This window comes from Ciconia boyciana, chromosome 2, assembly GCF_034638445.1.
Source record: "Ciconia boyciana chromosome 2, ASM3463844v1, whole genome shotgun sequence".
NCBI classification, from domain to species: Eukaryota; Metazoa; Chordata; class Aves; order Ciconiiformes; family Ciconiidae; genus Ciconia; species Ciconia boyciana.
Window position 1 is genome coordinate 168,034,464 of NC_132935.1, and position 130,878 is coordinate 168,165,341.

A 130,878-nucleotide genomic window follows, 5' to 3' on the forward strand; every position below is an offset into this window, starting at 1 on the left:
CGGCCGTTGCCATAGGAACCGCCCGTGCCCTCCCCGGGGGGCGGAGCGTCGCCATGGGAACAGCCGTCTTCCCCCTATCAGCGAGCGAGGCGTCGCCATGGCAACAGCCATTGCCACGCCTCGGGGCGGGGCGTCGCCCGGCGAACAGCCCCGCCTTCGGGAGGCGGGCGAAGCGTCGCCATGGGAACCGCCGGTGATACGCCGCCGGGGGGCGGGGCGTCTCCATGGGAACGGTGCCACGGGGGGCGTGGCGGCGGCACCGGAAGAGGCGGGGCGAGGCTCGCCGGGAGGACTCGGTTTCCCGTGAGGCCCCGCGCGCGGTTCCGGCGGGCGGGCGGTTCCGGCGGGCGCAGGCCGGGATGGAGGCCGTGCCCCGCATGCCCATGATCTGGCTCGACCTCAAGGAGGCCGGGGAGTTCGCCTTCAACGCCGCCGTCAAGAAGGTGGGGCCGGGGAAGGGGCGGCTGGGGCCTGCGAGGGGCCCGGGGGGCGGGCGGGGCCTGTGAGGGAGGGGAGTGCTTGGGGGGTGGGGAAGGGGAGGAGGGCGTCTGTGAGGGAGGAGAGTGCTTGGGGGTGGGGAGGGGGCTCCGCGAGGGGTCTTTGGGGTCTGTGAGGGAGAGGAGAGCCTGGGGGGTGTCTGTGAGGGGTCTTTGGGGTCTGGGAGGGAGGGGGAGGGGGTGCTCGGGGGTGTCTGTGAGGGGTCTTTGGGGTCTGTGAGGGAGGGGGAGGGGTGCTTGGGGGGGCTGTGAGGGGTCTTTGGGGTCTGTGAGGGAGGGGGAGGGGTGCTCGGGGGGGCTGTGAGGGGTCTGTGAGGGAGGGGTGCTTTGAGAGGGGTCTGTGAGGGAGGGGTGCTTGGGGGGAAGAGGGGCTCTGTGGAGGGTGTTTGGGATCTGTGAGGGAGGGGAGTGCGTGGGGTGTGGGGCAGGGGAGGTGGGGGACTCGGTGGGGGTGTTTGGGGTGTGGGGAGACTTTGGGGTGCGCAGGGAAGGGGAGCGCAGAGTGTTGGTGATTTTGGGGGGGTGTCCTGGTGGGGCAGGGAGTTATAGCTGGGGATATCTGGGGGGGCTGTGGGTCAGGGTGTTGGGGGGGTGTCTGGAGATGGGGCAGGGCTGCGGGGGGCAGCGTCAGGCAGGGCCCTGGGGGGCTCCTGGGTGCGACGGGGCAGGGAGGGGGGTGAGGCACGCCGGCTGGGCCTGCGGTGGCTCGTCACCCTGTGGTGGCTCTGCCCTGTGTGACACGGCGGGAGCAAGGCCGCGAGCGCATCTGCGCCCCCGTCAGCCCCCCCTCGCCTTGGCCCCGCTCGTTTGCCGCTTCCGCGGGGCTGCGGGCCCTTCCTCAGTGGCCGGGGTCAGGGGGTCCCCGCTAACGCGGTGCTGCGGGGGGCAGAGTCTGGGGAGAGGGGAGTCCCTGGAGTGCTCCCCATCCCAGGCAGAGCCCTCCCCAGCCGCCTCGGGGGCGAGCGGTGAGTTGGCAAGTCCGTCCCCGCCGCATGTGACCGTGCTGACTCCCAGCTCCCGACGCCGCAGCCGCCCTTCCCCGAGCCCCGCTGCCGGATCCGGCCTCCGCTGGCAGCGGTCGTTATTAACGCCGTGGCGGGTGTCGTTAGGAGATCCGGGTCGGCGATGGTCGATCCTCCGCTCTCGTGTAAAAAGGGGAACCGAGGAGGGGGGAGCTAGTTCTCCCGCTGCCAACAGCCCAGGCTGATCGTCAGGCCCTTAAAAGCCCCGACCCCTCCACGGTGCCGTCGGAGGAAGGTTGAGAGTGCGGTGGGTGCGAGGTGACGGGCTCCTTCCTTCCCGGCGGCCACCCAGGGCCGCGGGGGACACAACCTGCTCTTGCCGCCCCAGCAGGGACCGAACCGATGGCTTAAGGGAGGTGCAGTACTTAATTAAGCAGCTGTAAACAAGCTCCACCTATGACTGGTGTTTTCTAGTGCCACCCACGGATGAAAAGCATGATTTACTGATGTGGAAGGAGGATGGGGGGGTGTTTCTCCTGCGTTAGTTCCACCACCTCCTTCCCGCCCTGCTGGTTTTTGGGGTGCCGAGGGGGGCTGGCATCCCGTCAGAGCCCGGCAGCGGCGTTAGCGTGATGGGGACGTCCCTGTGCCAGGAGGAAGGTGTCGTGGGATCGCTGAGCTGAGTCATGCCGTGCCAGCTAGGACAAGGTGCGGCGACCGTCGGCGTGGCTCCGGCCCTGCCGTGCCTTCCTGCCAGTGCCGGGGGAACCGGCCGTGCCGTGGGCCTCGGGGCGGCACCCCACGGGGAGCTGCGGCAGAGGGGACGGTGGCCTCCAGGTCCGAGCTGGGTCCCAGGGATGGTTGCTTATCAAAAATGGGTTGTTTAGGGAATTTTTGTGTACGGCAGCAGGTAGAAATCTGTTTTGTGAACCAGGCTTCCCCGCGGATGTTTGATGGAAACACGCTCTGTTTTGCTGGCTCGCAAGAAGCGACAGGGAATAGAAACCTGGCACCCTGCTCAAAACAGAGAGGAAGGAGAGGAAACTTCCCTCATTTCTCCAGCGCTGAGCTGCGTTAACCTTGAGCTTAAGTGATAGAGGGTGCGGGCAGCCCTTCACGTGTCCCCAGCTTCCCTCGACCTGGGGTGGATCAAACCCCCGGTGCCTGCCTGAGCCAGGGCAGAGTGGGGCTGCGGGTCCCCGATTCTCCCCTGCGGCTGCCAGGAAGGTTGGATTAATTCCTGCCCGGACCCTTGGAGGATCCCGAGCTGCCTGCGGTCGGGAAGCGCTACGCTTGCCGACAGCATCGTGATCCGAGGGATCTCGAGACCCTCGCTAGAGGCAGGTTTGGGGAGCGTGGTCCCCGCAGCTCCCTCCACGGCCGTGGGGAGACGTAGCCCGTCGCCGAGCGCCTTCCTCGGGGATGCCAGAGCATTTTTGGCCAAGCCCTGGCTCCAGTTCCGCTCCACGGCGACTGAGGAGCCTCTGGCAGGGGCCACGGTGCCGTGCTGTTCCGCGTAGGCACGTGCTGCCCCGTTTGGTTTCCCTTTCGGCCTCACCGTGGTGAGCTGCCTTCCTGGCCAGCTGCCGGTGCGACATTCACCCTCTGACGGTCGGCAAGGGGCTTTGCTTTCATCCAAGCACAGAGGGGGATCGGGCGTGAATCCGGAGTGACTTCAGTTCGGTCCGTCCCCTTCGCTGGTGACTCCTCAGAACCTCCCGGCCACTCGATTCCAACTTTTCTGCCTCGGCTCCGAGGTCCCTGTTGGTTCCTGGCGTGTGCCGGATCGGTGGCTCTCCCCAGGGCTTTGCCTCTTGACGTTGTCTCTGCAGGACCCTGTGCCCTGGCTTTGCTTTAAGCTGAGGTTCAACAGGAGCTGGGCAAGATTTGGGAGGTTTTGGAGGGCAAATAAGCTCCGAACCAGGAGATGCAAGGCCCCGAGCCAGCGTGTGCCCCTTCACGCTGCCAGACCTGCCGCAGGGGCTTCTCCTGGCCTTCCCTGGAGAGCTGCCGGTTGTAGCTCCGGGGCTGGGAAGGTGGCTCTGGGTGTCGGACAGGGCCAGTCTCTCACCCCCTCTCTTCCCTCTCCAGTTTGTCCTGAAGAACTATGGCGAGAACCCGGAGAACTACAACGAGGAGCTGCGGAAGCTGGAGCTGCTCCGGCAGGTAAGCCGCGCTCCGTCCCGAATCGCTCACAGCCCCGGCGAGACCTGCCGGAGCCGAACCGGGGGAGCTGGTTCATCGCCCGCTCCGTCCTCGAGGACACGTCTACCAGCTCCCACCACCCCCCTGGACCAGCAGCTGTGCTGGAGCGCTGCCTCGGCTGCTCCTCTTCCTCACCAGTGACCCACGGACGAGGCTTTCGGTAGCCGGGCTGCGTCCTGGGCTCCCCAGATGATTCAGGCTTCCCAAGGAGTGTGCAGGGTTGGGCGTTAGGGCTCTGCTGTATCCGCTTCCCTGAATTTGGGGGGTTTTGTGTTGAACACAAGTTCCCTGTTGGGTGGAAGAAATCGCTTTGTCCGGTCGGGCTGGTGCTTGCGGTCTTTGCAGGGAATAAATCAGCCCTTTGCTCTCAGCTACGGAACCCAAATAGTTGTGTTAGTCACTGGGGTCATCAATCTGGGGGCTGCTGAGCAGGTTAGAGACACAGCCTCGGCCCCGGGCAGCTGGGAGCTGTGATACAGGCGGTAAAACCGGCTGCAGACAGTTGGAGACTCACCCCGAGCCGGGACCGGCGCCAGTTTGTGCCGCGCCGTAGGTTTTGTGGTAAGCCTGATGCGCAGGGCGGAGCTGGGGTAACTCGTGGTGCTGGCACCCCGGGGTCTCCAGCGTCTCCAAAGCACAGCGGTGGTCTTCCAGCAGGCACGGAGGTGGGTGGGCTGCTTAAACACCCCCAGCCCGGGATCTGGGGAGCTCTGGCCTCTGCCCGCGGGCTTAACCCTGAAGCGGGAGGTTGGAAAACCTTTCCGGGGTCTCCTGCTCTTCTTCCCTTCCTTCTCCCAACACGGCTTTGCTGTAGCAGTGGGTCCTGTGCCCTGTCCAGGACACCCCCTTGTCAGTCGCTCCCAAACCCCTCCTGTTTATTTCACCCTTAGGAGCCTGTGCCGGGGAGAGCAGAGACTCTTCTCCCCAAACCGCTTGCTCTGGATCCATAAAGCGGCTCCCTCCAGTCTCATTTTTAGGCAAACCAACCTGTTTTTCTAGCTGGTGTTTTCCGTAAGGCCTTGCTCCTTCCTGCAGGGCCGCTTCACCCCGGGGGAGCCGGCCGATGCCCGGCTCTGGCTGTCCCCTCCTGCCTGCAGATCTCGCCACAAATCAGGCAGGCTCCTGTTCCTGCCTGCTGCGTTACCCCTGAGCGCGGTCCTGTCCCCGGGGCAGCCTCTTCCTCCTCCTCTCTCCCGTCCAGAGCGCCGTCAACGTCCCCAGGGACTTCGAGGGCTGCAGCACGCTGCGGAAGTACTTCGGCCAACTCCACTACCTGCAGAGCCGCATCCCCATGGGCGCCGAGCAGGAGGCGGCGGTCCCCATCGCATGGTGAGGAGGAGCCTCTTCCCCTTACCCTCTCTCCGGCACGGGGCTCGGGCATCGCGGATGGGAGGATCGGCTCCCAGCGGGTGCTTTCCCTGCGCACGTCCTTCACCGGCATCCGATACGCTCCTCCCCGAAGCCCGTCGGCTGTACCTGGGTGGCACAGGGGTGTCCTGGGGACCCCTCGGGAAATGGCATCCCGGCCCGGGGATCTGGCAGGACGTCTAAGCTTGAGCCATCAGGCAACGCGAGGCGGTAGTTGGCTCTGAGGAGACGTGAGGCAGAGCCAGGACAGCGTCACCGTGCAAGGTGACAGTGCTGAGGTCCCCCGGGGTGGCAGAGTTGCTTGGCTGTGTGTGAACGGGCTGTCTGTGTGCTTACAAAGCCAAAACGAGCCCACCGTGTGGAGACGCGCCGTCCCACCAGCTCCCACCGCCTCCGGCGCCTTGATTTGATGCACAGGGTGACGCCAGGCAGGAGGGCCCCTTCTCCGAACCTCTGAGGGAGCGCGTCTCGTGACAAATCCTTTTCCCGGCACGTGGTCCGTGCCCAGGAACACCAGAACCTCCATCTGCACCTGGTAACCAGGCTTTTCTCCTCGCAGGACTGAGATCTTCTCAGGCAAGACGGTGACGCACGAGGACATCAAATACGAGCAGGCGTGCATCCTCTACAACCTGGGTAAGGGCCTGGGAGACCGGCTGCCCTCGTGATCCGCTCTGCGTGCGAGGGATGTCCCTCCTCTCTGCCCGGCCTTTGCTCTGAGCTCCGTGTCAGCTTTCCTCGGAGCGGCCAGGCAGCAGCACGGCCCGCCTGGTCCCACGAGCAGCCGTGGCTCAGCCTGGTTGTGCCTCTTCCCCTCCTCTGTGCTGCCTGCGGGGCTGGGTGCTCAGTGTCGGGGTTGCACGAGAGGTTGACTTCGGCTTTTGTCAGAAGTCTCCTTTCCTCCTGGTCTGAGCGCGCCCTGGTCGTGCTCTGCCCTGCGTCGCGGTCAGAGGTTGCGCCCGGGAGGCTGACTTCGGGTCGCAGCATTGCAAATGCCCTTTCTGGCACGGTCAGGCTTTGTCCAGCTCATCCAGCGTCCCACCTCAAAAGCAGCAAACGGGTGTAAAAGCATCAAATCTAACACTCGTCCCCCCTCCCTTGCTCTCCAGCTGTGGACAATCCCCCAGAGTGGGATTTTTTTTTTTGGTAGCCCCAAAGGGAAGCTGACGCTCAGCCCCTGGCCACTTAATGCAGCTGAAAACGCTCCCGTCCCTGGCATTGCAGCTGCTCGGGAGCTGACTACGCTCTCCCGGCCGACCACGCGCAGGTTTAGCTTAAACGCCACGCGCTGCAGGGCCACACGCTGCGCAGCAGGAGCGGATGTGGTGCCCAGGCCCCTTTCGAGAGGTGGCTGCTCCCTGAAGTTGGTAAAAACACGTCTGTTAAACCAGGAGGGTGTTAGATACTCGCTTTCTAATATTTAGGGTTCGTTTCCAGCCTGGGACTTCCCTGTGCTGAACGACTTGCGTGTGCAGTCTTTTCACGGGGCACTGCAGCACGCGGGTGCCCTCTGAGATGGGTGTCCTGAGCGCTGCGCTTCCCTGCTGGCACAGAGAGCCAGCTGGGTGCTGCTGGGTGTCTGCGGCCGATTTGCCGCAGATTTTGGGCTTCTCTGGGTACGAGACACCCAATCTCCGGGAGCGGTGAGTGGGGACTGGCAGGGTGCGCTCGCCCCGTTGAGCCACCGTCCTCTTTCCACAGGTGCGCTGCACTCCATGCTGGGCGCCATGGACAAGAGAGTGTCCGAGGAGGTAAGAGTCGCGTGGGTCCTCCCTCAACGCCTTTTCTCTCCCGTGTGGTTTACAGCCACGAGCCGGTAGCACCGAGGACTTCTCCTCTGTAACCTGGGTGGTGACAAGCATGTCAACGCCAGGCGCCAGCTCTGGATGTCTGCTGTGACCCGGTGTCGCTGTGGAGCGTTACGAGGGGCCACCCCCCTCGTGGTTGTGTCCCTCCCTGCCCCGTCATTGCCCGTCCTGCTCCAGCAAGGTTCTGCCTGCTTGCTGGCCGGGCTGACCTTCCTCCCACCCTCAGCACCTAGGGCCAGCTCTGACACAGCCAGGGGAAAGCACCGAGCCATGTAGAGCCCTGTGAGTCCCAGGGACTTGCTCCAGGCTTGTGGCGGCTGCTTTTTGGGCTCTTGGAGGAGACACGAGCAGCGCGGGGAACATCTAACCCTTGCCGAGCTGGGGTTTATCACCCCAACCCTGCCGTGTGAAAGGAGGTTGCCGCTTCTCCAGCCTGGCCAAGTCTCCACGAATTCCTCACGTGCCTACGGACATCGGCTGGCTTGGCACGCGTGCGAGAGGGCTGTGCACGCCTGATGCGTGTTCTCCCGTCCTCTCAGGGCATGAAGGTTTCCTGCACCCATTTCCAGTGCGCTGCCGGGGCGTTTACGTACCTGCGGGATCACTTCCCCCACTCCTACAGCGTAGACATGAGCCACCAGATCCTCAACCTCAACATCAACCTCATGCTGGTAGGAACTGGGTTCTACCTCTGCTGAGGCACTGGTCGCACTGGGATGGCTCTTTGCACACCTCGAGGGCAGCTGCTGCTCGACGCGGAGAGGGGTGTTCGTAGGGCTGGGTGCTCCTCGCGGAGTGCAAACGCTTGGAGCCGGGCGAGACGGGACCCCAGTGCCCCACGGGGTGTTGCTGTCTGCGGGGTCCGGGCTGCTGTAGGCAAGAGGGGCTCCCTCCCACGGGAGGGAAGGAGATTTTGGGGGGAAGAGGGAAGGCGCTGTGCCGCTCTGCTTGCCCCAACAGCCCGGGGACATCTCTTGGGGCTGGTGTTTACGGTGCTCCGCTGGCCCCTCAAGAAAGGGGCTGTAGCTGGTGGGTCCGGCCGGGGCCAGGGCCTGGCGCTGGCTTGGATGCAGGGGTTGTCCCACGGCGTAGGAGAAACCGAGTATTCCCCTCTTGTCTTCGGCAGGGCCAGGCGCAGGAGTGTCTCCTGGAGAAGTCCATGTTGGACAACAGGAAGAGTTTCCTCGTGGCCCGGATCAGCGCCCAGGTGAGCTCCTGGCCCATCTCTGCTGTGCTGAACTCGGGCTGCTTCTGCCTCGGCGCTTGCTGTTCCCAACGCAGCCCCGCTCCCGCTGCACGGGGCCATGCGGGAGCTCGGGGAGGGCGTCCCAGATCCAGCGCAGCGTCAGTGCAGTCAAACGGTGGTACGGGGTGCTGCAGTTGCCTCGGGCTGTGAGCACAACCACCAGCTCCTCAAAGGAGAGCATAAGTTCCTCAGGAGGGAAGGGATGCTGTCCAGAGAGACCTTGACCGGTGAGAGAGGTGGGCCCGTGTGAACCTCATGAGGTTCAACAAGGCCAAGCGCAGGGTCCTGCACGTGGGTGGGGGCAACCCCCAGTATTGATACAGGCTGGGGATGAAGGGATTGAGAGCAGCCCTGCGCAGAGGGACTGGGGGGTACTGGTGGACAAAAAGCTGGACATGACCCAGCGATGTGCGTTCGCAGCCCAGAAAGCCAACCGCATCCTGGGTGCATCGCCCACAGCGTGGCCAGCAGGTCCAGGGAGGGGATTCTGCCCCTCTGCTCCGCTCTGGTGAGACCCCCCCTGCAGTGCTGCGTCCAGCTCGGGGGTCCTCAGCACAGGAAGGACACGGAGCTGTTGGAGCGGGTCCAGAGGAGGCCACAAAAATGCTCAGAGGGGTGGAACACCTCTGCTGTGAGGACAGGCTGAGAGAGCTGGGGCTGTTCAGCCTGGAGGAGGCTCTGGAGACACCTTATTGCGGCCTTCCAGTACTTAAAGGGGGCTACAGGAAAGATGGGGAGGGACTCTATCAGGGACCGTAGTGACAGGACAAGTGGTAACAGTTTTAACCCAAAAGAGGGGAGATTTAGATTAGATATGAGGAAGAAATTCTTTACTGTGAGGGTGGTGAGGCACGGGAACAGGTTGCCCAGAGAATTTCTGGCTGCCCCCTCCCTGGAAACATTCAAGGCCAGGTTGGACGGGGCTTTCAGCAGCCTGCTCTAGTGGAAGGTGTCCCTGCCCACGGCAGGGGGTTGGAACCAGATGATCTTTAAGGTCCCTTCCAACCCAAACCTTTCCATGATCCTAACCCTCCGTGTGGGGTTAGGTCTGTCATGGCGATGTCACTAGTCCCTAGCTCTGACCCGGAACGCATCCGCAGGGTCCCCTCCGGCCGTTCCGCTGTGCCGGCTGGGCGACCTGAGGCCGTAGGCACGAACGCTGGTGCCGGTGAATCCTCCTTTCTCTTGCTGCTCTCAGTTCCACCTGGGACCTGGCTTTCTGGGGGTTTTCCAAACACCCGTCCCTCTCTCCGTAGGTGGTGGATTACTACAAAGAGGCCTGCCGGGCGCTGGAAAACTCGGAGACGGCCTCGCTGCTGGGAAAGATCCAGAAGGACTGGAAGAAGCTGGTTCAAATGAAAATCTATTATTTTGCTGCTGTGGCCCATGTAAGTGGGGAGACCAAGCTGGGGGGCTGCTTGGCTGCGGTGGGGCCCCCCACCCTTTGCTCCCACCCCAGCTTGGGCTGCTCACGCCCGCCGTGGAGCTGTGCTCACCGCAATGCGACCGACGAATGGGCTTTGGCTGCTCTGTGGGGTTTTCTTGCCCGTTTCAAAGATTTCCCTTGAGTTAAGGAGCTCTGATGCGTGTTTTCTTGCAGCTGCACATGGGAAAACAGGCCGAGGAGCAGCAGAAGTTTGGGGAAAGGGTAAGCAGAGCTATGTCAGCCCATCTCGGCCAGTCTGGGCTCTGGGTTGTGGTCCTGCCCTGGGAGGGTTGAGTCCTGGAAGAGATTGTCATGCTAGCGACACTGGGTATCTGCAGCGCTGGGGACACGAGTGTGTCACCAACCACGTCCTGCCTCCTGCAAGCGTTTGCGGGTGTTCTTGGAAAGCCCCGTTGCGCTGAAGGAAGCTGCAGCTCTTGGGGGCTGGTGGTGGTGTTCCTGTGCAAAGCGAGGGCACCTGCTTCTGTGCCAACCCTGGTACCTCTAATTCCCCGTCTCTCTGCAGGTCATCTACTTCCAGAGCGCTCTGGATAAACTCAACGAAGCTATCAAGCTGGCAAAGGTGCGTTGCTGCTCCATCTGGTAGCAGTAATTGTTTTTTTTTTTTTTAAAGTTTCTGTGCTGAGCAGTGGCTCAATCCACTGGGATGCCAGACTGAGAAGATGAGAACCGGTGGTGTCAGTTTAAAAGCTTTCTTTGCCGTTGACTGGGTTGGCAAACCTGTGCTGGCTTCCCAAAGCATCACTTCGCTTCCCTCTGGGACATCCAGCCAAGCCCAAGGCTCTGGTATCTCCTGGCCACTTGGTCTACCAGGGCTTTAGGGGGGATCGGTTTGGTTTTAATCCTTCAGGAGCACATGGGCAGCGCCAGAAGGGCCGTGGGTCTGCAGCACGCAGCCCTGCCGCGTTGGGGGGCTCCCCACGGAGCCCCTGGTGTCGGTGCTGCGGGGCTCGGGAAACCGAGGACGGCCCCGTGGCAGGGTCTGCGTGTGAAACGGGGACATGGAGGATTCAGGGCTGCCTGCAGGCCTCTCCGTTCCTTTATGGGGCACAAGGAGAGATGGCTGGCGAGGCTGCTGCTGGCTCCCGGGCACGCTCGGGCTGTGGCCACAGCACTCAGGGCTGCGGTTGGCTGCTGTGGCAGTGATACCCGTTCCCTGCCTGTGCTAACGTGGTCTCATTTCTGCAGGGCCAGCCAGAAACCGTCCAGGAAGCCCTGAGATTCACCATGGATGTGATCGGTGGCAAGTGAGTCCGTGTGCGGGGCAACCCTGGACGTGACCGTCCTGCTTCTCTGTGGGTCAGAAATGCCTGGTGGCCAGAGCAGCCCAGGGAGTGTCCCCGGTGTCCCCCGACACGCCAAGCCAAGCACCCCGTGCTGCCTGAGGCTCTCGGGACGTGCGGCTGCCGTGGAAGTTGCTCTTTGCTCTCCCTGGATCGAGCCCAAGAGACCCAGGGCCTGACCCCCCTGGGAGCAAGCTCAGGGAGCCGGGGGTGCCGTCTGCTCCTCGCCAACGCGTCACCGCTTCTTGTTTCTAGGTACAATTCGGCCAAAAAGGACAATGACTTCATCTACCACGAAGCTGTGCCTGCGCTGGACACCCTGCAGTCCGTGAAAGGTGAGGACGGGCAGTGCCCTCTCCTGCCAGCTCCTGATGGGAGAGGGACACACACACACAGTGACACGCGGTGGGTCCGTGGGGCTCTGGCACTCCTGGGGGCAGCGGGGCTTCACGCCGTGATGCTTTGCTCTCCCGGGATCCTCCGGGAATTGAAGCTGTTGAGTGGGAGGACCCGTCTTGGGAATAATCAGTTCCCCCTGGAGGTTTCAGGCGTGCGTTGTGTCTTCCACCCCCAGGTGCCCCGTTGGTGAAGGCCCTCCCCGTCAACCCCACGGATCCAGCTGTCACCGGCCCCGATATATTTGCCAAGCTGGTGCCCATGGCTGCCCACGAGGCCTCTTCCCTGTACAGGTGCGTCCCGGGCTGCGGCGCGGGCAGGCACGGCTCTGCCGGAGCAGGACAGCCCAGCCGGCCGTCTGCCGCAGCGGTCACGGCACTGGGGGCACAGACCTCCAGCACCGAGCTCAACGAGGAGCCCGTGCCCCAGCTCAGCCTCTCTGCAGGCTGAAGGGAGCTGGAGGGGACCAAAACAGCTGCGGTGGCTTCCTTGGGGAGCCACCAACGTCCCTGAGTCGTCCTCCTGTCTGGCTCCTGTCCTTGCTGCCCCGAAGCGCCCCAGACAGCAGGCCCGGGGACGGATGAGGCTCCGGCCGATTCCCACCGGTCTTGGAGCACCTGTGACTTTCAGCGGAGGTTTTCCCACTGCTGTCGCAGCACTAAAGGATTTTTTTTTTATTTTTTTTTCTCTGTCATAGCGAGGAGAAAGCCAAACTGCTGAGAGACGTGATGGCAAAGATCGAAGCCAAGAACGAAGTGCTGGAGTACGTGTGAGCTGTACCTGAATGGGGCCCTGGCCAATTCCTCCCCGCTGGAGACCCAGGCAGCGGCACAGGGGCGCCCCGATCATCCCCTCGCTGCGTATCCCACCCCGGTGCCGACAGGAACGCAGACATCCCTGATCCCTGTCGCTCTCGCGCTGAGCACGGTCAAGTCCCAGTTTGCCCAGCCCTGGGGCAGACCCCGTCCCCCAGTGGGTTCCGGTCCCAGTGACCGGTCCCCAAATTCACCCCGCAGCTTTGCTCGGGCCATCGGGGGCGATGCTGCAGTACTGTGCCCCGAGCTGGCCGCGGTTTGGGATGGGGGGCACCTGCAGGGAGGTGGGGAACCCTTCCCCTTGGCTCACTGGGGGGGCTCTGCTGCCGCTCAGGGGCTCGTTCTCTCGCCTGCAGCCAGTTCATGGACTCCATGCAGCTGGACCCCGAGACCGTGGACAACCTGGACATGTACAGCCACATCCCCCCCATCCTGATGGAGAAATGCGCCGCGCTCAGCGTGCGCCCCGACACCGTCAAGAACCTCGTCCAGTCCATGCAGGGTAAGGACACGGGGACGTACGGGGGGGACTGGGGACGTCTGGGCTGGCCCTGGGGACAGGCACGCTGCTCCCTGGCTGGGCCTGGGCCTTGGCAACGGCCGCTCCGATCGCTAATTCTTTTCCGATACAAATTCCTTAACCCCAAAGCGTTTTTCCTGTTGGCCGGTCGTGGGGGATGCCGCTTCCTCGCAGGCCGGGCCAGCCGTCGCCCCACTGGTGGCTGCAGCCAAGGGGGTCGGTGCTGCCTGGAGCCCGTTGCGGGCGTCTCCCCAGCGTGAACAAGCCCTGAACCCAGCACCCAGGTGCTTGGGCTGCGATGTCCTTGCCTTCTCTGGTCGCCCACAGCCAGATTTATTCTTCAGGCTGCTGTGTCGATGCCAGGCTTGGAGCAGGCGGGGGCCAGGAGAGCTTGGAGCAGGCGGTGGTTCGGCCCTTTGCCATCCTCCGTGTCTCTCCCCTCCAGTGCTCTCCGGGGTCTTCACCGACGTGGAGGCTTCTCTGAAGGAGATCCGAGACCTCCTCGAGGAGGACGAGGCTCAGGAGCGGAAGCTGCAGGAGCTGCTTGGGAAGGTCCCGCCGTCCCAGGGGTCCCCTCCGCCGCCGTCCCCGGGGCTGGCCGAGGTCAGCAAGGAGTGCTCCAAGTACATGGAGGTGCACGAGAAGGCCAGCTTCACCAACACCGAGCTCCACAAAGCCATGAACCTGCACATCGGCAACCTCCGCCTGCTCAGCGGGCCGCTGGAGCAGGTCCGGGCCGCGCTGCCCTCGCCCGCCTTGACCGAAGGTGAGCGGTGCTGCACCCTGGGGGGACTGGCCGTGCTCGCGGCCGGCCCGGCCTCCCGGCCGCACCCCAGCTCTGCTTCCCCCTCCCGCCTCTCCGGGGCTCCCCTCGTCTCGCCCGGTGCCCGGGCCTGCGCCGCGTTGGCATCGGCCGGCTGCGTGGTCCGTTGTGAGCCAGGCTGGGGGCTTTTCCCCCTGAAAAACGTGCAAAATGGGATCCTGGTGCGGGGACAGAGGGGGCAGAGACCTGGTTACTGCCCCGGCAAATGCCTGGCTTTACCGCCGGTGTGCCGGGACAAGCCGCGGGCTGGCTGCTTACCCCCGCGGCTCCCTCCCCTTGGCTGCGGCACGTCCCGTGAGCGGGCTCGGGCCGGGGAGGCTGCGCCGGGGCTCGGTGGGGTCCTGCGCGGCCGCTCAGCCCTCCCCGTCCCCCAGACGACAAGCAGGTGCTGCAGAACCTGAAGCGAATCCTGGGCAAGGTGCAGGAGATGAGGGACCAGCGCGCGTCCCTGGAGCAGCAGCTGCGCGAGATGATCCAGAAGGACGATATCACCACCTCGCTGGTCACCACCGACCGCTCCGAGATGAAGGTGGGTGCCAGCCGCCGCGTTTGGGGAAGCCCCTTCGTGTCCCCCCCGTCCCGGTCAGCGCTGCAGCAAGAGCTCTGCTCCGTCCCAACCTGCCCCTGAGCCTCCCCGGCCGCCTGCGGCCCCTCAGATCCTCCCCTCTCTCGGCAGAAACTCTTTGAGGAGCAGCTGAAGAAGTACGACCAGATCAAGGTCTACCTGGAGCAGAACCTGGCTGCCCAGGAGAACGTCCTGAAGGCCCTGACGGACGCCAATGTGAAATACGCGGCTGTGCGCAAGGCCCTGGCCGAGGTGGAGCACAAGTGAGTGGTGTGCGGGGCTGGCCGGGGTCGGGGCAGGGGGAAGGGTATTGCCCGGTGGGCTCTGGGTGCATGGGAACAGCCCTCTCCCACCCCAGGGAGAGGCGTGGGGTCACTGCCGGCTTCTCTAGCCTGTCCCTTGTCATGCCCCCCTGCCGGCTGTTTGTCCTGCACCCGGCGTCCGTCCCAGGTGGGCGCTGGTTGGGTTCCCCCGGTCCCAGGAGCAGGGACACCCAGCTGTGGCCTGGCGTTACGTCCCTGCTCAGCCCCTCCGCCTGCTCTCCCCAGGTGGAACACCACCGTTCAGACCTTGGTGGCCTCCTACGAAGCCTACGAGGACCTGATGAAGAAATCGCAGGAGGGGAAGGACTTCTACACTGACCTGGAGGGGAAAGCCGCCAAACTGCTGGAGAAGGCCCGGGCTGCCTGCCAAGCCGCCGAGGCCAACAGGCAGCAGATCTTGGAGAAGTAGGTGGGGCCGTGGCGACGCACGCGTGGGCTGGAGGGGGCGTAAAGCCGGCGCTGGGGTCCCAGCCCCTGCTCGCAGCGCGGCGCGACGCCCTCCGGGAGGGGGGAAGCGCCTTTGGGTGCTGCTGGGTGATCTGGGCTGCGGCTGGAGGGTTTGGCTTCGGCGCGGCGGCTCCCTGTGCCCCGGGGGGAGGTGGGCAGCACCCGCCTGGGCTTGCTTGGGGCCGGCAGCCCCGGGTGACCCCGCTGCCGCCCGGCAGGGAGATGAAGAAGCAGCCGCCCCCTCGGCCCACGGCCCCCAAACCCGCCCTGCAGAAGAAGCTGCCGGAGCTGGAAGCCGGGGCGCCGGACGCCGGCAGCCTGCCGCCGCTGGGCTCCCTGGTGCTGTCGGAGCTGCCGGAGGAGCTGCGCAGCCTGCCGCCCGACGTGCTGGCCGGGCACCTGGCCCGCTTGCCGCCCCCCGCGCTGGCCACCCTCGCCCTCAACCCGGGCCTGGCCGCTGGGCTGCGGCCCCCCAGCCCCGAGCCCTTCCTGCCCGCGGCCAGGCTGGCCAGCGCCCCGCTGCAGCCCTTCGCCCCGGCCCGCTTCCCGGCCCCCCCGGCCCTCCCCGGGCACTACCGGCTGCCGGCGGCACCCACCTCGGCACCGGGCCCCTTTCCCCCCGGCGGGGGGGCTCCGGTGCAGCTCCTGCAGCCCTCCGCCCCGCAGCCGGCCGGGCCCCCCCCCTGCTCGGCCCCGGCCACTGCCCCCCAGCTCTTCCCGGCCGCCCCGCTGCTGCGAGGCCCGGTGCAGCCCGGCTACGCGGGGGCCCACGCGCTTCCCCCGCGTTCGTCCCCGCAGCACGGCCCCCTGCCCGGCTCTGCTCCCGCTCCCGCTGCCTCCTACGGCCTGGGCCAGCCCGGGGTGCCCGTGCTCGGACCCCCCGCCCTGGGGCCGGCCCCCGTGGGTGCCCAGCCACCGGCGGGCGGCCCCGAGCCGGCCCTGGGCGCCCGGCCGGCCACCACCACGGTGGACAGCGTCCAGGCCCCCATCTCCAGCTGCGCCGCTCCCCTGCGGCTCCCCGGCCAGGGGCCGGCCGTGCCCCCGGGCCCCTTCCTGGCCCCGCAGCGCCCGGGGGAGCCCCCTGCCCCCTTCCCCTATGCCCAGGGGGGGCTGCAGCCCTTCGGGCAGCCGGCTCGGCACCCGTTCCCTCCCGGGCAGCACCCCCAGGCCTTCGCCCCCGCGGCGCAGCTCCAGCCCGGCGTGGAGGCGCCCGCTCGGGCCCAGGGCCCCCAGCAGTTCCCCCCGGCCCCCTTTCTGCCCCCGGGGAGAGCCCAGGTCCCCCTGCCCTTCCAGCCGCCCGCCCGGCCCCCGCTGCCGCCCCAGGCCCCGTTTGCCCAGCAGCCCTTCGCCGGCCCCGGGGGGCAGCCCCCCCTGCCACCGCAGCTCTACCAGCTCCCGGGGCAGGAGAAGCTGCCCCCGCAGGGGCTCGCCCCGCACGCGGGGGCCCTGCCCTTCCCCAGGGCCCCCGGCCAGAGCGGCCCCCAGCCCCTGCACGCCGCGCTGGGGGGGCTGCAGCCGGTGCCCGCCGGCTCCCCTGCGCTGCCCTTCTGCCCCAGCCCCGCTCCCCCCGGCAGCCAGGTGCCCCCCGGCGCCGTGGCCCACCGCGGCCCCACGCCGCCTGCCCCCGCCGGCCAGGTCGCCCCCTCTCCCGGCCCCGGCCTGGGCCAGATGCAGGCCGCGGCGGTGGTCCAGGGCCCCCTCGTCCCCTCCCCGGCCCCCTCCCCGCAGCCGGCCCTGCCCATGCAGCCCCCGGTGCTGGTGCCCGGCTCCGGCAGCCTGCCGCAGAGACCCCCGCCCTCGCTGACGCCGGGCACGGCCCCGCTCCCCCAGGGCCCCGGCGAGGCCCCCTTCCAGCGGCAGAGCTCCTCCACCGACGACCTCCTGTCCTCCAGCCCCGAGAGCCAGCACGGCGGCTCCAAGGCGGCCGTCGGGCAGCCCCTGCTGCAGCCCACCAAGGCGGACGCCAAGGAAGGGCAGAAGCCCAAGGCGGTGCAGCTGATCGAGAACGATCCCTACGAGAAGCCGGAGCGAGTCCTGCGGCTGCTGGCGGAGCTCGACCGCTTCCGCGGGCTGGTGGAGCGGCTGGAGCGCCCGGGGCCCGGCGGCACCACCGAGCTGGACGCCGTCTGGAAGGAGCTGCAGGACGCCCAGGAGCGGGACGCCCGGCAGCTCTCCATCGCCATCGCCCGCTGCTACTCCATGAAGAACCGGCACCAGGACATCATGCCCTACGACAGGAACCGCGTCGTCCTCCGCTCGGGCAAGGACGACTACATCAACGCCAGCAGGGTGGAGGACCTCTCGCCGTACTGCCCCACCATCATCGCCACCCAGGCCCCGCTGCTGGGCACCGCCGCCGACTTCTGGCTGATGATCTACGAGCAGAAGGTCTCCGTCGTCGTCATGCTGGTGTCGGAGCAGGAGCTGGACAAGGTAGACCCTTCCCCGGGCGCGCGGCTCGCAGAGCTGCCTGGGGCAGGGCTCGCCGCGGCCCCGAGGGACGCGACCGTGGGATCCCTCGCCCCTCCTCGTGCGCCGCTGTCACCGTGCGGCAGCTCCAGGCCCTGACGGGGGCCAGGGAGGGACGGGGGTCCCACGGCAGCCCCACGGGGTGGCGGTCGCCCCGGGTGGGGCGTTACGGGGCTGCCGGGGGCACCGCTCCTGACGGGGCGGCCCCCTCCCTCCCCGCAGCAGAAGGTGCTGCGGTACTTCCCCCCGGAGCGGGGCCAGCCCGTGGTGCAGGGACCCATCACCCTCATCCTCACCAGCCTGAAGGTCACCCCCACCCACGTGGAGAGGATGATCACGCTGCAGTACCGCGACCAGAGCCTCAAGCGCACCGTCATCCACCTCCAGTTCACCTCCTGGCCGGAGCTGTATGGCACGGGGGGGAGACACGGCGCGGGGGGGGTGGCAGGGGGTCCTGCTGCGGCTGGGGAGGGGGGGGGGGGTCCGGCCGCAGCCCCACAGCCCCCCTGAGCTGCTCCGTCTCTGCCGGGAGGGGACCTCAGGGTCTGGCCCCGGCGTGGGGAGGGTGCTTGGGGCAGCGCTGACCCGTCCTGGGGGGGTTGAGCGGGACCCCCCACCCCAGTGAGTGCGTGTCCCCCCCAGGGGCCTGCCCGACAGCAAGGGGAGCCTCCTCCGCTTCATCCAGGAGGTGCACGGCCACTACCTGCACCAGCGCCCGCTCCACACCCCCGTCGTCGTGCACTGCAGGTGAGCAGGGCCGGGGGGGTCTGGCGGGGCCGGGGCTGTGGGGTGCCCCCCACCCCTCGGCTCTGTCACAGCCCTCTCCCCCCCCCGGTCTCTCGGCAGCTCCGGCGTGGGCCGCACCGGGGCCTTCTGCCTGCTCTACGCGGCCACGCAGGAGCTGGAGGCCGGCAACGGCATCCCCGACTTGGCCCAGCTGGTGAAGCGGATGCGGCAGCAGCGCAAGCACATGCTGCAGGAGAAGGTAGTGGGGCTGGGGGCTGCTGTCCCCCCCCCGCCCCGGGGCTGTGGGGCTGCTGCCGGGGGTCTCACCCTGCTGCCTTCCTCCTCCTCCTCCTCCTCCCCCCCTGCAGCTCCACCTCAAGTTCTGCTACGAGGCCGTCCTGCTGCACGCCGAGCAGGTGCTGCACCGCCACGGCGTGGGTGCCCCCGCCGTCCCCAAGGCCACCAACAGTGCCTCCCCCAAGGTGGGTGCGGCGTGGGGGGGGTGCCTGGGGGGGTGCTGGGGGGCTCCGCTGCCCCCGGGGCTCACGGGGCCTCTCTCCCGCAGCTCTACTTCCACCAGGACCCCCAGGACCTGGTCCTGGGGGGGGACATGCCCATCAGCTCCATCCAGGCCACCATCGCCAAGCTGAGCATCAAGCCGGCGGGGGCCGGCGGGGAGCCCGGGGGGAGCTGGGTGCCGGATCCTGCCCCCCCGCCAGATGCCGCGGACGCGGAGCCGCTGGCGGTGCTGCCCGACGGCGTGATGGACGGTGTCGGCGCCCCCGTCCCCGAGCCGCCCTCACCCGTCCCCGAGCCACCCGGCGACACCGAGAGCAGCAACCATGTGGTGGAGAGCCCCGAGGCCCCCGGGGGGCAGCCGGCAGCCCCCGCCGCCGCCCCCTCCTCCTCCTCGCTGGAGCTGCTGGCCTCCCTCACGCCCGAGGCCTTCACCCTGGACGCCTCCCTCAAGGGCAAGCAGCGGATGAACAAGCAGAACTTCCTGCAGGCGCAGACGGGCGAGGGCCTGCGGGGGCCCCGGCCCAGCGACGACCCCCTCAGCATGCTCGACCCCCTCTGGACGCTCAACAAGACGTGAGGGGGGCGGCGGGGTCCCCCCGGCTCCCCCCAGACCCAGCACTACAGCCCTGGGCCCCTGCCCGCTCCCCCGGCGGCTGCGTACCCCGAGGGGGGGAGCAGGGGCGGGGGTCTGCCTTCCCCTACGCCCCCCGGTCCCTCTGCTTTGTACAGGTGTAACATTGGTGGCCGCCAGGTTCTCTGACTCCAATTAGAACTGACTTTTTCAGCTCTTTGCTACTAAAATAAAGCGAGTTTGATCTGCAGCCGTGCTGGGCCCCCGGCTCCCTGCCCTGCCCTTGGCCCGGGGGTCCCGGGCGGTGGGTTCAGGAGGGGTCTGGCAGCGGCGCAGCCACGCTCGGGTTAGTTCCGTTTAATGGCGGTGTCCTCATACACGTTATAAAACACGATCTGGTACAAAAAGCGTCCCCTGTACAGTACAAAGCGTACAGCTGGGCTAAGGCCACCCGCGGCGCCGTGCGGAGGGGAGCCAGGCTGCGGGCAGGGGCCGGGGCTCCCCGGGGAGCGCCCGGGCCGTGGGGCCCCCCCCGGCCGTGCTCCGGGGCCGGCACGGCGCTGCCTCTACAATCACCAGGATTCGATTAACAGACGTCATCGGCGTTTACTTGAGGGAAGGGAGCGTTAGCGGAAGGGTTCGGCCCCGGCTCCGGGATGGGAACTCGAGGCTCGTCCCTCGCTGCACGGGGCTGGAGCGGGGCCTGTAGTGCAATCGGGGAGGGGAGCTGAGCCCCCAGCACGCGGGTGAGAAGCCCCGTGCCCGGGGGTGCTGCCAGCCCAGGGCCGGGCACTTGGGTCCCACTGCGGCCCCGAGCCCTCCCAGCTCGCCCGGCGTCAGTCGGGCCAGCTCCCCCTGCCCCAAGGGGGTTTCTCCCCAGTTGCTGCAGGGAGGATGGGGCAAGGGCTGCCTGCCCGCTCCCAACCTGAGAGAAGCCTCCTCTGGCCCCGCAGCGGGAAGAGGAGGAGGAGGAGGAGGAGGAGGAAGGTGCTATTGCTGCAAACCGGGCGAAGGAGAAAGCCGGGAAGGGCGGCTGCGCGCGGGAGCGGGTCCCGTGCCAGGACCGTGCGGCAGCGGGGGCCGAGCCCCGGGGCGGCTCTGCCATGGTGGCTTGGTGGAGCGAGGGTGGGCGCGCCGGCGTGGGCGCTGCCGGGCTGCTGCTCCCGCGCTCTCCTGCCATAATAAATAAATATATACAGCACATAAATAAATAGGGCAGGGACTGCTGCAGCACAGAGCCCACACGGGGCAGGGCCGGCCCCGAGCCGGGCGGGCTGGGGCCCTGCCCGCGCTCTAAGGCACGTGGAGGCCAAGCCAAGTGCCCAGGGAGGGCCAGCCCCGTCCTTCCCGGTGGTGCCAGGGGCTCCCCGAGGGCCGGCGGCCCCCGGCCGCTCCTCTCCGGCCTGGGGCTCGCACTCGCAGCCGCTCCCGGGCCAGGCCGGGTGCGCCGGGCTGTTCGCCGTGCCCCGGGAGCAGGCGCTGGGCTGGCAGGGCCGCTGCAGAGCCTCCTGCAAAGGCGGGCTGGGAGCGGGCAGAGCCCCGCTGCCTCCGGGGCTGCGAACAAGCTGGAACCTGCCGAGACAGGCGTCAAGACTGCCGCGCTCTGTGCTGCGCTCCCGCACCCGCTGCCGTCCTTCGGTCTCGCCGGGGAGCCGCCAGCACCACACGCTGTCCCCGTCTCCTGTCCCATCCCGAGCAGGGTGCCGGAGCGGAGCTCAGCGCCTCGGGCGCTCCGTCCCCGCAGCCCCCGCGTGTCCCTCCGCACCAGCCCCGGGACCACGCGCGCCTCTGGGGAGCCCCGGCGACCGTGCAGAAGATGCAGGAACCGTGGAGAAGAGGAGGGCTGGGGCCCTGCAGACCGTTGGGTGACAAGAGTCCAGTTTACGAGGAGGGAAGGCGACAGAGGCACGGACCGAGCGACGGAGCTGGTTGTCCCCGTCCCCTCAGCCGCGGGCAGCAGCGCGGCGCTGCCCACAGCCCACCCTTCCTCTGCCTACGCTGCCCTCAGCTCCGGCAGGGGCCCGGGCGCCCCGTCCCACCTGCCTCGCTCCACCCAGGCTCCAGCGCCTGCCCCTCCTCCTCCTCAGTCCAATTTCTCCAGCACCGAGGGCACGTAGACCAGGCTGAGCTCGCTCCCGAAGTTGCAGACGATGGCGGCGTTCTCCAGCACGAGGATCTGCCGCGCGGGCTGCGACTCGTTGCTCTTCCCCAGGTAGACGGTCTGGAGCAGGTCGCCGTAGCCGATGTCCCAGAAGGAGACGCAGCCCTGGCCTCCTGTCACCAGCAGGTTGTCGGAGATCACGCCCAGGCTGGCACCGCAGCCCATCTCCTGCGTGGAACGAGAGCACATCAGCGAGCCAAGCCCACGGCAGGCCTCCGAGCAGGAGCTCCTCCGCGAGGGAGGGCAGCAGCCTGCCCACGCCGCTTCTGCGGCCAGCCCTCGCCGTGGCTGGGAAGAGGCCGTTTAGGCGCAGCCCCTCTGCCAGCCTGGCCCCGTGGGCGCACACGTGCTGGAATGGGGCCGCAGAGCCTTGCAGCCGGGACAGCGCAGTCTGGCCAAGCAACAGATTCGGTCTTTTCTGAGCTCTTGCGCATTGTATTTACTAACAGGGAAGTTTTCCAAAGCACGTGGAGCTCAGAGATTCCCTTCAAGCTACAAGCCCAGCAGAGGTGGTCTGCGGGGTTTGGTGGGGTCCAGAAAAGCAGAGAAGCACCCTTAAGCTTTCCCTGGCTGCTCCCCAGCTACCAACCTGCTGGATAGAATAGAGCTTGATCCCCGAGCTGCGGTCCCAGATGCTGATCACATCGTCCAAGCCGCTGCTGATGACGCAGGACGTTGTGCAGGTGAGGGACGTGACGTCCCCTCGGTGGGCGTACATGTGGCTGACCTTGCTCCCCGTCAGCACATCCCAAAGGCAGATGGCACCGTCCTGGCCTCCGCTTGCTAGCACCATCGTCTGCAAGGACACGGGCAGAACCAGGTCAGGAACCTCAGCGGGCGGCAGACAGTGCCCGTTCCGTCGCACCCCGGGGCTTCGCAGTGCCACGGACACGGGAAGCCGCTGAGCACACAGGCCAATTCCGTAGGCAAGCGCTTGCAGCGCTCCGGGCGCACGCCCAGGCTGTAGGAGGCCGCAGGAATGCGGGACAGAAAGCCCAACTGCCAGCTCGGTGTCCTCCCTGCCTGTGCACCTGCATTCGAGCATGCTGGAGGTAACAAAACCCCAAGCCCACCAGGACTCCCAGCTGCAGAGAAACCTGAATTCATTTAAACGGAGCTGTAAGGCGCGCAGGTGTGGCTCTCCTCCTTTCCAAGGGGAGCTGGTAGGCGAAGCCTCCCTGGGAGCTCGCTGGCGAGCAGGGCACGCTCTGCCAGGCCCTGTAGTTAGCCTTGCTCGCCTCTCCAGCCCTGGCAGCGCAGGCTGTGCATCAGCTCAGCTAAGCCTCCGCCGCCTCTCTCGGGAGACAGCCGGTCCCCAGGCGGGCAGACATTCTCAGGGCAGGGAGCATTTCCTGGGCCAGTTTCAGCCCCTGCTCCCGGCTCTGCCGTCAGAGGGCTCCCTGGCTTCAGAGCTGCGGTTCAGAACGGCTGACCCGGCAGCAGGGGTAGAGCGGGAATGGGGTTTCCTGCTCCAAACAGGGCAGGGAGACAAACCACCTCCGGGGGAAGGGATTGCTGAGCTCGCAGTTAGCTGGATGGGAAAATAGTGGTTCAGCTTGTCAGGCACACGCTGAGCACGCCGTTACAGCGGCCAGCGAACCCTTTGCGCCCTCAGAGAAGCACACATCCACTTCTCCGTGTGCCAACCAGAAGAGGGTCCCAGCCGGGTCCCTCTGGCTGAACCAGTGGCTCAGCAGCCTTAGATAAAGGACGTTCTTCTCGGTGCAGAGCCAACTGCACCTTACCTGATCGATGTACACAGCCGTGATTGCTCCTGAGTGACCCTGCAGCGTGAACAAACAGCACGAGTCTTCTAGCCGAAACACCTGCAGGGCAGAAGAGGCAGATGTGAGTGTCCGCGGGGCAGCCGTGCTGCAGAACGGTACTACCTCAGCCTTATCGCTCTTGCTAATGAAGCAGCAGACCTCACTTTATCTTCCTTACTGTCGTCCCCCTCCCACGGCAGAGTCAGAGCCTGTCGGCGATTCAGGATAGTGAGGGCACTGGCTGCTGCTGCCGAGGAGAGGGGAAGAGGGTAATGCCTGTCGGGCAGTGACAGGGCAGGGAAGCGACGTGCATGGCTGAAGGGGCCAGCTGCTGCTGGAAGGGACAAGGAGAAGGCTTGGATTGATTAATTAATTAATTGGATATTAGGAACAATTTCTTCACCAAAAGGGTTGCCAAGCACTGGCACAGGCTGCCCAGGGAAGTGGTGGAGTCCCCGTCCCTGGAGGTATTTAAAAGCCGTGTGGACGTGGTGCTCGGGGACATGGTTTAGTGGTGGGCTTGGCAGCGCTGGGTTAACGGTTGGACTCAACGATCTCAAAGGTCTTTTCCAACCTAAACAATTCTATGACTATTCAGGGGGTACCCCAGAACCCACACCTTGCCATGCATGAAGTCACCCAGCCCTAAGGCAAGAGGATCTCACACTCTGTTTAGTAAGATACCTCTCACAGGGGTGTCCTAACTCCACCGAGGAGCCCCATCCAGGCAGACGAATATAACACGGGGAGCTTCAGAAATGCACTGGATTGGACTCCAACCACACCGCCCCGAACACCCATCTACCTTTGCGCATGTACACACGTCAGCTTTGCCCCCCGCCCACATACGAGACAAGCTCACGTCCCACAACGTCCACAGGACGGATAAGCACCCACACCCCACCGCTTACAGGGCAGCAGCAGCCCCGGACTGCAGCCGAGGAAGCCTTACTCGCAGAGTGTGGTCCTGGCTGCCAGTGACCAGCCGTCCAGCCGCAGCCTTCAGCGCCGTGATCGGCTTCTGGTGGGCGCAGGACACGGTGTGGGTGAGCTGACACATGATGACGTCGCTGCTGCTGAACACGGGGGAGGACGGGATGCTGCTTCTGCTCGGGGCTCCTGTGGCGAGACACACAGGTAAGTCCTCAGTGCAGCAGACGCAGCCTTGCGCTCCAAGACTAATATCACCCGGAAACGGTGTGATATCAGGGGTGCCTGGATGCTGAACTTTAAGGAATCTGAACCCGCTCCTTCAAAGAGCCGAACACTTGGCACTCTGGCTGACACCAACAGAAGCTACAGCTGCTCAGCGCTCATGAACAACTGGAGTGAGGGTCTCCAACAGGGTCCTCAGCAGCAGAACTGCCTTCTACAGATCAGCAGCCCCTACGCAGCAAGTCTTGTGCAAGACTGAGGTCCCTGAAGCCCAAGAGCACGGTGGTTACCCTGGTCAGAGAGGCAGGACAGACAGCTGGGCACAAGACTCTCTGTGCCCTACGGGGAAATATCGTTTCCACAGCCAGTCCTCTCCTGCAGAGCCTGCTCCACTTCCAGATCTACAGCTGGCGGATCCCAGGGCATGCCCCCAGGAATGCAACCATTCTCCCGGAGTAAGGCCAGGGCTTCTCTCCCCTCCAGGCCACTCCAGAACCAAAGGAGCCACTGCGCTGCAAACCAGTTACCACCACAGACTAGTAGTATTCTGGATATTCAGCTACTATGAAGACCGAGTATCTGTATGAAGAAGTGGCACAGTGTGTCGTGGTTGTGCTGAGGCCCCGAGCTGTATCGTGGTTGTGCGGGGCTACGTGGTGTGCAAACACGTGAGAACAGACCTTGCTGAAGGAGAAAACTAGTGAGAAGTGGGAGAGGAAAGAGTTACGGGGCAGAGCTGACCCTGGAACACGTCTCGGCCTCCAGACCTACGCACTGGAGTAACCAGCCCTCGAGACGCTTTCCCTGCATAGGGAACTCCCAAAGTATTCCTCACCTCTCCACAGCAGCTGGTTCAGCATTCTGCAGCACAGGGTGTTTTGAGCAGAGCATTATTACAAAAGCCGATGAAGTGGGTGTGAGGAAGAGTCGGCTGCAAGAAGGCAAGGGAAGAGGAAAAGGCTCGGCAGAGCTCAGAACAGTGCACACTCGGATGCTTGCTTACCTCGGAACTGCAGGTGATTCAAGGATGTGTGTGTCTCTAGCGAAAAGAAATCTAAAGAGCCATTCAACCGGGCAGCGACGATCCTGAGGGAGAAACACAGGCACATGAGGAGAGGTCGTTCCCCGCTCCCACGGGGTGAGAAGCCATGAGAGCAGTCACCTTCGGAGGCAGAGCACAAACCACGCAGGCTCCCCCTGTGAGGAGGCACTCCTGATTGCCAGGAAGAGGGCTGGGAAATTATATTAAGATCAGACCGCAGAATAAACGGGCAGATGGCAGTGCCTCTTGAATAACAGCACACAGAAACCAGTGACCCAAAGGCCCCATCTCCCAGCCCGGAATTATTCTGGATATTCAGCTACGAGAAAGACTGAGTATCTGTATGAAGAAGTGGCTGCTGGCACAGACCTGGACCCAGGGAAGCTCGCTCCACCATGCCCAGCTTGAGAGGTGGATGCGTGGGAAGGAAGAGACTTCCCAGCTGAGCCTCTGCCGTCTGGAGCTGTTCCACCTCCACAGCAGGAGGGCCAGGGCTGGGGTCCTGGCTTACACCACGTGTTCTCCTCCCCTCGCAGGAGATCACCGAGCACAAACGCAATTACCTGTTGTTCAGGAAGACGAGCGCTGTGATGCCAGATTGACCTTCATCATTACTGCTACGGAGGGTCCCCTCGATAGCGTCCCAAACCTGGAAGGAGAAAGGGTTACTGCTGTGATCCTGACCGTCGCAGATCCAGGAGTCGGTGATCCACGCAGCAGCTAACCTGTGCCGTGCCGCATATATCCCCTGCCCCCTGAGCTGTCTGATCTTAATGAAGGAGCCTGTAGGAAGTGTCCACTTGGCACTGCTGATTACAATCATCAATATCCTTCTCTCTATCTACTTTAAAGTGAAGCAGCAAGTTCTCAAGTGAACATCCTTTTGTTTGACGGCAGAAACAATGAATAGAATTCTTTTCTTCGAAGAAAATCTCCTAAGAGCTCTAAGGACCACAGTGCCGGCCGACCTCTCGAGGGACACGATCCACACGGTGTGCCGTGCTCTGACGGGAGGTCTGTCCAATGGGCCATGGGGCTCCCCGCAACGTAAGATCACACTATCCTCTTTTTCCTTCTTGCGTTACTGCCGATAAATGGTATTTTAACCAATACTTCACAATCTGCATGCCTTTCTCACTGGGGTCACAATGAACGCTAGCCCCAGTGCACCACACACGCCCCCTGCAGCAGCACGGGCTCCTGCTGCACACTCCCCGTTCCCAGCTCTGCAGCACCCCTCTTCGCTCCCGGTCAGCCCCACATCTGCCCTGTTCCGAGCATGAAGTGCTCCGGATTTTGAAGCAATATTGCGATGTGGACTGGAAACAAGATTCAGCAGCAAAATTCAGTCAGTGTCTCAAGGCAGCTGCTCAGGACAAGGTATCTGAGCTCAAAAGCATATTTAAAGGACACAGAAAACAATGGAGTGGCCTGCCTGTGTCTTTGTTGGGAAGAATGAGAGCCGCCCACATGGAGCACAGGTCAAAAATAATTAAAAATTCTATTTCAAAATGTGTTTGTTTAAAAAACCCCCTGCATTTACCTTGAAGGAAAAATTCTGACTTAATTTCCAAAAAGAAAATTAAAATTAAACTAATTCTGAAAGTTTCTCATTGGAGGAGATTTAAATTTCGGATTAAAATTTGCTTCAAAACCTGTATCATTCCTGTAGAAGTCCTATTAATTTTACCTTATTTCATGACTGACCGGTAACATGACTTAATGACATGGCAATCTTTAAGCTTCTTCAGTCTTAAAGAGCTGCTGGCAGCTGACCCAGTGCCTGGGCTGGCAGTGAGCCTCGCTCCTCACCTCCAGCTTCCCGTTACTCCGGCCAGCCACAATCAGGTTCCCTTGCAGGTCCAGGCTCCAGACAGAGCTCTCCAAGTCTCCTCCCCAGGAAGGAAGCGGTGACGATTTGTCAAACCCCGTAAAAGACTCGTCCCCCAGGCTCCTTCTGCGGCTGCTGCAGCCTCCCTCCTCAGTCCCGCAGCCCAGGGAGCGGGGACTGCCGCTCCCCGCGCAGAAGCCAGCCTGTCCGTGCGGGGCTGAGAGGCCAGCGAAGTTCATGCAGTTGGAGGTGCTGTGCTCTTCATACACTTTACCAACCAGGCTGCTGAAGTCATACCCAGTCTCCTTCTGGCGACTGCCGACAGCACGGAGCCGCGTCTCTGACTCGGCCACCTTCACCTGCTCGGAGAAGTTTGTATCAATGAGAGACGTGAGGTCTGGCTGGTCGCAGAAAAGCGGAGGCTGGGGAGGGCTGAGCATCCTTTTGAGCTGGTGACTGTTCTCAAAAGAGTCGTCCAGACCATTCTTGCCATCTGGACTATGATCCCAGCTTTCCTGGTAATCAAAGATGCCACTGCTGTCTCTTCGCAACCTAAAACACAGTAATAAAAGCTCAGTCCTTCCACCTCTACTGTCGGAGATTCTGATTTCTTACAGCGGGGTTTGCACCAGCTGCTGAGCAGTGACTGCGCAGGGAGCTGCCCGCAGTTGAATGACTTGGGACAGACACCACTTACCTCGGTTTGGGAATAACGGTGAGGCAGTCGCCAGTCTGAGCATCCCACACACGGATCTGGCCCACCAGGCAGCAGCTGACAAGCAGCATCCCATCACTAGCCAGACATTCGATGTCCTGGGAAGGAAGAACAAGCACAGCTGAGCGCGTAGCACCACCGAGGCCTCTGGATTCTGACAATCACCTTGTGTGTGACTGAGGAACTATATAGGTGATAAATTTTATGTCAAAACTATGTGGCTGGCTTAGCAACCTAGGGATACTCCGAGAACATGTGTACATCTTTGCCCAGAGTCCTACATTTGCACTAGACTGCTGCAAATCGAACAGACGCTGTCTGTCTTCCCTTTCCCTGACAAAGTATGGCCCAAAGAGATGGTAGGATCAGGAACAGAGGCGCAGCTTCACTGGAAGACGTGGCACAGTGTTTCAAACTCCATCTGACTGGGTGCCCGAGCGCTTTGTTTCATCTCAGAATGGGAAGAACCATCTTTCCCCTCAAGAAAAATGAGTGAACTGAGCAGCAGCACACTTCTGTGCAAACCCATGGATGCTTTTAGCACTGGAAACAACACTTAACAGCCCCAAACTATGCACTAACTTTTAGGAAGCAGGAAAAAAAGGATCCAGTAGGCATTAAATACCAGGAATCTAGAGCTACCCCAGCAAAGAAGGCTGGATCAGCCCAGCCAATAAAAGCCAACAGCTGGCTACACAGAGAAGGTAATAACAGCAATTGCAAGAAGCTCAGAACGAGTCCCAGGCAGAAATGGAAAAGTCCTACAGGAAACTTCAGGCTACAATATCCCACTACATATATATATATATAATTCGCCCCGGCTGTTAGCCTCCACAGCTGCATTACGCTAAGGCTGCATAGCTGGTCTGTCCTTCGTGAGGGCTGTCACTTAAATAAAACAAAGAAAACGGAAGATGTGTGGCACAAGTCAGTAAAATGCCTTTTTTGTAAGGACTGCACCCCTCTGACCTACCATGAGGTGACCCCTGAGAACCAAGGGGACGATCTCAGTCTCGGGTGGGGAGTAGCCATAATCGTCACAGGGGAGGTCCCCCCTCTTCCTCCTGCTGTGCGAGAGCCCGTTCTGCCCATAGTTCTTGGGGCAGAACACCCTGTACAGGCAGAAGAGCAGGAGGACCAGGATAATGCCTGAGGCCAGACCCAGAGCAGCCACCCTGGTGGGAGAGACAGACAGACACAAAGACAAAAAGAAGGTGAGATAAAAGATCCAATTACTAGTCCAGGGGTAAAGTTTGAAAAATACTGTGGAAGTATGACACGCCGCTGGTCTAGATTTTTCAGCTGAGAAAAATTTCCAACAAGCTGGAAAATTAAAGGGTTTTTTTAACGGGAAAATGTGAATTTCAACAAGATTTTCAGACTTTTCAAGAAGAAAAGCACATAGCAACTACGACTTTAAGAAAAACGCTAGATGAGGATCGGGATAATATAAAGTGCGTTCAACACAGCCAAAGGAGAATTGCAGATTCAGAGGCCAAGATGGGAGCTTGTCTTCTCAGTAGGAAAGGAAGGTCCCTGCTTGCGTGAGAGTCTGATCTAACTAAAGCATTACTGAATCACAACGTTTATTCCCAAACTCCCATCCCTATGACCCAGCGATAAACCCGATAACGCATCATATGCTGTGCTAGGAGTAACAGTTTTAGCATCACCAAGCCATCCAATTAAACTATGTCTAAGCTTAACCTTCAAAATGCAGGACTAATTGCACAACGGTTACTAGATTACAGTGAACACTTGCATACGTATCAAGTTTGTACGCCGTTTGTCCATAATCATCGCTATATATTGACAAGCAGCTCCCACCAACAGCAATGTGCGCTAACAACCTGGGCTGCACACAGCGTCTCCTGCCAGGGAACTCAGAAAAACAGTGCCAGGAGAGATTAATTTAATGCTGCGCTAGCTGAGCTAGACTGTCCTGAGCATTACAGGATTTTGCACTGAAGCTTTACAAATATTTTTTTTTTCCCTCCAGGAGAAGAGCCAAACAGCCAAAGAGCAACCCTTGTCTCCAAAGGAGTTAAGGCACGGTCAGAGGGCTGTATCAAGGACTCTTTTACTTGTAAAGGGTGACATCCTGGTGCCCTTGCAGCTTGGGTGAGGCTTGGTCAGGCTGAGCTTCAGCATCCAGCTTCCCGCTGCTTGAAGATAAGAAGGGGTGGTAGCGGTTAGCCTCCTGGGGATGCCGCACTTCTAAGGCCTCTTGTGGGTTCAGGTACAGCGTGACAGGGATCGCTGGCAGGATGCTGATGTATCTGAAGGAATGGAAAGATGAGAACAGCTCAGGAAAAACAAACACAAAAGACAGAAAAATCCTAATAGGTAACGCAGCTCATCTTCTCACGAGCAGCCAAGGTAGGTCTCAGTATGTACTTTCAGTCCAGTAGGTTCAGGTATTCTAAACTGAAGACCTCCTTTGAAATGTTTTTCTCTAAAGATATTTCCCAGGTTTTAACCCTTAACTCTGTGGAAGAGGTTAAGAGCCAATGGTGGAATGAACTACTGATGAGATCAAATGGATCACACAGATTTAAGTAAGGATATAATGATCTGGCCCGGCTTCCTGTACACTGCAGGCCAGAAGATCTCACCAAGAAGTTTCTTCAGCTCAGACGTCTCTATTCCTCACATGCACCATCCCCATCACTTACAGATGATCATATATTGTTTTACAAAATTCTAAACGTCACCTCCAGGGTAAAGGAAGACAACAAGCAAGAGCTTGTTGAGCTCAACAACCAAGAGCACAGAGAGAAACACAACCCTTGTCCTCAGACAAACAGTCCTGGAGAGTTTGGTACCTCCGCACCACACAGGAGGGCCTGTTTAATCGCCTCCTCCTGCAGACACATTTGGAGTAAGCCACGTGGAACCCAAATTATCGAACTCAGAAGGACGAAGGACAGAAGAAAGAAAAACACTTGGGGTCAATTCCACAATTCGAAGTGCCTGTGGCACTCAATGCCAGCCCACTTGCCTTTTGGCCAGAGTGATATTGTAGTAGCTGAAGAGGGATGGCCAGTGTCTGAAGGAAAGCTTCCTCCAAATCTCCTCATCCTCTGCTCCCCAGGTAACCTCTGCTTCAGCTCCAAGCTCCGTCTGTCCATTCCCTTTGCCCTCTGCTCCGTGGGCCCAAGTGTGCTGGTTTGTCTCCAGCCTGCTCAGGGACTCCAGCCCTGACTTCTGCTCACGCTGCTGCGTCTGGTTTTCTGACAGCTGTATGGGGTCCGATGGGAAGACTGAGAGATCAATCTTGGGGTCCCCAGCAGGTAGGACCCCTCCAGGAACAGGCATAGGAGGCAGACCTGCTTCACCCAAAGGACTTTGTTCGGTGACCTGTGACGTGAGGTAGGTGCGGAGACCAGCAGGATCTGTGTAAACCAGGATTCCAATCCAGATCACCGTCCCAGCCTACACGCGATGAGCAAGGAGATGAGCTCGTTTAGTACATGGCCTTCACACTCCGCCTCCAACACCTCGTCAGCTGTCCGAGCTGATCAGCAACATCCCAACCAAGGGTACGCCCTGCACTCAGTTATGGTCTTACTCCTGGCAGACACTTATCCTCTATGAGGACTGGGAGAGGTTGCACAGCACGCACAAAAACCGAACACTACTTTTCTGTGAGCCATCCGACTCTACCTGATGGTGGGAACCCCACTTCTCCCACACAAATGCACAGCAGGGAACAGACTCCTTGCTGGCGGCTGGGACCAGCATGTCTGCCACCCTCAAACAGGGCTGGCGAGGCTTAATTCAGGGTTCAGGAGCTCTGCCAAGACCTTCTGCAGCAGCCACGGTTCACAGACTGATGTATTAAATTAAATTAAACTGCCATCAATGTTAGTTGACAGTAACAGACTGGGCTGTGGTTTGTAGAGTCGAGGAACACAGACATTCCTCCGCTTCCATTATAGACACCCAGAACAGAGACGGGGGAACAAGCAGGGGCAGTAAATGGTGTAACCGCTGCAGTTACACCTGCAAAAGGAAAAGCCTTGGTCTTTCATGGAGCAAAATATCTCCATGTCTTTATTCCATGTTATCTGCAGGAACAAAATATTACTTCTGCTCTGTAAAAATCTTCTCTCTCCACTCATACAGTCCTTGAAAATCTGCTTATATAAAAGCAGATTTTTTTCTCAAAGCAAATACCAGAAAATTACCCACTACCCCCCAAACATCATGCAAACAGCAGAGCCCTGGAGCTAATGCATGCAGAGCAATGTTTTCAGGGAAGTATTTCTTGAACTGTATTTACCACGGGGCAGCATAAGTCTTGCAAGGGAACAAGGATGCATGAAAATGTTGGGCTTTCTTCCCCTGCTAGAAGCCTGTTTGGCTTGGGTTAGTGTCCAGCAGGAAGAGGCACCGGATAACAAACACCACGTGGCATACCATGATGAGTCTCTGGGCCAGCCGTGTCCTGGCGAAGAAGTAGATCACCCGCAGCCTCTTTGGCAGGCGCAGATTCCTGAAAGACGATGGCTGCAGGGTGATGGTGTGGGGGGTGGCAGGTCGCATAGCTGGCTGGCGTTCGTAGCGCTGAGAGCGGCTGACAGGCTTCGCTGGGGGCATGCAGGCTTCCGCTGGCAACCGTTTATTCAGATCAGCGAGCTGCCAAGACAAAAGCAAACGTGTGAGAGCCGTGGTGATGAGGTCCCTCAAGAGAAATGTGTGGACAGTCAGCTACCTTTGACACAAGCCTGTGTCTGAGTTCCCACCTTCACTCTTGAGTCAATCCGTCCCAGCTTCTCTCCAGCACACACTCTCTTCTTCACCCAGCCATGGTCATATGTTTGTGACCATGTCTCCTTCCAGCCCATTTACCCCAAATCTGCAGGTTTATATACCTGAGGGTGTCTTGTTCCCTCAAGCGTCCTGTCCCCACTCCCTGCGTACGTGTAACCAAGCAAGTACTGCCCCGGAACTTTTACGGCTCGGTCTTTTCTGTTTAGAGAGTGAAAATCACAGGGTGTGCTTCCTTTAATCCTTCCACAACAGCAGAGAAGGAAGACCCAAGGCAAGACCCCATGTTCTTGGCCCTTCCTTACCTCCATACGGCGAATGTCAATGGACAGCACGGTAGTGAAGAAAAACATCTGCAGAAAGAAGTCAGACACCAGGCCGACCACAGCAAAGAGGCAGAACTCCTGCAGACAGGACACACTGATTAGCTATAGCAGCTGCGGAGACAATGGTAAATATTTCAACTTCAGAAAAAGGGAAAGTCAGCAAACTCTTGCCCAGAGCGCAGGCCTGAGCCTATTTTACTGACAAATCCTATTATCGATATTTTGTAATAGCTGAGAGTTTAGCGCTAGAAAACTCAAGAGCATATTTATTCAGGTTCACGTTCTTTGTTCTTCTTAGCCATAAAACATCAAAGCACTAAAGGAAAAACTGGCAGAGGATGTTTTCCCAGTTCACAAAGCCATGGCAGGGCTGCAGCCAGAGCTCTCAGCCTCGTTGCCCATGCGTTCAAATCACACAGCAAGCAGCCTCCCATGGTGATAGTTTCCTGCACTTTACCAATAAACCTCAGCCCTGATTTAAAATTCCTCCAGGAACACAGGTTGCTCAGGAACTGGATCAATCAGCCCACTGTGGTCACTGTACCTCTGTGTACTTGTTTGTAGCCATTCTCCAGGGCCCCAGCTAAACCGTTTCTGCTTAAATCACACTTTTGGCTAATGTATATTTGATGGGCAAATTTCATTCCTATGCCCCTGGAAGAAAAGTCCCATACCACTCTCAGAGGTCTCTAAACACCAAGTAGATGGGAAACAACGTTTGCAAAAGCTGGTGTTTCCTAAACTTGCTGTAATGTTCCACCTTCCCCAGCAGGTGCCATTGCAGAAATAAGGATTAAGAGTTCTGCCCAGCAGCAGAAATGCAGGCAACTCCCAGATCACCCCTATAAAACAAATGCACACTCCTCCCCTAATCCCCATGAGTGCTAAGTGCCATCCCCTCTCCCCCACTACATTCAAAACTTCACAGCAACGTAGAATTAAAATATTTTTGAGAGGCATTTTGTTTCCCTCGGAGGTACAAATTTCTGTCAGGACCTGTCAGGACCCAAAAAGGATCTAGTAAACATGGAGATCAAGAAAGCTGAAGGTAAGCAGGAGTAAAAACCTTAGGCTAAACAACAGATTAAAGACTCCAGTCCTCACTTGCAGAACAGAGCTGGCAAACACCCACTGCCATTCACTGCCTGCCTGCTGGTGTGGTGGCACGCTCACTACCTGCAGATCAAGCCAGGACACATCCACTTAATGGGAAGGAGAGAGGCTGTAGAGATTAATTTCTTCTGTCCCCCTCCTTCCTATGTCTGCCCCAGCTTCTTGCATAAGGCTGGAGGGCAATATCAGCACAGTGAAATGAAAAGAGATAGCATGAAAGGCTATCCAAAACCCCTAAACAAACCTTGAAGCCTCCCCATCCTGTCCAAACTGTCCTCGAAACATACGCCATCAACTACTTGTTATCTAAAAATCAGTGTGATGTGAAACGAGATAACCCACCAGGTCAGCTGCCCTCCCCAAACCTCCCAGCGACAGCAGCACAAGGAAGCAGGTTCTCATTAGGTTTTTCTCTTTAGCCCCTTCCCCAACATCTGACAGGAGGGCTTGGGAGCAGAGGGATGAAAACACAACACAGGTTCCTCTCTCAAGGAGAAAACCAGAAGGAAAGCAACGTCCATCTGGATTTCACCCAGACCTTGGCAAACACAGGCTCCACAAACGGCAGGCTCTGCATAGAGAGATATTAATTCTGTTGATAGCTCCACTTAGGATTAGAGACATCTGAAGCTGCTAGCCCTGGAAATCTAAAATCTTCTTATACTTGGATACTGCGCATCCTGCGGCAAAACCCCAAGGGATTTCAGTGGGTGCAAGATTGGGTTCTCGGTGTGTGAACTTCAGTAAAAGGGAGTGGATCAGAGGTGGAAAGCACAGGACGAGCGCTCAGCACGCAGCCCTGCAGCATCTCAGGACCATCAACAGTGACACTGAGCCAGGAGAACATGGGTCTCTACCCATTTGCAGTGCAGGGCAAGAGGATTTCATTGCTGCTCACAATTACGAGGGATTTAAAGTGGATGCACAATTCTCATCTGAAGCCAAACTCTATTTTAGGACAAGGAGAGCCACGGAAAACATAAAAAATTCCCTTCTTCTAAATAAGCTGCACTGCTAAGGAGTAACTGAGAAAAACACCCAGATCCATCACAGCCCTTGGGGCAGATGAAAGCCTTCAGCAAAGAAATGCCTCCATCTTCTGCTATTCCCTATACCAGATAGCACCTGAACGACCCCAGCACTGCACTGCTCCCTCTGACAGCCCAGAGCAAAGGTCCCTGCCAGATTTACGCAGCCTGGCTCTCTTTCTGCCAGATTCCTTGGACTCTGCAACGTGAGTACAGCACATTATCTGTGCAGTGTCCTTCACTCTCAGGGACGAAGATAAGGGGCATACACCAGACTCCAGCAGAGCAGCCGTCAGTCTCTGACAGACAGCATCTCTGCAAGATTCTTCCTCTGGAGAAAGCAAGCATCCAAGGAAAGACAGGATCACGCGTGTCAAAACACTGTAATAAACAGGAGTACTTTACACTTATATGGCTCTGCCCCGTCCCTTTTATCACACTCCTTTATCTCCTGTAATCAGTGCACCCTGCAAGCTCCTCTATTGCAGAGTGCAACAAGAAAGTGAACTGTCCCAGCGGTATCCACATGACAGGGCTGCTGGCACTACGCTCGCTTCACAGATACTGTCAAGCTTCACTTCCTGAGGTCAAGCAGCGCAGCAATGAAACGGAGGCCAAAAGGTCCTAACCTACCATATGAATGAGCCCAATTTAGACCCAAAGGATGGATCATGCCAGCGTTTGAGCTGAGCAATCTCTGCAATCAGCTTCAAAGAAAAAAATTAGGCTACAATAGGTGGCTGGCTGTCGGCTGGGGAATTCTACTGTAGCTCCTCTCTTGCTGTCCTCTGGGATACAGAGAGAGGTTCAGGAACTGTGAAGTTCAGCCTGCAACGCTCCAGTCCAACCTCAACGTTTAATCTTAGATTATAATACATTTCAATCTGCAGCCTCTACTGGCGAGTCCTTGATGTTAAAGCAAGGACATACACAACCCATCCCTCTTCATGCAGGTCACGTGTGGCCAGCAAGCACCTAGCAAGAGCCCAGAGTAGCCTCCAACTATGTAGATACTGGGGTGCTCCTGCCTTTGCTTGCTGACTGCGCCCGCTAGAAATTTCCAGAGACAACAGGCTGACACCTCCCTGAAGTCTGACTGCAGAGGTGCTATGGAACTGGTGCTGAGGATTTGTCTAGGCAGTACTTCTGTTCATGTAGCGCACCAGGCACAAGCTCTGCTTGGTCAAGGATCAGAAATCAAATGGTGTCAACTTCCTGATGCAACTCAGCAAGCGGAGTCCTGAAAAGGGGACTGTGCAGCAGAGAAAGTAACACACTGCGAGGCAGAAGATGCTATTTTCAGTGCTACACAGACCCAACAGCATGTCCCCTGACAGATCATTCTACCTTGAGCTTTCAGTTTACCCACCTGTGAAAGAGAGGCAGTGATATCCGTGGTTGTAAAAACCTACAGATTCATCAATCTGGTGAGAGAGCCCCAAACGGCCTGTCCACCCTAATTCTCAGAGCAGACATTCTGCACTAGGGTGTTGTTTTTCTTCCATCCACTTATAAAGTGGATTAGCCAGCTCACAAAAAGGCACTTTTAGGTTGGAATAAAGGCATCCCCACAGCAAAGGCAATGGGCAGTGTTAAGTTCTGCGAGAGGAAGCTCATTTACACAAACACAAGGAGCATGGATGGACGGCTGGGAGGGAAACGAGCCCCTGCTCTGGGTCCTCCCAGGGCTGTCACAGCGAAGTGATCAGCCCCATGGTCTGGGGGTGACAGCCATCACGATGAGTCAATGAGAGAGGATCTCCAAACCCATGTGTCCTGTGGGAGCCTGTGTGTCTGTGGTGCCAGCAACTGGAACAAGCAGGGTCTAAGCACCAGCAACTGGAACGGGGGCCATGGGGCACAGGGATCCATGTGTCCGGGTCACCAGCAACTGGAACATGTCAGAGTACGCATGTCAGCGTGCGATCACTAGTGACTATCGAGCCAGGCAGCTGGTGAGCAGGGTGAGCGGCTCGGGAGCCGGGTATGTGTGTGTCCCTGAGCGAGAGAGCTGGAGGAGTTGGTTACCAGATGGACCAGGGACTCTGGGCCAACTGCCAGAGGGACTGTGGGGCTGGGGGGGCTGCTGAGAGACCCACTTGCACACGTGCGTGTGTGTAAGGCAACCGGGGAGAGCGAGGATCCAGGGCCAACTACAGGATGAACTGAACGTGTAAGCTCAGCTACTGGAAGGATCCCAGCTGGGGAGATTGGGGATCCAGGGGCAGCTGCTGGACAGAAGGCTAGCTCCTGAAGGGATCCGCATTGTATAGATGTACGTATTTCCCACTGACAGACTCTTAATCCAATCAGCCAGAGAGGGGAGCGGAATATTGCACACTGCATTCCTGCAGTGCCTACAAGCCTCTGTCCTGCAAACTCAAACTGATCAGCCATACTCACCTGGATGGCCGGGACAAGGGTGAAATACCCGATCAAGATGATCCCAAGCTCCGTTGCCATATTCTTCATAATTGACCAGCTCTCATTACTCAAGCCTGGAGAAAGAACATGCAAGGACAGGTAAGAAGAGACTGTTCACTACTGGACAAACGTAAGCACAGCAAAAAGGAACTGGATTTTCCTTCTTTAAAATTAGGCATCTATAGACAACAGCCAAAAAAGGAACCTTCAGGCTAAAATTCATCTGACCTACTTTGAATATCTAAGTCAAATAATTGGACTGTAGACTCCCAGTGTCTTTATTAGCGGGATTATCATTAACTACAAAGGGAGCTCAGGATGACTCTCTCAGCTCACAAAACTGTCCGATTTAAGCAGGTACAGAGTTTATCTATAACAGAGAAGATAATTTTGTCACAGGCTCAGCAGAACTTTCTGACCTGTGGACCGCACTGACGATATTCATGACACAAGAGAACGAGGTGCTAAATATGTATACCAGGAGATACAGCTCTCCCTTAGTAACACATTTTTAAACTTGCTTAGTCAATGCTTCAGACAACCATCTTAAAAAGCAGTGCCCACAATTACAGGCTTATATTAGCTCTTGGAATTATCAAAAACAGTCCAAAAAGACTATTACAATACAATTCCCAATTCACATTAACACTCACAGTCCTTGTTTCCTTCACAGACCAGAATTAAGATCATTCCCCATCTCCCAGTCCTTGGGTTACCCTAATTTTCTCTCTCTCAGCATTCTTCCAGAGTAGGCTGCGTACCTTGGGCAATGCGTAGCTTCACTTCCAGGTCAACAGGCGTAGAGACAACTGACTTGGTGAGAACCAACACGTTCTCTAGGCCAATGACTACAACCAAGTATGGAAATATTTCTCTAGAGGAAACAGAACCAGAACTGAGAATGAGATCCTTGGTGAAAAAGAAGGGAAGAACGCAAGTTAAGCAGCAAACACACATCCTAGTGTCCAGGCCAGGTAACACATCCAGTGCTCTCAGCCAAACCCCTTCTCGTACAATATTAGCCTATGATGAGGTCAGGGTTCTGTATTTCATCTGCTTTGGACAGATATTAACATTTTTGCAAAGGTGCATGGTTTTCTGGAAAATGGCTCTTGTAGACCACCACTAAATTAGTCTTAATGCTTCCCAGGGTTGGGACAGTGCCCCGCAAAGAGGCTTTACAGCATCCAGTACAAAGAGGTGCAAATCAAAAAGACGGACTTCGGACAACAGTGCAATAGACTCAGTAATAATTAGTCAGCAAGAGCGCACTGCAACAAGACTGTAGTGAGCATGTCCAGCCATCAACAGTGAAAATCCTGATAAATCACAGCTAAGCATTACACTAAAGCATTCTCGAGTGAAGAGCACAGGCAGTGCCTGGTTCAGATACCCAGTGGGCAAAAGCTTCCACACCCTGCAGCTGCTGTAAGCAATCCAGTCTCGGGCAGTGGAGGAGACGCATGAAGGGACTTCTCTGTTGGGAGGAGATAAATCAACGTGCGTGGAGCTCTGTTCTCCAGCACACCAGGTAGCTCAGAAGCCACAAGACCGAGAACAACCTGCAATGTACATATGCTTTGTACATAAATAAACTAAATCCTGCCAGGGATAGCTTCTACCCAAGAGTCAAGAAAGCACACTGAAATGGATTTGCCCTTCAGAATATACGCACACAGAAGAGTAAGACTACCCAAGGTCACCACCATGACTTTATTCAACTCTTCTTCTCACCTCTAAACTTTTTTCTCTCTTTTGAACTACCTGCAGTCCAGATCAGAGAGAAAAAGCTGTTCCATGACAGAATATGGTAGATAGTAAACCTCTTAATTGTCCTCCAGCTAAACTTAAGCAAAATACTCAAGCTTTCATTGTGGAGGGTAATGGATTTGTGCTGTGATGGTATGTACGGATCCAAAAGGAGAACGTGTGTGCGTGCAAGCACACACACCCCTTGGCAAATCACTAACAGCCAAAATAAGGAAAAAACAGAGTTTCAGAAGAACACCTCCTACTTTCTGTCATTGCCTGCCATAACCCCCAAGGAGCATCTTCCCAAATGCTGCTTTCGATTGCCTGTGGCCATCTGACATGGGCTTCAACAACACGTGCACACATATAGCTGTCAGCAGCCTGTACCTTACAAGCTCAGCTGGGGAAAAACACCTGTCTGGAACCACTGCTAACTCAGCTAATTCCTTCCAACTGATTCCTTCATTTCAAATGGCGAGCTGAAACAGCAAGAGCTCCACTGAAAGCAAGATGACACAAACCAAAAACCAAACTCCACGCACCCTTCTCCAGGTATCCTAACCAAATTTTAGGTCTAACAATTGTGCAACACACTGGTCTGTTCACCTCCTGTCCAAAACCTGTGCAGGAAGTGAACTTCCTTAGTGAAAAAAATACAAAATATATACAGGCCTCTCATGGGCAACTTCCTGTTAATGTCAAAGAATCCAAAATCTAGAAAGTACAACTTAGTTCTGCCTTTATTTAAAGCATTTTCAGTTCATAACCTGTGCCACTTCTCCGAGCAGTACTTTAGGATGGGAGACAGATGTGAGAAAAGCTCTTCGTAATCCTTAGGGATGGACATTGCTAAGTAAAGAGAATGCAACAAACGTGAGGGAGAGCTCTGCTGCCCGGCACAGCGCAGCATCGTCCTGCAGAGCATGTTATCTGCAAGGGTATGCTCTTGCAGAGTCCTTGCAGAGTCCTGTCCTTACGCACAGTCCTGCAAGATACGCATGGAGTCTAGCATCATTTCCCAATAAGGTGCAGTAAGCCTTCAGAAGGCAGTCCAAATATGGAAAAGAAACCCTGTAATTCTCTTAAACAGTAGCTTCTACTACAGAAGATAATTAACTAATAGTCCCAGGTTATGAGTTTCAATAGTCCTTGAAGAGTCAGCAGTTTTCACGTTAAATGACCAGCAGTTTAAAAGCAATGAGACGTTAGGTTTTCTTGAAGAGTAATGCGACTCTGTGCAGGACAAACACAAGCTGTTCACGCCCTGCAACTCCAAAACCTAAGTTCACTTGTCCTCACTCAGAGTGAGGCAGATGGCAAGAGATCCTCGTTGTATTTTCTGCCATATGGTGCCAAGCACTGAGAAAGCGCACACAGGAGGAAGTGGAAGAGCAAGGGGAGATGCCGTATCGTGTCCATCTACTGAAACATTTACACTTCACTTATCGTTTTGCTGCCAGAAGGTGCTGCATCATAGCATGATTCGGCACCCCAGAGAGTCAACAGAAACAGTACTGTTAACTCATAAAGAAAACAGATCTCCTCTGACTCCATATGTATTTGTGAACAGAGACAAGCTCTGGTTTATCCAAAATGTTTGGAAGATTTAAAAAGTTATCACATCAGCCTCTTATCTAAAATGCAAACATTCACATTTGAGCTAGTCAGTTTAGGCCTTTTTTTATAGGCAACAAGGAGAAGTAGTTCATCATTTCAGACTGTGATTCCTCTAGCTGAGATACCAACTTGTGGGTTGGTGGCTTGGGCTTGTGGACTCATCTAGAGACTCTCCCAGTCCACCAGCGCACAGGAATCCCACCTCCAGTAAACTCCAGGCATTCTCCTCAACTTCACTGTTTATTCTTTCTTAAATCCTGCGTAGATCATGACACCTATTTCCACCTAGTTTTCTCTTCTGTAAAATAAGACTAATGCCTACCTCACCTATAATCATTTTACTTCGTTATAAAAGTTGATTGATAACGATTAAGGTCCAGTTTATATATCATATTCGTAGTAAGCAAACACCGATCTCTAAGCAACAAACTTTATTTTAATACCTCACAAAAAACAACGAGGGAAAAGGGCTTATCATAAATACAGGTACCATTAAAAACAAACACACCCACATCTGGAAGGCTCTGCTGTAAACAAAACGGATAAAAAAGGCTGAAAGTCAGATCAAAGTTTAACCAGACTCTGCAGCCTAAGCTGGCCAAATCCTAGCACGTTGCCACTGGTATATGACGCACCAAGAACACTCTGTCCCCAGTCGTGAATCAGGTAACTAGACGGAAAATGCTCTGGCAGACACTGGGGAATCAGGAAAAGATCACTCAGCAAAAGTTTTTTCACTCAGTAAAAAAACCTTCAAGGTCATCAGACCCCATCAGCACAGAATCTAAGGGTCTGCCATCTGATTAGACATCATTTGTAAAGTATTGCAAGAATTAAGTTTCAACCCCAAAGGAAACTGTCCATGCAATCATTTTAAGGCAAAGAAATCTCGCTGGAAAACTGTTTTTAGAAATAAGGACTGAACTAACTTTTTGTATCCTGTAGGAGGAATAACTAGATTAGCTTAGCCCTTCTGTGTGACGATGGTAAGGCTGATGATACACAAAGGCCTTGGGCATTGCACTAACCAAAACTGTTCCCTTGGATTCCTCCCAAGTATCTGTATCCAAATATTGCCTTTTTTCTTGCATTAAAATGATAAACTCCCAGTGGATATCTGTTTTATTTGAACAGCCCACAGAATAATGTGGTCTTGATCCATAATTAAGGTTCCTAGGCACCAGGGCAGTAAAACCAGAAACAACAAATATTTCAGTTTCTGAAGTCAAGTATTCATAGCTCTTTTAGGCCTCTAGGAGAGGAATTCCTCCATCCAGGTCTGGCTCCTGGTAAACTATTACCAGCATTGGGGAGTCTCCCTCATGGGTCAGACTTTTCGTTGTTCCTGCGGTGTAGAGCTGCGAGGAGGAGACGGGAAGAAAAATGATGGGTATTTCCTTAACCACTTAGGAAAGGGATCTGAAAATCCAAAGAAAGATTCTGAACTGAACTTTAATTAATGAGAAATGAAGAGTGTGTAGAACTCAGGTAGGTGAGGTGCCAGTTAGAGCTTTCTCAGGGGTTTTCAGCTCGACACAAAGTCCCAAATGCCAACTCTAACATGCACAGGAACCCCAGTTAAAAGAAGAGCTGACAACTATCAGTGGGGGGTGCAAATTTACCCAGGTAGCCTCCCAGGCACAAATACCACAGGTCACTTCTGCCACCTTTAAAGATTTTTCTAAGCAAAATGTAATGAAGCTCCGTCAGCCAGAGAAAAGGTAACAAGCCCTTTTGGATGCTACAACAAGTCACTGCAGGAGGAAGGTATGCGAGAGCTTACTTAGCTGCCAGGAAATCAAGTTTATGAATAAGACATTGTCCCAACAACTCCTTCTGCTTTAGGCAGAAAGAGCCAACTGCTAAGCAATAAGGCATCTCCAGGAAGACTGGGACCCTGTCAGGTCCATTTGCTGGCCAGCAGAGAAACACATAGCCCTTCAGCCCAGGAGGGTTGATAACGATATAATTTTGATAATTATACATAATAATGATGATAATTTTGCACAGCAGCGTGTAAAGTAATATCACATAAGCTTATTTGAAAAATACTAGCTCTTAAAGATTAAGCATAACCAGCTGTTTTCAAATGATTTCACCTCCATCTACCCTTCTTTAGGAAGAGGTTTGGTGCTGGAAACATACCCTCCATTAAGAGTAGGTGTCAAACCAAACAGCGTGCACAGCCCAACGGACATGAGCAGAGAGCTGAGCACCGTCACGACCGCTGCCAGTGCCAGACCCCATTTCGATTTCACCATGTCAATCTTCCCTGAAAAACAGGATGCAAAGTCTCAGTTACCAAGCAAAAGAAAACGACATATTAATAAAAAATCAAGAAGGGATCCTCATCCTGACTTATTTCAGCAGGTAGCTGAATATCCTGCAACCCAGGAGTAATGGTAGGTCAGTCTCAATGTCTGAAATGCAGCTCCCAGCTCCCAGACCCTCCCAGTATGTAAGAGGTACTGTAACAAGGGTGGGACAGAGGATAATGCGTGGCTTGCAGCTCCAACTAGTTCCAGTAGAGCACTGTTGAGGCATGAAAAAAGGAACTTAAATATGGCTAGTAAGGTCTAAAACCACCAGCTCAGAACATGTATTTGGACTGTCTGACAATGAATTAGTCTCTCTAAACTGGAAAAAATGCCATTACTATGGCATTTAAAGCTGCCTAAGACAGAAAACACCTCAGAAGATATCACAAGGAGTAACACCACACTGGCTAAGAGGGACAAATTAGCAGAAATCAGATAAACAGGACTACTAATTTTCTACATGACAGTTCAGGGTAAAATGTCAACACCACCTTTCCTGCTGAAACAGGAGGGAACTGCAGTGCTATGGACAGGAGTCTCTTATCTGTAGCCAGGCAAAGGGCACCGCACCACTGATCCCTTACATATATTCAGCTGGCAGGTGCACAGGTGGCTTATTAGCTTGCTCTCCCCTCAAGGCTCTCCACCCCACAAACCTACGTGTGGAGAAGTAGATGTAAGCGAAGAGTATAATGTAGGTGGTGACGAGGGGTATCAGCTCAGCAATGCCAATCTCTTCCTTGAAGTGGACGTGAACGATGTTCTCCTCTCGCAGCGTGCAGTTAGGGCTGGGATGCAGCAGCTTGAGGCGAGAGCGGAGGCTGCTGAGGAACCTGAGATGAAAAGCAAGCAGGAGGACGTCACTTACACTGTACCCAGCAACCAGCACACAATTCCAAGGAGGAGCTCAGTGGGTATAGATCAAGTCGGAAGAAGCTCCACAGATTCACACAGAGTTACAAAGCATGGTTCTCTCTAGGCCTGGCTCCTAAGTCTGTTCCTCTGTGGCCCAAACTACATTTGTCATATCCGTACTGTGGCAATCTCACAGACCTTGCTTTCTATGAAGATTCAAAGATAGCTCTGAAGACTCAGCAAAATCATTTAAAGCAAGGGCTCATCATCCAAAATCTTGGCCCTGGGGAACAGAACATGCTGTAATCTCCAACATCCCCTGAATTTTACATAAGTACGGCTGATGAAAGGTGCTACGTGACAGTCCTTGAGGCTGAAGTGTTCTTGCATGGGCGGCAGCAGAGCAAGTTTCGACTACTGTGGGGCCAATTCTGTCCTAGGCATTCCTTGGGGAATTCTGTGCAGCACTGAGCAGAGCGTTTAGTCCTCAGGTCCACTCAATCCAAGCCAGCTTTGCCAACACTGCCGAAGGGGTTTCACAGTTGGTACCAGCTGAATTAGTGCTTACTGGAAAGCAAACCACTCTATGCACCAGAAACTGGGTCAAAACAGACCTACTGGGCCTTGGCTGCAACAATGACAGCTCCGTGTGCAGATGAAGCCATCATCAGAGAAACTCGCATTGGCAGCTTTGGGTATTATATGTACTTTTTTTAAAGAGAAACTGAGAATTGATAGTATTTTATTTCCTTAAAACACAGCAAGTTTTCTCCCAAAACCAGCACGCTGTTTTTCTATAGCACATTCAGAAGATCCTAAAATACTCTAAAACACAAGAAAATGGAGATTAAAGAAAAATGTAACAATAATCAGAGTAAACAGCACACTTGCCAAGAATTGAACAAGGGTTCCCTAACATAGAAATAGCACAGCTAAAGCTCCTTACCTGGAATCATATCGCTGGAGACCCAGTGTGACAGTGTATGATACCACTCGCTTCCTATTATAGAGGTTCACCCCGCTGTACTTCCCAGGGAGTCCAAACAACAGATCTGCAAAAACGCAGTATGAACGAAACATTAGGATAACAACAAAATAAACAAAAAAGATGGGATACAAGAGGTGTTCATTGTGAAGAATGTCGAATGAGAACTACTGTTCTTATAGGAAGCGCTTTCTCAGAGCTCCGGTGAGACCTTATCGATGGGGATACATACCTGGTGCAGGGGAGTAAAGAAGATGGAGCGTCTCTTCTCAGTGGTGTCCAGTGACAGGACAAGAGGCAACGGGCACAAATTAAAACATGGGAAATTCCCTTTAAACACAAGAAAAATCTTCCTTCCTGTGGAGACATTGTCTGTCCTCATCTTCTTCCTGACCGGGCAGTCTGTAGCAGACAAGGTCTGCCCTCTAATCCTAACCTATAAACTCTCACCTAGCTCATCACTCATTCCTCAGCAAAGCTCTACGCGTTCCCGCTGCTCGCTCACACAAAGGACAACTCCTCCCCTCCCGGCCTGTCCTTCCTGAAGAGCCTGGGTCTACCCACAGCAGCACTCCAGTACTGCGAGCTACCCCACGTCATCTCTGTGAGCTGGATGAGGTTGCACACACCTCCAACTGCACACACCTCTAATTCCTCCTGTTTGCTCCCCATGCTGTGTGTGTGTTAGCGTACAGGCACGTCACGTGGGCACCCAATTTGTTCTTCACAGAGGAGACAGACGTTATCTTTAAGGATGCAGCCAAAGAAATCCTTGGACGCTTGTTTTTGTGCATGTTGGTGCGTGATTTGAACCAGAGGTTTCAGGAAGACTTTGCATTGCAAAGGACCATTTAATGTCTCTTCTGTTAATCTTATGCGCTAAAATGCAGACTTAAAAAAATTCTGCATCATGATGAACACTACCACTGTTCTCAGGAATTCCCAGGATATTGCAGACCTCTACCTTGTTTGTGAATGAGCGCTCAAAGGGAGGCTCCATGTGCTCCAAACCACACAGTGTGGACACACTCTGGATGCTCAAAAAATAACCTTTAAAACAAACTCACTTGAGGGTTACAAAACCCCTGTGCAGACTGGTCATACTATAGGCCTCCTGACACCTACAAAGTTCCTTTGAAAGCAAAGGAACAGCATTTCCTCTGGCCTTTTGGAACCACTAAACAATACGATCCCAGACACAGTCAGACTTACTTTTTTAATTAAGAAAGAAAAATACTTTTATGATATCCAGTGTCAACCCAGGGTATATGCAAGCAACTCTCAGTGAACGCACAAGAGGGAGCAGGATGAATGTTCATTTATCTGTGACAATGAGACAGCCTTTGAGTATGACAGACAAGAGCGTGAGGGGAAAAAAGATAGGCTAGAGCATATGTAGAGTACGAAGAACAAAAAGACTCAGACAAGTTACCTGCTATTTTTACACCTACAGAAAGGAGTCTGACCGAGTGGAATAATTCACCTTCCACAAATACAGAACTGAATTCAAATACAGATATAAAATGAGAGATGACATATATTTGGTAGTTTCATTCCAGACTCTGTGAGTAACAAAATGCCACCCGATTTGGTAATATTGGCAATCGAGATGTTGGAGATACCAAGGACAAAACTGCGATGCAAGCTGTAGGCATTTCTCACAGCTTCTTTGGCACTTCAGCCTCTTACCTTTGAGAGTAGCTGATGTTTGTAATGTCTTTGGTTCATGCTGGTAGATGGTTTTGATGATATCTGGATCAGCATTGAATCGCTCTCGGTCATTCTGCCAGAAGTTCCCTGGAGACAGTAACAGACAGCCGTGTTCGGGGAGCAGATTCCGCAGCTTCTTGAGGCCAGGCAGAAGATCTGTTACCTGAAGGCAAACTTCCTCCAAGCTTTTGACACCAGAACTGAAACGCAAACAAAGGTTAGACACCGGCATGTATGTTGCAACTCTCACAAACAACAGGCAAAGCTGCCGAGATGAATACCCGAAGGACCTGCGTCACCACATTACTGCTCCTGTTCTTCATAACTGAGGATCAAGAGCCTCGGGCCATAGACCAGGATCTCACTGTAATGGGCGTACAGACTCCAGAACCCCATCATCATTTCTCTGCGTACTGTCTGGCCACAGAGCTTTCACTCTTCACCCATCCTAGGTGCCACAATTTTCAGTTCCACATTTAAGATGCCTCCAGTCTACAGAGAAACTGTCTCCCTGGAATTCTTCAAAGACCTTAAAGTCCTCCGCACACTTCTTTCCACATACGCAATGGGACATTTTACAGGTACCTTTATTAGCCTTCCTGAAGTGGGTTATTTAAGGTGTACAGAGTGCTCTAAAATGTACAAAGGATTCAATACCTGCAACTGTGCAAAATGTTTTCAGAATTCCTCTGCATTCTATGGAAAAGAAAATGCCTTACAGGCTCAGAAATTAACAGAGGTGTAACTGGTATGAAATGGAACTTGTGTTTGTTCCCAAGCTTCATTTTAACACAGTTACATAATCCTTATCAACTAGTAATTCAAGCAAGACTCAACTTGGGCTTACAAGAGGATATGACTGTGAAGGTTTAGTGGCAAAACCTGTCAGCTCGCTATTTGGCTAGACAAGGAAGAGCTGCTGGTCCAGAAGAGAACAATTCCCTTAACATGATATGGGCAACTGGTGGGATTTGCACAGGAAGGGTATATTTAAGAAAGGCTAAGTTAAGATACAAGAGACCAGTCTTCCCTGGCTCCAGTCTCACAGATCACAGAGAAAGTGGCCCCAGAAGACAAATCAGTTAGGGTCCTATTGTAAAATGCCTTCTCTAGAGGAGTTTAAATGAAAACATGGAAACCAACTCATGAGTTACGTCTTTGTGAACACTCCCTCCAGAATGTACATTCTGTCACTATATGGCAAGCTACCTAGAAGGGTCACAGCTACCAAAAGAAAATACTAGAAAATATGCTTGAAAATACTGTGTTTATAGGAACAGAAGCTTTCTGAAAGACTATCTAAAGGAACGATGCAGTGATGCCTCCGATAATAGCTCCCAGAAGAGTAAGACTTTTGTTTTGTATTTCAGCTTTAGCTAGCTCTGAAACATAACAGTGATGACAGTTTATATCGCAGCTAAGCCTATGTACGTTCTTATTTGTGAAGCAAACGCGCACAGCCAATGTCCCTACCAGTATGTTGTGGATGCAGAGAGTGATACCAAAACACATGACCTGGAGCAAACTACAAATTTCAGGTCACTTCTGACTTTTTACAAATGATGACTGCTCAAAGATTCAGCGATCTTACCACCAATGAAAATATAATCACTTTGTGTTTCTTATCCAGTTGTCAATAATCTTCAGCTCCTTCTGTACCACTTTAGTATAAAATAATGCTTTTTTCATATTAAGAAAATCAGCTGCACTTAACTTTGATACTGACAAAAGCAACTGACAGCAAGGAACTTCACAATGACTTCCGAGGTAATTTCAGAATTTATCTCAAAGTTAGATGTTTCCTGAAATACCTGAGGCTGTCACCAAAATGGGAGCCTTTACCCCAAGGTTCAGGTCTAGATGCCTAAACCAACTATCCAGCCTTTTCCTCCCGGTTGCTATGTAAGTTTAATTTTGCTTCCACGCTGCATCACTGTTCATCAAGGGCAACACCAAGGGGAGATAATAAGAAGACAACACACATCCTGGGAGCAAGTTGTTTCTAACTGGTAACTGGCAACTATATACAGATTACTATCTGAAGTTACACATATGATAAAGGAGGAGATGAACTGAAACACAGAAAGAATGTCAGTGCCAAGGCTTTGTGAGTTGGTAGGAAAGAGCAACATATTTAACAGCATAAATGGCATTTCTAAAAAATTATCACAGAGAGAGCAGACAGCTAGCTTGTAAGGAATGGTCTAAAAAAAAGGACAAATCACCAGGTAGAGTAGTAAAGTGGACGCTTTCAAAAATGAAGCAATGAAGGAAGTATGAACAAGCAGTAAATCTTCCCTATGCATGTGAGCTAGAGGACAAAGAATGAAGAAAGCTCCTGGCTGAAAAGCTAGCAGATGATCAAAGACTCTAATCCCACCATTTTTCACCACACTTGGCCTGTTCTCAGCATCATTATTCTCACCAGAAGTTAGCACAAAAATTGTGATGCAGTAAAGAACTAGGTTAACAGGAAGATGGTCATAGGGCTGCTGAAAGGGGAACCACCAGTATTGAGGAAAACAAAGAGGAATTTCTCACAGACAGTTCAGAGAACCAGGATTATTATATATTTTTATTAATAATCTTGGAATAAGATATAGGGACATCTGCCAATGACACAAAATAAAGAAACACCGTTAATACAGAAAAGGAACAGAGTATCTGAAACGGGTGATGCAATGGCTGGAATAAATTTAAACCCCATTCTGTTAACAGCACAAAGTGCAAGACCATGCACCTGGGGACTAAAAAAAGTTTCTGCTATAAGGTGGGAGCTCATCAGCTGGAAATGACAGAGGGGGACATGGGGAAGTTAATCAATCACTTAATAATGTGTAAAATTGATGTGACTGACCATGAAAAAGGGACCTGCAATCTCACTATATTCCAGGAAAGGCATTTCCATGGAAAATAACGCACAAATGAGACTTCTCTGAGAATACCGTGTACCATTCTAATCTCCCACATTCGGGAATGATACACTAACAACAGTGCCAAGAGGAGCAACCAGGATGACAAACTGAATACAGAGCCGTCTTACCAGAGTAAGCCAAGAGTTTCATATGTTTAGCTTAACAAACAAGGATTTGGGGTGGCGGGTATGAGTTCTCCCTGTAAATATCTGGAAGCAGAGGAAAGCTATTTTTGTACAAAGGCTGTATCAGGACAAAACCAAGCAGGTATAAACTGGTCCTAAATATAGCCGAAGTGGAAAGACAGGAGAAGGTTCCTGACCATCTGAAATTCTAGAAGAGCTTCACAATAGGCATGGTGGGGTCAAATGAACTTGCTTTAATAGGAAGTTTGCATGCTTACAAAGGGATTACATGACACTGCTATCTGCTGTAACACGTATAACCTTGGAGGACCCTTACAGACCCCTCCGCCTCAGACTCTGACTGGAAGGTTCCTGACAATCATCAGTGACTAGAGGACAGGCAAGTTCTCTAGCACAAAAGCTAAACTGCTCTATGCACAGGATGGATATGATGTCACTTGTTAGCAGTGATCTCCCATTTTCTTTTAATTTTGAGAATCTTACAAATTCAAAGCTAATAATCAGACTCACGAGGCAGTAATTTAGCAGATGGGTGTATACAACAGTGGGCCAGTCTGCCTTCTCCACAAACTTTAATAAGCAGTAATTACCTGTCTCTCAGGGCATGGTTTCTAATCTCCTCCACTAGCTGGAAGACACGGGACAGTGGTGAACGAAATACATCAACAGCAAGGAAGTTCTTCTGCCATGGGGAGACAGTAGCTTTCACAAAGATCTGCTGAATGTAGGCCACAGGAGCACCAACATACTGTGGGGAAAACCAGAGGGAGAATGAAAACACACGGTGAGTGGGAAGCTGCTTAGCAGAATTAGACCACAGCTTGGCAACCTTTCAGGAAGGGGTTTGCCAGACTATATTTCCTTTCCCGAATTAGAGGTGAAACATGACAGTACTAACCTAGCAAGAACAAAAAGAGTCTGTTTCTCAAAGAGGCAAAATGCCACTGACCATTTTGGCATCAGTCTGTTGCACTTCTTTGTGAGGCAGAGGCTCCCAGCTCTTGCTGAATTTGGTACCGGAACGAAAGGCAGGAGCAGGGACTCGCTGCCTGTCGCAGATGCGTCTCACAATGCTGCAGTTCCCCCAGCCTGTGCTGATTCTGCTGTGTGCCATTTAAATCTTCCCGGTCTCTGTGCCCAGGCTGCTGACCCTGCTCTGGGGACTGCAGCGTGACATGCCATGGCAGCCAGAACTTTTGTGCTCTATTAGCTGAACTAGGCAACAAAAGCAGAAGGGAAGATTTAATCAGCCACCAGCAGCCCGAGTTAATAGCATAGTGCAAAAAGCCCCCAGTGGCACCAGGGAGTGTAGAAGGCAGCAAATTATTTCAATCACAGTGAAAAGAGCACACATGGAGAGAGTAGAGAGCTGGAGCCATCAAAAGCATTAATCCAATACGTAACTTCTACTTAAGAGAGACCCTGGAATGAAAAAGAACAATGCAGGTTATGAAGGATGACTTTAGAATTGCTTCCTGATGTCCTGGACCAGGCTATCAGCCTTCTTGGAAAGCATCAGGGTTCCAGTTTGTTCATGCAAAAGAAAAGTTAATTCTTTACCCTTAACATAGGGTTATAAGTCTAGTTTACCTGCATGATACATACCAGCCAATTAAAAAAAAAAACAAAACACAATCAAACCCACCTTTAACTTATACCCAATTCACCAGGTTCTTCAAGCATCCCTGCACCCCCTAGACCACGCTGTAGTAGCTAGCTCCACAGCTGGAATCTCTGTCTGCCTAAATTCTAATTCGAATGAAAAACTCTTGATTGTGACCTTAAGAAAAAAGTCTATGTCTTGGAGATGAAGCCTAGACTACCTACACCATCAGAAAAAACTCTGCTAGATGCAGTATTTTAAAGCCAAAGGAGAGAAAATGGCAAGTGCTGAGGAGCTGGACAGTCTGTCTTCCACCTCCAGGCCAGACAGACATTTCCATTCTGACAGCTAGTTAGTGATCTTTGAAGGATAAGCTGGTTGATAGCCAGAATCCAGATCCCTTCAGAGAGAGGTTGACAACACCAAAACCACCATCGTAATTACAGGTAGCATCTCCACAGACAGTTACAGCAGGAAAGGCTGACTAATTCCGATTCTCACCCTTCAGAGGAGGCCGAGGGCAGGTATGTGAAGCGGTGTGTGTCAGCAGGAGGCTTGTCCTGCTGCTCTAGGGAAACTGCATGCCTTCATATGACATTAGGAAATTGGGGCCTGTTATGCCAGAACCCATCATTAAACTTGTTTAACACCTAATAATGCTTTTAAAAGTGTACTACTTGCCTTAGGTGAAGTTATCCTTGAAAAATGGGCTCTTAAACAGCATTTCAAAACTTTTAAGTCTTGCAAATGCCTAGCATCCGTTTTTCTGAGAGAGTAAGACTAACACAAGACAAATACAGCCTAAACTTAGCAGTTACACAACCCAACACCTCACCAGAAATATTTTCCGTTGATTACAGTAAAGTGCAGGTAACAGAGAGGGGATGTTTCACCATCTCATCTCCCCCACACACACCCCCCCAGCTACCTCCAGTGCAGGACTCACCCAGTCAGGACGCTCGCTGAGATCCCCTTGCTGCAGACCCGAGTCTGGAGAAGGTGGAGAGTAATCCTTCACGGGGGTGCTGTACTCCACAGGTCCTGTTCCAGGCAGCGGCAGCTTCAGCAGCGGGTAACTATGATTAAGACATAAGCAAGAAACACTGCACTTTGGTTTTAAGTAGGCTTTTAGGCATTCTCCAAGAAGAGCTCAAAAAATGAATGGGTGATGAAAAATAAGCCCGCTCCAGCTAAATGCAACCTCTGCAGGACAGGACACACAGCTGCAATACAAGAGGGCTTTAGCTCTCATACAAACTGTTTGATGTGTTTCCCCAGCACAAGAGATAATTGGTCTTTCTCCCTTGGAAAGGGATAACCAAAAATCCTGGGAGAAAAAGAAGCGAAGTTCTTGCAGGACCTCACCTGAATTACTCTCCACCACCTGAAAGTTAGCAGTGCTAAAAACATTAAGTACAGCCATGTCTCAACTATTCCGTAGCCCGCACAAAAATGAGACATTCATTGTATTCAGGTGGCTGCTTTCCTGACCCAAACCCTATACTAATCACCTAATTTTCCTTATTAAGATTTAAACTATTTCCAATATTTGTCATTAACTTCACTGGTCCTCAAAGGGCTTTTAATAGCAGCAATGAGACACCAAAACAGCCACGAAATATTTACCTTCTTGCTCCTTTGCTACTACAATCTTCAGATGACTGTAGCAGCTATCCCACAACAAAGACTTCAAGCTATTTGAAAGTTGAGAAACTGAGGTTTCAGGGCGTTTAGAATAGTGTTTTTAGCTCCAGAGGTTCTCAAAAGTGATGAAAATTGTATCAGAACTGAACTGGTGGAAAAAGCAAGACTGCTGTTACAGAGATGCCAACAAGTGGGAATTGTCAGCACCAAAATGAACCAGACCTGAGTTCCCTGAGCTTGCTGACAATATAACTTCTGTCTTTTTGTTGTCTGATGCGCAACAATCTATCAGGCCTTAAATTTCTGACATATTTCCCCTTTATAGCTGAACTTTTCTTGCAATATTGCCAGAATAAATATAAAGGCCTTGGGATTGTTTTCATGCAATAGTCTGCCCACTTCGTTAGGGATTAGCCTGAAACAGCAAAGGCCAAGGAGGGGACAAGCAGCAGCTAAAGACAAGGCTTCAGACTGCACAACAAAAGGCTGAAGAAGAACAATGAAATCAGAAGCAAAGCTTGTTGGATTTGCTATTTTCTTAGTCTGACAAAACCACAACATCTAATTATTATCATTTCATTGTGCAGCGGAAGGGAAGAGAAAAAGAAAGAATAAAATCATGTCGTAATACATCAGAGGTGCAAATGCTCAACAAAAGCCACAATCAGGAGACACAGCACAGCCTCTTTTCTCTCACAAGCAGCAATCAGTTTTAGTCCTTCCAAACGACACGTAGCACCTGCCTGTCACAAATGATCTGCTGAAAACACAAGCCTGGGGGAGATACATACAGCAATCATCCTGCGTCTGACTGAGGCTGCGACAGACATAAATTAAAATGATAAAATCGAGTATATGTGATAAACAAAGCAGAATGAGTTGAACAGGTGACCGAGGAAGAATGATTTTTTCACTAAAGGACTTTGATGTTGATGCCTGAGTAAGTCCAGAAATCTAAGGAAAACACTTTAGAGTCACACTACACGCTTCTCCAGAGGTGGATTTCCCTGTGCAATCACCCTTCAGTTTTAAGGAGTCAGAAGAATAATCTTTAATAGAACTTAACTCATTTAGAGGCACAAAAATCTAAACAGCCAGCGCGTTGCAGAAGTCACAAGGGGACACGCTGGTTTTGCCTCACAAGCACCAGTGGAGCAGCTCAGGCTTCAAAAGTGATCTTGAAGCTTCATCTCTAGGGCCAGGCTATCGTCAGATACACCAAAACAAGCAGCGCCCAGTGCTGCACCTGATGAGGAAGCCTCGATATCCAGAAGCTGTGGGAAATGCTGAGAGCAATGCAGCTAATGGTTGCATCTCCGCAGTCAGTGGTGAAGACCTGATCACTGCCAGAGGTCACAGCTATGGCCCCAAGCAAAGGGTGACGGAAACACTGAGCTCTTCGGGATGCTGAACATTTCACAAATACTTTTTCCTAGTTTAGCAAGATTCCGCTAGCCCTGCACACAATCCTACCCTGAAAACTCTTTCAATTCTTGCCATCTTTCAAAGCAAAAATGCCCCAAATCCTGGCAGAGGTGTAATGGATTTTTTTTCACTTCCGAAGACCCGCTGGGATAGAAGGATTTTGCCCTTTTACTAGTTGCTAGGTAGGCAAAACTCTTTTCTGTAGCCACAGATGAAAGTGATTTCAGTGGGTGTGTTGAGCTCAGCTTACAGAAGCAATAAATTGCCGCCTCCCAGGAAGATGCCCGCATCGTCCCAGTTGCCCACATCTAGCCTGGGGAACAAGTAGCCACCCTTCCTCATTCTGCACGTTCAGTATAGCACCCCTAAACCCAGCGTGAGCAGGGGGCTGGACCAGATGACCTCCAGAGGTGCCTGCCAGCCTCACCAGCCTGTGCTACCACAGCTAGTCCAGTAGAGACCACCAAAATGGTGATGTGGCAGGAGAACGTGGTGCAAAAGGAGATACTGGGTTAACTGGACCCATCCAGCCTGGAGGAGACTGAGGAGGGAATCTAAAATGTAGTATTCAGCTAATTAATTAGTGGTTGTAGTGAAGATGACCCCAGACTTGTCTCAGGAGACTACAGGGAAAGGACACAAGCTGCAGCAAGGGAAATTCCAAATAGACCTAAGGAGAAAACACTTCGCAATGAGAGCAGTCAAACCCTGGAAAAGGGACCAGAGTAGCTGTGGACTCTCCATCATTGGAGATATTCAAAAGTCAACCAGACAAGGCTCCAAGCCTAAATTTGGGGTTAGCCCTGCTTTGAGCTGTGACCCCCATTGTCACAGACCCCCTGTGTGGAAGGGATCTCTGGAGGTCTCCAGTGCAAACTCCTGCTCAAACCAGGGCCAACAGCAGCAGGTTGCTCAGAGCCATGTCCAGTCTGGGTTTGCGTATCTCCAAGGACTGAGGTCCCACAGCTTCTCCAGGCACCTATTCTAGCATTTCGTTGCCCTCATAATGAACACCTTTTCCCTTGGATCTATTCAGAATTTCCCATCTGTCCACTGCCTCTTGTCCTTCCACTAAATACTCTGAGAAGAATCTGCCTCTACCTTCTCTACACCCTCCCTACAAGTAGCTGTAGGCCAGCAGTAAGATCACTACTTCGGGCTGAAGACACTCAGTCTCCTCAGCCTCTCCTCCTCCATTATATGCTACAGCTCCTCACTCCGATAGCTCTGCTGGACGTGCTCCAGTACGTCAATGCCTTCCCCAGACTGGACGCAAGACTGTGGTTTCACAAAGGCCAAACAGAGGGAAGACTCCCTTCCTTGGGAGGGAGGATGCAGTTGGCCTTTCTGATGCCTGACTCCCATCCAACTCGTCCTCTGCTCCAAAGCTGCTTTCCAGCCTGTCCTGCTCCAGCGGCTTACTCCATCCCAGGCACAGGACTCTGCATTTGCCTTTTTGCCTTTGCTGAGCTTCCCGAGGCTCCTGCCAGTCCATCTTCCCAACCTGCCAAAGCGCCTCTGAATGGCAACCGTGCTCTCCACCATCCTGACTGCTCTCCCACATCTGGCATGATCTACAAACTTGGTGAGCGTGCGCTCTGCTCCTTCAGCCAGGTCACTGACAGCAATGTTAAACACACCTTGCCCCTGTTCGTGGATTAGGGGGTTAACATGAACTGCTGGCAGAGCTGTGGGAGCAGCAACTTGCAGTAGAGGGACAGGAGAACAACTGAGAAGATGAAGGACCTGAATTTCCACAGCTGTCTGCAAAACAACAACCTGGCTGAAATCACAGATGTTTTGCCAGTATTGAGCATGTCACATCAAGCAATTCTGGATTCTGTTATGCCCTTTCTGTGCTTGAGGCCACAAAGGAAGGCTTTAACATGCCAGCTTACATACCACAGAAACTTGGAAAAAAAAAAAAAGAGTATTTCTACATTAAAAAAAAAACTAGCCACTGGAGATGGTTCTCAGTTGCTCCACTGTGTTCCTCCTCAGCCACTAGTATATTTCCATCTGAATAAAACCACTTCATCGACAAGAAACATGCCTGTTGCTAGAGCAGAGTGGAGATGCATGTCAACTCCTCTACTATAGAACAATTTCCTCCTAGATATGTACTGGCTGTTCACAGCAGCCTTGGCTTTAGCTATGGAAGCTACCCAAGAAGTTGGGAAGGAGGAACATTCATCTAAACCATGGCAATTTGCACACAGCTTCCAGCTGGCACAGGGTTATGTGAGGCCTCAGAGAAAGATGCAAGACATGACAGCTAATAGGGAGATCACCGAGAATCCCGTATTTGGTTTTTCTGTTGTCAAAGAAAAAGTTCAATTTTCTGTAGAAGGGAAGAAGCAAACCACTCCCATCCTGAAGCACAAGCCACCTCCCAAAATACTGGACACAGCTCCTTAATGGCATTTTTGAATTACCAAGATTTTGGTTTTGTTGGGTTTTATTTTTCATGTTAGGATTTTCAAAATTGTCCAAAAAATTTGAAAGTACATGCAAATGCAATGGAGGAAAGAGTAAATGGCATTTCTTGGAAAACTCAAGGACAACAAAATGAGGGGAAAAACAAAAGGGAAATTTTTGACAGAAGGAAAAAAAGAAATCTAGAAATGTCTGTGCACTGCTGAGGACTATATCCTGCTGCAGCTGCCAGAGAACCAAGGCAACCGAGACTCCTGTCTTCCACCGTCCTCTTCAGGCCTGCGGTCAGGGTCAATCTGTTGATACCTAAAGCAACTTCAGCATTTCCCTGCAATTTGATTAAATCATGAATATGGAACAGGATTTATGCTATAAGAAAAGATCTATATGCTCCCTCCAATCCATATTTTTAATCTATCTCTACAGTAGGCAAGGAAGAGGAAAGCAGCATCGAAAACTGCAGTTATTCAGACTGTTTGCCTCTTGCTCATGTGATGCAAAACAGCGTTAGATTTTCTCCATCCAGTCTGAAGTTTTCTGCAGGTCACATTGATGGGCTCCTCCAGCTTCCTCTACGCTTCCAGGCTGCTCAGCCAACAAAAGCGATGTGGCCATAATTCTCTTCATTTCCCCATATGCTAATGAGTCCCAATTCTAATAGCCATCACTGTTAAAGACAGTGAGACATGACACATTCCAGTCATGGCTCTGCTCTCATAGGTTACCACTTTCATTGGGAGCAAAAGCTTTCGTCTTTGGTGATATTATCTGCTTATTTTGAAACAGGGGAGATTTAGATATGAGGAAGAAATTCTTTACTGTGAGGGTGGTGAGGCACTGGAAGAGGTTGCCCAGAGAAGTTGTGGATGCCCCCTCCCTGGAAGTGTTCAAAGCCAGGCTGGATGAGGCTTCGAGCAGCCTGGTCTAGTTGAAGATGTCCCTGCCCACGGCAGGGGGTTGGACTAGATGATCTTTAAGGTCCCTTCCAACCAAACCTTTCCATGATTCTATTCCATGCTTCTATGATTCTATAGTTTACTGAAACGAGAAGAGCTGTGGCAGCTGTGGTATTAGAAGACACTGATGTGCACCCATCAGGAACAGGACTTCCTAGCAGATTGTCTGGCACGCACAAAAAAAGCTGCATTTTTGATAATCCACATTTTCAGCAGCTATCTTCAGAGAAAAAGCCCCACAGGAAATCCGCTTTTTAAAGATTAAAACAGACCGTGTAGTCTGTACACAACTATGTTTAGCTCCTACGGTCCTTATCGCAACATGATCTAGATAGCGTAGATTGGTCATGGTATTGTTTTGCAGCAGAGCTCCGGAACAAGACTTACTTATTGGGACTCTCTTCAAAAGCTCCCTCATCTTGAGCCAACTACAACATAAATATATGTCCCCATAAGGGAAGCAGGGACATATATTTACTTGTTGCACAGTGATATTTGAGGATGCACATTTATGAAAGGTTTTGAGAATGGCTGATGGAAGAACGCACAAAGTACACATTCTAGATTATACTTACTGTAAGTTATTTCAGTAAGATGCTAAAACATTAGTGCTGGAATTTAATTAGCCTTATACAGGCATGCAATACCAGCTGATCTAGTCAGTGACACCCGAGACAGACTGACAGCAGAGACAAAAAAAAGGACAGGCTGAGAAAGAACCACCCAATGATACCAAGAAAGTCACGAGACCTACTACTTCAGACATCAATGTCAGAGCATCTTTCAAATAAAGAGATACTTAAAAAAAAAAAAAACAAAACAAAACAAAGAGCTGCTGCTGAGTTGTCAGAAGCATCCTGGCTTCCCACAGACCTTAAACACTGCAAGGGCTGCGAGATGTGACGGGCCTAGGTCCTTTTAATGGGCACTTCTTACCAAATGCGAGAACGGCTCCGAGTCCGTTACAGGGAAGTGATTTCTAGCACTCAGGTTTGATTCTCCTCACATTTCTCTTTGTTAGAGATTTTTTTGACCGTCAGGGAAAGAGGTGAACACCAGAATGGAAAGGATAGACAAAGGAGGGAAGAAAAGTAGGATCTAAACCAGGTGACAGCAAAACTCAAAAATAAGTTTTGGGTTTGAGAAGGGTTATTTATAGATGCTCATGTAACAGTGCACCCCGACACCCTTCTGCAAATCCAAAATAAAGGAAAAGTAGATAATCTCCAAGTTGGTATTGCTAAATTCAAGCAAGAGTGCATTTTAGTTACCAAGCATGAGGTAGGTTCAAGCAAAAAATGTTCATCCAACTACTTTACATATTTTCAAGACAGCTTAGAGGGCCAAGATGGAGAACTGCCAGGTCAGCCCGAGGCAGCTGGCAACTCAACAGAACTGCAAACCCTACAGTTGCATATTCCTCCTTCACAGAATCAAAGCAGAGATCTCCACCACCCCAGAATAGTCTTCTGCTGATGAATATGAAGGAAAGTAGAGAGCTGCCAGGTCTTAGGTAACAGGGAAAGTAGTGATGCATTGCCTTAAAATAGCTACCACCTTCATTTTGTAGACTGTAGAACAAGCTTTTAGCCTGTTTCCAGCCTAAACTTTCTATCACAAAGAGAGAACAACCTGAAAACCCACTGCTAATGAGAGATCTGGAATTTGATAAAGAGGGTCTTGCCAGTGGGTAAAGAAGGCCAGATATTTGGCAGCAACAGTTCCCTGTTTAGCCTTGGTAAGTGCATAAACACCACCTGTTTCTGAATAAATGACGCCTGCTTTGCACCGTTTCCCACTGACAGGACCCTCAAAAGTCTGCACTGCAAAAGTAAAGATTCCCCTTGCCCTGTGCTGCCAGTTTCCTTTTTTCTGCGAAGCAGAATGGAGGTCTCGTTACACAGAACTTGCTTCTAGTTTCATCATGCAGTCCCACAGGAGACTGTTCTCTGTGGGCTGGGTACACGAAGAGCCTGACAGCAACTCAGCTCCTCTGGTTATCACACAAGATAGTACAAACCTGTAAGATAGCAAAATGTTCTTTTAGAAAGAAATAGATGTATGCGCACACACACACAAAAGGGCTCTGGTTCCAGTTGGTTCTACAGTTCTTTAGTAGCAGAACCTAGTGCTTCAGTCAAATAATGAACACCTGCAAAGACTTACCCTGTTTAGTTCTAAACCTGCTTCACAGAGTCAACCATTTGATTTTAAATTCTTACTTTAACTAAAAACTATTCTTCAGAACTACAGAGGAATTTCAAATGTACCCCAATTACCAGATTTATAGGTATCATCTGTTCTTCTCTGAGCTGGGGAGGAGGAACTACTCTTGTGTCAGATAGGCTTAAGTGGTGCACTCATTCTACTGGGGGGGGGGAGGAAACACTCAGGTAAATTTGTCCCTGTAAAGAACAGGAAGTTCCTTAATGCAGATCCATTTCAGTGGGATGATGAAAATGAATGTGACCTACAAAGGGATATATAGTAAAACAAGAAGTTAACTAACAAGCCCTACATCTGTCAATAGCTAGTTCAGCAGAAAACCTTCCCTCTGAAGTGAAGACTAACCTGGATTTTCAGACTTTGACTAAGACTATAGAGCAAGAATGAGTCATAGGAATTTTTGCTTTTGCTTTGAATATTAATTTATTAACAAAACTAGATATGCTATGTCTTGTCTATAGGTGACATTAAAAACAGTGTCTACACAAAATACATCCAGGGTCAAAGACAGAATAAAAATAGTGTCTACACAAAATACTTCCAGGGTTAAAGACAGAATACATCCAAACAACCTGTAACACTCTGTGGTGACTGTGCTACCTGATCCTTGGCACCTGACCTTTTTAGAACAGGAGAAACACCCGCACGTTAACTGCCGTCACACTGACTGAGAACCAGAACTGATGCTGGATAAGTTGTGGGCCATGGGGTTTATTTCAGCTTTTAAAAAAGAAAAAGTTATCTAAACACAAAGATGGTCAAGTTTTACTGAGGTGTAGGGGAGGAAAATGAGAACAACCGAGTTAATTTCTTCTGCAGCAGAATTTTACAAGCTCGCCTTCATTCTGGGTGCACACAGGTGCAGAAGAAGAGAAGATTCTGTTTCACCTCTCTCCCTCTCAAGAACTTAGGATGTAGGATCCACCCTTGCTTGCTTTAACAATGATGTATTTATTAACCATGTTCAAGGCTGAAGAATACAGAATGCTTCCTTTTTGCTCTATTATGTTCTCCTTTTTCCACTCACTTCTTCAGGGACGAGGACTAACCTTCTCTGCAACACCGAGGATGTTATTAGCTCCTTCCCTGTTGATAAAAGTCAGCATGAAACCACTGGATCACTTGTGTATCTTCCTTCTTCATTAGGAAGACCTGTAGTTCCCACTACTTAGTTGGTCCACGCTTGTTGCGGACACTAATCTGCATCACTACGCAAACAGCGCTGAGGGTCTCTTATCAGTCATGCTGGACAGAAACATTGCCTAAATGAGCTTCTACCCTGAAGCCGGGCCCTAATTTTTTCCACCAGCTTCTTTCTCCAAATTTCCGCACATTTCTCACTTTTTGCAGTGAGGTAGCTGAGATGAATCAGTGAGATCTGTCCTAAGAAAATGGAACGCTTCTGAAGAGCACAAACAAATTACATTCCAGCAGTAAATTGGTGCCAAAGCCCATTATTCAGAGTCCTCACAACATGACTGCAGGAAAGAAAAGCAGATGTGACGCTTGATGGCCATCAGCAAGTTCCTCCCCCTAGCCAACAGAAAGCTTCCACAGGAGGTGGCCATCCGACAGCTCCCGTAAGCCGCTGTCTGCAGCGGCTCCTGCAGACAGCACCCAACCCATGCTGAACGCCTGACAGCTGCTGGTTTTGCGTTCTGGAAAGCTATTCAGAGGATGTAGTTTAAAACAAATATATGTACAGCTAGCTGTGCTGGGTCAGACCAAGGGTCCGTCTGCCCAGCAGGCTATTTCTTACAGGGGCCAATAGCAGACATCTAGGAAAGAGCGGAAGACCAGGGCGAGCATATAATGCATGAAACGCCCACCACATGACATAGTTCCAGGACTTAACTTCAGCCTCAAGTGAGTTAGTATATTAGCTAAAAATTCATTTTCCCAAATAATTGCTGCAATACTTTTGAGGTTTCCTGCCCCACCCCGCAGATAGCCAGCATTCATTCAGATGACTGTTGATCACTTCTGTTTTCCTGTTATTTCAGCCCGTTTTTACATATTCAGCCATCCTGATTAAAAAAGAAATCATAGTCCTTTTGTTGGCCTTGGCACCCTGCCCCCCAAAAAAACTATAACGTTACTATATCTGATGAAAAGACTTGTTTAGAAGGATTCTAGTACAGTACAGTCTGAAAAGCTACTGAATATCTTGCTCCAGGTTTACACAGTTGTAGTCCCTACCCATTTGTTAAGGGATTAGCATTCAACAGCTACAGTTGCACAAGCCACAGAGCTAACAACTGTGTGCAGCCACACACCACAAACATCAGATTATTCCACAGAGAGCAAACACGGAGGAGGCATCTCGGACTTCTAAGGATATTTATCAAGTGCTCACTGTAGAGAGCAGCCCCTGAATTTGAGCTCTGGCTAGAAAATACCCAAATTATAGTACAAGCCAAGGAACCTGAAATACAATATACTTGGTAATGTAGCTTCACTGTAAGTGGATATAATAAATTTCATTTCTTGTTTTAAATGAATGAACAATGCGTGGTCTGCAACTGCAAAGCTACCTAGCCCCAAGAAAATAGGAGTTACTCTCAAATGACTTGATAGCAAGGATGTGTGTTCCCTTTAGCACCACTTCCCTTTTCAGCTTGGAGAAAACCAGAAAACAGAAGGAAGGAAGCGTGGGGGCAAAGGGGATGCTCCTACCACCTTGATAAATCAACACGACCCTCACGCTGGAGAAACTGAAAGAGGAGCTTAAAAACAATTCTCCTGAATCGTTTTGCATTGCACAGCTCCTTTATAAACTTCACAGGCAGACTAAAAAGCACAGAGACAGAATGATGGACAGTTGAGGCTGGAAGGCAGCTCTGGAGACCGGCTAGGCTAAGCCTGCTCGGAGCAGGGTCAGCCACAGTAGGTGGCTCCGGGCTGTGTCTGGACAGTTTTTGAGTATCTTCAAGGACAGAGCCTCCACCACGTCTCTGGGATACCTGCTCCAGTGGTTAACAACCTTAAAGCAAAAAAGTATTGTCTTACATATAAGCAGAATCTCCTGTGCTTCAGCTTGCACCTGTTGCCTCATGTCCTGTCCCTGGGCACCCACCAAGCGGTGAGCCTGGCTCTTCTTTTTACACCCTCTTTTCATATATTTGTATATGTTGTTAAGATCCCCTGAGCCTTCTCTTCTCCAGGCTGAAGAGCCCCAGTTCTCTCAGCCTTTCCTCATAGGAGAGATGCTCCAGTCCCTTCATCATCTTCATGACCCTTTGCTGGGCTTCCTCGACTAATTCCATGTCCTTCTTTTAAGGGGAAACCCAGCACTGGACCCAGCACTCCGGGTGTGGCCTCACCAGTGCTGAGCAGAGGGGAAGGATCACCTCCCTCGACCTGCTGGCAATGCTCTCCCTAATGCAGCCCAGGATACCGTGGGCCACCTCCGCCATGAGGACACACAGGTGGCTCCTATTCCATTTGGTGTCCACAGGACCCCCAGGACCTGTTCTGCAAAGCTGCCTTCCAGAGAGCTGACCCCCAGTCTGTACAGGTGCCTGGGGTTATTCTTCCTTTTACGTTTCCTTGTGTTGAACTTGAGGTTCCTCTCTGCCCATGCCCATCTGGTGTATCAGATACTCTTTCATTTTTCATCTAGCCACTTCATCCAGTTTTCCAGTTCATGATATATGAAGTTTGTATCCACAAACTTGCTGAGGGTGCAGTCCGCTCCATCATCCAAGTCAACAATGAAGAAGTCAGACCTCTGGCTCAAACTAACAGGAAGGCCTGAAGACCTCAACCCAAAACTAAACTGCCAATAAATATCTTGGAGCACCCTGCGCACAGACACCCTGTCAGAGTTCAGTCTTACCACACTGAAATGCTCACATGTGGAAGGCCTGCATTCTGGAATAGCTCTGACCTAGTTCGTAATGCCACTTCTCAAGCCAGAATTAACACCTAGTTAACACCAGTTAATACAGAGCAGCTCAGAACAGGAACTGAAACATCCCCAAAAACTGCTTCTAAAGAGGAGCACTTTAGCCACACTTCAATTTTTTTGCCAAGGTACTCTTGCTCTCAAAGGGTGTCACAGTATTTTTAAAACCCTGTCTCTCCTAGGGGCATTATTTGCTTTTCTAATGAGTTACTGAAACTCATTAAAGAAAACAGAGACTATTCACTTTATGCCTGATGGTGTCTTGGACAAATTTCTGCAGCCTAAAGGTAACCAATAACTGCAGAATCCTCAAATACTGGCACTGAGTAACGCAGATGCTTCCCCAAATACGCAATTACAAGTAGCTGATCTGCCAAAGTCAAAGCTCCTGAAGCTTCAAACCAGGTTATGTGAGACACCTTAATTCACACATGTGACTAAAAGGACAGGACAGATACAAGCACTGACCCAGTGGGAACAAGGTCCCCAAGAAGAGTGAGGACAGCTGCTAGTAATCCTAGATCAGATTTCCTCCTGTCCGGGAAATCCTAAATTTAGTAAAGGGAGTAAGCATGCAGTTTTTATTTTTATCCCTCCCAAACCGCAACATTTGTATGGATAAACATTTTATCCTGAAGCAGTTGTCTTGCATTCCTGCATTCACCCCAGCAATAGCACCTGAAAGATAACTGAAAATAGGAACCTAAGACCACTGGAAGCACCGATGAAGCAATTGGCAAGCAAGAGTGCTGTGGCGTGGCGATTCAGGACTCATGGTGGAACTCTGCTTTGGCTAATGCAGGCCTGACCTGTCAAAGCAGCATCCAGCAAAGCTGAAGTCACAAATAGAGCCGTTACTTGCAACTGTATCAACAAAGATAAACAGAACATAAAATTGACTTGCTTGGACCTTGTAGAAGCTTCATATTTCTACAGAATGAGAGATATGCAAATTAAATTATTATCACTGACAGTTACTGGAATTTATATGAAGCAGTGAAAAAAATCAGAAAAGCAACGCCTCAATTGCTGCTAACAACCTTGAAGAGTTGCAGGCATGAGAAGTGATCTCACAGGTTTTCAATACATGAAAATAATCACTTCAATAATCTTTTAACAGTACATGTGGAAGAAGCCTGTCTTACCCTCAGTGATGCTCAAAGAAAAATGTACATCTGTATCTGCATCAACGCAGGTGGAGCTCTAAAGCCGAAAAGTACATCATCACGTAATGTTTATTTTGACCAAGAGACAAGAATTAAAACCTTGATGACAGAATCCGTCTGCGCATGTGGCTGTGCACAGATCTGAGCACAAAAGTTCTCAACTCTAGCAGTAATAACGCCTCACTGGAAATGATTAAGAGGCCCCTGTAATATTTCTGATCATGATAATATATTCAGCTGCGACTTGTATCCAAGTTAGAGTCCACAAGGACGGACAGTACAGAATTTACAAGAACAAACAACACATGCGTGCCAAGGCAAGGGCTGAAGAGAAGAGCGCAAGCTTCAGGGAGAACAGAATAGGCAAGCACGGAGAGAAAGATCAACTTTCCTTCTCCCCATTTGTAATTTATGGCTTTGGAGTCCACCATCAGCTGTTTGGGGATTACTTTTATTTTACTTATTGCTTTGCTTCATTTATTCAATTAGTTTTTACTATTTACTCATTAAACCACAAGAAGCTACTTCATCCCTGTCTTTTCTTTTGTCCCACAAAAAGAGATGACAAAAATCTATTACTTTTAAAAAACAACAACAAAAAAAGAGCTTCTGGGATAGCCCACAAGACGGGGAAACCTGAAGACGTTCATGGCATTGCTAGGAAAACCTCCCAAAGCAGCAACACCCCGTGACACCAAGTACTTCATGTGACTTACCAGCAGGCCAGAATACAGAGACCAGTAAAGAGGATGATGGGAATGGGGTAGGAAGCACACAACAGCCCGTGGTTGTAGAAGGCCCGCGATATCCTCTCGCGCAGTTTTTCAGTCAGGGTCATCCTCAGCTGTCATCACCTAGTTGCCATCCCGGAATATATCAGGGGGTCGGGCAATTCCAGCATGTGCAACGCTTCAGCAAAGGCACTGTATCCAGCTAGAAATTGGAAAGAAAGCAAGCTTGTGAGAAAAATAAATAAATAAAAGGAAAATAAACATTACCAACTTGTTTTAGAAAGGCTTCCAGCATTGTACCGCCTCAGGAGAGAAGGGAGAAAAAGACACCACACATCGAGCACTTGCTATGAGCCTACAGGTAATTTGATCAAATTATTGGGTTTTGCCTAGGGGAAGGAAGGGCAGAAAACATAAGCAGAGACTGAACACCAGCTGAACAGACGTCAGGCACCACTGCCGCGAGCTGCTGGGCAGAGAGAACACGCAGGAACAGAGCTAGGAACCAAACCGTCTGAAAGGAAGGAAGAAAAGGAGCTTAGCCGTAAAAGAATTAAGCAGTACTCCGAGGAGATGCCAAAATGCCAATTAGAAAGGAAGGATTGAGGCTAGCTGTCAGCAACGTGGTCTTAAGGAAAGTGCTCTTGGACACCGACTGAAGCACTTTCAGTGCTTTAACTATTAGCAACACACCAGTAACGAGAGAAGAGACCAGAACAGGCTTCACAGCTAAGACAATCTAAAGAAAGTTATTTTTGTGTGGGGAATGAGGGAGGGAAGCATAAGCAGCCACGGTTCGGAAGACCAACGTGTAGTGTACTCTGGTGTAACAGAAACTAATGCAGATACTTCTCATCAAAACATATTTTGACTTCACTGTAAGACTTGACTAGGCTGTTTACCAAGTGCAGACTGAGCTGCAGATGTCAGAACTGGTCCACTTAAACTTGCAATTTGATTTACAAAAGTATAATAAATTCAATATAAAAAGCCCCAAGAAAAGGTGAAGATAATACATTAAAATAAAGCACAAGCTGAATTTCTAGGAAAGATGGAGCAGAAGAAACGTACCCTCTAACTTTTGTTTTTTCATTCTCAGGCTAAATGCAAAGCATGCGGTTCACAATAGTGTTTTCAGAAGTGAAAGGCCTGAATGCAAGACAGATTTTTTTTTCCCCCCAACAGTTCAAAGCTATGGTTATCCAAGATTTTTACCTGAGAGGAAATAGACATTTTTCCTGGCTTCTCCAGAATAAGACTGGGACAGTAAGATACCCACAGCATAAAAAGTAAGTCGTTTTGTCCACAGGAAGACACCGTTAATGATTGCGCCAGAGAATTCAATACAAGACCTAAACCCAGGCTACCCCATTAAAACCAGCTGGTCATCTGGCATTTGGAACTCCTCACCTTCACCATCTTACATGTACAGAATACCAGAGGAGAAGGCCTGATAGATTCACACAGGTAAGAAATCCATTAAGGGTTTTTATACATACCTGGCTTAGGAATTCTGTAAGCCTCAAATATTTAGAGGCTGGGGGAGGTATCACAGGTGCTGTTTTGTTTTATATTCTTTCCTAAGCATCCCCTTTCAGCTATATGGAAGAGAGCATACGGGGGAAGACAAACCTTAAGTACAGCCATTATGCTTTTAATTTCAGATTTAATTCTATTTAATGCCCACAGGACTATTTTACAATTATCTACCTATTTTTTTCCCCCAGTAATGCAACTAAAATTAATCAAAATTTTGAACAACAGAAGCACGAGTATATTGGTCTAATGACCAAATGGAAAGCCTGGATAAATACTTTTGCTCATACGTTTTAGCAAGGCGCTACATCTTTCCATAAGAATCAATGCCGCTTTCTCAGTTGTAGGCAATTTCTTTTTGCCTGCAGTCCAACACCAGCACGAACATTCCAAGATTTTGGGATAGGGGGGGGATGAGAAGCGTGCTCTTGCTGCCTGGAGACCTTGCAATGCAAGGGGCAAGGCTGACAAGCTAGCCAAAACACTCTACATTGCTTTCATGCAGAATAGAAAGGTTTGGTCTTATAGTCACACAGAAAACCTAAAATATCATACCCCGCAAAGGACCAGATACATGGCATGTAAGAATACGCTTAGAAGTTGTAGCGATTACATCAGGAAAAGCTCAATTTTTAGCCTTTAGCTTGTTTTCGTCCAGTGGCAAATATGACCTGTTCAAATCAAGTCCAAGGCAAACATAAAAAAGACAATTAAAAAAAAATTTTAAGGTGCACTGAAATCACCAGAAATGCAGACTTTCTATGCTAGGTCTCAGGAGAGAGTAGAAAAATGAACAAATTTTAATTTAAAATTTCAATGCCAAAGCCATCTTCCAGAGCTGTTCACAGAGTGAAAAATAATGCAGAAAATCCCTGAGTACACAAGCCTACTACTCAGACCAGACCACTGAAAATAATAATAAAAAAATACCTTTTGAATATATGGCAGTAACTGAACTGAAAATCCACAGTCTGTGTTACCAGAATTGGAAAGGAAGTTGCAAACGAGTATATTGGAACTGAAACATTCAGGGCTTCATCCCACTGGTGATTTTTCTCAGCGTGAGTATTGCTAGACCTAGAAAGCATTATGTTGGGGCTCACAGACAGATCGTACCCCTAATCTAAGGGGAGAAGACAAAAAGCAAATATTAAATAATCCTTAAAAGCAAAGCCAACGCCAAGCACACTGCAAAACCTCTGGGTTTTCAGCACCCAGACCCCGTGGCTGTCCCATCGCAGCAGATTCAATCCCTTGTGACAGGATGCAAACTAATCCGATTGCCCAGCCTAAGCAAGCAGAGAGGGGAAAAAAATGAACGTGCTTCATATCAGCCCTATTTACATTAGTAATAAAGTTTACGAATGCTGCAAGCACAAGAACTGGAATGATGAGAAAAGCCTCAAGCACCAACCAGTCACAGAAGGAGGGGGCAACCCCCCCCCAAGTTTAGACTACTTAAAAATTCACGTGGATATACATAACGTATGCAACATAAAGCATAGGGCAAACGTGAAGAAAAATTCTCATCCCTCAGAGGCAGCCTCACCGCGGCAGCGTTGAGAACAAGGAACGCTTAGACAGACACTGAGCTGGCAAAGCTGGGCCACTTCTGCTTCTCTGCTTGCTGCCTCCCGTGGGCAGCTGGTCTTTGACCCGCGACAGACCTCAAGAACGAGTTTCCTCGCACACTGTGCAAACACCATCCTGGCTTCATTCCTAAGTTCAAATATGGGGCATTTGATTCTCCACCTTTACCTTAAAGTGCAAATAAACCGCCATTTCTGATGCACGCCAGTCTCTAGAGCAACAGCTCCTCCCTGTAACTAACCAGTGACCTGGGTGTCCACAAAAACTTGGGTGGAAATGACCGAGCAGATGTGATCTTCCTGTAGGGCTGGGTGTCAGGATTGGACCATCCCTTCCGATCCCTGTTCTGTGAGTAAATCGGGAACAACACATATATTCTACTTCTGTGGCATAAATATGCCATGACCAGCTCTTTGACCAGCCTCACCTTCTAACAGCAATTTTGGTTATTAGCATTGCACTGGGAACCACTTTTGCAAAGATGAAAACTTCGTACTTACGTGCTTCACCTGATGTAAAACATCAGCAGTGATTAAGAAGAAAACATTAAGCATTCCAAAGCTAGTATTTACTTATTAGTTTTTTGGGACTTGCATATTAAATTCTGAAATCTTTCTTAACTTTATGCTACAACAGTGCTCATAAAAGTTAAAAGCAGGAACTGTTCCTATTCAAAGTCATTTTTGCAAACAAAGATTAGCTAACTCAAAATAAACCCTCTGATTTTAGAACAAATGTTAAAGGAGAATCCATTCAGAGTATTTCTTTCCTTTTGCATGACTGCAAATCCAAGACAAAGTTTGATTGGAAATAAGCAGACATCAGGGTGTTTCCTTAACCTTGCAACACAGTATGTTGCATTCCTGGTTCACTTCAGGTGCAAGAGAGAGATACACAATGAAGTTCAGAGAGAGATCATAGGAAACAAAAGCAAACAGCAGGCTTGAAAGAGCAAGGTTTGCCTTTTAAAGTCTCTTAATTTCCAAACTAAGTTACACATTAAGCAATCGCTTAGGCTCTCTGGTCATTCCTTCCATTTACAGAAGCGTAAAACATTATAATTACCAGAATTACACAAATTCAGCGATACACGAGCGTGATTTCCATTAAGACACTTTCCCCACACACACACACGTCCTATTCCAGTGTTTCATGTGGCTGCAGCACTTCCCATGGTAAACTACTAGCCGGGGGCTGGCTGGGATGGGGGAGCGAGGATCGGGGACCTGTGGGGGAACGTAGGTCTGGGAAGGACACCCTGCACCCAGGTTACTCATCCACGCCTCGAGAAACAGGTTTTTCAGTGCAGCCTTGCAAACCTTTCACATGAGATGCAACACAACAGCCACAAATTTGTCACAAACTGGAAATTCAGTGCTGCAGACAGAAAATAGAATTTGGATTGTAACAAATTCACTACATCTGGATAGCTGCAGGAGAGTGAATTAATTTACCTTGTAAACAGAATCTTTTCCCCCATTCTTGTGTTACACAGAGGAGAAAAAGCAATTGCTGAAACAACCTGATTGCCACAGTCTAACCGGTAATTTGCTGCAGACCACAGCAGATTAGGTTGTATAAGGGACTGAGCACGCTTCACAGTCAGGGTGCTACAGACACACGCATACCACAGCTCAGCTGGTGGGAACGTCCTGAAGCAAATCCTGAAAATCTCGGTAGCCTCTGACTAGTGGATGTAGTAGCATGAGCCAGGTGAAGACAAGACACCAGAGCCAGCGTCCTCCACATCCCTCGCTCTCCTGTGGGCAGGAGCTGCTCTGCCAACTCCTCCAGGGACAGTTCTCGGACAGCCTGGCTCTTACGCCAGGCAGGTCAGAAAACCACAGTGCCTCTCAGCTGGAATGCTGTTTCCCTCTGAAGCCCCTTCACTCACACACAGACAGGAAGGGAAATATGACTAAAAATTGAACTTTTTTCTGACACCATGCTATACGCCACCTCTTTGTACTTTTTTTGGGTGTACTACATCCTCTGCCACACAGACTTACACATGAGGTTCTCAAGTAGCTAAAAACTCTTCTCATACATAATGCTGCCACTCCGAAGAAGGGCTTCTACCATCTCAACCAGAGAAAGCACAATCATTTATTTGCTATTCATTCACAATGAAAGACAGGCGGAGAGAACATTAAATGCCTGCAACACTTTTAGAGCCCCAAGGCCACCTTTTTTCAAGCTGATCCTTATCCCGATTAGAAAGCCCGTATGTTACATACCACTTAATTCGTAATATACTCCATGCTGACTATTGTCATAAGTCAAAGCAACTTTTCAACTGGAATTAAGCACCAGCATCAGTGCTTAACAGCACTGCATCATGCCACCTGCTTCCAGCCTCACCAGCCTTCTCTGCCGTCCCCTCAGCGTACACCAGCACAGCAGCTCTTCATCCAAACCCCTCCTAAAAACCAATTCTGGCTCACTGTAACTTCTAGCCAGCTGATGGTAGGTCAGCCTCTTCTATTTCCCACCTGTCCGAGAGCTGAACGGATGATTTACTTTCTACTTCCAAAGCGTTTCTGTAACAAGGAGCTTGTGGTGGCCAACTCCGCGCCAGGTAACGCAGCTGCACTGAAGCTGAACCCAGACAACTTCACAGATGTCACAGCACGGTGGAGGCTGGCAGGGACCCCCGGAGATCAGCCAGGCTGACCTGAGGCAGGTTGGTCAGGGCCGTGCCCAGTCAAGGTTTGAGTACCTCCACCGATGGAGACTCCACAGCCTACCTGCAACTGGTTCCAGTGTTTCACCACAGTAAAAGAGCAGATGCCAAGGTGTTCTCCAGAGGTTAGTCCCCCGGCATGTTGTATAAAGCTTCTACACAGAAAGACTTGCACTGCCACTTCACAGATGCAACAGCGTTCATTAAGCACACACCTAATCAGTCTTAATATGACACTTTTGGTAGCCCACTGTACAGTTCTACAAGCCCCACTAAGGTTTAAGAACTATAGCGCAGGATGTCTAAGTACAGACAGCAGCTTTCTCATCCCCACCTGTACCAGCACGAGGCTTGTGACACTCAGACACAGAACCAGAACAGCCTCTTGCACTTCCTTACTAAATGAGCATACAACCAAGAGAGTCCAGACTAAGCTAATATTAAACTGTGCCTCAAATGCAAGAAGAAAGAGGTGGCTATTCCGTAGTATTATGGATGTTGGAATGGTTATACTTTCTTGGAAAAATCCTACCTCTGCTGTAGTTTGCTGGCTGTACTGCAAATTCTTACAAAAAACAAGACTGACCAGCAGAGGAAGAAATGTAGAATTTCTTCTTGCAGGAAAAATAAATTCAAACAGATGCTGAATGATACTACTTTTCCCAAGACAAAAGCTTTTATTTCACTTAACAATAGCTACATGTTCCAAATTCTTTACATTTCTGCCTGAAAGCATTTTACAGCCTTCACAGAAGGCCTCTCTACCACTGAAGTGCAGGAAAATGCAGCGCTCTCGTACGTAGACAGCAGCAGCTCAGACAACACAAGCCCACTGAAAGCTTAGAGGCAAAATTATCCAATGTGTGAAAACTTTTCCGTTTATAATAAACAGTAACCTGTTTTATTAGAGTATATTCAATATCTCAGGTTTCCATAAAACACTGTTGAATCAGGCCTTAGCGTTAGGTAGCCATAAAAACATATTACTGAGCTAGTGAAGAGTGGGGGGGGAATATATATATATTAAAAAAAAAAAAAATCACTGCTCTGTAGTAATTTTTCTTGCACTTCAATTCATAAAATAATTTGCTCCATCTTGTTGCTTGTAGCAAAGTCCTATACCTAAACTTTCAACATGACTTTTAACCTAGCACTTTCCATTTAAAACACTGAGCTTGGTAAAGTAGGAACGGATCCAACACAGTCCTTCTGTCCCCCCCAAACCCCTACCACCAGCCACAGCATCCTCACTGGGACCTAACATTTCACATGCATGACCTGTCTCTCCGACGTACCTGTTCTTTACGAGGGGAACGGCACATCACATCAATGTAGCAGCCCCAGATCAGATGCAGAATTTCGGAAGCTTTCCTGCCAAGGCTGTGTATTTGGGGAAGGAAAGGGGGGGGGAATGAAGGGGAAAGAAGAAAGAGTTTATTAAAAATTAGGATTTATAAAGGTCACTCAGTTGCTCTCTGCTGCTGCCAACAGAGCAGATCAATTTGATTGCTGTTCTCTCAGCACCGGCAGGCAAGGCGGGCATACGGACCATTAGCAATAATTCACCCTCCCAACGCTGCAGTCATTTGCCATGTATCCATCAGTCCAACACAGGCTCCCCAGGGACAGCAGAATCAGTGGAGCAACCTCTGCCTTCAAAGTTATCACAAAACAAGTGGAGACAGCAGGACTGATGCTGCTAGAGACAAAATTAGCCAGCCTACTTCAAAATTGTACTGTCAAATGAGAAAAATTTCAATTTGGGCTCCAGTTCAGATCTTGAGCCACAGAACAGAGGGTGCATAGAGGACAATGCCTCTCTCATATCCATGTGCTGCCTCCTTCACATGGCAGCACTTCTACAGCCTATGGGGACATATGGCTACAGGTATTTCAGGCATTCCTGGGCTGTGCCCAGGACACACAAAGTAGAAAAGCAAGAGTGATTGCCCATACTGAACCTACTGCCTGATTTACAGTCTCCACTCAACCTGCAAATGTCTCTCTGACCTCTTTTCAGTCCTCACTACAGCTATGATTTCATTACAATGCCAGAAACTCAACACCACAAACACCCCTCGAAAACAAGTGAAATTAATGGGTTTCCCTGCAGATGCAGAAAACAGCCAGATGTTACATCACTCACACGCCAGCGAAGAAAAAAATGACTTTTCTTGCCCTTTGTTGGACTGTAGAAGTGTTTCATATCCTTGAGATGCTAGAAGCTACCACCGCTGTGATCCTCTCAGTAAAATGACTGGTGTCAGCTGCTGCAGGGGCTCTCACATCCCAGCATCAGCAAAAGGGAGAAGGGGAAAGAAGAGAGGAACAGACCTCGGGAACTCAATTCTCCCACTCTTCAGCAAGCATAGATTCTCCTCCAATGAGGGCCAGGGAAGAAGCATTCTTCTGAAGACTTCAGAGGTGGGAAAACAAGAAATGTGCTCAAGACACTAACCTCCCTTCACAGAAATGCTACACAATCAGCTCTAACACCAAGTTCCTATTCTCCACTTGCATTCCCATGAGAAGAATAATGGGCTTTGTGCTGTGAAAGGACACAGAGGTCATGGGCAAGAGAATACTTCCTATGGGAAAATCATGACCAGTGCACTAACTTCCTGGAGGCCGGTGTCCGGAACGGGTTAATCCTGACACTGCTCTTTCAGAAACAAGGTTCCTGAACAGCCTGTATGTTCTCAGTTGAGTATTATTCACAGAAGGGTATTTTTTGTATTCAAAAAGTATAAACTCTTCAATAAATTAAATTTCAGGCTGCATTCCCTCCAGTCCAGCTATATGGCCAAAACAGTATTTAAAGTCTGAACTGAGTTTTTGAACCAGATTTCAATACACAAAGTGTGCACCTAGTCCAGGATAACCAGGCACATGCATCCTCAGTGCAAGTCTCGCCTTCCTCTGGTCAGAACGTCGTCAGAAACAAGCCAGTTCTGACAGGAGCTGAACCTTTGAGTTCTCAATAGTACAACATTGCATTGCAAGGATCAAAAATCTCCAACATACCCTTCCCTTCTCATTTATCCTCCTCTAAAGACACCTCAAAGCTCTTTGTACCTGTCTAACGTTTGGCCTATGTGCTCTAAGCTTGCTTGGCAACTTGTTTCCCTCAGTCAGCTAAAAGAAAAAAAAAAAACCCAAACCACCAAAACCAAATTGTTATGGAACTTGCTTGCCAGGAACTTGAGAGGTTTAAAAGATCAAGGAGTTACACACGTCTTGATACAAAACTCTGTGCAAATTAACAGTCGCCACTCACTTCATTCTCACCTTTTTGCCCGCTTTCCTCCCCCTACAATATTCATTTAAGTTTTGAGAGTTTAAAAATCCAGAAGTTATCTGAAATAGATCCCATTTTACAAGTGGTATTTCACTCATTTTACAAATTTTTAATCATATCTTGAAATGCTTGAGTAGCAACAACGACACAGAAACACTGCCACAAAGATTCATAAAGCAAGCACCTAAATAATCTTAACATCCCAGATAATATGTTATCTGCTACTAAAGAAGGGACTGACATTCAAAGTAAGTTTCCAAACCTATTTTCAGGATATCTTTTGGACTTTTATGCCACAAGAGCAGAACCTCAGCTAAACTTCTGCTGAAGAATAGCAATTAATCGAATGTAGTTTCTATCAAAAGTCCTTTATTGCTTCCTAAAATACTTTCAACAGCATTAGACAACAACTTCATGGTGTGGATGAAATGACAGGATGTTCCACGTGAAGAACCATAAAACACAGAAGTTTGGGATATATAACAAAAATATAAAGTATCCAAATTTAGAAAAACCCCGCAATTTAGTTCTTTTTTACTATAGAAAATAGACATTTACTTAGATAAACAGAAGTCCACAGTTATAACACTATAATTAAAAACTACCAGGAGTTTTGCAAAGGATATGAACTCTCAAGTGCCATGCAATACACCAACATTTAAGCAATGGTAGTTAGAATGTCTTTCGAAAAAGAGTTTTTCAAATGCCTCGTAAACCTCCTCCACCAGCTATTAGCAAAGACCGTACTGAACTGTAAAGCAGTAATTCCTTCATTTTATCAAGGAATTTACTGAGTTCAGAACTTGCCATGCAACACATTTTTCACTGAGCTTCTCTATCAAGACGACCAACACCAATTTGTTATTATTCAGTCCACCAAAGGTTCTTCCAACATTATTTCTGCCATACGGTTAGTCCTGTAGCTAGCACCTTGTCAGCCAAGCTCAGCTCAGGTGGCGTGGCTCTAGTACCCTTCTGCCTGTCAATGTCACCACAGCAGGGCGTACAGAACCAGGCTGCAGTGTCATTCCTTAAAAGGTTCAACAGAAATAAAAAAGAACAAAGATTTGAGCTATCGTCTGGTTAGACAGCATTAGGCCTGATTTCATTCATGTGTGGCACCACCTCAACAGGATCAGACCAAAGCAGTACTTGAATTAACTCTGTATTTAAAACTCCCAACAAGCAAAGCACAGAGAAGCAGGTTTGTACAGTGGCTCTGCCTTTACAAGAAAATCTCACTTGACAACTGAAGTTGTATCTTTCCAGGAATAACAGAGTCCCAAATAAAACCCCACTGCTTTGCGTAACAGCAAAGGGGGGGGGGGGGGGGGGGGGGAAAGGACAGACACAGGGGGGCAGACTACGTAAAAAAGGGTGTGTTTAAAAAAACCTTAAGGGGAATTAGAAGAGCAAAATGTGTGGAGGTGACAGAGGCTACTTAAGAGATATTACATGGGATGCTCAGAGGAAATGCCTATCACGTATCAAAAAACTCAGTGAAGAGTTGAAGATGTGTCCAAATGAGGAAAATAAGGAGAGGTTCTTGCACACTATGTATGAGAGCATTATACAGCAGGTCAAAAAGGAGTCTGAGGAACTGCTGGGAAGAAGCATAGAACTAAGAATAAATGGTAATTCAGATACCATGAGCAGCAAGTCCGCCAGAGAGTCTGTAGGAGCAATGGATGATCAGGAACACAGACAGAACAAAAAAATCATAGAAGAAAAGCTAAATAAAAATGTGAATTTATTCCACAGAGGAGAAGTTACAAGGGGGAGGAAGCTTTCCTGCTGAAATCCTCCGAGGAGGAACATCAGGCTCTATCGCAGATTGGTGTGCCAACGAAGGGCTTACAGAACGAGATGTTACACCAGCCAGGGTCCCGGACCAGAGGGTATCATTGCAAGAGAGCCAAAGGAGCTCCAACACCAAACAGCTAAAGTCACATGTAAGCTTTCATCCCAGTATGGCTGCTGAAAGGTGGGTAGTTTTCTTCCAGCTTTTACTAGGGAATATCTGGGAAACTACAGATCACTAAGGCAGATATTCTAAAGGAATCGGTAGAAAATAGCAAACAGAATTGTTTGATGGAAGGAGAGTTACCACACAGTGAGGAAGAGTTAGCTTCAGACTGATGTCTCCAGAGGAATAAACAAGCACATAGAGCAGAGAGCAATTTAGAAAGTCTACTGAGACTGCTAAAAATGTGTTTGAGAAAACTTCTTGCCGGGGACTTCTGAAAAACTAAGCTGTCGTGCCATGAAGGGGGAGGGCCTTCACAGGGATAGAAGTTGATTATAAGAAAGGTTAAAAAAGGATCATAACAAACGTCTGATTGTTTTAACAGAGGGAGGTAATCAGACAGTCCCACAGGGAACTGTGCTGTTTGACACATTCACAATTTCCCTGGAAAAAGGGTGCAATGTTGACATAAATAACACCTTCAGTTGTCTGTTATTATGGTGGCAAAGATCAGGCCAACTGAAGAGTTGGCAGAAATAACTCCACACCAAGTGACTGGGAAACAAAATGAGAGATTAAGTCCAATGCCAATGAATGGTACATGATGTGTACGGGGAAAATAACGTTGCATACACAGGAATGCATTCTCGACTGGCTCTTGCTGCTCACAAACAAGATCCTGGGGTCCTAATCGTTAATTCTCTGAAAATGTGAACTCGATGCAGTCAAAAAAAGCAAACTGTATATTAGGAATTGTTAAGAATGTAATGGAGAACAAATAGAAATCATTATATTAATATGTAAATCTGTGCTATGCACACACTAAGTGCTGTACACAGTTCTGGTCATTCTCCCTTATCTCAAAAAGGACATGCAGTAGAACTAGAGAAGGTACAGAGAAGTTCAACAAGGATGATCAAAGATCCAAGCAGCTTCCATAAAACAAAAAATTATGGGAAGACTTCTCAATCTGGAAAAGATTTTATCAGCAAATGGGTACAAAAATGAGAGATGATCTGAGGAAACTGAACAGGGGAGGGCTGCCTATTTCAGTACAGGAATAGTTCAGCATCTAACGAAACTACGAAGCGGCAGCTCAAAATAAACACACAGTTAAGCTGTGGAAATCTTCACCCCAGGACATTCATTGTCTATGTCACGTGGGTTAAAAAAGCAAGCAGACAAATCTTTGGAAGAGCGAGCCGTGAAGCGCTATTCAGCGCAAAGCCAAGGCATTCCTCTGGCTCAAGAAGCCCCTCAGCCACAAGCCACTTCTCCCGAACACCGCACTGGCTGCCAGCATCCAACCTATTTGCCTTGTTCGTACACTTTTCCCCTGTACTAAACACTGTCCACACTCCGAAACCAGATACTAACCTAAACAGGCTGTCAGGCTGACCCAGCAGCTGCCCTTATGCAATGCACCTCACATGATCACTTTTGGAATAATCCGCTTCTTTTTGTTTATCTATATAGCTGCTTTACGACAAATGGCTAGGGAATCACTTTCTCCTAAAAATACCAAAAGACTGATGCAACACCCACACACAATTATGTATCAGTGCTTTTACCATTAAATCCACCTCTCACTACAACAAGAGTGTGCTGGCCTGCTGCAGTATGTTCCAACTCGGTGGCCAGGCACAAACACTGAGGAATTTGATCAACTTGTCACTCTGGCTACTCAGGAAGTTCCTGACTCCAGAAATTAACTCCAGGATGCAAACAGTAACCATCAAAGAGCATCTCTGAGATTTTCTAGGATACACCTTGTCTATATGAGTGCGCTGATCAGGCATCTTAAATCCGTATTTTAAAATTTCAGAAGTATGGAGAAAATCCGTTTCCATAAAAATAACATGGACTCCCAGTGCTAATTAAGTGTTCTTTACCTTCTTGTAGGTCTTAATCAAGCTCCATCACTGTACAACGTGCCTACATCTGTGCTTCCTCCTGAACACAACGTCACCCGCTTGGCTCTTTCTGTAACAACCACTGCAGCCTGCACATCGTCGCAGCTCTGTGTGCTGCTCTCAGAAGTCCTGCACAAACAGCTCACCCAGCACAGACCTGCAACACACTCGTCTTCCTACCACAGCTACTGTTTCTACTAATGTCATTTTCTAAACCTCTCTGCAAGATCAAATTTAACATCCTAGCCCACGCCTCTTGTTTGTGGTATGAAATACAGAGAATACTTTTGAATGTCATTCATGAAGTGGTAACTTTGTCAGATCCATCCTCAGTGTCATTTCTAAAAAGTTTGCAAGTACTACATATACTACGGACTAGCAATAAAGAGTCAAAACCTCCCAAAAGCAGCCCTCACACCCCACTAAAGCATGCAAATTGCAAAAAAAAAAAAATCAAGGTAAAGACTTCAGCATAATCGTGACAGCTTTCTGTGAAACACACGAGGCCAGACAGACGCTTCTGCACCAAAGGACATAATCTTTTTCTTCCCATGCCTCGTGCCTCATTCTGTCTGCAGTGCAAGACAGGAACTGCAAGGCAGGCTGCCCTTCGCCTACTCCGTTCATCCTGCCCCAGCACTCACCCAGTCACTGTCCGAGACCCACAGCCCAGGCAGCCCAGAACAAACCTCGTTAGTAATTACAGCTCACACGTGAGAGAAGACAGGGCTAGAAGGGACTTTGAGGGCTCCAATTCATGCACCTCACTCACAGTCACACCCAGATGATTCCCAATAGATGTTTATCCAACTCGCTCTTAAGCATTTAGTTGGAGACCCTACAGCCACCCCAAGCAACATATTCTAGTACTAAGCTTTAGGTATTTTTTTTTTAACATTTTACCTGTGTCCCTCCCCCCTATTTAAACCCGTACTTCTGTGCTGCTCTCAGTGGGCACGGAGAACAGGACAGCCTCAGCAGCAACGCTCGTAAGATTAAATTCCTCAAGTCTCCCCTCAGTCTTCTCAAGGCACACAGCTTTCCCTGATGGCACTTTCCAGAGACAGACTGCTCTGCTTCATAGTCTCTCCGCTTCGTTCATGTCACTTTTCCAGTGTCACACCAAAACCAGTACACAGGGTGTCCCAATGATGCTTTACCAGCACTGGGTGGAAAAGAAGGATTATGTCATAACCTGCAGTTTATTTTCTGGTTTATATACCCAAACAAAGCTTTTGCCTCCCCTCCTCCTTTCCCCACAGGAGATCACTGGTCACCAGTGCGGGTGAAAAGTTTCCTTTAATTCTGGATTATACCTAACCAATTATTCCAATGCCTGCAGCCAATTCTTTTGCTTGAACACAAAACCTTACGGTGTCCTTATTGACTTGTAGCCTATTTTTCAGGCAACATTTAAGTCATCGCATCCATTTCTCAATCTTTAATGCTGTCATATAGCACACTTGCGGTCCTTCCCACCTTCGTGTCATTTACAACTTTAACATGTCTGTGCATACCGCTCAAATCACGAATGGAAACCCACAGCCCCCCCAGTAACCCTCTCAACACAGCCTTCCATTTTAACAAGGTCTTCACCAGTATTCTCAGCACATTTATTTAACCAGGTTTGTATCTGTCATATAGCGGCACCTTCTTAGCTTTTAGGTTTTTTTTTTAAACCTTACCTACTTGAGATTCTTATTAGGACAAAAATCAAAACCTTACTGAATGCAAGATACACAGAAGCTTTTGCTTCTGCAGCCAGAAACAGACCGGACATCTTATCCTAGAAAGAAGTAAACTTGCTTGGCCAAGGAAGTACTGTGGCAAACCAGCGCTGACTGTTACATGCTCCTCCTAATCTTTCAGGTGCTTACAAATCATTTGACTACTTGCTGCAGGATTTTAAGATTACTACTACTCTCCATTCTCTTCTTCCCACCCCTTCACCTACACAAACTGCTTGCTCTTCTCTGGTCTTTCAAAACATCATCTATTTTCCATTTCCCAAAAGACGCCTACTAAAGCTTTTAAGGGTTGTTTTTTTTTTTTTCCAGCCTGTACTTTAGGTACACAGATGAAAATATCTCACTTAGATGACTGCCTACAAACCTGCTCTTTCTTTTTTCTAGTCCACCACTAGCAGTAGCTGCTCGCCAGCTGACTTTGGTCTTCAGTAAGAGTCAAAAGACACTGAACACTTCAGTTTCAGTGACACTGGACAGCAAGTTTTCCTCTCTGTTCTTTCCTCCATCATATTCTTACCTTTAGGACATTCACAGAATAATTTTTAGTATCCCTTGATGGCCTTTTTTAGTCAGGTTTGATTTCTGTCTTAATCCTTCTTATGTGGTCTTGCTACTCTTCAAATGAAGAGCAGAAACACCTCTGGGCTTGAATAACCTACCTACCGCAGGAGCGATGAAAGCAACGTTTGCAATTAGCACTTTAAGAATGTGATTTCTACCTACTACTGCTTTTTCAAGACAAAGTTCATGTAACTGAGAAGTACCCATAGCAGTCATTTATTACCACAACACACCCACTGGAGATTCACTCTTTTTTCTCAACAGTTCTCCAGCTGCAATTACTCATTTACCTCATCAAGTAAGCACCTGAAGTGAGCATGACTTTTCCTGTTTCTTTATCTACAGCTGGGGCTCCTTTCCCTGCAAAGGATACACTTCCTGGTTCCAACCTCTCCTTCAGGACAGAAATCAGAATTAGTGGTTAATGACCTCTATTTAAAAATATATATATATTTAACTTAGGCCCATTGATTCTGTCTGGTTTGCAGTTCTGTTTCTCAAATTGATGGCCTTGTCTGTATATCTGAATAGCACCTTCTGCTGCAACTATTGTTTAAGAGATTGTGCCATGATAAACACTTAACATCCATACTTCATTCAACAGTTTTACAGGGTCAGGAAAGTTAAATTGGACAATAACATGTCTAAAAAGTGCCCAAAACAGGCAAATACACTCCTCATAAGGAAATGTAGTCCATTTAGCAGCCCACTACACCATTGCTTATGTTTAGGTCGCTACTTCAGTCCTGGGTGCTATAGATACAGTGGGTTTCTGCAACCCTTCCCAGGGAAACCACATCTACGTAAATACTTCTAGTAGACTTCTGCATTTTCCACGTACTGCTCCACTTCCCCATACAAAGGTGCAGTCCTTCCACCACACAGAAAACGGTTCTGGCTCTGACCTTAACAGGGGAAGGGCAGAAAAAGTTTTTTTTAGGTATCTTCCTTCTCTGCAATCTGCATTGCCAGCACAGAGGTTTCAAGCACCTTTTGCACCATTTTCTTCGCTGTTCCCGCAATCCTCTGAATTCAGTTCAGCAGCTAGCTTTGCTGATCTCTGTGGATGCAGCAGTAGTACTATTTTTCTGGTTTACCAAGACCACAGCTTCTGTTGGGTCAGTTGCATCTTGGAAGAAAATTCCCCCCCAAACCCTCAGAAATAGCTTTTGAGTAAGCCACTCCATCACGTTAAAAACACACCCCTATAAAAAAGACCAGCTATCACTGGCAGAATTTTCCTGACTAACTGTAATTAGAGTCAGATCAAACTAAGTTTATGCAGTAAGCGCTATCGTTTTCCTGAAAAATATGTTGTGGAAACATATAAAATAGTCTTCCCATTTCCGAAGGAGGACTTGGTGTCTATAGTAGCGGTTGGGTATGTTCTGACAGTTATCAAGCGAAGGGTTTCTAAAACTGGGTTTGGCAGAAAAACAGAAGTCTACCTTTGGCTCCCTGGGGAAACACACTGCCTTTTCCACACAGACCCTTTCTACAACTCCCAAATGTTAGAGCTTCAGTGGTATTTTCCCTCTGAACTCTTGAATGCTGGAATTTTTGGCTGTATCTGTCATCTAATTAACAGGTATCCTCTCCCAGGCAGGATGCTAACACTGACAGAAATAAGGGAGACAACGAACACAGACAACGAACACAACTCTGACCACTTAGGCCATGAAATACAAAGCAAAAATTAAGAAGGAAACTTCAGCATGTATTTCCCTACATTGTTCCCTCAAAAAAAAAACAAAAACCAAACAACCAAACACACACAAAACCCCACCCAACTTTTAATCAGAACAGTTTTCATTATAAAAAAAAAAGTAAGTCTGCATTTTAATATCTTTCAGGCTTGAAAAGCACCTGAGAAGGCACAAGGGAATGCAAGCATCTGTAAGGTGAGTCACTTGCATGGGATTGATTTTCAACAGGTTCTAGGTTACAGAAGTAACATTTGGCAAGCCTGAATAAGCAAACTACCAGGACTCCCAACATCTGATAAGGGAGCTTTTTGTCACACCTCTAGCATCACGCAGAACTAAATATTTGTCTTTCTAATAATCACCAGTTAAAAACCCAGGATCAGCAAATCACTAAGCTCTTTCTTCCCAACAGCGGAACAATCTCAAAGATACTCTGTTAGACAAGAAGTCCAAAAGTCTGACTCGGACATTGTCTTCTGAAAACAAACCAACTATTATTCCCATGGCATCTTTACCACAATGCTCCATACAAGATTAATTCAGTTTTTAACCAAAGAAATGCAATCCTCCTCCCCTCCTCATTCACCACCACTCTCTCGCTACAGCTGAAACTCACTCGTTTACTGGCAGGAGCCTCAGAATTTTATTTTCTTCCCAAGGGAACCCAGTTACACAGAAAGGACACAGGCCATTCCGAAACGCCAGGACTGTGTCTTCAGCTGAGGACACAAATTAAAAGATCCTCTTGAAGACAACCACCTTTAAGTCCCTGGTCCTCCACCTTCTGTTTGATATTTTGGTTGTGCGAAGTAATAGCTTACAGACGTTGAAACAGAGAGCTGCATGACCACAGAACTGCCTCGTGTTCCTTAAGACCTTTCTTTCTCACCCTTTAACGCACCGTGTAAGTTTCGAAGGAATTATAACACAAGGTATTACAGCTAAGGAATGCATGGAAAGCTCAGTCTACATCCACCCGGTCTCATTCTATACTCAAGACCGAGTTCCTCAGGCCAAGCACCATTGGGTCCTCCTTGCTCGTACAGCACCCAGCACAGAGGAGCATGCTCCCCATCGCTGGGGCTCTGCGCTGCCACAGCACACTGTAAAGTGTCTGCTGTAAAATGGGAGAAAGCTGCCCGCAGCTCCCCGGAAAGACAGTCAAGGGAGGTCTGTCAGTTCCACGAGTGCGGCGCAGAAAGTCAGCCGCAGCGAGAATAGGGAAGAGGATTCCCAGGTCACAAGATCTGCTGAAATTGCTGTACTGCTGCTACTCGCCTTCCATTCATTACCTACTACGTTCCGCTACAGACAGGTAAAACTATTTTTGTTCGTGAAGCTGTACCTATTCCATTTTTTAAAACTCTTTGCTCATCAGAGGCGGGGGGGGGAGGGGGAAGACTTTTCTATGCATAATTATATGAACTCTGATGGCAGGCAGGCCTAGCAACCCACTGGATAAAAACAACATTGAATAATTCAACAGCTGTCTTCAGAGAGAGCTTGACAAATTCATTCATTTGAGATTTTGACACTTTAAAAACTATTTTAATGCTCCTGATACAAAACCTGAATCTTCTTTGCTGTTTTGTGATGTTATATGCGAATCACGTTTGGAAAAATAAACAGCATTGTACCACTTTAAGCTTTGTAACTGAAAATACTGAGCAGAATTGTTTTGGTGGAAGGACTCGGGGGCTAACAGCACAGCTCTCTACGTGTCATACATTCAGTGAAAATCCCAGGGTGTTTTCCTGTCTTCTGAATTCAAGTCAGTTAATCTCCTTTCTGCATTACACAACAGCTCGTGTAATCCTAAATTCATCACACTAGTACACTGTCATAACAGTTACAGGTTTCACAGAAGAGTGAGATCATGCCTTATCTTTGCCCCTCTCATGAAAGAAAACTTGTCTTTCAACAATCCTGAAAAATAAGCAGACATTTCATTCAGGAAATTGTGGCATTAAAGCAGCAGTCCTTTCCTCAGGATTCTCCCAGATACAAAACCACAACTACACCACTTCAGGGTTCAGTTTCCCTTTACGTACGCACTCCTTCTTCTTCTTTTCTATAAAGCATATTCTTCTGATTCCGCAGCAGAGAGGATTAACTCTTTCCTCCATCTCACCCTCTTTACTGCTTTACTCCCATCCCACCATCTTCGACCGGCCAGCCCCACCAAAACTTCCTACATCCCTCTTTCCGACACATTTCCTCATGCTTTCCCTCCCTTCCTCTCCACTCCTCGCTTTCCTCCAGCACAGCAATACCTCAGGCTGACGACTCCCGGTTTCCCAAGCAGTAAACCCTCTCTGTTTTCATCCCAATTCCTTCTGAATCCTCCTGCAGGCAGAGCAGTCGCTACTCCAGGCCTTCGGTGGATCCTCTGCACAAGCACCCAACCCCAATCTTCCCACCACCACCACTTGCTTCTTCATCCTCAGGTGCCGAGCGGGTAAGGTAGTCCCTTCTGCATATCTCAGGAAAGCACAGCGCCTTGCTCTTTGCAAACAAGAAAATTCATCTTTGTTCTTTTTCCTCGCTCTCGCTAATTATTAGAAAACACGGTCATACAATAAATTGCAAGCCGTGCATCCCCCCCGAGAAGATACTCACCACCCTCCGCAGCCAAACCCCCAAATCCAACAGGCACCTCAAGCACCACAGGTTGCGGCGGAAAGGACTCGCACCCACCAACCTCTTTTCTGCAACCCAACCCCCCCCCCCCCAAAAAAAACCCACCCATGAGGGGCGGGGAGCCCCCACACCCCCTCACACACGCCGGTTGAGAGACCTCCCCTCAGGCTTCCCGCCGGGGAGAGGCCTAAAGGCCGCGGTTCCCTCAGGAGCAACAAGGGGAGGGGAGGTTGCTGCGAGCGACCGTTAAACGACCGTTAAAAAAGGGGGGGAAGCGGCGCGCGCCCTCCCCTCACACACACGCACGCGCGCGGACGCGCGCGTGCGTGTGTGTGAGGGGAAGGCGCGCGCCCAGGCCCGGCGGGAACCGCGCTGAGGCGGCGGGGGTGGGGTAGGGGAATAATTTCGGTGTCCGCCGGGGACCGATCGCGTTCACCGGTGCCTCTCACCTCACCGTCGGGGAAGCGGTTCCTCCTCACCTCCGACCTTTGACCTCTTTGGCGGCCGTGAGTCCGTTTTGTTGTTGTGGTTTGGTTTTTTTAATTGATCTTGGTTAATCTTGGTTTGATTTGAAGCTCTTTCCTCACCCTAAACCTATTCTCTCAGTCCCGTCCTTCCCGGTCCGGTTTACCCACCCCTCCCGCCCTCCCCCCGTTGCCGCCGCCGCCGCCGCCGGGCCCCACGCGCGCGCGCAGCGCCGACCGCCGGCCACACCTCCCGCCGCCACCGGCGTGGTCACGCCCCTCCCCGACCACCCTAACCACGCCCCCTCACGCAGAACCACGCCTCCATTGGCATCGCCACGCCCTTTCCGCTATAACCACGCCCCTTGAGTGCCAGCCCGCGCCCCTACCTAGCGCTTTGGGAACGCCCCCTCCGACCGCCAGGCCACGCCCCCCAGGGGGCGGGCGCGCCACGGGTCGCGTGGGAAGGCGGAAGTGGCTCGGTGGCGGCGGGAGCACGTGGAGCGGCGATGGGGGCGGAGGGGGGGGGGGGGATGTCAGACCGGGAGCCGGGGGCACGGTGGGGACGGCAGGGCTGGGGGAGAGGGGTCCTGGGGCACAGAGGAGATCGCGGGAGAGGCACCGGCCGCCCTGGGGTTCAGGGGGGAGAGCGGATGCGGAGCGTGCAGCGGGGAATGGCGGGGCTGAGGGGATCAGGCGCTGGGAGCCCTGCGGCACAGGGTGGATGCGGGGCCTGAGAGGGGAGGATGGGGCACCGGGAGCCCTGGGGCTCAGCACGGGGGATAGAGGCGAAGCGGATACCCAGAGCTGCGGGGAACGGGGGTGGGGCAGGCACCGGGAGCCCTGGGCACAGAGGGGACAGCGGCACATGGCTTGGGCTGGGCCGGGAGGGCTGCTCCCCTGGAAGGAGCAGCGGGGTGAGGGGTAGGGAAGTGCCCAGGGGAAGGGGCGTGTGGCACCCAGAGGCCACGGGAGCTTCTTTTTCTCCCCAGGAATGCCCATGCTGTTCCTGCCGGCACGGGGTGGGATGCCACGCAGCCTGGACACATGGCGCCTGCAGGGTCAGGGCTTACCCTGTCTTTTCCCCCTGGTGCCAGGGGAAGCCGTGGGCAGGCCGAGGTCTGCAGCGAAGGACGCAGCAGCTCCGGTGCCGGCAGGGGCAGAGGGGGACGGTGGAAGGCAGCCGTGCTGCCGGCCCGGCCGTCACCCCCGGGACAGCTCCTGCCTGCCAGGAATCACACCCGAAATCCCAGGGGAGCCCTGCGAGGAAAGAGCTGGTGTCAGAAAGGGTCTGGTGGGAAACCAGAGCGAGAAGGAGGGAAGGAGCAAAGGAAAGGAGCAGAAATAGGACAGGGGAAAGGCAGCCCCTGCTCGTTCATCTCCTGGGGCTGAGCATCTCCACGTCCAGCCCCCCAGCACGCTCAGGACCCCACGCAATGCACAAAAAGTCTCCTTTAAGCCTCGTTTCTGGTGCATCTGGCCAGGAGGCGGGTGCGCTGGAGGTGCTACGGGCTGTCTTACCCAAAATACCGGCCTTTTGCAGGGCCTTTCTTGCAGCCGTCGGGCTCTGACGCTTTGTGACAGTCCCCGCTGCTGGCAGCCCTGTCCGATACCATCGCAGCCAACCCTCTCCCAGGGGACCTGCACCCCGGTCCCACCAGTCCCAGCCTTGGTGGCCTTTCCCCCATTGCTGCCGGGCCAAGGTCCCGGGCTGCTCCCACCGAGGCCGAGGGAACGAAGACCAGAGAGAGCGTGAGCCTTGGGCCAAGTCCCACCTGCTTTATCGGTCGAGATGCGGCGTTGCACAAGCTCTGGCTCGCAAACAAAGAGCCGCGCGTAGCGGCGGCCTTGAGCACGCAGATGTTGGCCGACCCTGCGCAAGGCTGCCCTGTTTTGCCATCAGTCACATCCCTCCTAATCTCCGCTTTCTGCACTGCCTTCCCGCACCGTCAGCTCCAGAGCAAGGTCTCGGTTCAGTCGTGGCCGTGCCAGGTGCCCTTGGCCCTGCAGAGCTGCCAGATCGGCCTCCGGAGTTCACGTCCTGATGGCAGATGCCAACTCTGGATGTCAGGCAGGGATGGTGGAAATGCTGGGCTCAGTCCTCGCCGTGAACCAGGCACCACCGCGGGTTTCACATCCCTTTCTCCAGGAGGCATCTCCCAGATGCTGCCTGTCCAAGCCCTCGCCGCCTCCCCGCTGCAATCGCCACTGGTTATCGGTGCGACAAAAGCCTGGCACACCAAAATAGTGGGGTGAAGCCGCTGTTGTTGGGAAACAGCGTGCAGGCAGCACCATCACGCAGCGCAGGTAAGAGCAGCTGGTTCAGAAGGGCCTTGGATCTCACGGAAACATCCCCCTGCATGGGGACACCGGGGGTCAGGGTGCTGCTTCCTGCGTGGTGCCCAGCCCGCACACCCTGGGGACGCGCTGACTCCGAGCCCAGGGCAGCCTCTGGTTTCTTGCTTGGATGCAGGCATCGGTCGAGCGCAGAAAGAACTGGGCAAAAGCCACCAGCAACGTCACACGGTTACCCTGCCAGTTTCAGAGGAGGGAGGCAGAGCCTTGGAGCAGGGACATTTGGGGATCTCTCCAAGGGGAAGCTAATCGTACAGGTATTATTTCAATTATACACCATCGTACAGGTATTATTTCAATTATACACCATTATATCCCCATTACAGGTACATTTTAAGCAGCCATAGTGCCTGCAGCGACTGGTGCCAGCAGTTTCCTTCCCCAAGACCTACTGGTTGTCCTCGTCCTCCCTTTGCAGATGGTGACAGCACATCATCCACCGTGCTGGGCCGGGAGCAGCGGTGCTGGGCGCTGTCACTTGCACGGCTGGTGGCCAAGAAACCTGTTTTACCCCAGCAAGGCACAGCAGGCACCAGCCTGAGGGTTCGTGTGACATGGGAGGAGACCGAGCCACCAGCCTGCCTCTGCCAGGGCAGGGTACGGTGCTTTGCACCCAGCAGCAGCGGTACCATGGCCGGGCCAAGCACCATCAGCTACCAGGAACCTTCCCAAGGAGCCCCGGGCTCTGTGCACAGCTCGGGGGCACTCAGGACGCCAAGCCGTGGCGGTGTCCCCACCTCTGCCTCCACGCAGAGGTTGGACGGGGGTTTGGGCACAGTAAGCTCTGGACCCGGCTGCTTCCTAGCCGCCTTCTGGGCTGGGCTGGGCACCCCAAGCACGGGCGGCACGCCGCACGCAGGATTTGGCTGCCTGCCTGGGCTGTGCACACAGGCAGCTCGGGGCTCATCCATCACAGACAATTGGGACCTGCGATGCTCTGGGGCTTGGGTCAGGCCCAGCAGGCACCACCTGAGCCTGGAAGATGGGAGGTTGCTGAGCATGGCTGGGCTGGAGACACAACTCAGCGCTGTCCTTGGCAGCACAGAGAGACCCACGGGTTATGTTCCGATATAGCAGGGTCGAGTGATCCCATAGCACACGCGGGACCTCGTTCCCCCTCCTGAGGTCCTCGGCACTCGCAACAATCCCCAGAGCCTGCCCAGTCTCCCTGGGCTGCTATCGATAAGCAGCCATAGCCTCCAAGCGTGCCAGGGCTCCCCAAACTCAAGCCAAAAGGGACCATTCCCAAACCCGCGGCAGGATGGGTCACTGAGCCATGCAGCATTTCTGCATGGAAAAAGCAGGAACACCTCCCACTGCCAGAGTTGTTACCTCGGCTCTGGAGCTGCAAAGGACCTGGCAGGTCGCTCTTGTCTCTCACAAGCGCGCGGGATGTTATTGATCTCCCACTACAGCCGGAGCATCTACCAGGAGACCTCCAGGTCCAAGCTCTGCTCCCGGGACTGCCCTCGCATCCATGGGGAGGGAGGGGGACCCAAAACCATCTCCTCACCCAGGCTCGGGAGATGCCCATTTCTCTCCCTCTGCCAAAGGAGCCTGTGGGGAGCGGTTCCCGTACAGAGATCCATGGTTACTTAATGACTGTACCCATATCTACTTAAAATTAGTGATTATTAGCCCCCAATAATGCTTCAGTACAGGCAGGTCATATAACTGCTAGTAATGATTTGTGATCGGGAGGCAGCAGCACAACAGAGGCTTGTGTACAAGCATCTGTCCGTCCGTCACCCTGTCACCCAAAGCCAAGGACGAGCTTGGGAAGCCGCACGCTAAACAGCCACGCACGGGCACAGGGGTTTCACATGAAAAAGAGGGAAAGTAACAAAACAAAGCAAGGAATCAAGCAAGCAAGGCAGCCTGTAGGTCTTACAGCAGCAAGGTGAGGGACTAGACACGTAGCTATAGATTTTTTAATTATGTGGAAGCTGGGAGTTGAGCAAATCTCTGCTGTGCCAGAGCTGGGAGACAGGTAATTGCGACATGCTGCCAGACCATCCCTGCCTCCACCCGCTCTGTGTCATCTCGTTAAACGCCAGCGGGAGGGTGGGGTGATCCCTCCATGCAGCAGTGCCTGGCACTGCCATGCCATAACACACTGGAGAAGGTGAGGTACGCCCAGCCCTTGGGGCACCCCCCTGCTTGTATTTACACGCTCTAAGGGCCGTTCTTGCAAGTTTTTGCTCTTCCTCTTGGCCTGCATACCTTGGGAACAGGGTGGGAGGACAAAGGGATACAGCAGGCTCCGGGCACGCTAATCCCTTCGCTGGCATGCAGTTCAACATGCGTTTAAGCTTCCCTCCTGGGTCAGTTTGCTGCGCTGCTCCTGGAAGGTGCTGGTGACACAGCCAGGCTGGTTTGGTGGCACGTCCAGTCTAGGGATACCAGCCTCCCTGGCTTTGCTCCGTGTTGCTCTCACAACGCTGCATGGTATCGTGGCATCACAGGACTGCGGCCGACAGCCCTCTAGCAAAAAAGGTGACGTTCTTGTCCTGGATCTTATACTGGTAGATCTGGACGCGATCCTGCTCCGCCATCAGCTCCAAGGACAATCTCCTAATTATTTTAATCTACAAACGGAAAAGAACAGGAATGTCATCCCTTTGGCTGCCCCAGTCACAGCATCCACACCCCCTGCCCGCCTCTTGCTGGCCTGCAGGGAAGGGGGATCACTGAGAAAAAAAAACATCACCCAGCTGCCTGTAACCAGTCCCTTTGGTGGCAGCCCCTGATGAGAGACCACGCCGTAACCAGGCCCCAGCGACCCGGCTGCTCTCCCAGCCCAGGAGAGATCACTACAAACCAGGCTGAGATCCACCGACAGGATAGTTTGGGGAAGCTTCCCAGGAACTAGATATTTTTCTTTGCTATCATCTTGGGGCGGGAGACAGCCTGCACTGTAGCTGCTGTATAAACCCTTTCCAGCTTCCAGCAATGGGGGAGTCCCCAGGTAGCAGGATGTCCCTGAATATCCCCGCAGAAGTGGAGTCCCAGCCATGCTGCAGAGCAGGCTGGTCCTGGGCCATCTCCCGCGGGGCAGATGGAGCACGTCTCGCCTACCCTTGGGCCTGCAGGCAGTGTTGTATGTGACATTAACACGTGCTGCCTCTCCGTGCTCTCCCGTGCATTACCTGCCCGTGAACGTCCTTGCAGAAGCCGGTCACCAGCCCCTCTACCCACAGGATCAGGTCACTGTGATGACAGAGGGAGTTCACAACCAGTTCGTTTTCCTCGTCTTCTGAATCCTCGTTGCTGTGAACCAGCACCACGATGTTCCCCTGGAACGAGAGCACCAGGCAGCGGTGAACCCCTGGCTGATTCCTAATCTGCTCGGGGTAAGGAAGGGGAGCTTGCACAAATGCCCTGCTAACTAAGCTACTTAGACATCGCCCAGCACAGCAGCTGGTTCTGAGCTACAGTCCACTGGGAAAATAAACAGCAGATACTTATATACATCTCTGAAACAGCTTGCAGTATATATATTGTATATGCATACACACACACATGTATACGTAATATGCAGCCTAAAAATACATCAAGCCTTTGTTACAAGACAGCTGTCTAGTTAAACCAGTCTGTCAGGCCACACAAATAGCAACTCTCTGAATTAATTCAGAACAGCTAAATAAAGACGTGGCCGAACGGCCGCAGTCAGAGCTGTGATGCTCGAACCTTCATAGCTCCCGCAAGAAGCAAAGAGCTCCCCAACACAACACCAGCTCTGTTAAAAATACATCCCAAGAGCCTCTGCCTCAGCCCATGCGGGTCACCAAGGACTTAAAATAACATGAAATTCCCAATCAATTAAAATGTACTTTAAAGCTTCAGAACATCTTAGACAGAAATAGAAACACGTTAGCACGATTTACCGTCTTTTTTAGCTGTTCTGGAAGTAAACATTCTCAGCAAGCAGAACATCCCCTGTCAGCATTTACAGCACAAACACCCTGGCACCACACAAAGTGCAGGATAACAAAACCTGACAACCATCTACTTTACTTCGCACTGAAGCAGAGAGAGAAGTGGCCAGGGCGGGGGACCCTGCAACGTAAATAGCAAAGGATGGATGTGACTGTAACGATTTTTGGCTGCGATGCTCTCACAAGTTAGCACATTGCTGGGGAGATCTTTGTAGAAGTGCTGCGTCGTCACACACCCTCAGAAACCAGCCGGTGCGACACACAGCAACACTGGAGATTGGTGGAAGCAGACTCCTGTGCCCTCCAAGTGGACCTTCATCTCTGTCCCCTGCGAGACTTGTCAGCCCCTCGCTACCTTCATAACCCATTTCCTTCCCCGCCCTCCCACACGCACACAAATGTAGGTGTCAGTAGAGATCTCTGGAGAGCCAGGAGCTCTAAGAAACAATATTCTACACCTCGAATCCCTGCTCACACGTCAGGGACAGAGAGCGCCCTTCTCTGGGCAGCACCTCCTGGGAAACCAGTTGCAAAGGACCCTACGCAGGTACTCCAGGACTAACACAACTCCCTGAGAGTGACCCTAGAGCAATGATTTGAATTTCCTGGACAGCCAAAGCCTTCCAAAACCTCACTGTGCACAGGTGGAAAAAGAAAAGAAAGCCAAGCTTTCCTCCAGAGGCTCTTTTGTACACATAGCGTACAGGACCACTGCATGCAGAAGGAGCAGTACCTTCAGCTGGGAGCACACCGCGACTCTGCAGTAGTGGATGAAGTCCAGCACCGCCACCGGCGTGGCACCCAGGCTGAGCAGGACGCTGAGGTCGTCCACCAGCAGCACAGGGCCCTTCCAGGAGTCATTGCCGGCGGGAGTCAGGGATGTCCGGACAAAGTCAAACAAGGCTTTGAGGTCAGAAGCGCTCTCGCTGGAAGAGAAGAAGAAGGAGGTCTCAAGGGGCTTGGCCCATGCACGCGTTGTTCATCCCTCTCCTTGCCCACTGACCCAACACAGGGAACGCCAGCCTGCGCCATCCCTGCTGTCCCCACTGCTGTGACAGTCACCAGGTCCTACACTTCCCTACAGTCGCAGCTCCTTCACTCGCCTGTGTGCAGTGAAACCCTCGTGCCCTGCTCCAGGGATCACAGAATCATAGAAAGGTTTGGGTGGGAAGGGACCTTTCCAGGTCACCCAGTCCAACCCCCTGCCATGAGCGGGGACATCTTCAACTGGATCAGGTTGCTCAGAGCCCCGTCCAACCTGACCTTGAATGTTTCCAGGGATGGGGCATCTCCCACCTCTCTGGGCAACCTGGGCCAGAGTTTCACCACCCTCGGTGTAAAAAATTTCTTCCTTAGATCTAGTCTAAATCTCCTCTCTTTCAGTTTAAAACCATTCCCCCTTGTCCTATTGCAACAGGCCCCGCTAAAAAGTCTGTCCCCATCTTTCTTGTAAGGTGCTATTGCCAAGTACATTATAGGTCTAGAGAAAATTTATTTCAGCACTCAACAGGTTTGTGTCAAATAAAACTCCATCCGAGCAGTTTTGTTCCTTTTTCTTTATTATTCTGAGTTTTATTCTCATCCAAGAGAACAGTGCTGCTTTAACCATGTTGGCTTTTGTTTTTATCCCCGCTTCACTTTCTCCATGTCCCCAACGATTTGATAGAAAAAATCCACTGAGGGCTGTTAAATTGGAAGATACCACCTCTGGGTCAGGCAGCCTCTGAGCAAGGACGGACATGCACTTGCCCTGTTGCTGTATGCTCCCGGCTCTCCGCTGTTTCAGACTCATGCTGGTGTAAATGGGCCTTTGGTGAGACCCAGGGCAGGCACTGAAACCCCGCAGACCCCCGTCCGGTGGGACCGTGCAGCCCTTCAGGTCCAGGTAAGTGGGTGTTGATGGAGTGCGGCAGGATCAAGCACTGGACAAGCTGGAGAAGTGGGCCCGTGTGAACCTCATGAGGTTCAACAAGGCCAAGTGCAGGGTCCTGCATGTGGTTAGGGGCAACCCCCAGTATTGATACAGGCTGGGGATGAAGGGATTGAGAGCAGCCCTGCGCAGAGGGACTGGGGGGTACTGGTGGACGAAAAGCTGGACATGACCCAGCACTGTGCGCTCGCAGCCCAGAAAGCCAACCGTATCCTGGGTGCATCGCCTGCAGCGTGGCCGGCAGGTCCAGGGAGGGGATTCTGCCCCTCTGCTCCGCTCTGGTGAGACCCCCCCTGCAGTGCTACATCCAGCTCGGGGGTCCTCAGCACAGGAAGGACACGGAGCTGTTGGAGCGGGTCCAGAGGAGGCCACAAAAATGCTCAGAGGGATGGAACACCTCTGCTGTGAGGACAGGCTGAGAGAGCTGGGGCTGTTCAGCCTGGAGAAGAGAAGGCTGCGGGGAGACCTTATTGCGGCCTTCCAGTACTTAAAGGGGGCTTATCAAATCATCAGGGATATGGAGAAAGTGAAGTGGGAATAAAAACAAAAGCCAGCATAGTTAAAGCAGCACTGTTCTCTTGGATGAGAATAAAACTCAGAATAATTAAAAAAAGGACAAAACTGTTTGGATGGAGTTTTATTTGACACAAACCTGTTGAGTGCTGAAATAAATTTTCTCTAGACCTATAACATGCTTGGCAATGAGGATGGGGGCAGAAATTGCCCCAAAATGCTGGGGAAGGGGGACAGAATCCCCCTCTGAGCAGCCGGGAGAGACAGGGCAGGACAAGCACAGCAATGCGCACAGCGCTGGCATTTCCCTTCACTTAGGTGTCCGGGTGTAACGCACAGCTACCGAGTCCTTGGGGCCCGGAGGAAAGCCCAAAGGGAGCCAGGTCTCAGCCGTGGACCTCACTGCTGCTCTCAGTGTTGGCTGCAGTGGCAGGAGACACGAGGAAGAAAAACGCTCTGTGCGGGGAGCCCTGCTGAGCCCCAGCAGAACCACCAACTGGTCAGGTTTACCTTATAAACTGAAGAGGACTGGGCTGTCCTGACTGCTCCTCCTCCTCTCCAAACAAGAGGTCAAGGCAGGACTTGAGGCCTTCCAAGAAGACAAGTTGTCCCCGTTCTTTGGCAGCTGTCAGACTGACTCCCTTGAGAGAGGAAAACATTATGTTGCAGAGCAAACAGCTTTGGAGGAATGGTGCAAACAGAGCGAAGCGGATCGACAGCCCATTTTTATCAAGTCTTATCTAAATGTGCTAATAAAGTCAATGTCTCAGTGACTCCCGCACAGGGGGTGAAACAGGCGGTTCTGTTACACACACTGGTGGACACATTCACTCTCCTGTATTTTGCCAAGAGGAGAAGAAAAAAAAAAAAAAGCACTGTGATTTGGGGCTCAAACATCCTGGAATTGCTCCTGGGAAGACAGCAGCATCGTTGCATGGGAGAAAAACACCTTCTTATCCAGAGGCAGAGAGAGGACGGGTACAGGCTTCTCCAGGCTTCCCCAAGGACCCTGCTGTGAGCAATTCCCTCACCCTCCCTTCTTGGGTGGCGAAAGCCTTTGGTTTTCACTATCTCCAAGTCATCGCTGTGGCAACAATGACTCCCCAGCACAACCCATGCACCTGAGCGAGGCACGGCCCAGATCAGGAGAATGCCGTGGGCTGGGCACCCTGACGCTTGCACAATGCCTGGGACAGAGCAGCGTGGCCAGGGCTCCCACAGGAAGCAGCCTCAGCCCTGACTTGCCTTGGAAGAAGGAGGAGAGACCATGACAAACTGCCTGGGGCCATGACTCAAACTCAAGCAGAGATTTCCAGCTCTCAGCCCTGCTTCACAATGAGGCCGACCTCGAGAGCCACATGCTGGGCACGTCCAGCCCCAATGGAGAAAGCCCTGGCAGAGTTGCAGCAGACATGCAGAAGACCCCAGTTGGAGATCTAGTTTATGAACTCCTGTCTCATCCTCCTTTCTTTCTTCAGCAAGGGTTACTTTCGCCAGCCATTCTATAGCTCCTCAGCTTACTGGTAACTGCATCAGTCCACCTTTCAGGAGAAAATGTAGTACCTGTTACTGACACGATCATACAAAGATATCTCATGCACACTACCTTCAAACCTCAGCCAAACTGTGCATTTCCCAGCAGAAAGAAATGCGAATTTGCTTGGCTCTCCAGTGTGGGTTGCTTCCCACATTTCACAACGGGACTGTAATTTCTCAAAATGGAACCAAGGAGCATTAACGCCAAGATTCACGGTGTCTCGGCAGTGTCTTGGCAACCTGGAAATAGGGCTGTTGTGCAACGCAGCAGATAGGTGGACAAGATGGTGAGATAGATGGTTTACAAAGTTCAGGAAGGTTTAGCTCAATGCAGTATTGCTTGACAGACAGAACTGGTGAGCCAGAGGCCAGGAACCAGAAACAAGGATCCTGAGAAAGCAGTTCCCGTATCCCCCGAGAGAAGACATCCCTTCGGGATGCTGCAAGATTTTGCACCCTCCAAAGAGGGTGGCTGAGCAGGACGGGTCAGGAACAGAGGCAAGTCCTAGGGCAGGAGCAGGAGCCTTTACCTTAAGCCGGGACTGGCTTCTGCCTGAACGCTGGAAGAGGCACACACCAGCAGCACTGGTGCTTTTGACCAGGAACTTTTTAAGCATCACAGAAAATACAGATTTTTACTTATTTCCTAAACAATTGTGCTGGGAGCTGCAGGACACTTGAGCACAGAGTCCGTTTGAGTTGCCCAGCAAGGGGAAGGCTCGTAGCAGCTCTTCCCCCAGGACCTCGAGCACTGAACAGAGCACTGTGCTTGGCACTGTCCCAACACCTTCTTTTTGAAAGACCTTGGAGGTTTTCCAAGCATTTCCCAGTCCTCACGACACCCCGAGAGCCACCGCGCTCTCTCTGCTCACACATGAGAGGGAGATGCAGCAAAGCAATGTGTCCACTTCTGCCTCCCGCTTTCTACCCTCTCTTTTCACCTGCTCAACCTTCCCATTACTCTGACACAAAAATTTAAGTGCCAACATTTCACACCCCCCTTCTCTTCTATTTATTAAAAATAAAAAGATTGTAAAGCCACATCTTAAGCATCTGATCAATGAGACAATCCCTACCAGGGCCCAGTGGCTTTGTGAGCGTAGCATTTCCACACGAGGACCTCCAGAGAGAAGGTCTGGGTAGATAAGGAAGAGGTCCTTTCCGGAAAGATTAACCCTGAGCTCCTGTAAGGCTTATCGGTTGCCACACGTTCAGTGGTAATGAGAGGAAAGACAGATTTCCACTCTTTTCCTCCCAGCTGAAATGCGAGGGGGAGAGATCCATTCATCAGGGCTGCTGCCAGAAAACGCTGTCTACGGCAATTAGAAAACGATGGATCGGGAGCAACGTCTTCCATCATGGCCAGGGGATACAAGCCTCCTTGACTAGCAGAGGCTGCTCTGGGGAAAAGGCCATCTGACACATGCCCACCTCAGATCCAGTTTTTAAATCAGCCCTCAGCTTGCCCTTCTTTTTCCTGGTCTTCCACACGTGCTTCTGGGAAGAAATCGGTCCCACCTGCCACGCAAACTCTGGGAAGGAGAGCCTCAGGCAAGGCACCAGCCAGCACTTTTGGACATACTCCTTTTGTTTTCAAGTACCCTCTCAATAAACAGCATTAACCAACAAGTGTTGCAGCAGACTCTTGCCTCATCTAATCCACATTGTCTCCTCTCTTTTCCCCTTCTCCCAAGCAAGCCAGCAACAGTAATTCCCATGAACAAGACTCTTAGAGAGCATGGGGCCCTTCGCTCTCCCTGCCACATCTCCCACCAGCCCTGAGCCCAGCAGAGGCTGATGTGGGCTGCAGGCAGAGAGATTCAGCTTTTGCAGGTGATATTTGCTCACTAAAACCATGCCAGAAAGCAGGGCAGGAATGGAGCACTAAGGGAAGCCTCTTGGGCAACTGCAAGCACACACCATGGAAAAACTTCTAGCCAAGGACAGAAGAACCTTTATGTGGCAGGCCAGGAGCTGGGAACGGCTGGCAAATACCTGACGCGCCATAAAGGAGGGCTGGGTTGCACGGCAGTCTCACAAACCTCATCCTCTGGTGAATTTTTGGAGTCCACAGGTCTCAGCACTTGCTGAAATGTTTCGCTACAGCAATGGCTAAATTCATTATTAACGTCAGTAATTCAGAAACTGATTTTAACTTTGCTTCAACCGTTTCTTCCTGCACACACAAACTCTCTATACTTCAGATCAGCAAGAAAACAGTGTCCCCTCTTTAAAACACCCACCAGCTTAGTGCTGTTACACCAGGGCCTGCCTGGATGACAGAGAGAAGGGCCACAGCACAAGAAGGCAGCAGGCAGGGGCAGTGCACTTGTGGGTCAGACCAGGAATTCCATCCCCTCCATGCCATGACATTCCTGGGTGGACCCAGCAAGCCCAGTCTCATTTTCCAGCTGGAGAACCAGGTTCTAGAGAGACAGCATTGGATGGAGACCTGGACTCACCCCACTGCAGTCATCTGCCACAGCAAACCTCTGCTTGTCTCCCAGCTAGCAGCCTGCCTGATGTAACCTCTGGAAGCAGCACAGAAAGCATCAGGACAGCTTGGAAACGGTGGGAAAAGTGCTCAAAATGGCCAACGGCACCTGCCTGACTGCCACAGACACTACACACGTCCCTGCTGCAGAGCCACCGTGCTGCAGAGCACCCAAACAGCATGCATTGCCAGCCCTGAAAGCTTTAATTATCTCACAGCACTGCGCTCCATTATCACCGGGAGCACATAGACATTATCTCTGGCAATCTGTCATTTATCGATCAAGCCCAGAAACGCTTCTGAAACAGCAGCTCGGTGTGACTGGGGCTGCGAGCTCCACATCAGAGCACAATTGTTCTCGTCCATCCGGGATGCTGCCAGCCGGGCAGCGTGGCGGCCAACCGGCCTGCCAGCAGTGACATCCCTTCAAACCAGAACCACCGCTCGTCGCTGGCCATTTCATAAGGGAAAGCAAAATATTTGCAGGAAAGAACTAGTAATGGAGCGTGCGAGGCAGCGGTCATTAACTCAAACAGCGAACGCAGCCGTGGTACAAAGTGCGATGATCTGTGATCAGGCAACCGGCCAAGGTCTCTTCTCCAGTACAACTACCTGCAGGGGAGAGCAGAGGTGACCAGGCGATGTCCTGTGGTCTGTGATCTCAGCACTGTGGCAGGGGACAGGGGAGCAGGCAAGAGGGAGACCAAATGGGAACAAAGATGTTTTTCCTTTAAAACAAAACAAACATTGTACAAATGAGGGTGGGAACACCAATCTGGCAAGCTGCCCTGGTGCCGTTAGTCTTGCTACGGCCCAGCACATTCTCTACAAGGTCGTGACAAATAACATTAACTGTCCCTTAAAATTAAGTGCAGATCCTCATGAAAAGAGCGGGATTTGCAGAAAAGGAAAAGCATGAAGCCAGTATTGCAGAGCCAGCACAGGCACAAAAACCCAGGGAAGCTTTTTCCTGCAAGTAAAAATACATCACTGCATTTAGCTAACACATAAGGAACTAGTTCTGGACTGGTAAGACCTGGCAACACTGTGGGGAAGCAGTACGGAAGATAAACATTGCTTCAACTATGTATAAATATTCAGTATATCACCATACATCAGGTGCTACAAGGACCACATCCACAAAACATCACTGTGTAGACTGTATAACACGACCCTGGCTCGAGGACCCTCCCTCCCAGGCCTTGGACCACTCTGTTCCCAGCAGAAACAGGAGTATCACTAAGTTATGAAGCTCTTCCAACTGCAGTCTTTCGTAAGTGCATTATCTTCTGCCAGGAACAATTATGCATGGGAGATTTAACCTGTGGATGGGATAACATAACGCAGGTGGCTGCCCACGGGCCAGATTCTTCCAAGCAGTTCCCGGAGGAACTACAGCGTGACCCCCTGCAACTCTTCCGGCCAACACAGAGAGCCAGGCAGCTGGTCTTGAGCTCACCACCAAGGAAGAGGAGATGGGAAGGGAGCGGCCGGTCATTTGGTGGAGCATGCAGCTCACCTAACTGCAGCATGACACAGCTCAGGGTACTGCCCGAAATCAGGGTTTGCTGCAGCCATGTAAATGACATCCCAGCCGGTCTCCAGTAGAGATCTACAGCAGAAAATTCTTAAGCAAGTCTAAGAGTGGAACTACCCTGCCAAAAACCACCTTTACTGAGCCTGATGTATTCATTAAGGCAAAGAAGGCTTAAAGCAAAGACAGGATCTTATGGAAACTCAGACAGATATAAATAACTGATGTTATGACCTCCAGCTCCTCAGAGCTTAGGAAGAATTCACAACAACCGACCACACCAGCACCTGTGAAGTTATAATGTAAGACTGACTCAGACTTGAAACCAACGGGACAGGGACAGCTCACCGCTGCGGGCAAATGTAATCGCTTCTCTGAACTCCCCTGGGCAAACTGTGCTGTTCTTCTTATCACCTCCCTTCACGTCAGTAACCTTTCTGTTGAAGCATCAGACAGCAAATCATTTCGATTTGCATTGCACGTGTGCTCCAGCTAATCCTCATGTTCTCTGCCTTCTCAGACTCCCCCACGAGGGAGATGACAACAGCACCTATTAAAAGCACAGGCACAAGCTGCGCACCGGGAAATTTCACCACATTAGGAAACACACCAACAAACACGATTCTGCTTTTAGAGCGGGCAAGGATCCCACATGTAACAGCTGAATGTCCTACCTACACCGGTTGCCATGCCCCATTTCCTGTCCCACTTAGCAAGTTCCGCCCAAGATTTCCTCCTCTCCACAACACGAAGGCCAGAACTATTCAGTGCTCACAGAGGCTGGTTTGCTCAGCAGTGGGAAATTTGCTCTGCAGGGGAATCGCCTGTTGAGTATCTGACAGAGTTAAAGCTCCACATGGAAATGCTTCATTTGCTCAGTCCATTTTATTTAACTTAGGTCTGAGCTCTCAGACCACTGATCTCCTTTTAAAAGGTAAAAACTGAGTACTAAATAAAATACAGTTGTTCAGCAAGCACTGAAACTCAACCCACATTCACAGTGGGGAATACACAGTTATTGCAATACCTGATTCTTCAACACCTGAAAGTCTTTGTAAGAAGCAGCAGCACTGCTGGGATTTCCAGCAGAACCAGAGGGAGGACCAACACAAGCCCTCATCCCTTCGGCCCTGGGAGGTCACCTGGACTTCAACAACCAAGAGATGCGGTTTAAAGCCAGAGCTCAGACTGATTTGCTGACACTGGGAATGACCCTGCCTACTTTGTTTCTCTGTTTCCTCGTTTCAAGGTACACATAATCCTTGCCTGACTCACCACGGGAAGGAAATCCACGAGAACAGACTCAGCGCTTGTGGCTCCTCTCGACGCCTCAAACTGATGGCTTGGCCCAGAGGCCAAAAGAGGCATACAGGTGTCCTTCTGAATCTACAGACGGTTCAACCCAAAGCACTTCATCACAACATAACCATAGGACAGAAGACAAAGTCACCTCAGGACCTCCTGTGCCAAACAGCCAGTGCATCCTGCAGGTGTACAGAGAGCCCATAGGGACACAGGCACCACAGGACTTTTCTCCCCAGAGCACTAATGAAACTACATCTACCAGTCTGGGCCTGTCTGGGGAATGCTGATCTCCAGAAAACATTTCTAAGCACAAAGAAAGCAAGCAGCCGTTCAGCTCTTTGCCCTCTCCAGGGCAGAGCCCGGTGGGGCCCTTGCAGTGAGCCTCGTAGCCAGGTTTTTGCCCTGTATCACATCCCTTCTCCAGCAAGAAGTGCTCTCCATCCCCTGCCGCAGGAGCACCAATCCTGACTGTCCCTGTCAAGATCTGGAAACATGTGCTCACATGCAATTCCTGTTCCCCGTTCTCATTCCTTTCCACCCAACAGAAACTACCTGGACCTGTAATTGTTAACCTACACCGAGAGACTTACCAGCTTCTGTGCTACGATGTTATAGTGACTGAAGGACTGGAGCAGGGCCACAAAGCAAACCTTACAGCCAGCTGAGTGAGAAGACAAAAAGACACATTATTATTTCAATTTTGCAAGCTGCCATTATCAAAGCACATAAATCACAGCAGCCAGGCTACAAATCTGTCCGGAAAGGCCTTGAAGTGAGACAGGTCTAGGCAGCCGCTCACTTGTTCGCAGCTGGGCTTTCAATTTTCACCTTTCTATAGGATTTCCACATTAGGGAAAAATGTTGTCCGCTTAAAAAGAAAGGGAAAGAACAAGAAAAAGATGACATAAAAAAAGTAGGAGGCCCCTTTTCTGTCTCATGCCACCCTGCCCTGGGATCTCCTGGCACTGTTTGCTGGTACTACTGCAAGGAGGCCAACGGCCGACCGTGACACAAACTACTGAAACCACTGACGTGCCAAAAATCCCCGTTTTGGCTCTCAAAGGGCAAGTGACCTTGACTGGAAAAACACACACAGCAAGCAATTTTGACAAAAACACCTCGCTGAAATGTGATTTTGGAAAACCCAGCATGTGACAACCTGGTCTCACGGTTTGGGTATGAACAAAATCAGTGTATTCATTTCTCCCTGCCAGAGAGCAGGACATGGATTTCAAGTGGAACAAGTCAGTGGCCCCAGCTGAGCCTTCACTGACTCCTCGGGAGCTCCCAAAGGTTTTGAGCACCAAGCGGGTACTTGGACAACATGGGGGTGCTACAGACACAGAGTACACCGGCACCCAGGTCCCGCGGTGGACGTGCAAGGGTGACAGCAAGCACACCTGCCTTGAGATGCAATCATAATCCCACAGGGCTTCCTAACCACAAGGGACGGTGAGACTTTTCCCAGGCAGACAGGCAGCTCCAGGCAGGAACTCCCAGGACAGTGCTGCAGGTCAGCACGTTAGCAGAGCCGTGCGGGGACTCGGGCAGAGCCCCGCCACCTGCACAGCACTCTGAGCTAAGTTTCAAGTCTGATAGGTATCAGATTTGCTGGGCTGGCTGCTTTGCCAGCAGAAAGGCTGGAGGAGCCCACGAGTCCAGCGCCCGCTCTGCAGTGGGTGGTAGGTTACTCACAGGTTAAACTGTTAGGAGAAAAGCAATTAGGCAACTTGCCAGGCTCTTTGTTTGTTTCTTTACTCACTAGTAGCTTATCTATTTGTTAGGTGCTCCTGATATTTCTAATTACATTATAAACCACCTAGCTAGTGAAGAAATTAGTCAACACCTCACTGACAGACGCCCATGTGATTTACAACGTTCACTGCACAAATGATGAAACAAGGTGCACAGACATTACGGGATGTACCTTGCTCCCAAGAGCAAGTCCCAAGAACAAGTCAGGACTGGGATCCATAAATCCTGACCCCAAAGCTTTGCGCTAATCCGAGGATGCCTCATGCTCTGCAAAACCAGCTTCTGCTCACACAGAAACACTTTACGCTGAAGGAACCTCCAAGGAGCAGGCAAAGGCAAACCCTTGCCTTGGAGAGTCCTGCTGCTGACATACCTCTGAGGTAGAAGGAGAGGAAATGGTGCACCAGGAAGCTGCCATCTGTTCTGGTGTCTCGCAGCAGCGTGAATTTACCCTGAAAAAGAAGCAGCAAAATAACTTAACAGAGAAAGATGACGGCACACACTGCTCCTGGTTCCATCTTGGTAGACAAGACATCTGCTCAGGCTAGGGGAAACACTGCAGGTATTAGTCAGAGAAAGAAGTGGACAAGCAGCACTCCAGCCACCCGTCTGTTTACAAAGGGATGCCAGCGCTTCCTCCGGGCACAGCCCATGGGGACACATCAGAAGATGTCGAGTTCACTGCTTACTGAAAGACGTGCCCACCAGCTAAAAGCCCTTGCGCTAGACTGAGACCCCAGCTGGGCCCCCATGCTGTGCCCACCAAGAGCCGCCTCCTCACATGGAAACACCCGGCTGCTGCAGAGGACACCGACAAGCACCACTGCGCTTTCCAGTGCCGGCACATCCAGAGCACAGAGGTATTCGTCCTGGACGCCATCATCATGGGTGGCTGTGAGCAATTTCCACCTCCCAGCTTTGTCCCCCTCTCCTCCAATTCACAGGCATCTTCTTTCTACTCCAAGTGACACAGATGGCAGGGGGACAACAGCCACCCACTCTGTTCCCAGTCCTTTCTCCCACTGCCATGGCCAGCATCGCCTGTGCGCTTAAAATGGCAGCCCTGCTACAGCTGCTGCTACTCCTGTCCCCAAACAGCCCTCCCTGCCCCCTGTTCCTGTTACCTCAAACATGACACGTTGAGAGCAGAAAACCTTATAATCAAAATATGTGTACTGGAGTAGAGCTTTCTGCACAAAGTATATACCTTGTTTTGATCACGCAGGAAATTAATTCCGTTCATCAGTGCATGCTTGTTATCAGTACCAGCCTCATCAAGGCATTTGTTTCCATTAAAACCTTAGTCAAGATGTTTCTTTAATCAATACAAATCATAGAAGGGCTGTTTTTAATCACAAAGAACTTATCAATGCATTTTTTTCAATCTATTAGAAGAAAAAAAAAGCGCCCTTTGCAGCAACAAGCAATCTACCCATAGGCAATTCACAAGCCATCTATCAGAGTTAACTCCCCGATGCCTAAAATGTGTTCTAAAGCGGTGCTAATGGAACGGCAAATATTGAACACGTCTGCAGCGAATGCAAGACAGAAGCCAGGGTACAGAAGTGCTGCTCTGCCTCAGCCAGAGAAAGCTCTTTCCCACCCAAAAAAATGGTTATGCCTCTGTGGCCACTACAGCAACAGGAGGCACCACCTTGGTGAGCATCTCATTGAGATGTATCCTGCATGGCAAAGCCTGGAGGAGCTCTGGGTTCAAACAGCACAAGCTCAAACGTTCAGCACTTTATCTTCTGCACGACTCCATCCCCTTCAACCCCCCTCTTCCCCGCAACGGCCCCCTGCAACAGCAGGCTGAATGCCACCCGAGTCCCCTCCCTTGCCTGCCAGCTCTCAAACGGCTCTCTCCTTTGCTCACACATAGGCTGTGCAGAACACGGCAGGATGTTATCATCCAGAGCATACATTACTTCGCTTTTTCAAACCTTCCAGTTACCAACTCTTCAATCCTGCCAACCCTCGCTTCGCTGTCACACTGCAGCTCCTTAGATAGCACTCAAAACTCTTCATTTCTGACACTTAGATGCCCAGCTAGCCAGGGGTGGAAATGTCCAAACAGTGCATCTCCAGAGGCAGCAGCTGCACCAAAGCACAGCTGGTGGAAGGAAGGAAGGCAACAGCTCTGGAAACTCCAGCATCCTGCTTGTGGCCACAGAACTGCCCCAAAGCCTTTACCAACTCCAGAGCACAGGACACAAATATAGGAATCGGGGTTCTAGCACTCATGTCAACACAAGGAGGAAGGCATGCAAAGCCAGCAGGAATCTGCAAGGCTTTCCAAGGTCTGCAGACCCCTGTGGTGACGCTGTCTTCATGCAGGTCCATGCACCTCTTGCATCCATCCCCACAGATAACATATATCAAATTGTTTAACAGTTGGCTGGAAGAAACCAGGTCCCTGGAGGTCCTGAGGTTGGGTGGCTTGTCCTTGCTGCCAGACAAGAGGAATTCTCCTGCTGAGGAGCAGGTTAAGTCCTGGCCCCACCACCAGGACCTTGTTTGCCGGCATGCAGAAACCCCATGGCCCCCAATTTGCCACCACAGATGCACAGTCTGATTCTCTTCCCGCTTCTGCACATCCTTCTCCTGCCCAGAAAGACGCTGCTGGGGATGAAGCACTTCCAAAGGCAAGGCCTTCTTGTAGCACCTTCTCCATCCGCCTGCCCCAGCCCATTCCCTCCACACTCTGCTTTCACACTCTTTCCACCTGCAGGCTACAAGGCAGAAGCTGCAGCTGCTTGTTAGAAACTGCCAAAATCCCTTGGCAGGGCAGCAGCGGGTGTCACAAGCATTCAGCAGTGACATGTCAGATACACCCACACAGACGGCAGCTTCATCCACCTACCAGCCCTGCAGTGAAGGCATTTGTCAGCACTTTGAAAATGGCACAAACCAACCGTGGAGATGCAGAAATCGGGACGGCAGAGATGGGAAGAAGGGATTTGCAAAGGGCTGATGATTTTTAAGCACAGCGGGACACCGACTTCCAGCCAGCCTTGGCCAGATATCTCAGCACACCCCAAGGACCGTGTCTCCCAAGGGGGAGAGCCTGGCTCCAGACTGCACGGCTCTGCGCAGCGATCGGTGGCACAGAGGTGCAGAGAGGGACTTGCAAAACAAGCATACTCATCATTTCCCACTGGGTTAGTCCACATCGCAGTGTATTAACTCAATCTTCCACCTTCGGCATCAGGGAACACCGCTCGTTCTGCAGCCAGCCATACACTGGTGCTACACTACTGCCAGACACCTCGACAAGGAGGAATCTGGAGTTTGCGGCGGGAAGTCCAAGTCCCTGGCTGATGGGAGAGGAAGAGCCGACACAAATCCGAGGCAATTCCTCACGCAGAGGAGCCTTCGGTTCAGCTCCTCTGTCGGGTCCTGCCTGGGCTGTCAAGCCAAAACTCAGGATCTTCAGGTCAAATCTCCTTTTGGTTTTGCTCTGCAGAATTTCCTACCTACATCAAGCCCCGTTTCACAGGGCTGCAGTGTCAGACCACAGTATGGTTTGCCCATGGTTCTTCCCCATGACCTCACTCAATCGCCCCGATTTCCCTGTCCTGTTAGGCCCCCAGGCAGCACCCCGAAAGGTGAGCCCCCTGCCTCCGAAACCAGGCTTGCGGCTGACAGCATCCCCGCTTGTCCCATGGCTCCACCATCAAACCCACCATAGAGCACAGGGGTCCGCTCTGCCAACACTCCAACTCCACCAAGGGCTCCTCCCTTAGCATTTCACGTGCGTTAAAAACCCAATCATCAACCCACAAGAACTTGGGAATTTACACAGCCTCAGCTTATCAAAAAATCATGGAAAGGTTTGGGTTGGAAGGGACCTTTCCAGGTCATCCAGTCCGACCCCCTGCCATGAGCAGGGACATCTCCAACTGGATCAGGTTGCTCAGAGCCCCGTCCAACCTGACCTTGAATGTTTCCAGGGATGGGGCATCTCCCACCTCTCTGGGCAACCTGGGCCAGTGTTTCACCACCCTTATTGTAGAAAATTTCCTTATATCTAGTCTGAATCTACCCTCTTTTACTTTAAAACCCTTGTTCTTTTTTTTTTTTTTACTCAATTATCCCCTGTCCTATTGCAACAGGCCCTGCAAAAAAATCTGTCCCCATCTTTCTTACCCGCCCCCTTTAAGTACTGGCAGGCTGCTATAAGGTCTCCCCACAGCCTTCTCTTCTCCAGGCTGAACAACCCCAACTCTCTCAGCCTGTCCTCACAGCAGAGGTGTTCCACCCCTCTGAGCATTTTTGTGGCCTCCTCTGGACCCGCTCCAACAGCTCCGTGTTCTTTCCCATGCTGAGGACCCCCGAGCTGGACGCAGTACTGCAGGGGGGGTCTCACCAGAGCGGAGCAGAGGGGCAGAATCCCCTCCCTGGACCTGCTGGCCACGCTGCGGGCGATGCACCCAGGATACGGTTGGCTTTCTGGGCTGCGAGCGCACATCACCAGCTCATGACTTCAGTCTATCCTTTACAGAGAGCGACACCGCTACCACCAAGCCTTAGCCAACAACCTCTACCAGGTTTGCTTCAAGCCTCCAGGGCCTGACCTCTATCCAGCGGCGCTCCCTCGGCCTTTCCCCAGTGTTTCTTCCCCAGCAGACCAGCCCTGCCCGGCTCTGGGCAGGCTGACAAGGAATTACCTCACTGGCGTTTTCCAGCCCTGGGAGAAAGCTGCCCTACTCACACCGTAAGCTCTGTAAGGAGAGAAGGGGCGAAACTCAGACTTACAAAATAAATCATCACCCCAAATATACCTTTGTTATCTAAGCTGGTATCTATCAGGAAAAACATGGGAGTAATGTGTAACACACACATATTTTATTAACTTTTTACCTGAAGCGCTTCACGGCTCTTATACAGGATGAGGGTGTTCCGTTACGGCGTGATTTCATCAGCACAAGAACTGCACGGATGAACTAAATTAATTTAGTGGCCTAAAGGAAGAGAAACCTCTAGAATACACCACAGGGCCCGGAGGAGCGCTGGGTAGCGGGTTTTACCCCCAATTTTGCTGTTATTCACGCGACCCCGCACAGACACGCCAGGGGCCGGGGGTGGCGGGGACAGGGCCCGGCCCCTCCGCAGAGGCGGATACCGGAGCCACGGCCGTGAGGGGCGGCAGGAAGCCAAGGCCGGGCGAAGGAAAGGGCCCGGAGAACGTTAACCGCCCCGGGAGAGGCGGAGGCCGCCGCCATCGCCTCAGGAGGCCCCGCCCCTCCCAGCATGCACCGCGCGGCTCCCGGCGGGCAGCGCTGCCGGGCCTACAGCTCCCAGCAGGCCCCGCGCAGGCGCTCACCGCCGCCGCGGCGGCCCCGCTCCCTCCCTCCCTCCCGGCCGCCCTCTCACCGTCTCCGGCCGCTGCGGGGAGGCGTCCAGCAGCTCGTTCAGCTCCGCGAACATGGCGGGCGGCCGCCGCGGAGGTGGCCCGGAGGTTTCCGGGTGGGGAGAGGCGGTGCGGCCCCGCGCATGCGCCGAGCGGAGCCGAACGGCGCCGCCTGCTGGAGGGGCGGGGGAGGTCGCCTCAGCCCGCCCTTCCCCGCTTCCCTCAGGGGCCCGGCGGGGCCTTGCGGTCGCCCGGGCTCGCCCTGCCCTAGCCCGTGCCCCGGGACGGGTCCCGGACGTCTCTGGAGACGTCTGCCCCGCCGCCCCGGGCAGTCGGTGCCGCTGCGGCTAGGCCTCCCCCGCCGGCCATGCTCCCCCTCAGGCAGCCCGGGGGGTGAGCAGCGTCGCCGGTCACCCTCACCCTGGTGCCTGCCAAGGCCCCCAGGGCCTCCTCTGCCGGGGGGGGCTTCGGCTGGGCGGCCCCCAGCCCCTCCCAGTGCTTTGGGGTCATCCTGCTCTTGAAGGCTCTGCAGAGGGATCTGGACAGGCTGGATCCATGGGCCGAGGCCAGCTGTACGAGGTTCAACAAGGCTCAGTGCCGGGTCCTGCACTTGGGTCACAACAACCCCATGCAACGCTACAGGCTTGGGGAAGAGTGGCTGGGAAGCTGCCCAGCGGAAAAGGACCTGGGAGTGTTGGTCGACAGCCGCCTGAATATGAGCCAGCAGTGTGCCCAGGTGGCCAAGAAGGCCAACAGCATCCTGGCTTGTATCAGCAATAGCGTGGCCAGCAGGAGCAGGGCAGTGATCGTGTCCCCATACTCGGCACTGGTGAGGCCGCACCTCGAATGCTGGGTTCAGTGTTGGGCCCCTCACCACAAGAGAGACATTGAGGGGCTGGAGCGTGTCTAGAGAAGGGCAACGGAGCTGGGGAAGGGTCTGGAGCACAAGGCTGATGGGGAGCGGCTGAGGGACCTGGGGTTGTTGAGCCTGGAGAAAAGGAGGCTGAGGGGAGACCTCATAGCTCTCTACAACTGTCTGAAAGGAGGCTGTAGAGAGGTGGGGTTGGTCTCTTCTCCCAACTAACAATTGACAGGACGAGAGGAAATGGCCTCAAGTTGCGTCAGGAGAGGTTCAGATTGGAGATTAGGAAAAATTTCTTTACTGAAAGGGTGGTCAAGCATTGGACCAGGCTGCCCAGAGAGGCGGTGGAGTCACCATCCCTGGAGGATTTCAAAAAACATGTAGACGTGGCACTTCAGGACATGGTTTAGTAGGCATGGAAGTGTTGGGTTGACGGCTGGACTAGATGATCCTAGAGGTCTTTTCCAACCTTAATGATTCTATGATTCTATGCTGCAGGACTTGGCCTTTCTCGTGATTGAGCTCCATGAGGATCCTGTCAGCCCATCTCTCCAGCCTGCCCAGGGCTCCTGGGTGGCAGCACGACCCTCCATCCCGATCGTTAATGAAGATGATAAATGGGACTGGATCCCAGTACCAACCACCAGTGACCAGCCTCCAGCTGGACTTGGTGGCACTGGTCACCGCCCTGGTCCCCAGCCCAGAGCTGCCCCCCAACTCCCCTTTGCCAGCTGTGGGTCCCTGGGTTTATATGGCAGATACAATATGCCACGGGACAGTGGGATATTTGGGAGGGGTCTATTATTCCCTTAATATTTCCTGTTACGTTATTAGCACATTTGAGTGCTGCTGAGCGTTAATTTGGCACTCGCAAAGAACGAGCCGCAGCGGTTCCCAGCTAGCAGCTGAGTAGTAACAGCAAATTGACAGCCTGTAACCACGAAAATCCACAGCACTGGGTTTTCCCATGTGCCCAAATGTGCATTTTTTTGGCACTGAATTCAACTTCCCATTTCATTACCCCATCTAAGCTTTTGTAACCTCTGATTTTCATAATGTAGACGAGGATTGCTCGGCTGAGAGGAGACGTGCTGGAGCCCTGAATGTGCCTAGGGGCCTGGCGAGAAGATGCACCAGCCTTGCACTCTCTCGTCCGCTGTGAGCGTTAGGGGGCATCAAACGATGCTAATAAATATCAAGCATCGAGCAAGACAGAGGAGATGCCTGCATAGTTTAGCGTGGGGCTCTTCAGAACCAGAAATTATCACTACTGAGGGTTTCTCTGGGTTTAGGAGGGTGAATCAATGGGAGAAGGGGACAAGTCCGTAGGAGAGAGATCTCCTGAGGGGCACCACCGGCTCGGGAAGTCCCTGAGCTGCAAATTACTGGGGCCTGGGAGAAGAGCTGTGGGAACACACGCAGTGCTTGCCTTGGGCTCGATCTTCCCTCGCCTTCTGGCTATGACAACTTGTAGAAAAGACGGTGGGCTGTATGGCTATTTGGCTGAGCCATTGCAACCGTTCTTCTCTCTTTATTTCCTGTGTTCCTATGTGTATTATCTGTAAAATTTGTCATCCCGTTCTCCATCCCTTCTTCAGAGTATTTAGGAATATGCTGGATGAGCCAGGTCCCAGCCCAGACCCTGAGATATCCCATCTGTAATCTCTCTTGGTTGCAGAAACCGATCATTTGTGTCAGCCCTTTGCTTCCTGTCTTTTAACCAGTTACTTAGCTGTGAAAGGACTTCCTCTCCTACCCTTTGATGGCTTCATTTCTGTAAAAGCTTTAGCTGAAAGCTTCTTTAAAAGTCCAAATCGCTTTGCTTTTGTTTTCCTACCCTTTCACAGAGCTGGGAACCTGGGTCTGGTCTCAGGGAGTCCAGTAACCAGCTAAGTCCCTGCTCTGTGTTGGTGCAGCCAGAGCCTTAATTCCTTCGCCGCCCTTTGAAATAGTCTGGCTCTGGCTCCTGGCCTCCTAGTTCACATGGTTTGTCTGCAGAGCCCCATTCTGCGACACAGGCAACAGCAAAAGGAGTTCAGAGATGGAGAAGAACCTGGAGGTGTTCCTACCTGGGAGCTCTCCGTAGGGCTGCAGTTGTATGCTAGCAAATATGCCATTTTCAGACCACCTTTTGTCTGCACTGTCACATTTCTGTCTCTGTAGCGCTTTCCTTCCAGCTCCTTCAGGAGCCGCAGAACCCTAAATGCCTTGTAAACGAAATGTAAAATCCTCTCTCTTTCTCTTGGCAGTGGGAAGGGGACCGAAGCCGCGTGCAAAGTACAGCTGCATCTCTCAAAACACCTCTTGTCCTTCTTAATATATTCCTTCTCACATTTCATGACTTGTTACCGCGCGAAGGCAGTGAGAATTTTGCTGTTAAAACTGTTGCCCCTTCCCTCCCATCTGCTTCATGCTTATTTGCAGTATTTACAATGCAGCAAACCTTCTAAGTATTGCATAGTGGAGCCATGTGGCATCCATAGGTAACAATGCTGCTTACAATTCAGCTCCTCTGCTATGTCAGACCAGTGGCTAAAAAGCAATTCATGACCAAGAGTAGAAAAAAAAAACCAACCGAACAAATCAAAACAATTAATCTTGCAGCGTTGGAGGTAATTCCCAAGAGCATGGCAAGGAAGGTTAACTAAAAGCACCAGGCTTCTTGATGTGAGCATGTGGAAAATGATTTTTAGGGAGAAGGCACTTTGATTTACCTCCTTTGATTATCCGTTTCTGGCGACAGAGACGCCTGCGTTACTTATTGCGGAGCTATCCGGGATATTCCCGTCCCTTTGGATTTTAATGCACAAATCAAATTACACCACAGCAAAAGGAGCGTACCAGAGCGGGAGGGTTTTCTTGTCTTCAAACAACTCCGTTGTTGCCGATATAATGCTAAATGCTTTAGTAATGCTTTGAGTCATAAAAGATCATTAGTGCTTTGAGGCCAGAGAAGGTTAATAAGAGAGCAGATGTTGGGCTGAGTCAATGGCCGGGTAAGAAAAGAAATGGGCAAGTTGTCCCTTTAACTCAGCTTGTGTTCGGGGGATAAATTCAGCCTGCTCAATGCTCGGGCCCTGACATGGCAAAAAGCAGCTGGAAGGAATAATGGATGAGCTGAACCAGGTGCTGAATTTCTCTGAAGAAATGCAAGAGCCAGACTTTGAAAAGAATTTCTAAGCCAGCGGGTCCCTCCCTGTGACAGCCAGTGGAAAAAGGGAGCCCGGAGCCCGGCGCGAGAGGCAGGGCTGTTCTCCGGGGGCGGCTGCTGCCTGCTCCTGCCATTGTCGCTGTTCCTCAAACACGTCTCTCCGCTCACCCTGCCGTAACCTTGGTCCTCACCCCTCTGCTGTTAACAGCAGCTCTTTTCTGTAGGAAAACTCGGGGAAAACTGGTTTCTTTTGGTCATGGTAGCAATGCGGACATCTGACTTTTTTTTTTTTTTTTTTCCCCAGCTTGTCTATGCTTTGCAAATGAGCAGCAAACACCAGAGCTGGTTATGTACAACTCCTGATATCAAACATCGTTGCCCGTGGTCGTGTTTGGACCCACTCTTCCCGCGTTTGGCAGCTAGCAGATCTCCCCTGTGCCCGCTGGAAGCGGGGGTTAGATGTGACACTGGCCAGCACAGGACCTCGCCAGCTTCCTTGGGGACTGGCTCAGAAACGCAGAGGGTAAAAGAGCCAAGTAGCACCCGGGGAGCGAGGAGCGTTGGCTTCCACATTCCTGTCTCCTTTAGCTTGGCAGCGGTTGGGAAAAGTGTTGCTGATGAAACGGAATCCCGCAGGTATTTACAAAGCCTCTAGTCTGTGATTTCCCCGAGGCCGCAGATCATAGAATCTTAGAATAGTTTGGGTTGGGCTGTAGGGTCAGAGCACCAGGGAGGAGACGGGGAAAATAAATATGAATTTAGATGCCTGAGGACGCGGTAAAACAGCCGGGAGACCTGAGCTGCCTTTAAAAGACACCTGCAAAAGAAAAACCACGGAACAGCATCGGTGCGTACGTCTCCCTCGCTTACCCTCTCCTTACACTGGTTGCGTGAAGCCAGATACACGCTTCAGGGTGGGGTTGGCCTCACGTCTGGGTATTCGTTATCCTGGAAGATTCTGTGGGGGACTGGTATGATGGGGACAGAAGAAATACAAGGTAAATAGAGAAAAGAGATAGGAAGGGCAATGACTTTTATTCTTTCCCTTTTCAAATCTTACTTTTTGCCTCTTTATATACGTATATACTTATATATCCCTCTGTGTATGTAGCAACTATTTACAATGTAGGAGAAAATTATTAAAATCACCATTCTGTCAGCCCCCGGTGAAGATGAAGCTCATAAACCTGTTTTGCAGAGGCAACGACTCTGGCAGAGGGACGGAAGCGCAGGCCTGACATTTCTGATGAGAAAAAAGCAGAAGCATCGCAGGATCATTGAGCATGAGACTGGAGGCACCCGGAGAGGTCGTGTAGATAGAGCAACACCTGCCGCCAGGCAAAAGCAGCTCAACTTAAACCTTTCTTGACAGGTCTTTGTCCAACCTGTTCTTCAAAACCCTCGGCGATGATGACTCTGCACCCTCTCTTGGCATTTCTTTCCGGTCCCTCGTTATTCCCACTTTATACACTTGCTGCTAATGTGGAACTTAAGTATCCTTTGCTACAATTCACCATGGTTTGTTTGCTGATTGCCGATGGCTGTGAAGAATAATTTACTGCATTCATAAAGCAAGGGGGAAAAAAAAAAAAAGAGTTTTGATTCAATTTTCAAGTCGCCTTTAAAATTTGCTTTACCATTTCGAAGCAAAATGCCAGCTGGCTCTCCATGAGGGGTCTCCAGGCCTTTTCCAGCAGAGGCTGAAAAATCCCCAGGAAACGTGCTGAAACCAGCGGGGATCCGGCAGCAAAGTCGTCTCAGCGGGGAACCACCGAGATCCTGAGCGTGGCCGCAAGCAAAATGGGATCAAAGCAGGCAGAGAAAATGCTGTCCTTCTCCTCTCCCAGATGCAGGTGTTTGGCTCTCTAAAGACACCGCTCTCTGCCAGATCCTCTGCTCTTCCCGTCTGCCATCATCTCCTCATCCTTCACACTTTTTACCCTCTTCTGACTCTCTTCCTCATTTTGCCTCATCCTGCTTTTCTTCTTGCCTCTCCGATCACCCCTTCTGCAGCAATTCCTTCTCGTCCTCCCAACTCTTGCTCACAGAGCTCTCCCACGGCTCCTTTTTTCCTGCCCTCTCCTATTTCTGCCGATCTCACGTACAACATACTCCCAGCAGCCTGAGGATGATACAGACAGCTTCAGAGATCCACTTCTCCGTTCCGTGTCTGTATCCCTGGCCTGGGTCACCACGCAGGAGCTAGAGCTCTAAAGCTGCAGAAGAATCTCCTCAACTTCTCCCACATCCTTCCTGAAAGCTCTTCTTTTCCAACGTCTGCACAAAACCCCAGCAAGTTTGGCTCGTCTTGTGCTAAAACCCCACTGTCTGCCGTGCCAGCCAGTATTGTCTCACTGTTTCTTTGTACTCTTCTACCCAACAGATTGTCTCCATCTGCTGTCTCTTGCCTTGCAGTTAAATTCTGAGCTCTCTGAAGCAAGAACCATATTTTCATGCTCCGTTTTTGTAGCACCTAGCAAAAGGAGATCTTCATTCAAGACCGAGACTCCTAGGTGCTTCTGCAAAATGACTTCTAATTCATTTAGTAAATGCGAATTGTATACATAGATCTGAGCAATATTCCTGAATCAAGAAATGTTCGGGAGTGAAAGAAGCAAAAATTCGGCTGTAAAGTGTCTGGCAGATAGAGAAGCCAGCCCAGCTTACCCTTCAGCCCCACCTCTGTCCGTGCGAAGAAGTGGTGTGCTGGAAAACACAGAACTGTAGAAAACAGAGCTGAGATCTGAAATCAGAGCTGATCCCAGGGGATCAGCAATCCCACAGCCTCGCCGTATGGGAGAGTCAGCAATTCTTGTCACACAGAGACGCCACTAACCTGGTCTTGGTGACCTCTGCAAGGAGAGCTGCCCACCCTCCCCAGGCAGTCTGTCCTTCTGGTTCTTTCTCCTTCCAGTTAGGAAATATTCCTAACGTGTTGCTGAACTGTCCCTTCTGGCAACTGAAGTTCATCATTTGAAGTTCACCTTTTTTGGGGGGTCTCCTGACATGCCACCACAGACCCTGGTTGTTCCCAGCCTTTTTGAAGAAGCCTTTTATGTCCTTTGAGACCGTTCTCATGTCTCCCGTGGTCTTCAGTTCTCCGCACTGCCCACCCCACCCCTCAGAGGCTGTCCTTTCTGTCCTTTCTGGATCGCTCATCTTTCTTCTCGCTTCCCCTGAACCTTCTCCCATGGGCTGCCTCTTTCCTGAAGTAGCATGCCTCAAACTGGGCCCAGTCTTGTCAAACCTTATCCAACCCTTGTGCTACCTAATAGGTCCGAGGTGGCTTTAACTGGTTTTCTAAGTACCATAGGACGAAGTTCAGAAAATACCTAGCCGATCTATTTAGTATTCTTATTTATCACAATTAACACTCTCGCGGTGGAGAGCACACCATCTTATGATTGTGGTAAGCATCTGCTTGCAGTTGACCTTTTTAAAGACTGGTTTTAAAAAAAAAACCACAGTGAAGCCTTTGAATTCTCAGCCTCCTTTGTCAGCAGCCTTCCTTCTTCACTGGGTCCGGACCAACACTCCCTTGCTCATTCTCCTCCTGACGATGCAGTCTTTTCTTCTTCCTCTTAACGACGCTCACTATTTCCATCTCAATTTGTGCCTTGGCCTTTCTGATGTTTCCCCACATGCTTATGCTACTCTTATAACTGTCCTTAGTAATTTGACCTAGTTCCCACTTTCTGTATACTTTTTTCTTGAGCCTGAGGTCAGTGAAGAGCTTGTGACGTAGCCAAGCTGGTTCCTACTCCACTCCCTATTGGGATGGCTTGTGTGTCTGATGTTTGCATCGTTTCTTTGAAGAACTGCCAGTTTCCTTAACTCCTTTCACCTTTAAACGTGCCTCCCATGAGGTCTTACTTACCGGTTCCCAAAGTGTCTCGGGGTCCTTTGTCTTTGTTTTCCTTTTCTTCCACATCCCTTCATGAGGGTTGCGAGCTCCGTCACTCCACACTCAGTCTCGGCCAGCTTGCCTCCCGCCTTTACGTTTCAAATCCGTCTCCGGTGGCTGATGGCCATCGCTGCCTGCAAGCGTGCTGGGCTGCCCGTGCCCTGCTCTCTTCCTCTCCCAGCAGAACCAGTTAACCCAACCCATGTGCTGGCCAGCATGGGACAAAGCAGTGACAAACAGGGGCTGCCATGGTTAAAGCCATCCCCAGAGCTTCTCTAGCATCAGCGAACGCATGCCCAGCTGTTCTTTCCCACACTGAGCATTTTACAGTTTACCAAGCTAAGAGGATTTTGCTTTTCTCCTCTCTTTAAATCCAACGCAGACTCAGTTTAATACTGGATTTGCTCCCTGTTACAGTGAGACTGAGAATAATGGAGTAATTGGTATTTCCCATCACTAAATACTGAGATCCCGATGTTTTTGGGCTGTGCAAATACCAGCGGAGGGCTCCTACAAGCCAGGAGGCAGCCCAGCAATGGCAGGAGGACCTGGATGTCAGCAGAGGTGCTCCCACAAACTCCCCACAGTGCCCTACAGGACATTTCTCCTCCCAAATGTGTCTTTGGGTCACCAGAAAGCCTCCTGAGCTCCCCGTGCAGCGGTCCTGCGCTGGAGGTTGGCAGAACAGCTCCCAGGGATGGTCCAGGAGGGTTTGGGGATGGTCCCGCAAGCCTGACCCTCCTTACCCCGGGTGCTGGGAGCCTGGAGGTGGGCCAGCAAGGGTGGGATTCATCTGCCCACATGTAGACATGTACGACTGGAGCGTGTCTGGGCTGCAGCTACGAAGGGAGCCAGAGGGTACGGTGGTGGAGAACGTGGGTCAGGTAAGCGCCGACCAAGGGCAAAGCAGACGGCCAGCCTCATCTTCCAAATATTCCTCAAAGGCAAGGGGAGCTGCCGGGGCTGCGGGGCCAGCTCTCAGGCAAGGACATCGCGACGGGGGGTGTTTAAAAGGGCACATGGGGAAGACACGGCGTGGCCACACTGGCACGGGCCGGTGAGGCAGCAGGACGTGGGTTTGGGGTGGGGTGGGAGCATCTGGGGCCGCAGATAGGGCGAAGCGGGTGCCTCTGCCAGCGTGGCGGGTGCCAGCACCCCGCGACAACGGCCATGGCTGCGCTCGACGTGTGTAAACCCAAGCCAGCAAAGAGACGGTGCTGGAGAGGACACAGGCACAGAGATCCCACCCCACCACCTCCACGTAGCAAACAAATCCCCAGCCTCCGCTCCCGGGGAAAGCTCCCAGCAGCTCCGGGAAGGACGGCCAAACCCCCGGTCCCAAAGGAGCAGCGTCCCGCACCGAGGACGCTGAGCACGGCTCGGGGTGAGCACAGCCTGACGGGGACCACGGAGCCACTGCTCCCACTCCATCTCCCCTCCTTCGCTCTCCCAGCCAAGGCTCAGCCGGTGAATCGGGACTCGGGCTATTTTGTTTCAGGCAGCCGGAGCTCGTCAAAAAGAAGAAAGGCTCCTTGTCTCGGGGTCGCGGCTCTAATCCTGTTATGTGTCTGCGAGAGAAAAGAGGACGACAGAGCGAGGAGGACAGACCCGGTGCCGATGCCAATTCCCTTCCCTTCGCACCCCACGTCCCGTGCCAGCCCTTGCCCAGCCACAAAAGGCCGCCTGCCCTCCCAGCAAACTAACCAAGCATTTAAATTTAATAGCTGTCCGCAACCTCGCCTTTTCAAAGTGATTAGGCGTTTGATTAAAGCCCGTGTGTTGCTTTGCTGGCTGGGAGGCAAATTCCTCCACAGGGCCCATGAAATCCATTCCGGTGACCCGTGCGGCACACGGCGGATGCTCTTCGCCGTCCCCGCTGCTCTCCCCGTGTCAGACGAGGTGCTGATGGGGGGCCCGGCCCCCTGGGTAACCCTGGATTTCCCCTCCATCCCGATGCACCCGCGTGTGCAACCCGCGCTCCTCCCTCCTTCGGTGCCCCGGCAAAGCCAGAGCAGGCGGAGAACCGGCGGGCTGGGGACACGCCGTTGCCCGGGGGGGGGTGGAAACTGAGGCACGTCGAGGGACGCTGACCCCAGAGTGAGATGGGGCTCCAGGGCTCGTGGCTGGCTGGAGTGAGACGGGGACCGGTGGTTGTGTCTTCATGCGGGAAATGGGAGCGTGCCGGGTAGGTGAGTAGGGTCCGAAGCAGGGGGCACAGCAAGGAGGGGAAGTATGGGGGTCAGACCGATACCGCAGAGTGGAGGGACAGGGGGACAGATACCCCCAGCTCTCTCAATATTTGTGTTATGAACAGGAGCATCCTTCGACCTGCTGAAAGCCTTGTGACCCAATTTTGCCGAGTCCCGGTAAGTCCCTACAGCCCGCGTGGGTGAGCAGCTGCAGCCCTCGCTGCTCTTAAACGAGGGGTTAACACCGAGGAGTGTGAGGTGGCTTTGTGCCGAGGCTGGTTCCCCGCTGCTGCCCACCGCACCTGGGCCGCGTGCTGGGCTCTGAAAGGGTGAAAAATGGGTGGCGGAGGACGAGCAACCCCAGTTGCCACTTTGGCCACCTGGGAGGCCCCCAAGGTGGGCACCTCCATGTCGAGCCGGGGCAGATCCGTGATGGATGGGCTGTGCCGGGACGGATGGGCTGTGCCATGCCGGCAGCGCGACGGAGGGGCTGTGCCGTGTCAGCCTCACCTCCAGGCAGAAGGAGCACGGCAGGGACGGCTGCTTCCCCAAATCACCCAAAGGGCGAAGGCAGCCCCATCCCCGGACAGGAGACCTGCCTGCTGCTGGCCAGCAAAACAGGGATGAGGTTGTCTGTCTGGTCAAGAGACCAGCATTATGCCGGCTGCTTCGTCCCTGCAACGGAGATTTTTCTTCTCTCCCCAGGCAGCGTCCGGCTGGACCCGCAGGCGCCGTCAGGAAGGATCCCAGCGAGGAGCGGGGAGTTCCCAGCGCCCACCATGCAGCTGCACGTTCACTGGTTGGACTCGCTCCTCGGCCGCCCCATCCCACCCCGCGTCTCCCTGCATCCAGCCCCGCCGACTCCCTCCAAGGGCAGCTGGAGACGTGGGGTGGCCTCCCCCATCCCCGCGGTGCCCCTTCCCTCCTCTTCCCCGCAGCCCCGCAGGCGTTTCTCACCCGCAACCCCATGTCATTCCCGATCCCCTCCAGCATCCCCTTCCTTACACATGCCCGTAACCATTCCTTCTCCCCTCGTTCCTCGTACGCAAGCACGGGTCTTTCTCCCTCCTGTCATAGCAATGCTCATCCCGCTCCGGCTCCCTTTCCCTCCCGCCTGGTCCCATGGGAAGTTTGCACTCGGCATCTGCCCATGCCGGGGACAGCCTGCCTTTCCATGAGGCTTTCTCGGGCATCAGCATCTCCTCTCCGCTCAGCCGGGCTCCTGCTCCCCCAGCACATCGCTCTCCCCCCAGGCTTGGCCCCAGCCATCTTTTATTGCTGCAGCCGTGCTGCCCTGGTGCTTTATCCACGGTTTTACCTGTCGTACAGCTCCGTGCTGGAAGGGCAACAGCAAAACCGAAGCCCCAACGGTGCCGGCCAGCCGCTTGCTCCGCTTTGCATGACCCTGGGGATCGTCCGCTGGCTCCTGCCGCCACCCCTCATTTTATAATCTCCCCGAGTGAGCTGAGAATTAATTATTTAGCAGCTCGTGGAAAGCATCAGGAATGTCTAAAACACACTGAGCTGCGGCTTTAGCTCCTACCTGCCCTGGGGAGACTGCTGGCTGCATCCCTAACATGCCGCACGCTTAATATTGTATGTTGATTAATTGCTTCATTTCCTCTCTCCCGAGGAGCCGTGAGTTTTGGCTCGTGGGTGAATCCGTCTCCAGAAGAAATCGGCTCCTGTGGGAAGCGAGACGGAGCTGCGGCCGGAGGGGAGGGCGGTGGGAGTGCTGGGGTTCCCCAGGGAGAGACCCCCCCTCTCCCCGCTTGGTCCGGGGGCAGGGCGATGGCAATCGGGGGGCTGCTTCTGATTTACATCGGCAGAAGCCGGGTCAGTGTCCCCAAAGCTGCCAGGGGTTTTGCTGGATGGAAACGAGGAGCTGGGGGGTGACAACGCTGAGGCGTTTCGGCTGCAGAGCCCAAAATCCCACTGACATCCCGGGCAGCTCCATCTAAAGGAGGCTGTTTGGGCAGGAGGTGGCTGGGAGCACGCTGTCGGTGACGGCTACACCCCCGTGTCCCCACACCACCTTGCCATGATGGGGACGGGGATGGGGACGGGGATGGAGCAGACCCAGCGAGCAGGGTGCAGCCCAGACGCTAACATCCGCTAAACATCCCGGGGTGTCCCATCTGCACCCGAGTGTGTCCAGGATGGCAGCACCCCGCAAGGTCCCCGCTCCGGTGGGATGCGTTGCACCCCTGGCCCGGCAGAGCTGGGGAGGGCAAGTAGGGGGGACCGGGCACCCGCCACCTCCCCTGGGTGATGCTCAGCTGGGGAGCAGGGACTGAGGACCTGCTGTGTCCGTGTCGGGAGATCGCAGGCACCGGCAAGAGGCTTAACTTTAAAAAAAAAAAAAAAAGTTTTATTTCAAGATCTTCCTTTTTTTGTTGTTGTTGTTTTTACTTGTATTTCAAAAAAAGTGGGGTAAAAGTACAAAAAAAGTCAGTTGCGGAACGGCAGAGGTTTAGAAATCACAGCGCTGCACTAACCCAAGCGATAGACACGGAGCACAAACCAAACACCCCCACGACACGATGCGGCCAAAGACCATTTACAGCCTTTGGCTTTGTAATATTATTAATTAATTTTTCTTTTCCTCTGTACAAAACACACCAAAGCATGCCACGGAGCGGGAAAAAGAGATACCGGACGGGGAGGAGACAGGCGATTTGTACAGCAGGGGATGGGAGGACTGGCTCCCGCTCTCGCCTCCTTCTCCTCCCCTGCTCACGTCAGGTTGTTCTGCAGACAGTTGAGCTCGCCGCCGTCCTGCTCCCCTTTGCCGCCATCGTGCTTGGGCGACGTCGAGTTGTGGATGTTAAATGGCTCCTCGTCCTTCAGGCAGGATTTCAGGGAGTCCTGCAGCTTGTGGGGAGCGCTGGGGTCCTCCTGCCAGGAGAGATGGGGGGGGGGTCAGGAGATGACCGTGCCGTGGGGGGACACCGTTGCGATGGAGGGCGGTGACCGGCAGCGGGGACCGGGTGAAGGCACCGACGTCCCCGCCGGCAACCCAGCATCCCGACCCGGGCTCTGCCTCCTTGCAGGCAGCCCCAGGCAGCAGGCAGGGCTGCCCAACGGTGAATACACGTGTGTGTGTGTGTCCCCCGAAAGCGCACAGCTCGGCACGGGGGGAGCGTGGAGCTCACGGCACGGTGGGCGACGGGGTCCGACCCGCCTGCGGTGACTCGCTGCTGTTCCCCGCCATGGGTCCCCCCCTTGGGGTGCCTCCAGCACCCAAAGCCGCTCGCCAACAGCACTCAAGAGCCGTGGCTGGCCATGGGACCCATCCCACCCACCACCCCTCCAGCCGCCCCCGCCATCCCCCTGCCACCCAGTTCCTCTTCCCATTTCCAGCCCGGCTCATCTCATCGTCCCCGCGACAATTAGCAACTCCCTGAGCAGCGCTTGGCAGGAGGCCCAAGGGGTTGGATTTATTGCGGTTCGTTAGCGTACAGCCGGCCCCGCTGTGCCGCTGGCCGGATCCACGGGCAGCGAAGCCGGGGATGCCTCTTCCCGACATCCCCCCCACAGCTGCCGGGAGCTGGGCTGTGCCCCGAGTTTGTCCCGCATCCATGGGGAGAGCGGCTCCCCCGGCACCGGGGCCAAGCTCCGGCTGCGTTGGGTAACGTCAGTGCCCGGACAGTCCTGGCATCGCCGTCGGTGCCTGTGGGGCAGGATGAGCCCTGGCGTGGGGGGCTGCGAGGGCGGGATGGGCCGTGGCGGTGAGGCACCCGCCGGTGACGGTGCTCCCGGTGCCGTGCGGCAAGCGGCGGACGGATGGAGACACCCAAGGGCCGGTGTCATACGAGGATGGGAAACCTCCATCTTCTGGGCAGTGACCCTGTGAGCAGCGCCTGGCCGGTCCGGGGCTTGTGCCATCGGCTCCACGGCAAACCCCGCAGGACGGGCACGGCTGCCGGGGCACTGAGCTCCATCACCCAGTGGAGGGGCTGCGCCGCATATTCCCAAAAACCCCTTTCCCAGGGGTATTGACCCCGCCGTCCCCTCCGCATCCTCGGTGCGCTGCGTCCTGGGCACCATGTGCCACTCCGCATCCCAGAGGGGACGAGGGTCAGACCCCAGAGAGATGCCGGGGCGCGGCACCGAATTCATCCCAAGGTTCATCCTCTCCACAGCGGGGAGCGAGCTGGCTCCGGGAGCCTCCTGCCAGGGTGGCCGGGCCGAGCGGCGGCAGACACTACGGCTGCTAAAGGCAGTCGAAAGACGGGGAAAACCGGCTCTGGGCTAAGGCAAAGACTAGAGGGACCTACGCTCTTCCTCCGGCTCGTGCTCGGCAAAACCCTTCGCTTCTCTCTGTTTCGATTCGAAAGACAGGAGGTTGGAAGGGCAGCCCCGGGGGGATGCAGGTGGCCGCATCCTGACCACGCCAGCAACATCCCGGAGTGTTTCATCCTCCAGCATTGCCCGCCGCTGCCGGCCGTCGTCTGCCGGTCCTGCCCCAGCGATGCCACAGCCGGGGAGCATCGTCTGCCGGAGCCACATCGCACCAGCTGTCCCCTCCCCGAAAATGCCGGCACAGCCGCTCCTGCCACCCGCACACAGAGCCAAAAACCACCTGGCAACTCTGGGTGGTGGTTCCCCAGGGTGCCACGTGGGCAGGAGGGGACAAGGCAGGGGGACAGCAAGGTGACACCAACCCCCTGCCTGGCTCTGGTCCGGTTTGGGTACTCGGGGCAGGATGCGGCATGGCAGGACCCGACAGAGAGGGGACGGAGCGGTGGCCACGGCGGGATGGGGACAGGAGGGTGCAGAGGGACCCAGTGGTGACACCGTCACCCAGACAGTGCCAAGAGCATGGGTGGGGGAGGACAGGCGAGATGTCAAGGTGTTACCGGACAGAGGGACGAGGGTAGGACAGCAAGCGGGAGCGGGGGACGGTGCCGCGAAGCCTCCTTACGTTTGTGTGGGAGCCCTCGGCGATGGTGGAGAGGGAGAAGTTGTCGTTGTGCAGCTCGGACGGGGTGCGGTATCTGCCGGGGGGAGAGGAGAGCACGGCGGTGAGACCGGGGACGCTGCCGAGCACCCCCCGTGTCCCCGGCCGCATTTCGAGGTGAACCCGGTGTTGGGGGGGGTAAATGCTCCCAGCGCTGGAGGTCTGGGGGCTAAATGTCCCCAGGGATGGAGATTTGGGGCTAAATACCCCAGATCTGGGGGCTTGGGGGCTAAATGCTCCCAGATCTCGGGGGTCAGGGCTACATGCTCCCAGCTATGGCGATTTGGGGGCTAAATGTCCCCAGGGATGGAGATTTGGAGGCTAAATGCCCCCAGCTCTGGGGGTTTGGGGCTAAATGTCCCCAGGGATGGAGGTTTGGGGCTAAATACCCCCAGATCTGGGGGCTTGGGGGGTAAATGTCCCCAGCTCTGGGGTTTGGGGCTAAGTACCCTCAGTTAGGGGGATCTGGGGCTAAGTGCTCCCAGATCTGGGGGTTTGGGGCTAAATGTCCCCAGGGATGGAGGTTTGGGGCTAAATGTCCCCAGGGATGGAGGTTTGGGGGCTAAATGCCCCCACATCTGGGGATTCAGGGGTTAAATATCCCCAGGTCTAGGGGTCTGGGGCTACATACCCCCAGCTCTGAGGATCTGGAGGGGCTAAATGTCTCCAGATCTGGAGGTTTGGGGTAAATTCCCCCAGCTCTGGGGTTTGGGAGCTAAATGTCCCCAGGGAAGGAGGTTTGGGGGTAAATGCCCCCAGATCTGGGGGTTTGGGGGGTAAATGTCCCCAGGTCTAGAGTTTGGGGGGTAAATGTCCCCAGGTCTGGGGATCTGGGGCTGAATGTCCCCAGCTCTGGGAAGGCGCAGGCAGGCGCAGGCAGGGGAGCGGTGAGGGCAGCCCGGGACAGGCAGGAGCCGCAGGGCCGGAGAGGGAGACCCATGGGCTGGCACGGAGCTTGGCTGCTAATTACACTTGGCACTTCCAAACACTAATTAACAGCTCATTAGGGACCCAGGCTGGGAGGGCTTTCTCCTCCCCGGCTCCAGGGAGATGGGCAGCAATTGCTGGGGCAGGGGGTGCCCCCAACTTCCCCTGCCACCCCCCAGCCCTGGTGGCCCCTGGGCAGCATGGCGAGCCCAGCTGGTGGCCCCAGCTACCAGTGCAGCAGATTAACTGGTACCAGTCAGGAGCAGCTTTAAAGGATTAAACGTGGAGCAGGAACCACAAGCCACGTCCCCGCAGGGCACCCGCCTCCGGGAGCTTTCCCACCCACCGTCACCTTGTCCCCATCGGCACCGGGGGGTCTCGATGACAGCGCGTGGGGACGGGACCGCATCCAGCCCCGTGCCTCCGCCGGGAGCTGAGACCACCCAAATCGCTCCAGCTATCGAGGTGCCACCCCAGAGCGGCCGGGGGACAATTTTAGGGGTGCCAGCCCTGTCCCGATGCCACTCACTTGGTCTTGCGCAGTTTGCTGTTCTCCGTCTTGAGCAGGTAGAGCTTCTTGGCGAAGAAGACGGTGAGCATGAAGAGCAGCAACACTACGAGGGCGGCCGAGCCCACGGCCACGCACATCACTTGGAAGTCGGTGACGATGGCCTCGCAGCGCGTGCCCTTGTGCCACGTGTAGTCCTGCGTGTTGCACCTGCAAGGGGAGGCGGTTAGGGACCCCCCACCCCAAAAATGTGTCCCTGTCCCACAGAGCATCTTCAGGGGACACCGGCATCTGTGATCGGGGAGATTACGGGGGATGAGATTAATGGGTCCCCAAGGGCCACCCTGAGAGGGGTGACACCCCCCCCCCAAACGCTGGGGCCAAGCGAGATGGGTGACACTGGGGGACACCAGGAGCGGGCCTGGGGTCCCCCCAGGTGATGCTCGTCCCCCGCACCCGTGGCTCCCAGCCACGCTCAGCCCCGGCGGCGGTGGGGAGAGGGGTGGCCGGTGGGGACGGAGGGGTACAGCCCCGTCACACCACACACCCGCGTCCCCCCGTGCAGGCAGGCTGAGGGCAAGCCACATGGCGCGCGCCGAGCCGTATGGCACAGCCGGCGGTGGCCCTCCCCGGGCACAATCTGCCGGGGCCGATTAGTGCGACGGCTCCGGAGCCTCGGCTGCACGGCCCTGACCTAATTCCTGCCCAGCCGCCACTCGGGGGGCAGGGAAAGCCCCTCTGTGCCCCGGCGGGACGGGGCTGCGGGGGCGAAGGGTCCCGGGTGGGGTGCACGGGGATGGAGAGCCTGGGAATGGGGTGCACAGGGGATGGAGAGTCCAGGGTTGGGGTGCAGGGGGACGGAGAGCCCAGAAACAGGGTGCACAGGGATGGAGAGTCGAGGGTTGGGGTGCAGGGAGACGGAAAGGTTGGGAATGGGCTGCATGGGGATGGAGAGCCCAGAAATGGGGTGCATGGGGATGGAGAGCCCAGGGTTGGGGTGCATGGGGATGGAGAGCCTGGGGATGGGGTGCATGGGGATGGAGAGCCCCCACATGCACCCACCGTCTCCTCGTGGGACCTAGGGTCCCCATCCCCGTCCCTTACCGGCAGAAGGCCCCGTGGCTCTCCACCAGGTAGCACTGGCCACCGTTGTGGCAGTAGCTGGGGACGAGGTCGCAGACGGAGCGGCAGGAGCTGTTGTGCCGCACGTAACCGCTCCGGCACTCGGTGCCGTTCTCCAGCTGGCCCCGCTCCCCCGGCCGTGGCCGCGCCGTGGGGCTGCCCCCTGGGACGCTGGAGGGCTGCGGCGGGGCCACGTTGTGGCGGCCGGTGGGTCGGGGGTCCCGCGGTGCCGGCTGGGCACCAGGCACGGCCGAGGCGGGCGGCCGGTAGCCGTTCTCGTCCTCCAGCCCCCCATCCTCCTCCTCCTCCTCTTCCTCCTCATCCTCCTCCAGCTCGTCCTCCTCGTCCCCGTCGGCATAGAAGGAGGTGGTGGGGTAGAAATCGGCCTCGTCAAAGGGCGTGAAGTCGTCGTAGAGCTCGTGCAGGGCCCACGGCGTGGCCGCCCCCTCCGGCTCCTGCCGCCGCGCCGAACCAGCCGCCCGCCGGCCACCCCCGGGGAAGCCCCCCAGCCCCTCGCCCCCCTCGAACAGGTCGTAGTAGTCGACGTCGACGATCTCCGAGGCCGTCCGGTCAGCAGGCGGCTCGGCCGGGCCTGAGGTGGCGGTGACGGGCTCCTCTGCCTCCAGCCAGGTCAGATCCGTCCGGCCACGAGCCCCCTGTGCCGGGGCCGGGCTGGATGCGACCACCCAGAGCTCTGAGGGACGCCCCGAGTCCCCCGCAGCGCCCGGCACGGGGCTGGCGTCACCCAGCACGGGGGTCCGCGGCACGGCCGAGCCCCCGGCCGCCAGCAGCAGGTCGGATTCAGCCGAGTCGGTGACGAGCTGCAGGCCGGGGGGGCTCGGTGGGGCGGCCGTGAGCCCCCCAAAAACTCCCAGGCTGGCCAAGGAGGCTCGCGTGGGCCGCTCGCCGCTCCCCGGCTCCTCGGGGCTGCTGAGTGCCACCGCCACCGTCCCCCTGTCACCAGGCCAGGTCACCGCCGCCTGGCCATCCTCCGCCGAGCCGACTTTGGGGGGCAGAGCGCTGGCATCGCCCTCCCCGGCGCACCCCGCGCACCCCTCCGGCATCGCTGCCGGGTCCGTGGTGGCAGCTGTGCCCGCCCCGGGGGGCTCTAGCTGGGATCCCACCGGGGGCTCGCCCCCCGCTGCAGCCCCCCTGGGGCTGGTGCTGTTGCTGGGCCCCCCCAGGAGGTCTCTGCTCGCCGGGTCCCGCTGTGGGGGGCTGCTCTCCAGCGAGCCCTCCCAGCCTCTCTCCTCGGCCTCGCTGGCGTTTTGGGGGGGCCACTCGGATGCTGGAGGGGGGACAAGGAGAGAAAGACGTGTCAGAGGTGCCCCCCGCACCTTGGGGAGGCCGCGGCGGTCTGGGGGGGGTCTCGGTGGGTCCCCGCCTGTTCGATCTCAGACCCACCATGCCAAGGCATTTGGGGGGGGGGGAGCTGCACCCCGAATCTTTTACAGCCTCTCCCAGGGACCGGAGGGGAAAACCCTGCAGCAGCCCCCGGCTCCGTGGGTCCCCCCGCCCCCACGACAGCCCCAGTCGTCACCCCAAAACTCTGCGACCCCCCATGACACAGCCCCCCAAGGCAAGCTGCCCCAGGCCAGCCCCCCTCCAAGGGGAACTGGCCTCTCCTGCCACTGCAAGGGGATCCAGCCCCCCGCAAAGGGATCCAGCCCCCGCAAAGGGATCCAAACCGCCCCCGCAGAGGGATCCAGCCCCCGCAGAGGGATCCAAACCGCCCCCACAAAGGGATCCAGCCCCCGCAGAGGGATCCAGCCCCCGCAGAGGGATCCAAACCGCCCCCGCAAGGGGATCCAGCCCCCTTACAAGGGGATCCAGCCCCTCCTGCAGCGGGATCCAGCCCTTCTCTGGTTCCTGCAAGTGCACCCCATACACATTATGGGATCCAGCCCCCCCCGGGATCCAGCCCCCGGCAGCACGATCCTGCTCCCTCCCTGCAATGGGATCCAGCCTCCTGGCAATGGGATCCAGCCTCCCTGCAGGGGGATCCAGCCTCCCTGCCAGGGGATCCAGCCCTCCTCTGGTTCCTGCGAGTGCACTCCATACACACAACCAGATCCAGCCCTTGCAAGGGGATCCAGCCCCCCCCGCAATGGAATCCAGCTCCCTTACAAGGGGATCCAGCCCTGTCTGATTCCTGCAAGTGCACCCCGTAATCACAAGAGGATCCAGCCCCTGCAATGGGATCCAGCCCCTCCTCTGGCTCCTGCAAATGCACCCATAGACACAACGGCATCCAGCCCCCGGCAAGGGGATCCAGCCCCTCCTCAAGGGGACCCAGCCCTCCTCCCAGGGGATCCAGCCCCCAGCAAGGGGATCCAGCCCCCGGCAAGGGGATCCAGCCCCTCTTCCAAGGGGATCCAGCCCTCCTCCCCGGGGATCCAGCCCTCCTCCGGCTCCTGCAGATGCACCCCAGATACACAAGGGGATCCCGCCCCCCCAAAGGGATCCAGTCCCCGCGGAGGGGATCCCGCCCGCCCTGCAAGAGGATGCAGCTGCCTGCAACGGGATCCAGCCCCCTGCCCGGGGGATCCAGCCCCGGCGAGGGGCTCGTCCCCCCGGTGCCTGCAGAGGAGCGCAGCCCCTGCCCGGGACCGCGGAGCCCCCCCTCCGCCCCCCGGAGATCCGGCCGCCCCCCTCCGCCGGGATCCGCCCCCCGCCCTCCGACAGGTGACCGGCCCTCGCCTGCGCCAGGATCGGGCCCGGGGCGAGGGGACCCAGCCCCCGGCAAGGGCACCCGCTCCCCCCCGGTGCAGGATGCGGCCCCATCCCGGGGCGCAGCCCCCGCGCCCCCCCAGCCCATCCCCGGTACGCACCGAGCGCGCCGAGCGCCAGCAGCAGGGCCAGGGCGAGGGGCCGGGCAGCCGCGGGGGCCATGGCGGCATGGAGGGACCCAGGGCTCCGCCAGCGGGGCCGGCACCGGCAGCGGCTCCGCCCGCGCCCCGTTCCTCCCGCCGCTCCGCTCCGCTCCGCTCCGCGCCGGGGGGGCCGGGCCGGGCCGGGCGGGGGGCGGGCGGGAGCCACCGGCTCCGCCCGCGGGACCGGGGACGCCGCCGGCAGCACCGGCCGGGGCTCCGGGACACGGCAACGGGACACCCCCCCCTCCGCGCCCCCCCCCCCCCCCGCCGGCATCCCCGGGGGACCCCCCCCAGGCGGCACCGGGGGACCCAGCCCAGCTCCCCCTCGGCACCGGCGGCCCTCGCTGAGCACCCCTGCCCCCCAACTGCTCGTGCGGGGGAGCATCCCTGCACCGGGACCCCGGCACCCCCAGCACGGGGATCCCTCGCTGCCCCCAAACTGCTCCTGCACTGGGGGTATCCCTGCACCGGCACCCCCGGCACCCCCCAGCACCAGGGTTCCTCATTGACCCCCCCCAAATCTGCTGCTGCATGGGGAGCAGCCCTGCACCCGCACCGGGACCCCCTGCACCCCTCCAGCACCAGCATCCCTTACTGACCCCCCCAAAACCGCTCCTGCATGGGGGGCATCCCTGCACCCCCACCAGCACCGGGACCTCTCGCTGAGCCCCCCAAAACTGCTCCTGCATGGGAGGGGGCATCCCTGCACTGGACACCCCCCAGCGTCCCCCCAGCACTGGGATTCCTCACTGACCCCCTCCCAAACTCCCCCTGCACCCCACCAGCACCGGGATCCCGCGCTGACACCCCCCCCAAAAAGTGCTTCTGCATGGGGGGGGCCACCCCTGCACCAGCACCGGGACTCCCCCCCAGCATCCTCAACCGCTGTGGGGGGACCCCCACCCTGCACCCCCAAGGCCCCCACTCGTGCCCAGCCCTGGGGGGGCCGGGGGCATCCCCCCAGCAGCAGCGAGGTGAGGACGGAGCACCGAAATCCCGGGGTGAAGCCCTCGCCCCAGGGTCCCCGCAGGGCTGTGGCACGGGGCAGGGGGCTGCGGCCGCTCAGAGCCCCCCAGGCAAAGGGGGCCCCGGGGTGGGGTCAGACCCTCCTCGTCCCCGAGCGGGTGCCCCACGGCCGCGGTGCCACTTCCCAGTGCCAAACTGGTCCAGGTGCCACCACGGCCTCCGTCACCCATGACCCATCCACATGAGCGTCATCGGGCTCTCTCCGACAGGCTGGGGATGCGGGCAGGGGGTGCGGGCAGGGGGTGCGGGCAGGGTGCTGCTCCAGGCCGTGGCCCAGCGCGAGGCGGGGAGGCCGAGCCAACACAGCGGCTGGATGGAGCAGGGGAAGAGCCGGGAGAGGAGAAGCCACGCAGACGTGACCGGCCTAGCAATGGGGCCCAGGCGAGCCCAGCGGGGCTGCGGGCAGGCAGCGGGCAGGCAGCGGGCAGGCAGCGGGCAGGAGCCCCGTCGCATGCATGCTGGAGCGAGGCCGAGCCGACAAGCACGCACCGGGGAGCCGGGCGTGAGCACGGCCATGGGTGCACGCGTGGGTGTGCACGGGCATGGAGGGACCCCCTGGGACCCCCAGGGAAGCCCCCGGCCTCCAGCTCCGCCTTTGCGCTGCCTGAAGCCATGCCGGGGGGACGCGCTCCCTCCCGGCCCCAACAGAGCCGGGGCAGCACCCAAACCCTGCGGGTGCCACCGCCAACCCAGGGGACACCCAGCCCATCACCACCCTGAACCCCAGCTCTGCGGGGGATGTCGTGGCTGTGTTGGGGACACCCCCATACGTGGGGACACCCCAAGCTGCACTGGGGGCTCAGCCTGGACCCGTGCACA

The 130,878-nt window shown here is 53.3% G+C and overlaps 4 protein-coding genes across 13 annotated transcripts; 1 reads left to right on the forward strand and 3 right to left on the reverse strand.

The window, feature by feature from the left end:
• The first annotated feature begins 308 nt into the window (after positions 1–308).
• On the forward strand, positions 309–19,293 carry PTPN23 (protein tyrosine phosphatase non-receptor type 23). 3 transcript variants are annotated; one of them, XM_072854912.1, is made up of 25 exons: positions 309–443; positions 3,551–3,625; positions 4,866–4,993; positions 5,592–5,668; positions 6,734–6,783; positions 7,380–7,511; positions 7,967–8,047; positions 9,343–9,474; positions 9,687–9,734; positions 10,039–10,095; positions 10,722–10,780; positions 11,072–11,151; positions 11,391–11,505; positions 11,910–11,975; positions 12,384–12,529; positions 12,993–13,313; positions 13,745–13,899; positions 14,047–14,198; positions 14,484–14,663; positions 14,924–17,138; positions 17,474–17,581; positions 17,817–17,921; positions 18,021–18,159; positions 18,269–18,382; positions 18,466–19,293. In XM_072854912.1, exons 1-25 carry the CDS (start codon positions 360–362, stop codon positions 19,152–19,154), a joined length of 5,508 nt encoding a protein of 1,835 aa, XP_072711013.1. In that variant the 5' UTR covers positions 309–359; the 3' UTR covers positions 19,155–19,293. The 3 variants fall into 3 exon arrangements, with proteins under 3 accessions (XP_072711013.1, XP_072711014.1, XP_072711015.1); XM_072854913.1 differs by having other exon boundaries at positions 17,397–17,581; positions 18,466–19,130; XM_072854914.1 differs by having other exon boundaries at positions 17,400–17,581; positions 18,466–19,130.
• Positions 19,294–19,332: 39 nt separating this feature from the next.
• SCAP (SREBF chaperone) lies at positions 19,333–85,984 on the reverse strand. 4 transcript variants are annotated; one of them, XM_072854915.1, is made up of 24 exons: positions 85,807–85,984; positions 72,821–72,905; positions 65,702–65,918; positions 52,172–52,301; positions 50,213–50,370; positions 46,541–46,761; positions 44,813–44,918; positions 43,672–43,844; positions 42,839–42,965; positions 38,086–38,198; positions 37,304–37,398; positions 32,739–32,837; positions 32,083–32,301; positions 30,662–31,095; positions 29,745–29,939; positions 28,634–28,835; positions 27,643–27,758; positions 26,927–27,497; positions 25,678–25,763; positions 25,076–25,158; positions 23,870–24,036; positions 22,897–22,977; positions 21,741–21,947; positions 19,333–21,319 (listed from the first exon to the last, which is right to left on the reverse strand). In XM_072854915.1, exons 3-24 carry the CDS (start codon positions 65,821–65,823, stop codon positions 21,074–21,076), a joined length of 3,951 nt encoding a protein of 1,316 aa, XP_072711016.1. In that variant the 5' UTR covers positions 65,824–65,918; positions 72,821–72,905; positions 85,807–85,984; the 3' UTR covers positions 19,333–21,073. The 4 variants fall into 4 exon arrangements, with proteins under 4 accessions (XP_072711016.1, XP_072711018.1, XP_072711017.1 ...); XM_072854917.1 differs by lacking the exon at positions 72,821–72,905 and having other exon boundaries at positions 85,812–85,984; XM_072854916.1 differs by lacking the exon at positions 72,821–72,905.
• A 3,980-nt stretch (positions 85,985–89,964) lies between these two features.
• Positions 89,965–108,710, reverse strand: ELP6 (elongator acetyltransferase complex subunit 6). Of its 4 annotated transcripts, XM_072854921.1 has the most exons (8): positions 108,558–108,672; positions 108,045–108,114; positions 107,852–107,905; positions 103,555–103,633; positions 95,068–95,198; positions 92,848–93,040; positions 91,326–91,472; positions 89,965–90,764 (listed from the first exon to the last, which is right to left on the reverse strand). In XM_072854921.1, the coding sequence occupies exons 2-8, from the start codon at positions 108,101–108,103 to the stop codon at positions 90,636–90,638; spliced, it is 792 nt and encodes a 263-aa protein (XP_072711022.1). In that variant the 5' UTR covers positions 108,104–108,114; positions 108,558–108,672; the 3' UTR covers positions 89,965–90,635. The 4 variants fall into 4 exon arrangements, with proteins under 4 accessions (XP_072711022.1, XP_072711023.1, XP_072711020.1 ...); XM_072854922.1 differs by lacking the exon at positions 107,852–107,905 and having other exon boundaries at positions 89,975–90,764; XM_072854919.1 differs by lacking the exons at positions 107,852–107,905; positions 108,045–108,114 and adding an exon at positions 102,017–102,087 and having other exon boundaries at positions 89,995–90,764; positions 108,558–108,710.
• A 12,323-nt stretch (positions 108,711–121,033) lies between these two features.
• Positions 121,034–129,206, reverse strand: CSPG5 (chondroitin sulfate proteoglycan 5). Of its 2 annotated transcripts, none has more exons than XM_072851575.1 (5): positions 128,992–129,202; positions 126,143–127,448; positions 125,060–125,248; positions 123,568–123,640; positions 121,034–121,538 (listed from the first exon to the last, which is right to left on the reverse strand). In XM_072851575.1, the coding sequence occupies exons 1-5, from the start codon at positions 129,050–129,052 to the stop codon at positions 121,377–121,379; spliced, it is 1,791 nt and encodes a 596-aa protein (XP_072707676.1). In that variant the 5' UTR covers positions 129,053–129,202; the 3' UTR covers positions 121,034–121,376. The 2 variants fall into 2 exon arrangements, with proteins under 2 accessions (XP_072707676.1, XP_072707677.1); XM_072851576.1 differs by lacking the exon at positions 121,034–121,538 and adding an exon at positions 122,032–122,963 and having other exon boundaries at positions 128,992–129,206.
• Between the last annotated feature and the right edge of the window lie 1,672 nt (positions 129,207–130,878).

Bases quoted from the DNA above. Each gene is read 5' to 3' on its own strand.
- PTPN23 (XM_072854912.1), top strand. From the start codon at position 360: ATGGAGGCCGTGCCCCGCATGCCCATGATCTGGCTCGACCTCAAGGAG. The intron at 10,781-11,071 runs GTGAGTCCGTGT...TCTTGTTTCTAG, and splicing joins ATGGATGTGATCGGTGGCAA to GTACAATTCGGCCAAAAAGG. The intron at 12,530-12,992 runs GTAAGGACACGG...TCTCCCCTCCAG, and splicing joins CCTCGTCCAGTCCATGCAGG to TGCTCTCCGGGGTCTTCACC.
- CSPG5 (XM_072851575.1), bottom strand. From the start codon at position 129,052: ATGGCCCCCGCGGCTGCCCGGCCCCTCGCCCTGGCCCTGCTGCTGGCG. The intron at 127,449-128,991 runs GTGCGTACCGGG...TCCCCCCTCCAG, and splicing joins GCTGGCGCTCGGCGCGCTCG to CATCCGAGTGGCCCCCCCAA. The intron at 125,249-126,142 runs GTAAGGGACGGG...CTCCCCTTGCAG, and splicing joins AGCCACGGGGCCTTCTGCCG to GTGCAACACGCAGGACTACA.
- ELP6 (XM_072854919.1), bottom strand. From the start codon at position 108,611: ATGTTCGCGGAGCTGAACGAGCTGCTGGACGCCTCCCCGCAGCGGCCG. The intron at 95,199-102,016 runs GTAAGTCTCTCG...TCCTCTCTCAAG, and splicing joins ACATCGTAGCACAGAAGCTG to GGAGTCAGTCTGACAGCTGC. The intron at 90,765-91,325 runs GTAATGCACGGG...TTCCGTTTGTAG, and splicing joins GCAAGGACGTTCACGGGCAG to ATTAAAATAATTAGGAGATT.
- SCAP (XM_072854917.1), bottom strand. From the start codon at position 65,823: ATGACCCTGACTGAAAAACTGCGCGAGAGGATATCGCGGGCCTTCTAC. The intron at 44,919-46,540 runs GTAAGAGGCTGA...GCGTTTTTGCAG, and splicing joins AACATCAGCTACTCTCAAAG to ATCTGTTGTTTGGACTCCCT. The intron at 27,498-27,642 runs GTAAGTGGTGTC...ACTGTGTTTTAG, and splicing joins ACCGTTATTCCCAAACCGAG to GTTGCGAAGAGACAGCAGTG.